Source organism: Amblyraja radiata, chromosome 20, assembly GCF_010909765.2.
Source record: "Amblyraja radiata isolate CabotCenter1 chromosome 20, sAmbRad1.1.pri, whole genome shotgun sequence".
NCBI classification, from domain to species: Eukaryota; Metazoa; Chordata; class Chondrichthyes; order Rajiformes; family Rajidae; genus Amblyraja; species Amblyraja radiata.
In genome coordinates this window covers 28,882,576-29,012,412 of record NC_045975.1, presented here as the reverse complement: position 1 = coordinate 29,012,412, position 129,837 = coordinate 28,882,576, and the positions used below count along the sequence as shown (strand labels likewise).

Genomic DNA, 129,837 nt, shown 5'->3' with positions numbered 1-129,837 from the left:
TATCTTACCCTCTGTCAATGATATTTTTAAATTCTTCTCCATCTCTGCTTCCCATCTGAGGCTTAAAACTTGTTTATCGCTAATCTTTTTCTCAATTTAGATGTGAAAAATTAACTTTTTATCATTCCACGGGTACCTCCTAATGTGTGTATTTTAAAATGTTTTGGTTATACTACAGATTTCAGTTCTACAGCAAATTGCCAGAGTTTTTGAATTAAAGTAACCTCGTACTGTTTGTTTTTAAATGTTTCTCTTCATTTATTTATGTGTATAAATCTGGGTGTTCATGTATGACATCTTGAAATAGTTTTTGCACAGATCATTAATGTTAATTGTTAAGGATGCACTGAGCATTAAGTGAATACATTAGTGAATGTAATTTTTTAAACAAGGCACAATTTTATGTTAATTTATTTTCAAACAGTGGATTTGTTCAATGAACTATAAAGAGTGTACAGACATGACTTAATGTATTCTAAAATGAATACAGCAATAAATGTTGCCTCTTATTTTAAAATAATAAAAATTGGTGATTCTTTCCTTTCAAACTAAAAAGTGTCATTCTCACTTTCTCCCGACACAGTTAAAGTTGAACCTTTTTCTGCCCCACCATTCACACCTGCACAATTTTCCATCTCTTATGTTTATAAATCTGGGTGTTCATATATGACATCTTGAAATAATTTTTGCACAAAAGTTGTCTTGGCCAGCTGGGATCTCGCAAATATTCACATTTCTGAACTAAATCTAACTACCAAGTGGAGGAGCATGAAGACCTAACTCAAATTGACCAGACTGTGTGAGGAAGAACTTACTGACATCCACTCGAGATGAACCCTTCACCCCGTATCCTCTGGGGGTCAATCTTCTGACTCAGCATCAAGCCTCGATGCTTGATTGCCTGGTGTGTTCAGTTATCATTTGTGTAGACACTGATAACAAAACATACTGCAGCAGGTATATCCCATTCATACAGTCCAGGAACAGTCGATGAAAATGATTTGGATATAGAAATCAATTTCTAAGATTGCTTTTATTTTAATAGATTTATGTGAAAATGAATTACTAAAATAAAATGCAGTTCTGAACATAAGGCATCCAACAAGTTAATTTGTTAATGATTAAAATCTGGTCCTAGACTCTCCCACTAGTGGAAACATCCATTCCATCCAGGCCTTTCACTATTCAGTAAGTTTCAATGAGGTCCTCCCTCATCCTTCTATACTCCAGCGAGTACAGGCCCAGTGCTGTCTGAATGGTGAGGCAGACACAAATATCAAATGATCACGTGCGTTTTCTGTTACCTGCCTTCCAGCTGATTTTGCCTATCCCGATACTCCTTGGAAGTTAATGTCCCAGTGGCTGTGAAAGTCGCTGGAAGGCTGGTTGGTGACTGGCCTGTGAGCCAAGGCACCCACCCACCTTTTGCAGTCCGATCCTGTCTTTCCTTGATAAGCAGCTGAAGCCTCCTGCATTAGAAGCAACAACAATGGCAATGGTGTGATCAGCGATATCCTCAAAATATACAGTAGACCCATTCTGGTAGCAACTAAATTTGAATAGCAGACATCTGAGGTCCCCCTGTAGTGCTTGGACGTGAGCTGGCTTCTGAATGTGTTGTAATGGAAGTGAAATATTAACTATCAGGTGCCGCATTCAGAACAGAGTATACTATGAATACAGTGCCTGGAGAAACAAACCGAGGTCTTGTTTCATGTTAATTACCTTTTATCAGAACTGAAAACATTTAGAAAACAGGCTAGTTTTGTATGAAGGTGAGGGGGAAGGTGGGAGAGGAAAGAGATTATCTATATAAACGGGAGGCAAATGATCGGCATGGGGGTGCAGCTGGGAGAGTTGCTGCCTTATGCCCTGTCCCACTTAGGAAACCTGAACGGAAACCTCTGGAGACTTTGCGCCCCACCCAAGGTTTCCATGCGGTTACCGGAGGTTTTTGTCAGTCTCCCCACTGGCTTCCACTACCTGCAACCTCCGCAACCACCTGCAACTTCCAGGAACCGCACGGAAACCTTGGGTGGGGCGCAAAGTCTCCAGAGGTTTCCGTTCAGGTTTCCTAAGTGGGACAGGGGCATTACAGCATCAGAGGTCCGGGTTCGATCATGTCTATGGGTGCTGTCTGTATGGAGTATGTACTTTCTCTGTGGGAGGAAACCGTAGATCTTGGAGAAAACCCACGCGGTCACGGGGAGAATGTACAAACTCCGTACAGACAGCACCCGTGGTCGGGATTGAACCTGGTTCTCCGGTGCTGCACGCGCTGTAAGGCAGCAACTCTACCGCTGGGCCACCGTGGCCGCCCCTCTTGATGTTCATCTATGTCCCACCCCCTGTACTATCCCCACATCCCTTGATTCCCTTAATATCCAGCAATGCTTAGATCTCCCAATTTTAATGAATATAATGACTGAATCTCCACATCCCTCTGGAGTAGAGAATTCCAAAGATTCACCACCAACTGAGTAAAGACATTTCTCATCATCACAGTCAGAAACAACTTCCGCCTTCAGAGCCCATGACCTAGTTTTTAACTCCTCCGCTCATAGAAACATTCTCCTTGCACATAGTCTCTGGTCTGTTGACCTTCCTCCTCCACTAATGTTTGCATTTTCACGGTCCCATGCAAGTGCATCTAGATTTATTTGAACATCAACGGTACCAAGTCTCTCACTATTAACATATATCCTGTTTTTCTGCTTTGTACACCAAAGTGAATGACCACACATTTCCCAACATTATTTTCCATCTCTCATATTCTTGCCCAATGGCCCAGCTTGTCCATATCTCACCCAACCTCCTGAACCTCCTTAATCTCATCTGCACTCAGACCTACCTAGTTTGGCGTCTATAGTAGGAGGAATCATTGAGATTAATCACACATGGTGATCCCAATGCATGTTTCCCAATATCCCAATGAATATTTTTCAATGCAATTCAACTTAGTCTCCTAATCTCTCCCATCTTCAGTCATATTATTGACCTCTCATGGTATTCCTTCTTCACCCGTCAGGGAACTCAGTTAAAACCGGTTACGTATTAGCTTCTCCAGGTCTGATGACTCTGTAAACAAATCGTGTCAGATCTGCTATCTGTGTACAAAATGTCCCCATCTCATTCAAAATCAACAAACTGTTTAGAATTCTACACTTGAATGGCGTGGCAAAGAAAGGGACAAAAAGAGGATAAATATTAACTTTTGGCATAGTTCTTCATTATCTACAAGGGGAATGGTGGCACTGTGACGCAGCAGTTCAGTTACAACGCCAGAGACCCGGGTTCGATCCTGACTACGGGTGCTGTCTGTACGGAGATTGTCCGGTCTACCTTTGCCCAGGTGGGTTTTCCCCGGGTTCTCCAATTTCCTCCCACACTCCAAAGATGTACAGGATTGTAGGTTAATTGGCTTCAGTAAAGATTGTAAATTGTCCCTAGTGTGTAGGGTAGTGCTAGTGTATGGAGATCGCTGGTCAGCATGGACTCGGTGGGCCGAAGGGCCTGTTTCCTTGCTGTACCTCTAAACTAAACTAATCTACATACTACAGTCATTGCCTTTGCTCTGGATTGAATCCTTCAATTCAATTCAATATTTGACAACATCCACCGGCCCTGATTGGGTCGACCAGTTACCTTGGGTCCTCCTAGGCATCAGAACAACGCCTAAGGAGGACCTCAAACCCTCCTCGGCCGAGTTGGTTAATGGCTCCGTTTTGAGAGTTCCTGGGAATTCCTTGCCTGTCCCCCAGGACCAAGAGTTCCCGACCTCAGCGTTGTTAGTGGACCTTCGCGAGCGGGCACGCTTTGGTCCCGGTTCCCACTTCCCGACATGGTTCATCTTCAGTGCATGTGCCTACTATGTTACGGGATTGTGCTTATGTTTTTTTCCATAGAGACGCTCATCGCTCGGCGTTACAGCGGGTGTACGAGGGTCCATACAGGGTGCTCAGTACTGGTGTCACGACGTTCACATTGGACATGGGTGGCAGAGAGGAGTTCGTCTCCATGAGCCGTCTTAAGCCAGCTCATGTCGACAAGGATAGCCCAGTGACAGTGGATAACCAACGGCATAGAGGACGTCCACCTGCCGTTTTACCGCCCTCTGCCCCTGTTACCCCCGGTCACGTTTCCCCGGTCCCCTTTGTTACGCCCATCCCTCCTTCACGTTTTTCGCACCCCTCCGGTCATCTTTTACCGGTCCCTAATGTTACGCTCGCCACGCGACCTCGGACTACGCGTTCCGGTCGAACCGTCCGTTTACCCGTGCGTTTCCGTACCGCGAATTCTGGGGGGGGAGCATGTAATGGCGCCTTCTGGCGTATGCAGAGATCGAACCCGGCGTTCGGAAGCCGCGGTCACGTGACTTGGGAGGGGCCGCATGTTTCGCGCGTTTTTTCACTTGCGCGCGTTAATTCAGCGCTGACCACCGTTGTGGGCAGACCTGTCTGAAGAACCTGTATACTGGATATCGAACTTTTGAATAAAGATCTGTTGAAAACTCCAGTAGTCGTTTCACAGACCACTAAAACTGCGTGCGTTGTTGCTTTTCACTTAGTATGGCTGTATGGTACCTTAATTGGTGCATGTGACAATAAACGCGAACTTGAACTTGAAATTGATCTTGTTTGTGTCAACTTAACGAACTGCAGTTGCTGGTTTACAAAAAAAGACACAAAGTGCTGGAGTAACTCAGCGGGTCAGGCAACATACTTCTTCTTCTTCTTGCGTATGGCGTGCACAGCCTAAAGTTGTAGGACAACTTGTTCTATCTGATCTTATTTGATTGTGCATGCCGGGTTGATTGCATTCATCGAAACAGGGCGGACCACGTGAAGGTTGCAATCTTCCACCCAAGGCAACATTCTGAAAAATATGGATAGGTGATGTTTTGCATCAGAACCCTTCTTTAGTCATGACCTGAAGCGTCATCTATCCAGGTTCTCCAGAAATGCTGCCTGACCCACTGATTTACTCCAGCACTTTGTGTCTTATGTTGTATGTGTACATGGGTTTGTGTGTAATGGACACCTGTAATGGACAGGGCATTGACCACCACATGCTGCAGCCTCCTTCGTTCCTGAGAGTTTGCAGTACTGAACCAGACCGCATGCTATCAGTCAGTGTGCACCGTACACATGTAGAAGTTCCATACAACATTCAGCCACATGAATGGCAAATTGGCTTCCTCTGAGGAAGTAGAGGCATTGGTGAGTTTTCTTTGTGATTGCATCAATGTGCTAGGGCCAGGATAGACAGGATAGACAGGATAGGTTAGACAAGCACACCTCTTCAACCCTCACCCTGAACACCGGCGTTCCACAGGGCTGTGTGCTGAGCCCCCTCCTCTACTCCCTCTTCACCTATGACTGCACACCTGTACATGGTACTAACACCATCATCAAGTATGCAGATGATACAACGGTGATTGGCCTCATCAGCAACAACGATGAGTCGGCCTACAGGGAGGAGGTCCAGCACTTAGCAGCATGGTGCGCTGACAACAACCTGGCCCTTAACTCCAAGAAGACCAAGGAGCTCATTGTAGACTTCAGGAAGTCCAGGGGCGGCACGCCCCCCCCCCCCTCCACATTAACAGGACGGAGGTGGAACGTGTTTCTAGCTTCAGGTTCCTGGGAGTCAACATCTCCAATGAACTCTCTTGGACCCACAATACCTCAACTCTGATCAAGAAGGCTCACCAGCGTCTCTTATTCCTGAGGAGACTGAAGAAGGTCCATCTGTCTCCTCAGATCCTGGTGAACTTCTACCGCTGCACCATCGAGAGCATCCTTACCAACTGTATCACAGTATGGTATGGCAACTGCTCTGTCTCCGACCGGAAGGCATTGCAGAGGGTGGTGAAAATTGCCCAACGCATCACCGGTTCCTCGCTCCCCTCCATTGAGTCTGTCCAAAGCAAGCGTTGTCTGCGGAGGGCGCTCAGCATCGCCAAGGACTGCTCTCACCCCAACCATGGACTGTTTACCCTCCTACCATCCGGGAGGCGCTACAGGTCCCTCCTTTGCCGGACCAGCAGGTCCAGGAACAGCTTCTTCCCGGCGGCTGTCACTCTACTCAACAACGCACCTCGGTGACTGCCAATCACCCCCCCCCACCCCCCCCGGACACTCCTCCCACAGGGGGGGGGGGGGGAAAGAGAGAGAGAAAGAGAGAGAGAGGAAGAGAGAGAGAGAGAGAGAGAGAGAGAGAAGAGAGAGCAGAGAGAGCGAGGCGAGAGCGAGAGAGAGGAGCTATCGCTTTAGGAGAAGAGATGAGAGAGAGAGAGGAGAGCTGAGATAGAGACTCGATAGTCTGAGGAGCATCTCTCTCTCTCTCGCGGAGTATCCTCGAGCTGCTACCTCTCTCCCCGAAAACGAAAGAAAGAAATATATATATATTATTGGATTCATGGTATCGTCTTTGTGTCAGTGTGTGGACCATGTTTGTGTGTTTGATTCTACATCCAAGCTGTTCTGAAGTTCAGTCTGATCTTCGATTGTCATGGACCTCCTTGCCAGTGGGGCCTAGAACCTTTTATGACTAGTCCATGTGGCAGTTAGTGTGCTCTGTTAAAGGAATTCAAGGAATTCACATACATGTGTCTTCCACTCCTCAGCACTGGAGTGTAGGCATATCTGAGACGGCCAAAGAAGAAAATGCTTGTGTCCCACATGAGGAAAAATCTCAAAAGGTTGTTGGAAATGTTCAGAACTTTGTTTAGAAGTATACTATTTGTAAATTAATCTGCACTCAAACCATTAAAAGAAGTTTAACAAAATGTTAAAACAACTGTATTGCATGAAATAACATCTCAACAAATGTAATTAATTTGCATTTTTCTGTCTCAAGTCGATTAATAACGAGACAGACCAAATCTTTCAGCAAAACCATTGAACAGGTTTTTTAGCTGAGTGTCCCATTTGCATGTATTTACTGATATTCCTTTATGTGTGATTAATGTATTTCCAATGGTGTTTTTGATCATTACAATTAATAGCCCTGTCCCACGGTACGAGTCCATTCCAAGAGCTCTCCCGAGTTTAAAAAAAATCAAACTTGTGGTAAGCATGGAGAATGAACATAGTGGGTACGTCAAAGCTCGGGGACGTCTCTTAGCGCTAATGGCAGGTACTCGGGAAGACTCGCTAACAGCAGGTAAGCACGGGAAGACTTGTGAAGATTTTTCAACATGATGAAAAATGTCCACGAGAGCCCCGAGTACCGACGAATGGCCATTACCGTAATTCTCCAAGTTCGAATCAGGGCAAACTCGGGAGAACTCTTGGAATGAACTCGTACCGTGGGACAGGGCTTTCACTTGGTAAACAGAAGTTTGCAGAGGAGATAGTTCTACTCTTCCACAATATTTAATAATTTTCAATCTAATCTGAATTGTCTAATTTTAATTTCAGATAATGCCCTTTTCTTCTAAATTCCTGAGTGAAACTTCTTAGGAACAAGGTAAAATGACAGGGGGTGCTGTTATAAAGCAAGTAGTTTTAATTCAGCATTTACAATTAGAATGGAGAATGCTGATGTTGGCGTTAGTATGGAGGTGCAGGTAAAAAGGCAATTGTCCGTGAAGTGTTGTGGCAAAAATATTTGGAAACTATTGAGGCTTCCAGAGGAATGAATTGCACTCTATTGACACCGTTAATCCTCTTTATCATTATACACACCATGAATAGATCATTTCCAAATCTTTTAAAACTATGAGAATGCAAGGAATTTATACTTTAACCCTTCAAAAACTCCGTAAGTTCCACTATCTTTCGGGTGAACCTGTGCTGTATACTTCCCATTGCTAATGTACCTTTACTGTGCATTACCATAGCTACACATAATATTCCTGATGGACCTATACATAACCTTATAGGGCGAAGGAGGCGGACGCCATCGGAATCAACAATTGGGTTCATTGGAGGTGGTCTTGGATGCTCCTCAAACTCTGGAGCATCTTGGACAATACAGCTCACCCCCTCAATGACAATTTCACTGTTCCGGAAAGAAGCATGAAAGTGATTCGTTCCCGAGTTGTTACACATCACTCTAGAAATAAAGTGGGTCATTTCATGGCTTGCATCATGATTTCTACATCGGAGATGCATGGGATGACGTCAATACCTGTGCAATGCTCATCACATGCCAACTCTGTCTTAACCAACACAATGCTGAAATGAATCTGGGTAGGACTTTCAACGTCTGCAGTAAGATGCTGCAGATGTTCTATCAATCGGTGGTGGCCAGTGCATTCTTCTACGCTGTCATGTGCTGGGGTAGCAGGGCGAAGGAGGCGGACGCCATCGGAATCAACAAGCTCATCAGGGAGGTTGGCTCCGTCTTGGGAGTGGAATTGGGTTCATTGGAGGTGGTCTTGGATGCTCCTCAAACTCTGGAGCATCTTGGACAATACAGCTCACCCCCTCAATGACACGTTGGTCAACCCGAGGAACACCTTCAGCAACAGACTGGTTCCATCAAGATGCAGCACAGAACGCCACAGGAGATCCTTTTTCCCTGTGGCTATCAAACCTTACAACTCCTCCGGGGTTGACTGACTGACCCCCCCCCCCCCCCCCCCCCCCCCCAAATCTTTGCGTATCCCTAATCCCGGACTTTTACTCGTCATTTTAATTTCATGTATCTTGTTGTGTTTTTATGACTGTTGGTAGACCAATTTCCCTCCTTATATTCGTTTATTATAGAAACATAGAAACATAGAAATTAGGTGCAGGAGTAGGCCATTCAGCCCTTCGAGCCTGCACCGCCATTCAATATGATCATGGCTGATCATCCAACTCAGTATCCCGTACCTGCCTTCTCTCCATACCCTCTGATCCCCTTAGCCACAAGGGCCACATCTAACTCCCTCATAAATATAGCCAATGAACTGGCCTCGACTACCCTCTGTGGCAGAGAGTTCCAGAGATTCACAGTTTTCTCTGGATGAGAAAGATGCATAAAATTATGTAGTAAATGCATAAAGATGCAGTAAATAAATGCCAGGTAAACACAAAATGCTGGAGTAACTCAGCGGGACAGGCCGCATCTCTGGAGTGAAGGAATGGGTGACGTTTCAGGTCAGGACCCTTCTTCAGACTGATGTCAGGGGAGTGGGCGGGACAGAGAATGTAGTCAGAAACGGTAAGACTGGTGGGAGAACTGGGAATGGGGAGGGGATGGAAAGAGGGGGAAAGCAAGGGCTATTTGAAGTTAGACAAATGAATGTTCATACCCCTGGGGTATAGGCTACCCAAACAAAATATGTTGCTGTTTCTCCAATTTGTACTGGGCCTCACTCTGACAGTGGAGGAGGCCCAGGACAGAAAGGTCAGATTGGGTAGACACAAAATGCTGGAGTAACTCAGCGTGTGAGGCAGCGTCTCTGGAGAGAAGGAATGGGCGACATTTCGGGTCGAGACCTTTCTTCAGATTGGGAGGGGGAGTGTACAGGGTGATCATTGGTTGGCGCGGACTCGGTGGGCCGAAGGGCCTGTTTCCACTCTGTATCCTTAAAACTAAAACTGTGGAGGGAATGGATAGGCATTTTTCTGGTTCTGGGGCCCTCTTCAGCAATTTGTGCTTTGTTCAAGATTCCATAAACTGCTGTTACTTGTGTCTCGATTCAGAATGGTGATGCAAAAGATGAACTTTGGGGAAGATTAATGGAGGTAACATTGAACTCCATCTAAATATATGAACTGTTGGGCTCTCCAATGCTTTCAAGTATGCCTACCTACTTATAGAAAAGTCATTCATCACGGTATCTACTCACAAATGCTAGCTTTGATGTGGGATTCCCCTACCTTTGTTGCTCGATAAAATGTATCCACTTTTACTAATGTAGTTGCAACAACTAATTCACAAAATGTTGCAACCATTAGAGAAGACGTGTTGATTTTCTTTTTTGCCCCCGAAGTAACGCGGATGTAATAAGTATCAGTTTTAGTTTAGTTTATTGTCATGTGTAACGAGGTACAGTGAAAAGCTACAGAAAGTAACAAAATTTCTGATACAAAAAGCAATGTATTTCCCAAGCATTAACATTTGTTGCCACATGATGAATTGGCGCAGATGACGCCAATTTGCCTTTCATACAACAGTGAACAATTGAATAATGTTGTAATAATGAATATTTTAAACCTGTTGTGGGGTTGAAGGACGAACAGAACTGGCTTTTTTGCAGGAAGCAGATTATAGGATTTGACATTTATAAGTACTCTTCATGATTTAACGGAAAACAAACATACACATCTCTCAAATCCAGCACTTTCCTGCATTTTGTCAAATAGTTTAGTTCCTATTCGGGCAGGGCTGAGACTGGGGAGGGGGGTTGCTCGATGCTCAATGCCCGCTGGAGTTTGGCGAGCGCGAGCATTTAAAGAGACGGTGAGGAGCGCTCTGTGAATGAAGTCCAGTCCCTGGCGGTTCATTCGCGTGCGCGTCCCCGCCAACTCCGCGCCGCCGACAGGCCCCCTCGCCACGAGCGCGCGTGCACGTGCACGTTCTTCCAGCAGCAAAGGGAGGTGCACGCGCCTCTCATCTAACATCAGCAGCAACAGGAGACGCACGCGCAGCCAGCCAGCAGCAAGGGGAGACGTTCACGCGCATCTCATCTAACAGCAACAAGAGGCGTGCACGCGCAGCCAGCCAGCAGCTACAGCTGACGTGCACGCGCAGCCAGCTAGCAGCTACAGCCGACGTGCACGCGCAGCCAGCTAGCAGCTACAGCCGACGTGCACGCGCAGTCAGCTGCGGCCAGCACTACATTCGACGTGCACGCGCAGCCAGCCAGCAGCTACAGCCGACGTGCACGCGCAGCCAGCTAGCAGCTACAGCCGACGTGCACGCGCAGCCAGCTAGCAGCTACAGTCGACGTGCACGCGCAGTCAGCTGCGGCCAGCACTACATTCGACGTGCACGCGCACCCCGGAGCAGCAAGAGGCGTGCGTGCACGCGCGGCCAGCAGCAACAGTAGGTGCAGGAATACGTGCGCGCCCCCGCCAAGCCGTGAGTGTGGACGTCGGGAGCAGCCATAGCAATCCTGTGTGTGTATGTGTGAGAGAGAGAGGGGGCAGAGCATATGTGATTCTTGCAGGAGAGGCGCGGGTGAAACTCGGCGAGGGAGCGAGCTGAGGTAAGGGACACCCGGCGCAGCGCAACGCTTCACAGCAGCACCGTGTATTCAAGCGAACTGGGCGGGCAGAGCGGGCGTTTTCGCTGCACCTTGCACCTCACCTAGCGGTTTTATGAATCGAGTTCCATTTGCAACGCGAAAAAAACGGCACTTCAAGCCCGGCGCAAATGAACGGCAGGATTTATTGGATTGGAGTCATCAGTAACTTCGTCTCCGTGTCAGAACTGGGGCGCTACACCTACTGTAAATGTGCACCATCCTTCTCATGGGTTTTTACGTCGCCTTTAATCTAACACGGGATTCGTTCCTGATAGGATTAAAGGTTTTTGTTTCCCTCAACACACACAATAAATTGTAAGGCTGAAGGGACCGCGAGCGAGTTGTCCGATTGCGAAAGGGTCAGTGTGTTTGAGATCTTTTCTCTTCCCTTATATTGCAGCTCACATTGCTGAGTGTTTCAAGTAAAGCAACCCGACTTGGCAATGAATGACTGGAGCGTTGCAATGGCTGCTCCAGAATACACTGAAGGGGGAGAAATCCTCCTGGTTTATGTTAACAGTAAGGCTGCTAGATAGATCTGCACCGCCCTATGCGAAAACTCACGGCTTCTCTGAATTTCGGTTCAGATTTCAGTTTGGCAGGAGTTTCTCTTTCCCCCGGATGAATGTCCGAAGACGGTCGAGAAAGGGAATGTACACAAAAATGCTGGAGAAACTCAGCGGGTGCAGCAGCATCTATGGAGCGAAGGAAATAGGCGACGTTTCGGGCCGAAACCCTCCTTCGGGAATGGGTTGAATGGGAGAAGGGGGGCGATTGTGGAATAAGATGTGTATCCTCTTTTGATGGTTGACCCCACCCACACAAATTTTACAGTTAATGATGAAATAAAAAATGAAGATTAAAAGTAGACTTTCTCTATCGGGCCATTTAAACTTTGCTCTCCTCAGTAAATGGTGCAATGGACACAATCAAATGAAACTTGAGACGCTGGAGTCCACCATACAGTCTGTAAGCCAAATAGGTCTTAGGTTTGTACATGGATCCTGGAAATTGGGGTGCTTTAGAAATAAATACTCATTGTGAATGGTGTAGATTTAGTGAAGAGCTGAAAGAAATATTGTAAGGTCGGTATCTTAAGGATATTTTGTGGAAGCTTAGTGGTTGGATGTATAAGATTCAACCATGTCTGAATTATTTAATAGGTGGTAAATTTAAATTCGAGTAAAATTTAAAATTTATATTAAAAGTAATAGTTTCAGTAAATCAAGAATGAACCTACATGTCCACACGCAAATTGGAGGAGCAGCACTTCATATTTTGCTTGGGCAGCTTACAACCCAGTGGTATGAATATTGATTTCTCGAATTTCAAGTAACCCTTGCATTCCCTCTCTCTCCATCCCTCACGCACCCTAGATGTCCTGCTAGTTTCACTGTTTGTATCCCTTCATTATCATCTCTTCCACAGCCAACTGTGGACCATTTTGGGCTCCACCTTTCCTGAGTCATCGTTGCCAGCTCTTATTTATTCTGCACCTTTTCATATCTCTAGTTTCCCTCTCCATGTCAAGAAGGGTCTCAACTCGAATTGTGATCTATTTTTCTCCAGAGAGTTACTCCAGCATGACTGATTAGAAAAACCTGCCTGGAGCACTAATGTCCTTGCCTAATTTGGTCTAAGCCCTGTCTGACCTTAGACCCATCGTTAAATTATATCCTTAGTTTTGAGGCAATAGTGACAGTCAATAAATATTGGCATTATCCAGGTCCTTGGAATATTTTTTAAAAATCCACGATCTAGGTTATGTATTTGTATTAAGCTAACTATTCGCTTCACAAATGGCCATTGTACCTTTAAAAAAAACGACATAAGTATTACAAATAGGGCTAATATTTATTACATCTACTGAATGTAGCAATGATCCAGTTCCTCAGCCTCTACAGTCTTTGTGATGAGTGGTCTCCCAAAGTGGTGTTGGGTGGGGACCAAAACACGCTGAAGGAATGGCAATATATTTGTGATGCACTGGCGTGTGACTTGGAAGATTTCTCGTAGGCTTTGGCATTCGCGTGTGTCTAGTGTCCTTCCTCTCAGTGGTAGGTTTGTGGCTTTGGCAGGTGTTGGCAAAGATATTTTGGTGGATAACTCGGGTCCATCTTGTAGACGGTTAAAGCTGGAATGGTGCTTTGCCAGTGGTGGAGAGAATGAGTGTGTGCAGTGGTGGATACAGAGTCGAGGCTGCTTTGTTCTGCTTTGTTCTGCAGGAGCTGGACTCCTCCTGACAAGGAGAGAGTAGTCCATTACTTGCCTTGTAAATGGTGGAAAAACACAAGTGACGCACAGAGGCTCGCACAGAGTAGGGGAATCGAGAACCAGAGGGCATAGGTTTAAGGTGAAGGGGGAAAGATTATTATAGCAATCTGAAGGGTTACTTTTGCATGCAAAGGGTGGTAGATCTATGGAATGAGCTACCAGAGGAAGTAGTTGAGGCAGGGACTATCGCAACCTTTAAGAAGCAATTAGACAGGTACATGGATAGGACAAATTTAGAGGGATTATGGGCCAAATGCAGGCAAGTGGAACTCGTGCAGATGCGACATGTTGGTTGGAGTGGCCAAGTTGGGCCGAAGGGCCTGTTGATAAACTGTATCACTCGATGAGTGAACCTGGAGTTGTGTCCTACTTGCTGTCGGATTTCCAATACTGCTGCTCATGCAGTGACATGTGTTGAAATTACGTTGCATCATGATATTTATTTTGTTTCTCAGAGTTACACAATTAAAATCAATTTCACTGTTCCGGAAAGAAGCATGAAAGTGATTGGTTCCCGAGTTGTTACACATCACTCTAGAAATAAAGTGGGTCATTTCATGGCTTGCATCATGATTTCTACATCGGAGATGCATGGGATGACGTCAATACCTGTGCAATGCTCATCACATGCCAACTCTGTCTTAACCAACACAATGCTGAAATGAATCTGGGTAGGACTTTCAACGTCTGCAGTAAGATGCTGCAGATGTTCTATCAATCGGTGGTGGCCAGTGCATTCTTCTACGCTGTCATGTGCTGGGGTAGCAGAGCGAAGGAGGCGACGCCATCGGAATCAACAAGCTCATCAGGGAGGTTGGCTCCGTCTTGGGAGTGGAATTGGGTTCATTGGAGGTGGTCTTGGATGCTCCTCAAACTCTGGAGCATCTTGGACAATACAGCTCACCCCCTCAATGACACGTTGGTCAACCCGAGGAACACCTTCAGCAACAGACTGGTTCCATCAAGATGCAGCACAGAACGCCACAGGAGATCCTTTTTCCCTGTGGCTATCAAACGTTACAACTCCTCCCCTTCTGTCATGGGGTTGACTGACTGACCCCCCCCCCCCCCCCAATCTTTGCGTATCCCTAATCCCGGACTTTTACTCGTCATTTTAATTTCATGTATCTTGTTGTGTTTTTATGACTGTTGGTAGACCAATTTCCCTCCTGAGATAAATAAAGTTCTATCGTATCGTAATCAACACAATGCTGGACTGAGAGCCTATCCGGTAGGTAAATTGCATGCTTTGTTCCATGAGTAGCTGGGCAGGAAAGGTAGCATTGATCTGAACCCATGATTTGCAGCTCCCAAACACCACATCCAGTGCCCCACCCCTCTTTGAGAAATATCATTCCTGGCTGTTTGTTAATTTATTTTTCACTTCTTTTAATCCCAACCCTGAGGTGATGCTACTTGTAGTTATTTCCACTTTAATGTGAACTGTTATTCCGGCTCCAACATTTTCAAGTATAAAGGAGACCACTCAGACAAACATGCTTTAATTACATCTTTAAAATGCAGAATATGCTATTTTGTCATTAAATTGAGCTGATTATAATTTTTTTTAAAGTATACTCTGAAACAATGTAAATGTCATATCCTTATCCTAGAAAGTGCAAAGTAAAGATCAAGGCTGATTTTGGCAAATATCACAAATCGTCCCAGAAGGTTTACTCAGTTGTTGCCTTTTTAGCTGCTTGACGATGCCTTTGCAGATCATGGTCTTACTGCTGCAAAAGACTAAGCGCTGGAGGAAGTCAGTGGCTCACAGTCATACATTGTAGAAACAGGCAATTCGGCCCAATTTTGCCCCGCGGACTAGCATGCCCCATCTGCACTCACCTCACCTGCCTGCCCTTGGCGCACATAGAAACATAGAAAATAGGTGCAGGAGTAGGCCATTCAGCCCTTCGAGCCTGCACCGCCATTCAATATGATCATGGCTGATCATCCAACTCAATATCCTGTACCTGCCTTCTCTCCATACCCCCTGATCCCTTTAGCCACAAGGGCCACATCTAACTCCCTCTTAAATATAGCCAATGAACTAGCCTCGACTACCTTCTGTGGCAGAGAATTCCAGAGATTCACCACTCTCTGTGTGAAAATTATTTTCCTCATCTCAGTCCTAAAAGATTTCCCCCTTATCCTTAAACTGTGACCCCTTGTTCTGGACTTCCCCAACATCGGGAACAATCTTCCTGCATCTAGCCTGTCCAACCCCTTAAGAATTTTGTAAGTTTCTATAAGATCCCCCCTCAATCTTCTAAATTCTAGCGAGTACAAGCCGAGTCTATCCAGTCTTTCTTCATATGAAAGTCCCGCCATCCCAGAACCTTCTCTGTACTCCCTCTATGGCAAGAATGTCTTTCCTCAGATTAGGAGACCAAAACTGTACGCAATACTCCAGGTGTGGTCTCACCAAGACCCTGTACAACTGCAGTAGAACCTCCCTGCTCCTAATCTCAAATCCTTTAGCTGTGACATCCCTCTAAACCTACCCTATCCATATACCTGTCTAAAGTTTCTTAAATGTTGTGCTAATACCTGCCTCGCCTACCTCCTCTGGCAGCTCGTACCATGCACTCACCACCCTGTGTGCAAAAAGAGTTACCCCTCGGGTTCCCTTTAAATCTCTCCCTCCTTCACCTTAAACCTTTGTCCTCTGGTTCTCGATTCCCTTACTCTGGTCAGGCCGGCATCTGTGGAGGAAAGTGGACAGACAGTGTTTTTGGTTGAGATTCTTCTTCAGATGAATGGAGTAGAAGGGAAATTGGTGGTAGACAGGAGGGGAAGGGAGGCTTCTTTCATCAGTTTGATTTTTGCTCAAAATCCCAGCATCTGCAGTTTCCTATGTCTTCACGATCTTACTCCTCCTAGTGGAATGCTTCCAAAAAGAAAGATAGCATTTTGTGGGGAAAATACTTAATTATCAAAATGATGCTGGATTTGTATTTCAACATGAAATCACATCCTTTATTACAACTAGAAAGAGAGAGCTAGAAAGAAAAAAAGAGAGAAAAATGCCTAGAGGAATTTTTACAAATCACTAACCTCGACTAAAGGTTCAAAATTCACATTAAGCAGCCAAGGTAAAGTTCAAACATTTTATAACTGCTGAGCACATCCAAGATTGGAGCACGTTACCATTTTTATAGCTTAGTTCAGTTTAGAGACACAGTATGGAAACAGGCTCTTCTGCCCATCGAGTTTGCGCCAAGTTACACGAGTTCTATCCTACACACTGGGGACAATTTATAAAAGTCAATTAACCTACAAATATCAGTTGGTATCATGACTTTTATGCTATCATGAAGCAAATTTAAGTGAAGACCAACTTCTGTAGGTAGCCAAATTCGAGGAAGATGTCCACAGTCCTTCCTTATTGATGGAGTCAAAGGCTTCATTGAGATGATTAGAATGGAACATGTGTGTTGTCTGATGCCAATTCCTGCCCTTTTCTTAGGATTGTTATATGGTAACATCCTGTCCACTATGCCTCCAAATGGGCGGAGAATACTATGAGTTTCAGAGAGCAGCTCTTCAGTCATTGGGAGGTGACAGTTGAGAATAATTCTGGCAATGTCTCAATGCATTTCGTTGTCTCTGTATTGTACACTGACAATGACAATTAAAATTGAATCTGAATCTGAATCTGAATCTGAATCTCTGGCAAATAGCAGGGAGACCTTCCAATAGATACCATAGTCAGATCTGTACCATTTTCAAACAGCATAAAATGTAAGCTTCCTTTACTCGAGTAATGCACTAGGAACAATAAGATTATGAAGAGATTGCAGATGCTGGGATCTTCAGAATGGCCCTGATTACGGCACTTCTGAGGTCTCCTGGATGTGGATGATGAGATTGTGTATTTGTGACGGATGCTCGTTACCCAAGCCAATATTCCAGCATTGAGTCTCTAATGCGCTCAGTCAGCTATGCAGAGCAGGCTAGGTCATTCACACACCCAGATGCACTTTGAGAGAGATTACCAGTTGGACAAAGGGAAAGACTTGAGGACCTGTTCAAAACCTAATTGGCTCCTCTGTCCTTGAATGAGTGGAGGAGGAGGAGCATTTGGGGTGGTCTTGAGAACCTTGAATCCCCGCAACAAGAGCATAAATAAACCCCACCGAAGAAATGGGATACTTCACAAACTCTCCACCCATTTGCGTCATCAACCAAAGATTGACACAAAAAGCTGGAGTAACTCAGCAGGACAGGCAGCATCACTGGAGAGAAGGAATGGGTGACGTTTCGGGTCGAGCTATCTTCGGTTTAAACCAGCATCTGCAGTTCCTTCCGACACTGCTTCATCGACCATCTCCTATTGGGTCCCGAGAGGAGATTATGGTATGGACATTGGCCTCATTAGCCAGCTCCGAATCCACCAAACCAGAGTGCAAATAAGATGCTTGATCCCAAGGACGGTCTGAGAACTGGAGGAGAGGATTTGTTATATTGCACGAGAGGTTATTGATCTGGTCAGGTGACTTTTATTCCCGTGTGTAGCTTTTGCATGTCATGTCTCTGAACTGTTTGACCTCCATTTGGACAAAGTTGGAAAATGTGGCAATCAGTCCAATGTTATCACTTGATAATCGCCAGTTAATTACCATACAATCTGGATTTTAGGAATGAGTCATTGCAATCTTTATCAATGTAGGTTGAATGTGCTGTTACTACTGCATTGAAGTTAGGTTTAAATGTGCTTTGTATCAGAATCTTCATAATGCTGGGTAATCATTTTATACACTGACCTTCGATTCATCACAGTACACTTGGTACTGATAAAAATTCCCTCTGCTCGGAAACTCAGAATTTGTGGAAAATTCCCTGTCATGAAGCACAGATAGGACCAATCATTCCTGGATTGAGGGGGTTCAGTTAGAGGTGACATTAGAAATGCAGATGTTTCTTCTACACTTCCCTATAGAATAAATAAGGAAAATAAATAAAGTAAGCTTAAAGTATCACAGCCAGAGATATGAAGTTCGGAATCACATTTATGCTGTTCGATGGAGTCCAACATCTTGGAGAACTCTACCAACAAGATTTATATATTTCAAATAATATAAGATTTATATTATACAAAAGTAAGAACCTGCATTAATTGTAATGGCTTTGCTAGTCTTCAGTTACTCTTCACAGCTAAAGATGGACAACACAGCACTGACATAACGCTCATTTGTCATAGCAGGCCCTTGCTTTCCCGATTACACTTTTCTTGATGAAGGAAAATGCTCCATAACAGCAAAAGACCAATGAAGAGCCTGATTTGAGAGGAAAGTAATCGCACAGTATAGCTGACATTTTCTACTTCTAGCTCTACTTGGAGTTAGATGGATTAATTCATTTGATACAGCTTGTGTACTTGCGCCCTCCTGGAGGACAGTAAACCAGCGCAATGGTGAAAGACCATTTTAGTCTTGAAGAAAAATATGATAATTTACCTCTTTGAAGTTGTCACTTCCCAAATTATTTGGTAGATTTACCCCTGTTAAAAATACAACATTGGTTGTAGTTGAATCTGCCAAACATATTTTTGAATAGCAAATGAGCTTTGCATATTTGGGTTTGTAGCTCATAACCCTCCTCAGCTGCCTAACAGGCTTTAAGGCCGCTTATCTGAAGGACAGCCTCTGTTCAGTTCTGTCTGTGAAGTTGGTTTGCAATGATTAGAGCAGGAAGTGGACCTGCTCCACAGGAGGGTCTTCAAACACCTATTCTGCTACTGTGAAGTTTTTTGTTCAAATTTAGACATTCAGAAATTTCTACTGTGGAAACAGAGCACTCCCATTACTTCACGACACCTGTAGTTGCCTCTATCTTACTCTATGCCACATTGCCTAAGTTCCCACTGGATTTTCTTCCAAACTGCTGGAGATGAAACATGTGGTCTGATATTCAAGTTTCCAAGAGGAGTCGACTGCCTGTGGAACCAAGGCATATTTTAGTTTAGTTTAGGGATACAGCATGGAAACGGGTCCTTCGGCCCACCGAGTCTGCGCCGACCAGCGATTCCCCGGACATTAACACTATCCAACACACAGTAGGGACAATTTACAATTATACCATGACAATTAACCTACAAACCTGTATGTCTTTGGAGTGTGGGAGGAAGCTGGAGATCCTGGAGAAACCCCACACAGGTCATGGGAAGAATGTACCAACTACATACAGACAAGCACCTGCAGTCAGGACTAAACATGGGTCTCTGGCGCTGTAAGGCAGCAACTCTACCGCTGCGCCACTGTGCCACCTCTAGTCTTGGACTGGAAAACAGTACCGTGGTTTTTTTTGTTTCCAGTGCTTGGCTAATTGGACTCTACCCTTTAATATTTTCTAACTCCATTCTTTGACGAAAGTCTCTTTTAGTGCAATTAACCACCCCAGCTCATTCCCACTTGCTGGGGTTGAATTGCTTTCAGTCACTGCCCCGTGTCGAGTCATTTTGATGTGCAGTTGCGCCTAGCTTGGGGAGAAACACACACTGCCAAATATATCCAGCCTTAAACAAATCCAGCATTGAATGTCAATCTCAGGCTTGTTAAAGATTGAATTAGTGTTACTCAGCATAAAGACCATGTGCCTGAGATGCGTGTAGATGTATTCTGCTGTGATTGGCAATTTATAAGATGGGAAGCAACTCTCACGTGATAAAACCTCCTGAGGTACAACGTTAGAAAATTGCTTCTAAAATATTCTGTGCAGTTTTGTTACCAGAATAAATTGTAGGCAGATTGGTTGTCTAAGAATAACATAAGTGACCATACCAATTTGGCATCAGAATCAATGCATTATTGCATGGCAAATGGAGGGCTGGGTTCAAATTGGGCTGCAGGGGGTTTCTATTTGAGTGTATGATGCTTTCATTCAAGTAGATCGTATTGTGACTAGCAGTGAAAAAAGAAACCAGGAAAGGATAGGCTATCATCAGAGGAGTATAATGAGAACTATAATCGTCTCAGTCTATGGTTAAAACCCGAGCCAAGCCCGAGTATCTGACTGACCTTTGGCATAACTAGAACACCTTCAAACATGCTGTTCACAAATTCTATAATAAATGTGTATTAAGCATATCATCCTGACCTGGAAAGGGTATGTTGCTTGGCGTGGCCCTACCCAGCCAAACAGAATATTTTCATCAGAATATAAAAGCAACTAAGCTTGCACACAGTTTAGGTCTCATTTTGAAACAGAGGTCGACAGGCTACTATTAGTTTAGTTTAGAGATACAGCACGGAAACAGAGTCTCTGCTGACCAGCAATCACTAGTGCTACCCTACACTCTAGGGACAATTTACAAGTTTTACCAAAGCCAATTAACCTACCAACCTCTACACATTTGCAGTGTGGGAGGAAATCGGAGCACCCGGAGAAAACCCACATGGTCACGGGGAGAATGTACAAACTCCATACAGATAGCACCCATAGTCGGGCTGGAACCTGGTTCTCTGGTGCAGTGAGGCAGCAACTCTACCATTGCGCCACCCGTGTTGTTTGATTGTGGGTTTTCTTTGGGTACTCCCGTGTCCTCCCGCCTCTCAGAGTCATGTGGGTGGCGCAGCGGTAGAGTTGCTGTCTTACAGTGCCAGACACCCGCGTTCCATCCTGACTACGGGTGCTGACTTTGTGGAGTTTGCATGTTCTCCCTGTGTTTTCTCTGGTTGCTCCGGTTGAATTCACATCTCCAAAAATGTGCAGATTTGTAGCGTGTAAGATAGAGCTAGTGGTCGGCGCGGACATGGTGGGCCAAAGGGCCTGTTACCACGCTGTATCTCCAAACTAAAAACTAAACATGTTGGTAGGCTAATTGGCCACTAAATCTGCGGGGACTGGATGGGAATGTGAGGAAAATAAAATGGGTCATGTGTAAGTAAGTGCTAGATTGTTGTGTGGACTTGCTGGCCAAAGGGCTTGATTCAGTGCTCTGTTGCTCAATGACTTGACTAAAGGGCAGAGAGTGAGAGGAATTGTATGGTACAAGCATGATGGTGTGCTTCAGGGTCTGAGAGCACAGCAGAGGCCCTGTCAATGGTTTTGTTACTTATATGAAGGAGCACACAAAGTGAGACTGGCTGTGCAGAGATAGCTTGTGTAAGAGAGGAGGATTTTGGCGTTTGGCCCTTTGATTTCACGAGTAGAATGCGTGACATTGCGGGTTATCACCAGTTCAGTTGGTATAAGTAAAATGGGTGTGTTGCTGGTTATATTACATGTACAGATTGTCTATTAGCTTTAGAGGTCCCATCTAATTCAATGGACTATTTACACTATGGTTAGTGGGTTTAGCAAAGAGATGGATGGATAAATGCGTAGATTGATCATGTTATGTGTATATATTGTTTAAAATGAAAAAGGCTAGTTTTCATGTTTGTTTAACTAGAAATGTGAGTGGTGGGATAACTTCATTCAGATGATGATATGTAAACTGGTTTCATTGAGTTTCTGTAAGCTGGAAACAGAAGCTTTTCTTCTGGAACTGACCTCACTTTCTTTGAACAAAATGTATTAACATGAAAGGTCTTAAGAGATTTTGTTTCGAATGGCTGTGTAGGCAAGTTGCTTCATTGTGATTTTTGTATTCTTAAAATAACTGGTGTTGATTAATGTGGAGTCAGCCACCCACACCTGTGTGGCATTTCCACATGCACAGAACTTTCACTGCTTATAAGCCCTTAAAGCAAAATCGCCACTTGCTCCATCCAAGGATAGACACAAAGTGCTGGAGCAACTCAGTGGGCCAGGCACAATCTTTGGATAAAAAGGAACCGCCAACTCTTTCCCCCCTCCCCCCCTCCCCCCCCCCAAACTTTCAGTCTAAAGAAGGGTCCCGACCTGAAACGTCACCCATCCTTTTTCTCCAGAAATGCTGCTTGACTTTCTGATACTCCAGCACTTTGTGTCTATCTTTGGTATGAACCAGTTAGTTTAGTTTATTGTCACGTCTACCGAGGTACAGTGAAAAGCTTTTGTTGCGTTCTAACCAGTCAGCAGAAAGACAAAACATGATTACAATTGATCCACTTACAGCATCTGCAGTTCCTTGTTTCTACATTTTGCCTGTTCAACCCTCATTCATTGATGTGTTTTTTTTCTGCCCCTGAGCCAACCAAGACTAAAAATTACTGGTGATTGACAGAGCATGTGTGAACGAGATGCTACTCGAATGGTGGAAACTGCTCTATCCTTCAGTAAACCTTCCATAAAATGAGGTTTAATCCAACTTTTGCATAAATTGTAGCCAGTGCGAAATTAATTCATCTCTTTTCTCTCCACTACTCAATGTGACTATGTTAGATAAATGCTAGATAATTAAAAACTGGGGTTACGCTAAGTAATACTTCACCTGCAAGTACACCATTCCAACAGAAACGGTGAAAACACTCCTCACCCACCATCTACGTCACCTACTTTGAACACTTGGGGTTTCAAGCATTGCCTAGTCAGTGTCATTGCTATTTCTGATGCTCACCAACCTGACATCTGCACTTGTGCCTTGCCTATCAAGGTTCACTGGACACCAGACAGGAAAAAAGTGTTTCTGGCCAATTTCTTCATCCAAACCCTCCACTCTTTCTCTCCATCCACGCTGTTTCAGCCAGTTATTTGACACTGCTAGCTTCCTTCCTAGCTAAAATCTGCTGAATAGTCGGCTGATAGAGACTAAACGTTACTGGCATGGATAATCTATACATATGAAGTGAACTGAGCCATGGAGGGGCTTTAAGTGCATATTTTAGATCACTGATCCTATTCTACAGAAATCTCTTCTGGAAATACACAAATACCTTGTTAATCAGCTGCATTCCACACCAGTATTATTAAATAAACCGCGTAGGGAAGTGCATTTCCAAATAATTTCTGTGTTCACATTTTCACCAATCGCCATGACATAATATGCAAGCTAATATTTTCTGGGCTCGGTATATTATAAGAGCTGCAGAAGCAGCATTTTATATTCTGCATTCATCTCCGACATGACCTGCAGTGGTTTAATCTTTCATTTGATGCAGAGCTATGTCTGCAGACTTTGGGAGGATTTTAATCCCTGCCATTTTGACTGCTGGAAATGCTTGAGACTCTCCCCATACAACACGGTCAACAATAACAAAAAGCAATTTTTATTGTAAGTGTAAAATGTGAGATTATTTGAATTGTGTCTAATGGATTCTTCATTATTGTTGAGTGACCTGATAATTGTATATCCCTGGAAAAATGTTCAAAAAAATAAGCATTCCTTTATTAGAGACTCGAGCAACTGCAGATGCTGGATTTTTGAGTAAAAAGCAAAAGGCTGAAGGAACTCTACAGGTCAGGCAGCATCTGTGGAGAGAGTACATTTGGGTCAGGGCCCTTCTTCCGATTGATGGAGTGGGGAGGGGGGTGAAAATCTGGAAAAGGGAAGAGGAGGGTGGGGCAAAACCTGGCAATGGTGGATGCAGGTGAGAGGAAGTAACAAAGGCCAGGGGTGAAAAGAAGACAAAAGTGTGTTAGACAAGAAGAGGAGGAGTGAAATGTAAAGCTTGGAGGGAAGGGTATGAGTGGAAAAGCACAGGGGGCATGGAAACAAGGTGGACGAAAGGGCAATGAGGGGCCCTGGGATGGGAGATGAGCATGCAGAGTAGGGAAATGGAGCAAGGCGATTGGGGCAGTGGGAGATCGTGGGAGAAATGTGTGTGCATTGGGATGGGAGGTTTAGATGAATGGGGGTTTACATGAATTGGAATTCAATGTTCAAACCATTTCTTTATTTGGCTTGTATTAACATGGGGATCCCCCAGTGTAACACTGACAATATTACCTTGGACGTGATGAATGCCAGGTGATCTGGTAAATCAAGGCCCCTTCTGCCGGGTGGATACCAAACATCTCACCACATCTATTCAAGGAAAAGCAATAAAGATATTTCTACACCTGGCCAATGTTTATCCCTCAGCCAACATCGTGGCAACAGAAAAGATTTGCGGGCTGTGAGCTGACTGCTGGTGAGAGTTTGCTGGGTGCAAATTGGCTGCTGCATCACTTCCATTGCAATTGTGAAGCATTCATTGGCATAGAGTGTATAAAAAATGTATTATATACTGTAGACAATATACTGTATGTATATGAGTTGGGAGGTCATGTTGCAGTTATTTAAGACATTAGTGAGGCCGCATTTAGAGTATTGTGTTCAGTTCTGGGAACCATGTGTACAGGAAAGATGTTGTCAAGTCGGAAAGGATACAGAGAAGATTTACGAGGATGTTGCCAGGACTCAAGGGTTAGAGCTCTAGGGAGAGGTTGAACAGGATGGGACTCTCTTCCTTGAAGCGTAGGAGGATGAGGGGTGATCTTGTAGAGATGTTTTAAATCATGAGAGGAATAGATCGGGTAGACGCACAGAGTCTCTTGCCCAGAGTTGGGTAATCGAGAAGCAGAAGACATAGGTTTAAGGTGAGGGAGGAGGGGGGAATGTGGAGGGTGGGGAAGATTTAATAGGAATCTGAGGGGTATTGTTGTCACACAAAAGGATGGTGGGTGTATGGAACAAGCTGCCAGAGGAAGTAGTTGAGAAAGGGACTATTGCGATTTTTAAGGTACAATTAGACAGGTACATGGGTAGGACATGTTTAGAGGGATATGGACCAAAGGCTGGCAGAAGGAACTAGTGTAGATGGGACATGTTGGTCAATGTGGGCAAGTTGTGATGAAGGACCTGTTTCTACCCTGTATGAATGCGACTGTATTGCAATTGTGAATCATTCATTGGCGCAGAGTGCTTTGGGATGTTTCAAAATGAGCATGTAAGATGCTTTATAACAGCCGGACTAGCATGGACGGGATCTTCATTTAACGCACTTTCATTAAGCTTGTTGGCCTTCTAGTTAAGCTGATGAGGGAAGATGTTATGTTATGGCGTTCAATTATGCTTTTATTGTTACATGTGTGAAGTGCTAACACAGTTAAATTATTTTTCTTACAATCATTCCAGTAGAGTATTGCCATATCCCGATCGCTGATTAGCAAATGTACAGAAATAGTCTACTGAGCTCACTTGCAAGAGGAAACATGTTTTGGCACCATTTTCAAAATCCACTCTCTCCTTCTTAAAAGTGTTTCCCTTTCCAGGCAAGTCCCAGGATGTTGCTGCCTCCAGCCTTCTCCTAGGACGGCCCATCCGTCTCCTTGCCCATCCACCTTTGTTCCCGGGGTAGCCTCACGCAGCCGACCATGAGGGCATGGTACGCCAGACCCCGGTTCCCTCTCCTCTCCTAACCCCCTTGCTCCTCACCCGTCACGCCCGCCGTCGCTGGCTCCAACCTCTTGGTCTCCGGTCTTCGGGGAATGAGCAGAGACCGGTTCAGTGGCCTTCGCCTTCCATGCAGGTGGTCCGCCGGGACCAACAAGCAGGGGACCGGCTCAGCAACTTCCTTCTGCAGGCCTGCAATCCACTGTGTCTTGCATTCGGCTATGGGGGACCGGCTCGGTGGAATCCCCCTGAAGCCACGATCTGCCTGGTTTTCTGTTCGGCCGAGCAAGGGCCACAGACTTGGAGGGGATATGATATCCTCCTGCCCTGAGTTCTACAAGGGTAGAGGGCAAAGGAAATCTTATGGTTGTTCCGAAACCCCCACCTGTTTTTTCCCCCCAATTCCTCTGACAGGCAATAACCTAAAACATTTGCCCTTTTCACCTTTAGAGCAGATGAGGCCTTTACCCAGCGCAGCCTTCAACCGTGTGCTAAATTGAGATGATGCTGGTTTTTAAAAAATCTTTGTTGTACTAATGGTCCCTGAATGATTGCTGTATTCTCCATTGTCATCAAGGGAAAATGTTGCACGTTCAAATCGTGCAGCACCAATGAGTGTCACCAATGCAAGCTGAAATTAGGATATCCTCAGTTGCTCATTAAGCAGCTGAGTCCTTCTGAATTAATGGCTGCTTATTGTCACTATGGGATATTCAGCAGCATGATAGGATATTTTTGAGAACATCTGTGACATTCTGAGGATGCATCGACAGCTGATTTCCAGCATGATACCTGCGTAGAACACAAGGGCTGGCGTAACGCAGCGGGCCAGGCAGCATCTCTGGAGGAGAGCATGGAAAAGTGGCGTTTTGGGTCCATGTCCTTCCTTGGACTGATTGTAGTGGGGGATAGGGACTGGAAAAGAGGAGGCAGCGAGATAAAGCTTGGGGAGCCGCGGGGGGGGGGGGGGAGAACATAGGAGGATCCGGCGTACTTTGTAACTTTGTCAACACCGTAGGTGGCTGCTATTTGTATACCTTGTGTCTGCAAGCAAAGAATTTCACTGTGCCTTGTCACATGGATACGGGTGAGGTGGGTGGGGTGGGTTGATTGCTAGATGGTCTGGCAAAGGCTGGGGGATGGAAAATGCCTCTTTGTGGCAAAGAAGTAGGGTTGAACCAGTCAGGTTGCTTTGTAATTTTCCCTTCAGAAATATTGACGAAGAGTAAAAACATTTTGCTTTGTATTTCACTTGGCATGTCTTCCAGATGTCACAAAACATCACAAAGCCAAAGAAATAGCTTTGAAATATTTTCATCAGTATGATGAATGTAAACATTCAACCAAAGGGCATAAAGCAGAGTCTGGCGATCTCTGCTGCAACATGTGTATTTCTCATTAAAAAATAACTGTTCTTTCCCATAAGGAGCAAATTCCATGATCAATATATCTACAAATAAGATTAATTTGTGGGATAGATTGATGGGTTAACGGTGACCAGGAGATGAGGAAGAGCACCCCTGTTCTTCAGAGAAGAAATATCAGGTCTTTTGCAGTCATTTTAATGGAAGGTTGCAGTTTCAGCTTCGTATCCTATCCAAAATCAAACACAACACATTCAATAGTTCAGTAGTCCACTGAAAATTTAGCCTATGTTGCTTGGGTGACGAGCCACATGCAGCCACGACCTCCAAGTTATCCAATAACTTTCTGACTGATCTTCATTTTAGGCTTTGTCAGGTTTGGCTTCTTTCATCTTTAGCACAGTCATGATCCAAATATAGACCAAAAAAACTTGAATTCCGAGGTGATGGGAGAGTCAAAGTAATAGCAATGAGCCCTGGTTACATTGAAGACTGTGCATATGGCAGGGGAAATGCACCAGTGGCTAAGTCATACCTTGTGCGGAGGAAGATGGTTGCAATTGTTAGAGGTCATTCATCCTCGGTCCAGGATATCACTGCAGCAACTCCTCAGAAGTATCTTCAGCTTTTTTGTTAATTCATTTAGGGAGGCCCAGTGTTGCAGCTGGAAGACCTCATAGCGCCAGAGACCCGGGTTTGATTCTGACTTCGGGCGTGGAGTTTCTCTCTGTGAATCCGGTTGCTCAGTCCTCCTCCCACATCCCAAAGATACATGCGTTTGTAGATTCATTGGCCTCTATAAATTGTCCTTAATATATAGGGAGTGGATAGACTGTGAGATAACAAATAACTAGTGTGAGCAATAGTCGGTGTGGACTTGTTCAAAGTACTGAAGAAGGGTTTCGGCCCGAAACGTCGCCTATTTCCTTCGCTCCATAGATGCTGCTGCACCCGCTGAGTTTCTCCAGCAATTTTGTGTACCGTCGGTGTGGACTTGATGGGCTGAAGAGCCTATTTCTTTCATGTACTTGTTAAAATAAGGCATCCATTAGGGAACAAGTGAGGATATTCTCTGATTGATGTATGATTCAATGATGCCTCCAGCAAACAATATAGCTCATTCCCACATGCAGCAAGATCTAGAATACATTTGGACATAAGCTGACAATTGGCAAATAACATTTCCATCGCAAGAGAACTTGGCAGTGACATCTTTAACAAAGATGGTGTAACCATGCACTCCTGGTGTTTAAAGGCATTGCCTGCACTAAGACCCCCACATCAACATTTGGGGGAAGGGTCAATAATGACAAAAAGCTTGTCATGAGCAGCCACATAAATACTGTGGCTACAAGAGCAGGTGATTCACCTTATTCCTTAAAATCCTTTTTTCAAAGCAGCCTGCTTTATTAGTCATCTTTCCATCACCCTCGGCATTTACTCATTTTTTCCAGCATTGGCTGCAGTGTGTGCCATCTCCAATATATGTGCACCAAGGATGCTCCAACTGAACCTCCCCCTATGCCTCTGCCCTCTAGGACGAGGGCAGCAGAAGCATGGAGGCACCACGTACAAGGTTCCCTCCTGAGTTACACACCACCACCACCCCTCTCCAAGCAGGACAAGAAATATATCAATGTTTCTTCATGATCCTGGAACACTCTACTTAACAGCACTGCGGGGAGTGCTTTAACCAGAAGAACTGCAAAAGCTGGAGAAGGCGACTCGGCAGCACTTTCTCAAGGGAAGTTAGGGATGTGCAATAAAATGCAGCCTTGCTGGCAAAGCATAGATACATGAAGTGGCTGAGATCCATGTCGGGGCATTGAGGGTGATTGCCAGTGGGCTATCTGAGTACATCACGACACCCTGTGGTTCAACGCCCAGGAGGGCAGGCACCAATGCTACAAGATGGTCAACAGCAAAAGTAACACACTCCCCAGTCCAATGGCCAAAGCCAGCTTCACCTGTGGAGGGTAGAGTCGAGGGGGGAGAGCAGATATACACCTCAATATCCAGCAGCCCCGCTCTTCCTCCCCCTCCCCCCCCCCCCCCCATTCGCAACAACTAGAGTCCCCCTTGTCCTCACCTTCCACCCCATCAGCCGTCGCACACAGCATATAATCCTCCAACACCTTCGCCACCTCCAATGGGATCCCACTACTGGCCACATCCACCCCTTTCTGCTTTTCGCATAGACCGTTCCCTCTGCAACTCCCTGGTCAACTCGGCCCTCCGCCCCCCCCCCTCCAAACCACCCCTGACATCAGTCTGAAGAAGGGTCTCGACCCGAAACGTCCCCCATTCCTTCTCTCCAGAGATGCTGCCTGTCCCACTGAGTTACTCCAGCATTTTGTGTATACCTTCGATTTAAACCAGCATCTGCAGTTCTTTCCTACACATTCCTTCACCGATGGAGGCTGTGGGAGGGTCTGCCTCTCCAGGATAGGTCTTAGTCAGCCACAGCAGGAAATGCGATCACAGATGAAACAATCCCCTCTCCAAGCAGGACAACATCAAAGCTGCACCATCATCCTGTTACTGGTCCTATCCTCACTAGGTCTTCCATCTTCCACCAGAGCTCCCTCTGCTCTGTTTCAGAGCTGGAACTGTGGCTGAATCTTCATCAGTGGAACTGGGTAAATGTAGGGTCCACCACTATTACCTTGGGTCATAAGCAAATGTGATCAACATGATTGTTCAGATGGGACATTATGTCCATCAGTCACTAAATGGGTGTGTGCATGTGTGTGTACAATACATTGCATGATGCCTTAGGAGTTGTTGAATGTAGCCATGAATATTTTCTGTAATGTATGAAATTAAAAATAGCAAATCTGCCAAGAGGCTTCCTTCAAAATAATTTGAACCAAAAAAATTGTTGCGATCCATTGAAAGACCACAAGAGTGCATGATTAACTTCCCTCTGTTGAAACAGTGTTGGATGGAGAAAGGTTGATCATACAATTAAGTGCCACAGGTTATACACTAAACCTGTAAGCCTTTGTCAATCTATAGCACTCATTGGTTGAAAGTATTATTTTTGGTGTTTTGTGCTCTCCTGGACCCATGTAAAGATGTTGATGAGGGAGATTCTCAGAGTCTAGGGAATCAATAGGTAGGTTTCTGAAGAAATTACCTGAGACATGAATGCCGGTGTAATGTAAAACGGAAAACTGTGGGATGTGATTTATTGTTCAAGTCTTTTTGTAGAACCAGTAATGGAGAATTCTAGTTATGAATAATAAATTAGAAATTAGAAAAAATGTTGAGAAATGAAAAACACTATTCACTTAAAACAGCTTCTCTGCAGGCTTTGTCCAACAATCTGTTCGCACACACAGATGGTTCATAACACCAGCAGTCTTGTCAGCTTGCAGAAGTGATTTAGTTGGCTTTGCCAAATGCTTTATTCATCTTCCTTTGCCCAGTGCTGTGCAAACCTCAGCTGCATGACGGCAAAATGACTCCAGATCGGCATTCTAAACCAAGCACTTGTACAACTTAAAATGACCCTACACTTTGACATTTAGATTTCATTTCTGCTAAATATGGAAATCCAGTTTATGCTACAATATGCGTCATTCCTCAGAGCTAACATCATCAGATCCAAACGCTGTATTTGGATGCAGTGTAGAAGCTCGCCTGACTAAAGATTGGTGCAGTCTATCACCATATAATTCACAGCTGTTAACCTGATAAAGGTCAGACAGGGTTTTCTCTTAATTGTCACAGGACTTCATTTTTCAATTTGATTCCAATGCAATTGGAGATAATTGCAAGTGCTTATTTTTTGAAGAGTTTGTTCAATTGACCTATGATCTAAAATATTATTTTTTCCCCAGTAACTACAATGAGCGCAAGGTGAGGTGACTATGTTAGATCAGATTAACTGATCTAAAATGTTCCGCTGTTCACTTCAGTTTAGATTTATTGTTCCGTGTACCGAGGTACAGTGAAAAGCTTTTGTTGCGTGCGAACCAGCCAGCGACACAACAGTACATGATTACAATCGAGCCATTCACAGTGTACAGAAACAAAGGTTTCAAAGGTCTTTTATTGTCACGTGTACCAATTAAGGTACAGTAATATGCAGTAATTCGCATATACCATACAGCCATATTATTAAAAAAAGCACCAAGACACGCAACTACGTAAATGTTAACATAAACAACCACCACAGTGGATTCCCCACGTTCCTCACTGTGATGGAAGGCAGTAAAGTCCAATCTTCTTCCTCTTTATTCTCCTGCGGTCGGGACAGTCGAACCATCCGTCGGGGCGATCGAAGCCCCCGCGTCGGGGCGGTCGAAACTCCTGCGGCTTGGAGTTCCCGAAGTCGATCTCGAACCAGAGACCGCGAGCTCCATGATGTTAAAGTCCGCAGGACAGTTGGAGCCCCAAAGTCGATCCCCGACAGGGGTCGCGAGCTTCGTGATGTTAAGTCCGCAGGCTCCCGCGGTGGTCTCCAGCAAAGGCGGCCAACTCTTTGATGTTAGGCCGCAATGCGGACGATGATACGATACGGAAAAAAACTCCAAGGGTCCCCAATGAGGTAGAAAGTAGTTCAGGACTGGTCTCTGGTTGCAGTAAGTTGGTTCAGTTGCCTGATAACAGCTGGGAAGAAACTGTCGCTGAATCTGGAGGTGTGCGTTTTTACACGTTTACACTTTTTGCCTGATGGGAGAGGGGAGAAGAGGAGTGGCCAGGGTGTGATTCATCCTTGATTATGCTGCTGGCCTTGCCGAGGCAGCATGAGGTATAAATGGAGTCAATGGGAGGTTGGTTTGTGTGATGGTCTGGGCTGTGTCCACAATTTGCTACAATTTCTTGCGGTCTTGGAAGCTGTTCCCAAACCTTGCTGCGATGCATCCCGATAAAATGATGTGACCCACCCCCACAGGATAGCATTAAATCTTCACAGCCCAAAATTGTATGATTCGTAGCCATCATATCATTGTAGTCTTCCCATGGTTGTAGTTGTAACACTATTGTTTATGTTGTTGTAAAGTGCTTCCTTTCCACAATTGTAATTTTCATCCCATTATCTTTCAGTTGATATATCAGTACATGCCTTTCTGTTACACATTTGAATGAACACAATGGAAACTGGTACAGTGCAGTTGCTTGGAATGTAATATTATTTAGCATAGCGGTTTAAATATTAGCAGCAGGCTGGATGTTACGTTATAGTACAAGGCTCAGGAAGTGGAGAAAGCATGAACTACTTATGCTTTTGTAGCATGGACACTCGCAATTGTGAGGAGCATCATAATGCACAGCAATCCCTTGCTAAAGGACAGTTGTCATGCATGCTCCAACATACTGCTCTGTACCTTGGTGTGAAGGAACATCAATGCATGTCCGTCCGATGGGGGCAGCCCTTAAACAAAGGAAGGTACATCATCCCAAGAGGGCCTCATGACTGGCAATGGTGCAATGTATAAAGGAACACCACTGGGTGCAACACTAGCAAGGTATTGACAGAGAATTTATTTTTTGTTTTGTATATTTTTTAATTACATATAAATTCTTAGCATATGAGCCTCCATTCAACAACAGCAGGAAAGAAGCTGTTCTTGAATCAGGTGGTAGGTGTTTTCAAGTTTTTGTATCTTCTGCCTGACATGAGAAGGGAGAAAAGTGAATGACTGGGCTGTGAGTAGCCCTTATTACTTTGCTGATTTGCCGAGACCACGTAAAATATAAATGAAGTCGACTGTGGTGGGGAAGGGATGCCAAGGCTAGTTTGCATGATGAACTGGGCTGTGTTGACGGCAATTTCTGGTAGTCTAGGGGAGACTAAAGACTATAGGGCAGCAGGGTGGTGCAGTGGCAGAGACCTGGGTTCGATCCCTGTGACCGCTTGGGGATTTCCGGGTATGCTGGTTTCCTCCCACATGCCAAAGATGTGTAGGTTAATTAAAAAATTCTCCCTTATGCGTAGGATAGAACCAGTGTATGGGTGATCGCTGGTCTGTGCGGGCTTGGTGAGCCAAAGGACCTGTTTCCACTCTGTATCTCTAAAAGTAAAATTAAGCAGTTGCCATTCCAAGCTGTGATGATTCCGGATAGAATGCTTAATATGGTGCATCTGTAAAACTCGTAAGTCATTGGAGACGAGCTGAATTTCGTAAGGAGGTTCCTGACCTGACCTGCTTGTGATTGGAGTTTCAGAAATGCACATCAGTAATTCTGTACTGGAAATATGCTGAAAAGTAGTTACCAAGCTGAACTTTGAAACATTTTTATAGCATAATTTCATGGAACTGATGCACTATAATGCTGAGAACTATATTCCTTATATTACCCTTTGCTCTATCTGTTGTACTTGATTATATTAATGCATTATATACTTGTTTGGAAAGCATGCAAAGCAAATTTTTCCCCTGTACCTCGGTACAGGTGACAACAATAAGCCAAAACCTAAACCCAAGATAAATTCAGCATTTCACAAGCTCAGCTCATTACAGTACTGTCTTGCAACCAAAATGTAGTCGCTTTTGTAATGTAGGAAATAATAGGCTGTGGGCCGAGGAGCTTTTTCGTTCAGGGGAAAAGTTAAATTAAGACCAAACAGACTGTTCGGGTTTAGGAACTTGGTTCTCATCTATTGGTCGGTACTGCAGTGTCCCATTTTCAGTTATTTGTGTGTTATAAATGCATTTGTACATCCTGTAGAGCTCAAGAGCAAAAGATGCATCCAGTACCAGTGATGCTGATGTATCTCTCAGTGTCAAGTTGGTGCTTAATTATGAGTCACACCATGGCCCCACAGATTTACTGACTGTTAACTTTGCATCAAAGCCTATAGGGTTTGGCAGCCTTCCAGTATATTGTGCTATTTTTACCTCCTATTATTTTGTCGATCCTCATTTACAATTTGCTGCATCCCAGCTACATCCTGTCCTCTTTTTTGCTGGAGCCTTCATCCATCAAATTCCTGCACTTTGCACGAGTATTTCTAGATTCTACCTCTAAGTCTTTGCCGATTGGTTTCATAATTTAACCCTATATGTTCCCCGTACCACTTTGAAAGCTAATATGCATTTCCCTGGGTTCAGTATTCAAGATTGAGTACTACACTTGATCTAGAAGGTTACACAAGTTCTATGTAACTGGAGCTGTCAGCACTCCATTACTCCCTGAAACACCATATTCACCTTCTTCGAGACTTCTAGACCGGGAGCGGGGCCGTAAATTGCCCGGCACGGCCTAAAATGGCCGTGGGACTTAGCATCGCCCGCCTGGGGCTTCGACATCGGGAGAGAAATGGAGAGCAGGGGAGAGAAAAGACTTTGCCTTCCAACACAGTGGGTTCACTGTGATGGATGTTTGTGTGAACTTAATTGTGTGTATGTCTGTAGGACATTGTCTTTGTTTGTATGGCTGTGGAAACAAAATTTCGTTTGAGTCTCACTGGGGCTCAAATGACAATAAATTTGTATTGTATTGTACAGGGCCACTTACTCTCGCCGGCAATCCTGCCTCCACCCCCTCCTGGACCAAGTAGCTGCAGGCCAGTGGACCAGCACGGATGCACCGCGCTTCCCCCAAAATCTTTGACGTATCTTATAGACAATAGGTGCAGGAGTAAGCCATTCGGCCCTTCGAGCCAGCACCGCCATTCAATGTGATCATGGCTGATCATCCCCAATCAATGCTCCGTTCCTGCCTTCTCCCCATATCCCCTGACTCCGCTATCTTTAAGAGCCCTATCTAGCTCTCTCTTGAAAGTATCCAGAGAACCGGCCTCCACCGCCCTCTGAGGCAAAGAATTCCACAGACGCACTTCAAATAATGGTGGCAATAAATAAATAAATACATTTCTGCTCATCTCAGTTTTAAATGATCTGTTCTCTTATCCTGTTCTGGACACTCCAGCCAGGAGAAGTGCTTCAACATCCATCGTGCTAGCCTATCTCATTAGATCAGCTTTTGTTCTTCTAGGCTTTGTTGGGCAGTCTTCTTTATTGATCTCTCCTTTTCATAAGATAATCTTATCCCAAGAATCAATTCCAATGCATCTCTGTAACCTTGATTCCAAAGCACGTGTTTCCTCGGGTAAAGAGACTAAAATTGCAAATAACTCTCCAGATGAGGTCTAGTCAATGTGTTGTACAATTTCCACAAAACCTTGTTTGAGAAGGAACTGCAGATGCTGGAAAATCGAAGGTAGACAAAAATGCTGGAGAATCTCAGCGGGTGAGGCAGCATCTATGGAGCAAAGGAAATAGGCACCGTTTCAGGCTGAAACGTTGCCTATTTCCTTCGCACCATAGATGCTGCCTCACCCGCTGAGTTTCTCTAGCATTTTGGTCTACCTTCCACAAAACCTTCTTGCTTTTGTTCTCAATACTTTGCAGGGATGGTTATTTTACAATTTACTGCTCTAATTATTTACTGTATCGACAAGTTAAAATTTGTCATGAATCAACACATGGAAATTCTCTTTACATCGGCAATTTCTTATATATCACTATTTTAAGAAAGTGGTGTGTTTTTTTAAAATTACATTCACCAGTGTTACCTATAAACTTGCTCTTTTTTTCATAAACTTACTCCTTCTGCCATCTTGGCCATTTAACTTTCATATATCCCTTTGTAGACTTAATTCTGTTCTCTTCAAATAAATTTCCCCCCCAGCCTTTGTATACCAAATCTTGGATAACGCTCACTTGCTAAAAGTTAAGGCTTAGCACTGATCCCTTTGGCATTCAACAAGTAACAGCCCAACTGAAAATTACTTGCTAATTCTTATTCAATTACGTACCCTTTAACCTAGTCATTGCTAGTATACTTCTCCCAACTCGATGATTCCTTATGTAACAACATTTGATTGGTACTTTAGTTTAGTGCGGAGATACAGCATGGAAACAGACCCTTTATCTCACCGGGTCAATCGATCACTCGTTCACACTAGTTCTATGTTATCCCACTTCCGAACCCACTCCCTACATGCTGGGGGAAGTTTACAGAGGTACAAACCTCCATGACTCTGGGAAATGGGAGGAAAGCAGAGCAGGCGGAGGAAACCCATACAGTCAGAGGGAGAACATGCAAAATCCACACAGACAGTACCCAAATTCAGGTTCGAACCCAGGTCTCTGGCGATGTGAGGCAACAGCTCCGCAAGCTGTGCCATTGTGCCGTTCATGTCCAATGCCTTTTAAAAATGATGGCTTGTTGTGTGTGCCTTCATCACCCATAGGCCCATGCATTAAGCCATTTGACTCGATATTTACAACTGCAAACATCATAGAAACATAGAAACATAGAAATTAGGTGCAGGAGTAGGCCATTCGGTCCTTCGAGCCTGCACCGCCATTCAATATGATCATGGCTGATCATCCAACTCAGTATCCCGTACCTGCCTTCTCTCCATACCCTCTGATCCCCTTAGCCACAAGGGCCACATCTAACTCCCTCTTAAATATAGCCAATGAACTGGCCTCGACTACCCTCTGTGGCAGGGAGTTCCAGAGATTCACCACTCTCTGTGTGAAAAAAGTTCTTCTCATCTCGGTTTTAAAGGATTTCCCCCTTATCCTTAAGCTGTGACCCCTTGTCCTGGACTTCCCCAACATCGGGAGCAATCTTCCTGCATCTAGCCTGTCCAACCCCTTAAGAATTTTGTAAGTTTCTATAAGATCCCCTCTCAATCTCCTAAATTCTAGAGAGTATAAACCAAGTCTATCCAGTCTTTCTTCATAAGACAGTCCTGACATCCCAGGAATCAGTCTGGGGTTAACTAATTCATGTAAAAACTCTCAACACACTGGACTTGAAACAGAGTCCGAAGAAGGGTCCCAACCCAAAACATCACCTATGCATGTTCTCCAGAGATGCATTTTATAATCCAGCATCTGATGTTCCTTGTTTCTACTCTACAGTTAGTTGAGTTACATTTTGAGGTTGGGATTGAAAGGTTTGTCATGGGAAACACCAACTGTTGTTGATCAACAAATAAACGAATTAAATAAAAAAAGATATACATCTAGTTTCTTATGGTGCCATTATCACCAACTGGCAATGTAGCTATTAATTCTCCAGAAGCCTCAATTTAAAAAAAGTCCTATATTGCCTCTGTATAGTTTAGAGATACAGCGCAGAAACAGGCCCTTTGACCCACCGAGTCCATACTGACTAGCAATCCCCGCACATTAACACTATCCTTACAATTTACACTTGTACCAAGCCAATTAACTTACAAACCTGTACATCTTTGGAGTGTGGGAGGAAACCGAAGATCTCGGAGAAAACCCGCGTGGTCACGGGGGAGTGTCACAAATTCCGTACAGACAGCACCCGTAGACAGAATCTGGTACTACATATTCAAAGTGGACCCGTGACATGAGATGCAATGCCCTCCTTAATATTTGGGACAAAAACCCACATTTATTTATTTGCCTCTGTACTCCACAATTTGAGATTTGTAATAGAAAAATTCACATGTGGTTGAAGTGCACATTGCCAGATTTTAATAAAGGACATTTTTATACATTTTGGTTTTACCATGCAGAAAATATAGCAATGTCTATACATAGTCACCAGGAGAGGGTGTGGTTTGGGTAGGAAGGGACAAATTGACCAGGGAGTTACGGAGGGAACAGTCTCCGCGGAAGGGGAGGAGATGTGAAGATGTGGCCACTTCCAACGGGATCCCACCACTTTCATCAATTCGTCCCTTCCCACCCAAACCACCCCCTCTCCAGGCACTTTCCCTTGTAACCACAGGAAATGCTACAATTGTCGCCTTACCTCCCCCCTTGACTCAATTCAAGGACCCAAGCGGTCTTTCTAGGTGCGGCAGAGATTCATCTGCACATCCTCCAACCTCATCTGGCTCCACCTCTTCATTTCTTCTTCCCACACCCCCCCACCCTCATATCAGTCTGAAGAAGGGTCTTAACCCAAAACGTTGCCTATTTCCTTCGCTCCATAGATGCTGCCTCACCTGCTGAGTTTCTCCAGCATTTGTGTCTACCTTATATTAGTTGTATATATGGTTGGATGATTGCACGATTACTAAAATATGTGACAGCTGGAAAATATTTGGGTGCTTGAGCTAACCAAATATTGGCAGTTACATTGTAAGGCAGCAGTTGCTAAGGCAAATAATCGAAGACATCCTGTGGGAATGGTTTTGAACAGGAAATCGTGAGAGGGCATTGATAATCAAAGTACCCCATTGTAAAAGACCATAAAGGAATAAAAAAAAGGCGCTTGTGATGGATGATGGGTTTTAAATGGAGATTGACTAAGCTAAATCTGACTTCTTTGGAAGACTGAGGATATATTGGTATCTAATTAGTACAAAGTCCAGGAAAGCATGAACACAGATTAAGTTTGTCTGATTTGAAACAGAGGTGATCGTGAAGCCTGAGCACGGACCAATGCAACAGTTTGTGGACTGGTCGCACCTGAGACCTCTAACATGCTGATGGATCATTGAATGCTGCAAGGTCAGTAAAATTGGCTAGCTGAATGTAATGGAAAAATTAGCTTTCAATTCATGCAATGCTGACACCATTACAAGGGGAACGAGGGTGTTTCTCTTGAGTTGTGCTGGGATCAGGCTTCTAGTATAGTTAGAGAAAACCCAAATAACGCAGGGTGGCAAAACAAAAAAATGTTAATGATAACTGGACTTTGTCAAGACGGGACAGAGAATGCAAACATGCAGTAAACCTCCATGTAGAGGCAGAGTAGGATAAGATTGCATTACAAGGGCAGCACAGTGGCACGGCGAAAGAGTTGCTGCCTTACAGTGCCAGAGATCTGGGTTTGATCCTGACTACGGGTGCTGTCTGTACGGAGTTTGCACGATCTCCCTGTGAGCGCATGGGTTTCCTCCGGGTGCTCCAGTTTCCACCCACACTCCAGAGACATACAGGTTTGTCGGTTAATTGTCTTTGGTAAAATTGTAAATTGTCCCTAGTGTTCACAGGTTATAGGAGTAGAATTAGACCAATTCGGCACATCGAGGCTACTGCGCCATCCAATCATGGCTGATCTCAGCCTCCTAATTCCATTTTCCTGCCTTCTCCCTATAACCCATGATACCCGTTCTAATCAAGAATTTGTCTATCTGCCTTAAAAATATCCACTGACTTGGCCTCCACAGCTCTCTGTGGCAGTGATTAATCACCTCATAATCTCATGTAGGACAGTGCTGGTATATTGGATTCGCTGGTCAGCGCTGATGCAGTGGGCCGGAGGGCCTATTTCTGTGCTGTATCTCAAATCTAAAGTCTAAAAGAAAGATCTTTATATGAATACATGCAGTATTTGTAACATGAATTGATGGGATATATAGAAATAAATTTATATCATCAATGGTCATTTATGGTTGCAGAGCAACACAGGATAGAAATTGCATTTTCTGGGTTACTGAAGTTTGAAAAGAAATAGGCAAAAATGGAAAAGATAGAGTAGCTCGTCTAATAAAATAAAGTAAGGAAAAATGATGTTAACTCAATCAAAGTAGAATCAGTTTGGAGCTCAGAAACACGAGTGGTTGTTGTTTATAGACTCCTTGCATGGTACTGTAGGGCATAGTCAAAAGTTTGTATAACATGAATAATTTAAGTAAGTTGGTTTATTGGCCAAGTATTCACATACAAGGAATTTGCCTTGGTGCTCCGCCCACAAGTAACAACATGACATACAGTGACAGTTACGAATCAGACTCAGAAAACACTAAACATCAATAATAATAAAACATTAATGGTAAAACACCATTGATCAAGCATGTGAACCAGGAAAATACCAGATCAAAGGGAGGCTACAGATTTTTGGCTGTTGAGTAGAGCAACTACTCGTGGATAAAAACTGTTTTTATGTCTGGCTGTGGCAGCTTTGACAGTCCGGAGTCGCCTTCCAGAGGGAAGTGATTCAAAGAGTTTGTGGCCAGGGTGAGAGGGGTCAGAGATGATCCTGCCCGCTCGCTTCCTGGCCCTTGCAGTGTACAGTTCATCAATGGAGGTTAGGTTGCAGCCAATAATCTTCTCTGCTGATCGGACGATTTGCTGCAGCCTCCAGGTGTCGTGCTTGGTGGCTGAGCCAAACCAGACCATGATGGAGAAGGTGAGAACAGACTCTATGATGGCCGTGTAGAAATGGACCATCATTGCCTGTGGCAGATTGTGCTTCCTCAGCTGCCGCAGGAAGTACATCCTCTGTTGTGCCTTTTTGACTGTGGAGTCGATGGTAGCCCCCCACTTAAGGACCTTGGAGATGATGGTTCCCAGGAACTTAAAAGACTCCACAGATGTGACTGTTATCGAAGGGAATTTTAATCCACATATAGATTGGAAAAATCATCTTAGCAGTAATAGCAGGAAAGATACATTTATGGAGAATACAAGAACTGGCTTTCCAGATCAGTATGTGGGAAACTAACTAGGAAACAGGATTTTAGATTCTGCATGATGCACTGAGAACAGTTAGTAATCATGTACTTAATGGACCATGAGCGAAAGGTGATCAAAACATGATAGAATTTAATGTTTAAGATTGGAAAGTAATTTAATCTGAATTTGGGGTATTAAATTTAATCACAGCAAACTGTGGTATGAGATGGCGAGAATAGATTCAGAGGCTGTATTAAAATATACAACAGCAGGCAATCACTTGGTTATCACTGAATTGATGAATAGTTTACAACAGACATATATTCTAGTAAGGATCAAAAACCCAGCAGGAGAACTTGTTCAACAAGAAGTTAGAGATAGTATTAGAGAAAATAATAAAGCTTGTAATATTGCTAAACAGAGCAGCCTCTATAGATGAGAAGAAAGGCAATTTACAAGAATATCTATTGTGCACCATAAAACTGATGATATAAAAGCAATAAAATAGACTATAAATGTAAACAAAATGATGAGATCAGCAAAAGTTAATCTGAGTCTCCTTTGGACCGTGATAGGAGAAGGTATATTGGAAGTGATATTAAATTAAATTATATTATAAGGAAATGTCAGCGAAATTAAACATATCTTGCAACAAAATCAAGGTGCTGGCTGTGCACAGCAGATCAGACAGCATCTGTGGAGAAACAATCCATTGACATTTCACATCAATGATCCTTGTAATCCACCTCTAGATTATTCTAGAAGGGACTGCAGATGCTGGTTGACACCGAAGATAGACGCAAATCGCTGGAGCAACTCGGCAGTCAAGTAGCTTGACCCGCTGAGTTACTCCAGCATTTTGTGTCTATCTAGATTATTCTGTCTTCATTTTCTCTGGCCCCATCTCCCTTGCCGGCCACACACTTTGCCATTTCCCATTCTCTGAGTGATGAGTTCTCAGCAGCAGCAGCAGCAGCAGCAGCAGCAGCCTCTGCCACTCCAGTCCATCTCCTTTCTCAGGAATTCTGAGCTTGACATGACATGAATTCTTCTTCCATTGCCTTTGCCTTTGCTAGGCATCTTTATCCCCATACTGTTGACTCTCTCACCTCTCTTCAGAACGGCACTGAAGCATGGTGACTCTTACTGTGTTGATTCCAGAAGAGGATCTACAATCATCCATTACAGTTGCTCCACTCTGTTAAATCGCTATTCCATTTGAAATCTATAGTCGGAGGGTGGTGAATCTGTGGAGTTCACAGAAGGCTGTGGAGGCCAAGTCAATTGATATTTTTATGGTGGAGATTGATAGATTCTTGATTAGTACATGTGTCAGGGGTTCTTGGGAGAAGGCATGGGAATGGGGTTGAGAGGGAAAGATCGATTGAAGGGCGTAGATTGTGCCGAATGGCCTAATTCTGTTCCCATAACATGAACTTTATCAGTTTAAAAACTACCTTCCGTACTCTAGAATTTTACCTGTTGTACTTGTGAATGGCTTGACTGTATTTATATATAATATTATCTGATTTAATTGAATAGCATGCAGACAAAAGCTTTTAACTGTATCTCTCAATACACGTGGCAAAAATAAACAAATACCAATACTATTTCTTGATCCAACTAGAAATCTCCTTCCAACCTCTCCAAATGACTAGATGTATTTATCCTTGTCAATGCACTGTTAACTACCTCCATTTCCCTCCCATCCTTACTCTTAACGCAACCCCTCTGCACCCATAGCACTTTAGTTTTACTTTTGTTTATTCTCACGTGTACCGATGTACAGTGAAAACATTTGTTGTGTGCCAACCAGTCAGCAGAAAAATGATACATGATTACAATCAAGCCATTCGCAGTGTACAGATACATGATAAATGGAATAGCGTTTAGTGCAAGGTAACGTCCAAGTAAATATTGTCTGAGGACCTCCAATGAGTTAGATAGTAGCTCAGGATTGCTTTCTAGTTGTTGGTAGGATGGCTCTGTTGCCTGATTACAGGTGGGAAGAAACTGTCCCTGAATCTGGATCTGGATCTGAATCTGCGTTTTCACACTTCTGTACCTCTTGCCTGACTGGAGGGGAGAAGAGGGAGTGACCAGGGTCCTTGATTATGTACTGTGTACACTATGGATTAATCCCAACATGGTCAGCAAAACTGTTGATGATGGCAGTGGCATTGTGGTTTGGCTAAGAGCCGTCTACCTTGCAGCTATCTGGAATTCTACTCTACTCTACTCTCTTCAGTTCTGTGTTCACAAACTGTCGAATGTAAGAATTTAATCGTTCTGTTTCAGGATATATGACCACACTCTTGACCTCCCGCTGCACCATGACCTCGCATTGGCCCAATTAATCCTTGATAGTCACTGACCTCGCTTCCACTCGACATCACCCTCCACAGCCATTAGCTTTGAAGTTCCCTTAATCCTGCGCAGTCCACTTGTACATCCTCTCCAACATCCACAAAGAGGTCTTACGGAACGTAACTTTTCCTTTCATTTCTGATGAAGGTCATTCACAAGCTGAGTCTTTCCGCAGTTGCTGGTTCACCTGTGGCAATAATAAACCCATATCAGTTTTTAATTTCAGATTTCACTCCTACTATTTCACTTCACCCACAGGGTATTGATTCTTTGTAATCAAGAAGGCTTTGGAATCTGTCGATGAAATCTTCAAGACAGACATCGATACATTTTTTGAATATGAAGGGAATTCAAGAATACAGGGTAGATACAGGCAAATGGTGCTGCAGTACAAGATCAGCTATTATTTTAATAAATATTAGAAGGGCATGAGAGGCTAAATGGCGTGTTGGTACATCTGTTTTTTACGATGCATATTTGCCAATTCCTGTGGTCTTGTAGCCCAAGATATTTATGAGGGTGTTGCCAAGACTCGAGGGCCTGAGCTGTATGGAGAGGTTGGGCATGCAAGGAACACGTGGCTGAGGGATGATCTTATAGAGGTGTATAAAATCTTGAGGGGAATTGATTGAGTGAATGCATATTCTTTTACCCAGGATAGGTGAATCAAAAATCAGACAACATGTTTAAGGTGAGAGGGGAAAGATTTAATAGGAACCTGAGGAGCAATGCTTTCACTCAGAGGGTAGGGGAATATGGAACAAGCTGCCAGAGGAGGTAGTTGAGGCAAGTATTGTGACAGCATTAAAAAACCCCACTTGGATAGGTAGATGGATAGGATTGGTTTAGAGGGATATGGGCCAAACGCAGGCAAATGGGACATGTTTAGATGGAGCATCTTAGTCGGCAGGAATGAGTTGGACCGAAAGGCCTTTTTCTGTGTTTTAAGACTATGACTAAGAGAGGGACGTTTGGTAAGTGTTTAATAAGAGAAGGAATTAGTGAAAAAAATCTATTGTGTTAATAATAGGAAAACTAACTGACATTATGACAAGAAAACAATAAAAAACTATAATCTAATGAAGCCAATCGTGAGGAATTGGGGCTTGAACTTGGCGTTCAACTGTTTGGTTGCTGCTGTGATCCCGGTTGATGATGAATAAGAACTTAAGTTGTCATATAGAGTTCACAGTAATTCAATTTCTATATCAGTTGTGTATCAGAAAGTTTACCTTTACTGGTGTCTTTAATATAAAGTTATCACACTGGATGAAAGTCTATGTTTAATTCCTCTTAACATTTTAACAATCCAGAATGATCCAGGGGGTTGTTTAAGTTTAGGCTGCTCCTCAAGTCCTCAATACTAGGTATTATGGGACCAGATTGTCCTATGAGACCTCGATAAGAGCCGGAGGAGGTAGTTGAGGCAGGTGCTAAAGGGCCTGTCCCACTGTACGAGGTAATTCAAGAGTTCTCCCGACTTTTTCCCTGATTCCCACTCGGAGAATGTCCGTAGTGAGTCCGTAGGAGTTCGTGGATGCCTCGTAGCGGCTCGTACGAGTAAAAAGTAACAATTTTTTTCATCACGAGTATTTTTTTACTCCTGGCCATTTCTCACAGTGTTGAAAAAACGTCACTAGTTTACCGGATTTCCCGAGTACCTACCGTTACTCGTATGAGCCGCTATGAGACATCCACAAACTCCTACGGACATTCTCCGAGTTCGAATCGGGAGGGGAAACCTCGTACAGTGGGACAGGCCCTTTAATGCACAGAGTATCTCATCCAGAGTAGGGGAATCAAGAACCAGAAGACAGGTTTAAGGTTAGTGGGGAAAGATTTAGTAGGAACATGAGGGGTAATATTTTTACACACAGGGTGGTGGGTGTATGGAACGAGCTGCCGGAGGAGGCAGTTGAGGCAGGTACTATCGCAACGATTTAAGAAACATTTCGACAGGTATATGGATAGGACAGGTTTAGAGGGATATGGGCCAAACGCAGGCATGTGAAACTATGTTGCTGGGTCATGTTGGTCTGTGTGGACAAGTGGGCCGAAGGACCTGTTTCCCTGCTGTATGACTATGACTTTAAGTGAGCATATTGCAGGGACCACGGTAAACAGCTCAACTCCTGGTATCTGTTTGCATTATTAGTAAAGAGCTTGTTTATAGACTCCACCTGTTATGAATGCCAACCAATTGATTGCAACATTATTATTGAATGCCAACCAATTGATTGCAACATTATTTTCATTCCCTCTGTCTTAAGACTATCGAATTATTAAGTGTGACGACATTTTCGCTCTGCTTTGTTCAGAGTGGATTGCCCTGAGCTACCGCCTCACTCCCATATTAAATGAGTGCTGGAACACAACCATGTTGCAATGTTGAAGTGAATTGCACCGTTAACATATTAGCAGTTCAGTGGTTCACAATTATGCCTTTGGATCTTCTGGGCTACTTGACCGAGGAATTCTATTTTTCTAAGTTTCTCTGCGTGATTATTCTGAAGGCTCATTGAACAAAAGGTCAGTCTTGTTATGTCGTTTGATACACAAGAGGAAACAAAGTGCTGGGGTAGCTCAGCAGGTCAGGTAGCATAGACACAAAATGCTGGAGTAACTCAGCAGGACAGGCAGCATCTCTGGAGCTGAGTTACTCCAGCATTTTGTGTCCTTTGATGTAGTAATCAGCATCTGCACTACCTTGTCTCTATATTATTTATTTTGGGGTGTGGATTGTATGAAATTCTCAAATCTGAGTAATCAATGAAAAGCATTTTTTAAATTTTATTCTCTCTACTCATAATCGCCCGTATCCTTCATTTTCTACTTATTAAATTAAAAAAACAATCCCATTTTTCTTTATTTACAAGTTAATCTGAGTAACAGAATGAATAGTTTTGATCTGCAATTATTTACTACTTAATCCCTTTAAGAGCCTGTTTTCTTTTCCTAACCTCATGGTTGGGTTTAATGGTGGCTTTGTGACATCAAGCCTTGCATCAGTCAGTATTGTTTTTCACAGTATGACTAAGTTTTAAATATAGTTTATCAGATCCTTTTGTTTTTACTTAGCCATCTGTCTAGTCCTGCCAGCTTTGTCCATTTTATTTAGATATGAAAAAGCTTCCAGCCCACTGAGTCTACACCAACTAACGATCTCAATACATTAGCTCTATCCTATACACAGAGGAAAATTTACAATCTTTACCCATGCCAGTTAACCTACAAACCTGTACGTCTTTGGAGTATGGGAGGAAACTGGAGGACCCCGGAGAAACCTCAAGTGGTCATGGGGAGAACGTTCAAACTCCGTACAGACAGCACATGTAGTCTGGATCGCAGCTGTGTCTCTGGCGCTGTAAGGCTGCAATTCTACTGCTGCGCCACCGTGCATAGACTAGTCCTGTATGCCTGTGTTTGGCCCAAAGCTCCCCAAACAATTCCTGTCCATATATGTGTCCAAATCCCGTCGAAAGGCCATAATTGTAACTGCTTCTATATCTTGCTCTGGCAGCTAATTTCAAATATGGTCTACTCTGTGAGTTAAAAAGATGCCCCTGATGTTTCTCTTAAATCTCTCCCCTGTCACTTTAAAACTACGGCCTCCTGTTTTAGAAGTCTCCACCCGTGTGAAAAAACTGATTAGTGTTAATTTTATTCATGCCCCTCACGATCTCGTACACCTCACAAAGTCACCCCTTGGCCTCTCTCCCTCCAAAGAAAAAGGTTCTTGCCTATCCAACCTCTCCCTATAATGCAAGCCCACATGACATCCTGGCGATTCTCTTCTGACTACTTTCCAACTTACTGGCATCCTTCCTATGCTGGGTGACAGAACTGCACACATTATTTCACGTGTGACCTCACCAACTACATGTACTGCTGTATCATAATATCCCAACTTTTGTACCCTAAAGTGCTTCATTTACTGAGGCGTCTGACCCTCACTACCATAGCTTGTTATCATCAATGTAATATAATTGAAAAAGTTACCCCTCGTGTTCCTGTTAAATTATGTCAGATAAGGGAAATATCAGGTCGAAAGGGTCTCAAACATCAACGATCCATGTTCTCCAAAGATGCTGCCGAACCTACACCCATTCCAGCATTTTGTGTCCTTTTGTGTATTAACCAGCATCTGCAGTATTTTATTTCTTCGTATATGATAGGCACTTCTGCTGTAACAAAATAGTTACATTCCTAAGAAATCCCCAGTTACCAATAATCTCATTATAGAACAATTGTCTTAATGGAGAAACGGGACCAGAGTGTTTCAGATTTGCATTATCAAAGTTATTTTTCCCCACAGTATTTACAAAAATAAAGGTATTTTTTGTAATGTTACTTTTGGTACTGCAGAGTTTCAGTGCACAAATGTCAACAGTCAGGATTCGAGTTAGGATCCCAACTCGAAACGTCACTTCTCCATGTTCTCCAGAGGTGCTGCCTGACCGGCTGAGTTACTGCAGCACTTTGTGTTCTTTTGTGTAAGCCACCACCTGCAGTACCTAGTTTCTACATGTCAGTATAAGTGATCGCTTGTCAATTTTAAATAGCCACCCATGGTGAAAGTCATAGCTGTGATCTGAAGAGACAATGGTGTCTGATCACTGCCAGGAGGTTATATAGAAATGAGCAACAAAGCCTCTATTAGCCTTTCACTAGTAGAAAAATTGCTTCTGCTCTTAGTTATCTCATCATGTTCAGAATACCCACAAATTGATTCATGTGAAGATTGCTTAAAAATACAATTTAGCAAGTCGAGACGGTAGGTTGATTTCCAAACGAGCTTTATTGCAAAAATGGTGAAAACAACGGTAATCTTGTGACAGCTAAATACTCATGTGCTACTACCACAATGGTGGTTAACAGAATGAATAGGCTTGCCCAGAAAAATGTGCGAAAACAATCCCCTCCCCACGGTCATGTGACCGAGATAGCCAACCGCAGGGTTCAACTACCCACAGGCACCAGCAGGTGTCGCTTCAGGACCCCCCCAGAACCCGAGGTACGGAACTGAGCGGGGACCTGTACAGAACAACCAGAACGTGTGGTCAGCGAAGGCGGGGCGGGCGTAACATGGGCGACCGGCGAAACAAGGCCGGGATCAGGCAACGTTGGCGGAAATAACAGGGGTGGGGGAAACAGGTACACCTAGTATGGGTGGAACGACCGGTGGATGACCTCTACATCACGGCGAGTCATGCAACCGCCCCGTACATCCACGACGAGGGAGAAGGCACGCAGGAAATCGGCTCCCAGGAGCGGCTGAACGATGTCCACCACGATAAACGTCCACTCGTATGAGCGGGAGTCGAAGGTAAGTGAAAGGGTCTGCGTACTGTACGTTCGGATGGTGCTCCCGTTGACGGCTGTGAGCACGGGGCCCCGCTTACCAGCACGGATGTCGCGCCCGGTCAGAGGGAGGATGCTGACAATTGCACCAGAGTCAACGGGAAAATGGCGGCCGGAGTGGCGGTCGGGGACGTAGAGGCGGTTGTTCGGGCCGATCGTGATCGCCTCTACAGATGATCGGCCGAGGCATTTTCCTGAAATGCACAGGGCTGGCGGCAGTGTCAGGCCTCCGCGCAGCATTGGAGATGATAGAAAAACCAACTACCGCGAGTCCCGGATCGCTGCTGTGGCTCCGCGCTGGCTCGTGGGCGGGACCTCGTCGCGGTCACGCTGAGGCGAAGGGCGCGTTGGTGTAGACACACGGTTAATGGCGCCACCATCTTTGTGCTTCGTCAGCCAGAGTTCGTCGGCCCGTTTGACGAGCTGCAGAGGATCGGCAAAGTCGGCACCTGCAAGCATGAGGCGGACATCGTCAGGCATCTGTTCTAAGAATGCTTGCTTGAACAGCAGGCACGGGCGTTGGCCGGCCATTAAGGCGAGCATCTCGGCCATTGTGATCTCCCAAGCGATCCTTGTGCAGAAGGCGGGCAGGGTGGTCCCGGTGGCTGAGCCCGAAAGTGTGAAGGAAGAGGGTCTTGAGGCCTTCGTACTTATCGGTCGTGGGTGGGTTCTGCAGGAAAAGCAGCAGACGGGACGCTGACTCCTGCGTAAGGGTCCCTATGACATGGAAATAGTTGGTCTCATCAAGGACAATACGGCGCAGGTGGAACTGCGCCTCCACGTGCGCGAACCACACTTGAAGCTGTTCAGGCCAGAACACCGGCAGCTTGAAGCTGACGGCGCTCCGATGGGCATCGGGAACGGCATCGGGAACAGCGGCGTCCTGCATATCTGCGTCCAATATCAATTGGGCGTGTCGGGGTCACCAGTTTAGCGAGTCGAGATGGTAGGTTGATTTCCAAATGAGCTTTATTGCGAAAGTGGTGAAAACAACGGTAATCTTGTGACTGCTAAATACAATGCTACAACCACAACGGTGGTTAACCGAATGAATGGGCATGCCCAGAAAAGTGCGGGAAAGCAAATCCCTCCCCGCGGTCACGTGACCGAGGTAGCCAACCGCAGGGTTCGACTACTCACAGGCACCAGCAGGTGCCGCTGCAACAATTTAATTCATACTCTCACTTTTGTTAATAATATCTATAGCAGGACATTAAGGGGCAGAGTCTGGTGGGGACTCTGCCCCTTAATATATTATTCTGTGCAAAGTTTATCTTTGGGGAACAAATATATTTAGCTGTGCAAATAGGTTACCGATAAAATAAGGAGACTTTTCCTTTGCTGGTTCTCCAGATAGCACTGGAGATTTATTGTAATGTATTTGGATTGGAGCCTTTACTGAGTTACTGGGAAGCTGTAACCATGGTAATTAAAAGTCAAGGGTGTTTTATTGTCATGTCGCGCAGACAGAACAATTAAATTCTTATTAGCAGCAACACAACAGAATATGTAAACATAGTACTCTTGAAACAATATAATAAATGAGAAAAAAGGTTTGGTGTGTGTGTGTTTGGCGCAGATATACATAATATATATACACATGCACACGCACATAAAAACAATAATAGTGCAAAAAGACCCAACCTATATAGTTCAGAGCTTATTTGAGTTTAATAGCCGAATGGCTGTAGGGAAGAAGCTGTTCCTGAACCTGGACGTTACAGTTTTCAGACTCTTCTCTTCTTCCCAATGGCAGGAGTGAAATGAGCGTGGGGCCAGGGTGGTGTGGGTCTCTGATGATGCTGGCTGCCCTTTTGAGGCAGCGACTCCTGTAAATCTTTTCGATGGTGGGGAGGGCAGAATTATGTTCTGTGCACCGAAGCTCTTGAACAAATATGGATGCTTCATTCTAATAGCAAGACACACCACAATATAGTGCACACATCTTATTTCCAATGATGATTTCTGTTTTCTTTATCAATTCCATTTTCTATATCCATTTTATTTTACAAGGTAAGTTGTCCCTGTGCTTCCCCTCTAAAATTAAGTGTGTGAGTTCACTTTCCATGTATGCATTGTATTGCAGATTTGGTCTTCCTTAATTTGTTTGACCTCCAAATGTGTGCTTGCATCAGATGATGTATTAATGCTTTTGAAGTGGAAATCCTCTTGGCTCCACTCAGCACCATTCAGGGACTCTTCAACATTGGGGAAATAGATCATGCAGTACTCCTGCATCTTTAGGTATAACCTTGCAATGACCTTGTGATTCACACAGCCAATTACAACTTCATTTGACAAATGCCTCTTTGAACGAAGGATTTTGCGGACCTCCCCTCTTTCCCAGTGTTCTTTCTCCCACCCACACAGTCCACCTGAGCAAGGATCCTGGCACAAACAGCATCTATCCACGTTCTCCAAAGATGCTGCCTGACCTGCTGAGTTACTCCAGCATTTTGTCCTTTTTTGATTACTTTACCAGGTTCCATTATTGACTCCGATATTTGCCAATTGTTTTGGTATCTTGCTCTGTCCCTTCTAGACTATACTGCATCGAGTTCAATTATAAGCCAAGACAGCAGTACATTAACAGCTCTGCTGGAGTAAAGCTCGCAGCAGTGTGATATATTGCATCGAAGAAAGTGAGAAAAGCAATGAATCACTGGTAAGCTCGAATAACCTTGGAACATCTGCTTCCTTGAGAGCTTTCATCACATCAAAGGATCTCTCTGTTACTCCATTGGAAAATAGATGATGTGGAGCATTTGACATTTGATACTATTACAGCTTATGAAGCTCAAATATTTGCTAAGTACATTCAGAAATTAAATCTGCCAATGTTATGAGGTGGCACATTGATACAGTGGTAGAGTTGCTGACTTAAAGCAACAGAGACCCATGTTTGATCCTGACTATAGGTGCTGTCTGTACGGAGTTTGTGCGTTTACCCTGTGACCGCGTGGGTTTTCTCTGGGTGCTCCAGTTTCCTCCCACACTCCAAAAACAAGCTAGTTTGTAAGTTAATTGGCTTCGGTAAAATTGTAAATTGTCCCTAATGTGTAGGATAGTACTTGTATGGAGGGGGATCGTTGGTCAGGGCAGACTCAATGGGCCGAAGGACCCGTTTCCACGCTGTATCTCTAAAGTCTAAATATTCAACATGAAGCAAAGATTCACCAGCAAGGATGAATTTTCTTCCATGATTGTTCTGCTGTTGTACAAGTACCTCTTCATAAGGTTAATTGGCATCGGTAAAAATTGAGAATTGTCCCTACTGTATAGGATAATGCTAGTGCAGGCGGTTTTCACTGGTCGGCGCGGTTTTTATTGGCCGAAGGGCCTGTTCCCGTTCTGTCTAATCTCTAAAGTCCAAAGTCTAAGAGACTCTCTGACAGTGAGCTGCATCTTCCCAGGGACGAACAGAGGGAGCTCAGTCCATCTTGGATTCCAGCCACAGCAGTCACCAGATGGTTACACTGCAGAGTTGGCAGAGACCTGGCAGTCCGCCACCGCTACCCATGCTGAGTTTTTCCTGTAAAATGCCCAGTGTCAAATGATCATTTGTGCAAAATGCACAGTGAGCCCGCCTTGGCAAGTTTGATGGAATGTGTCCAGTTTGATCAGTGAAATCGATCAGTCGAGAACCAGGTGTACATTTAACTTTGCTCAGTATTAGCAAAAACACCCTCCACAGCTTTAGCTTTCCCAGTGAAAACTGCACCCCATAATATTACAGGACCACGAACTTCCAAGGAAAGTAGACTCTTTCTAAGCTGCAATTTAAAATGTATAAATAGGTGGGATTTAAACCTGCTAGTGTCAGTGGCTTTTGTTTTGTTGCTTGTCGCTTATTGCCATTCTATCAACAACTGGAGAGCAGTCCTGAGCTACTATCTACCTCATTGGAAACTCTCAGACTATCTTTAACCTGTTCAGTGCCACATATGAGTATACTCTGGCCAGAGTATACAAGTGAAAACAAATCTTGGCAGTGAACAGGTTAATTGGACTGTACTGGACTTTATCTTGCACTAAATGTTATTCCCATTATCATGTATCTGTGCACTGTGGATAGGGTTGCCAACTTTCTCACTCCCAAATAAGGGATAAAAGGTCACAATAAGGGACAAATTCCCGGCAGCAATTCGTTGACTGACTCGGCTATGGCTGGGTGAATGATGAGTTGGCCCGGGTGCTGGACTGCACACAAAGCCTAGCCGGTGGGCCAGCTGAGGAGTTTTGGCCCGGACGCCAGACTTTGCATGCGACGTCGCACATCCCGGGCCAAAATTCCTCAGCTGGCCCACCGGCTGGGCTTTGTGTTCTGTTGCACGCAAAGTCCAGCACCCCATCCAACTCATGAACCGATGATCGGGCATGAGAAGGAGGGGTGATGTTGTCGGCAGTAAGCGAAGGTCGGACAGCTGGCCGGGCTGCTGCTCGACGGGGCCATGGGCGAGGCTCTGCTGTCGCACTCCATGGGCTGCACTACGTCGGGCCGGGTGAGGCGGGGCAAAACGCGGCGCTCCAACCTGATAGTCCCCTCGACCCGAGTAGTAGCAGTCAAATACGGGACAAGAGCAGTCCCGTATGGGACAAACCAATTTAGCCCAATATACTGGATGTCCCGGCTAATACGGGACAGTTGGCAACGATAACTGTGGATGACTCTATTGTTATTGTGCATTGCCTTTCCGCTGATTGGATAGCACATGACAAAAGCTGTACTTCAGTACACGTGACAATAAACTAAACTATACAGTCACTTGCTGTAGCTCTCCATAAGTCAAATGTAATGGGCTATTTTAAGCCCATTGGAAGAGTCATAGTAATATAGTGTGAAAGGCCCTTCAGCCCAACTTGCCCACACCGACCAACATGTCCCATCTGCACTAGTCAAACCCTGCCTCAACTACCTCCTCTGGCAGCTCGTTTCATACACCCACCACCCTTTGTGTAAAAAATAAAATTATCCCTGAGACCCCTATTAAAGAAAATTACAAAAAGGTTTTATTTAATGTTGGGGTTTACTAATTGCACCAAGAAACTTATAAAAATGCCTCCAAGTAGTAACTGTAATAATTTAATTCTGTCAAAGTGATTTGTAATGCACATACAACGACTCTGTGCAGAGACTCTTTCTTGTTGCAATGAATGATCCAATTTGTCATAGCTTATAGCAGAGCTAATAGAAGGGCATTGTAAGTGGCAGCCCTAATAGACAGTTTGGGGCACAGTCTGGTTTTGTTTTCAGATAGATGATCTTGAGTGATTGTGGTTATATCACTACCATCATTTATAGCAGTGTTTTATGACTGTTAATATGCTGAATTTGTGTAACATGTGCAACAAGATGCCAGGCATCAAAATTCAGCAGCATGACAAATTATACGGATGGATTTAATTTCAAACTTTTCCCTTTATAGTTGGTTAATGTGTAATCCTACAATTTAGTGGCCTGTCCTTTTGTCCTTGTTACAGAGCAATGCGTTTCAAATGCCTTGAATTCATTTTGATAGTAATGGGGGATATTTTATGGAGTTTACATTTAATATTTTTGCATTATTTCTTTCATGTTTTCTCATGCCCACTAATTTTCTCCCTTCTGCTCCGCAATTTGAAAATGTGGAAGCTTGCTGTGTTCCAGTGTGTCCTTCAAATGTCCTCCTTTCATGTGCGAGTCTTCTCCACGCATCTTAATAGGCTGGCCAATGATGGGACATCTAAGCTGAATCATGCTGGCAAATGCTCACTTGCAGCTCGGACTACTCAATGACCAGCAGTCGTGTTTGAAATTCCTCTTGTCTATTCAAAGCTTCTGAGGCCGACTGTGATAAGTAACATTTGTAGTTGTGAATAAATCCTATATTAGTCCTTGCCTTTCCAGTATCAGAGATGCTTGCCAAAATGAAAATTACTTTTGTGAGTTTCTTTCTAGTACTTCAGTTCAACTTCAGTTCTTCATGTTGTATTGTGCAGAATGGTTAATTCACCTGTTAAAGAACTTGTACAATTAGGTTTATTATTGTCACGTGCACTAGGGTACAGTTAATAGCTTTGTTTTCCAATAAGATCAGATAATACTTAACATAAATATGATGAAGTTCAACTCAAGTACAATAGGTAAAGAAAAAGGGAGGTGACAGTGTGCTCAGCAGCTACAGTTCTCAGCAATGTAGCGCAAAAGAGACAATGTCCAATGTCTGCAATGGGGCAGAGGTGAATCTTACAGTACCCAAGCACTTGAAGGAACGTTCAGAAGCCTGATAACAGAGGGGAAGCAGCTGTTCTTCTCTAGTTGTGCACTGTTTCTTCATGTACACAAGCTATTTACAAGTACAAACTGTATTCACAAAATCTACATAAAAATATTGAAGTATAAAATGTTACTGAACAAGTTAACTTGTTTGGTACACAAATGTCTTGAGCATTTGACTAGAGATACAGTGTGGAAACAGGCCCTTCGTCCCACCGAGTCTGCACCGACCAGTGATCACCCCGCACACTAGCACTATCCTACACACGAGGGACTATTTACAACAGAAACAAATTGAACTACAAACCTGTGCATATTTGGAGTTAACTGGTAACTTGCACTTGCGATGGAAACAATTTATACGATTAGAATAGCTTTGAGATTAAAGGCTCTTCAGATCACTTTGGCCATTTAGCACCAATTAAAATACGTTCATTTTAATTTTTTGATTTGGATTATTATGTACATAATTAATCACATGGATGTGAACAACCTTCCGTTGTAACAAAACAAAGTATGTACAAAGTGCTGGAGGAGCCTAGCAGGTCAGGCAGCATCTTTAGAGGGAATGGAGAGGACGTTCGGGTCAGAACCATTCTGCAGACTCTGTTTGTAATCTTGTTGATGACAATCCTTCATTTAAGTTTGCTGTTATACAACATCATATGTGGCACATGGACATGCAGGAAGGCTATGGATCATGTGCAGGCAGAAAAGATTAGTTAATGTGACATCTTGTTTGGCATGGATGTTGTACAGCAAAGGGCCTGGTCCTGTGCTGTACTGTTTCAAGTCCTATAACTTCAATTACCACCGCAGCTGTTTCGTATAGTTTGGCTATTATGGATCCATTAGTCAATTATCCTTCTATTTAAGATACACTTCTGTGCAGATCATAAAAATGAAATAATTTAAAAAGCTTGTGCAGAAATAAAGGACATTTTTGATTTCAAATATTCATTGTTAAACCAGATTTTCAATTAAAATGCAGTGTATATGTTTTAAAGTTGAGCAATAATGAAGAGGATTATTAATAATTAAGAGAAGATCCATCACCTTTACAGCACCATGAATAGGCTCACAAATGGAATATGTAGTATATATTCCACCTATTCATGATAGCTGTAAAGGTGATGGATAGCTGCCACCTTCAATTGTTAGTCATCTACCAAAGGTACTCTCAGTGTGACTCAGGGCCAGGGTTTGTAGGATTTACACCTAGCAATGAGGATTTACACCTAGTAATATTTCCGAAGCATGTTGGTATGTGTCTAGAGGATCGCAAAGTGCCAAACTTGGGAGATGCTTTTGGGGGAATTGAGCTGAATGACTTGCAGTACATTTTGTACATGGTACACTCTACAGCCATGGTACATCATGGTGGGAGGGAATGAGTGGTGGAGACAACTCATCAGCATGTACCTGGGTGAGCACTTAAGATCCATAATCACTGGGGCTATTGACCAGGAGCTGAGTAATGTGAGTCTTCTAAATAGCTGTATGGATGCAATGGTCTCAATGGCTGTCTGCAATGGTATAAATTTCTATATTTCTATGTTTTAGATTTAGTTTCAGAAATACAACAAGGAAACATGCCCTTGACCCACAGAATCCACGCCGTGCACCGATCCCCATATACTAGCACTGTCCTACACACTAGGGGATCATTTACATTTTCTTTACCAAACCCAATTAACCTACAAACCCGCTCGTCTTTGGAATGTGCAAGGAAACCAGAGCACCCAGAGTAAACTCACGCAGTCACAGGGAGAACGTACAAACGCCATACAGACAGCACCCGTAGTCGGGATTGAATCCGGTTCTTTGGCGCTGTAAGGCAGCAACTCTATTGCTGTGCCACCCTTAGCTTGGGAGATGCTTTTGGAGGAGTTGCGATTCATGCTGAAGATACTTGCAGATCAGAATGGGAAGGATAAGAGATCATCTCCAAAGAATATCAGTAAACCAATTTGTTGACAATTTGGCACTTTTACACATACCAGCCTTTATTTCTGTTTTATTTTTGGAAATTGCATTCAGATTGTGCACCTGCCTTGGTAGGATTTGAATTTTATGTTTTAATAGTCTCAGATGAGGCAACATTCATGGAGAACTCGACAGATGGATAATTCCTTTAGCATACCTGTATCCTAAATGATTTCACTTACATGACATTTTTGTATTTTAATAGTTACCATATCAGTCTCATGGAGTATATTTGCCTAGTAATTTGGTTGGGGTGAGGTGGATCTTTTAGTGCCATGCAATTTGCAATTCAATTTAACCAGGCTGGATAGTATTTGCAGTAATTTTGGGTCAGATCACATCAGTCCTGAAGTTTGCTGGAGTGCTTCATGTAGTCAGTCATCCTTCCAATCCTGATTCATTTCTATGTTGTTGATTCACAGGATGATTTTATTCACTATGGAACACCCATTTTAAATGCATCTTTGGAGAACCTGGTGGTGTTGTCCTCAGTGTTGATTTGTTGGCCACTTCCTGGACAATGTGATCCTAATCCCTTGGAAGGCCCCTGAGTTCAAAATAACCAACTTCTTGCATACCACCACCCTTCCCCAATGTACATCCACTCTCCAGTCTCCCGTTCTCTGCCTTCCTAACCCCCAGTTTAAGTGATGCCCCCACCTCTCCCCTTGCCTCTGCTTGCAGAGAGTACCAGGCAAGTTTCCATTCCCATGCTCTGAGGAATTTTCAACCCTTCTCCCCAATCTCTCTAGGATCCATGTCCCAGTGGATATTCATAAGGCAGAGATTGACAAATTCTTGATTAGAACGGGTGTCAAGTGTTATGGGGATAAGGCAGTAAAATGGTATTAGGAGGCAGAAATCAGCCATGATTGGCGGAGTAGACTCGATGGGCCGAATGGCCTAATTCTACTCTTATAACTTGTGAACACTAGAGATAATTTACAATTTTACGAGACAAATAACCTAAAAAAATCTGTATGTCTTTGGAGTGTGGGTGGAAACTGGAGCACCCGGAGGAAACTTGTGAACTTGTGTCCCTCCCAACATAACGTCTTGCTAACTGGAGTGAGTCCATGTAGTCACTGAGTGATGGTAAGCTTCAGGCCCTATCCATTGCTCCCAGTCCCCAATTGGGTCTATTAAATCAAACGTCGGGAGTGGTGCATTGGGCAGCATGCTGTTATAACCTAGAAATACAAGTACAGGTACACAACCTTTTATCCGAAAACCTTGGGACCAGACACTACTCGGATTTCGGAATTTTTCGGATTTCGGAATGGAAGATTTTTAGCGTAGATTAGGTAGGTAGCGCGGGCGGCTTGAAAAGTCTGGAGCGGCTGCCTCCTCCCCGGAGACCGGGGAATCATTGTAAATCATTGCTTAAATGTTAGTCAGTTAGTTTGGAGGGATTTTATGTGGTGGGGGGGGGGTGAAGGGGGAAACTTTAATTCTTAGTCCCCTACCTGGTTGGAGAGGCGGGGAGCGGGCAATGCCTTACCAGGTTGCCGTGCAGTAAGTTCCGGAGCGCTGTGGCCGCCGACTCCCAACATCGCGGAGCTGGGGCTGCATGCGTCCGGCCGCGGGCGGCACCGGTTGGAGTTCCGACCCCGGCAACTCTACCCCTGGCTGCGCGGCGCTCCAAATCCAGCGCGGCCCGCGGCCAGGCGCCCGCAGCCCCAGCTCCGCGATGTTGGGAGTCGGCGGCCACAGCGCTGGGATACCAGCGGGGAGCGGGCAATGCCATACCGGGTCGCCGTGCGGTAAGCTCTGGAGCGCTGTGTCCGCCGACTCCCAACATCGCGGAGCTGGGGCTGCGGGCGTCCGGCCGCGGGCGGCGCTGGATTTGGAGCGCCGCGCAGCCAGGAGTAGAGTTGCCGGGGTCGGAGCTACAACCGGCGCCGCCCGCGTCCGGACGCCCGCAGCCCCAGCTCCGCGATGTTGGGAGTCGGCGGCCACAGCGCTCTGGAGCTTACTGCACGGCGACCCGGTAAGGCATTGCCCGCTCCCCGCCTCTCCGACCAGGTAGGGGACTAAGAATTAAAGTTTCCCCCTTCACACACCCCCCCCCCCCCCACCCCCCCCCCTTCACATAAAAGCCCGCCAAACTAACTGACTAACATTTAAGCAATGATTTACAGATGTTTAAGTGTCTCCCAAGCCGCTACAGTAGTACAGACCTGGGTTGACTGTGTGTCGTTTCGGGTCAAGTTTGGCGCCAAACGCGAGCTTTGGTGAGCAGATGACATCCTGGAAAAAATGTCCGGTTTTCGGAGCTTTTCGGTTTCCGGAACTCCGGATAAAAGGTTGTGCACCTGTACTTGGTAATTGGTGGGGCAGTGACCATGCTGATCATTGTTTAAATGCATTAGTGGTATTCAAGCTTCTTTTTCTATCAATTTTGATTGATAGTTTCTTGATTAATACGGGTGTCAGGGGTTATGGTGAGAAAGCAGGAGAATGGGGTTGAGAGGGAAAGATAGATCAGCCATGATTTATTGGCGGAGTGGACTTGATGGGCCGAATGGCCTAATTCTGCTCCTGGAACATAAGAATTTGTTGGACCCGAACTGCAATTTGCAGCCCATGTTGTTCTGTATCAATGCTAGCATTCAGTGCCGACATTTCCTGATTCACGGTCACTGAATAAGTCAAATTCCATTACCAAATCCACCTTTTGAAATCCTGTTGGTGATGTGGGATTAAATTCTACAACTCCTGTTGCACGTACTTTAATAACTATGTCATTGGAACGCCTGCTTGTACATTCCTTGATCTATATATTTTTTTTGTCCTTTAAAACTGCAAAACTGGAGGAATAGCTTGCCAATCTGTGTGGTGTTTTATAAAGGCGACAGTGCAATAGTGAGGGAATTTAAAGGTTGTTCGAGGAGTTGGGAACGTTTGGCTGCACTTTTGGATTCCTGTGGTCTCTCAGTATTGTTGCATTGGTGACTGCAAGGCAGTAGTATCTTTATTTAAATTAATCTTGTTTGGCTCTGATTATATCCAGAAAATAAGCCCGTGTCGGTAGTTCCTTCCTACACAGAAAATAACATTGTATGCCATTCATTGAGATGTTTGTGAGTCTTTATGATTCTCTATGACTCTCCATGATTCTATGACTCAGCCTCTGAAGGACATACACTAACAGTTCTCTCCAATTTCTCTGCTATCACACTTATCTATTTTCTGCCTGGTTTGTTGCTCTTTATCCTGCTTCTTTGACCAGGTTTGTAAAAATAAGTGGTAGACAAAGGAAAATAACAAATTTGCCCTTCATTTGCATTTTTTACAGAATAGTTTACCACAAATGGGCCAGGCAGCAATCACATTACTGTAGAGTAAAAGCATCATGAGAGTGAAAGTAGATTCAGGCTACATTTTTGTCACCTGCCACCTCCTTCCTTTTCTGTCACATCTACCTTGAGTGTGCCAGTTGAACTCCCTTGGTTTACCTCTCGCACACCAGGCACTAAATATTTTTCAGCATTGGACTGAGATATAAATCTACTTTACAGGTCGATATCTCGGAACATTGACACAGAACAGTACAGCACAGGAACAGGCCCTTCAGCCCACAATGTCTGTGCCAAACATGATGCCGAGACCTACTCTTACCTGCCTGAACAAAATCCATGTCCCTGCATATCCATGTGTCTATCCAAAAGTCTCTTAAATGCCACTATCGTATCTGCCTCCACCATTGCTCCAAACAGCATATTCCAGGCACCCACCACCCTCCACATAAAAATAGTTGTCCCACATATCTCAATAGACAATAGGTGCAGGAGTAGGCCATTCGGCCCTTCGAGCCAGCACCGCCATTCAATGTGATCATGGATGATCATCCCCAATCAGCGCCCCGTTCCTGCCTTCTCCCCATATCCCCTGACTCTGCTATTTTTAAGAGCTCTATCTAGCTCTCTCTTGAAAGCATCCAGAGAACCGGCCTCCACCGCCCTCTGAGGCAGAGAATTCCACAGACTCACCACTCAGAAAAAGTGTTTCCTCATCTCCGTTCTAAATGGCTTACTCCTTATTCTTAAACTGTGGCCACTCGTTCTGGACTACCCCAAAATCGGGAACATGTTTCCTGCCTCTAGCGAGTCCAAACCCTTAACAATCTTATATGTTTCAATAAGATATCGTCTCATCCTTCTAAACACCCTCGACCACTGCTACACCACCATCAAGAATGCCTATCGTTCTATCCCTCGCCCTCACTTCGGTAAGTCCGACCATACCGCGGTGCTGCTTCTTCCTGCCTACAGGCAGCAATTGAAGAGCGCACCCCCAGAAGTGAGGACAGCACAGAGCTGGTCGGGGGGGCAGAAGAACAACTCCAGGACTGTTTGGAGTCTGTAGACTGGGCAATGTTCAAGGACTCGGCAACGGACTTGAACGAATACGCCACAGTCGTTACAGACTTCATAAAGAAATGTGTGGAGGACTGCATCCCAACAAAAACCTTCCGAGTGTTTCCCAATCAGAAACCTTGGATGAACTTTGAGGTCCGCACTCTTCTAAAGTCCAGACACAGGGAATTCATGTCCGATGATACAGTGGCCTACATGAAGTCCAGATACGACCTTGGTAAGGCCATCAAAAAGGCCAAAAGGGACTTCTGCTCCAAACTGGAGGATGAGACAGATGTTCGGCAGCTGTGGCGGGGCCTGAATGCAATCACCTCCTACAGGGCGAAACCAGGAGGCAGCTCGAATGTCGGTGAAACATCACTCCCTGACGAGCTCAATGCGTTTTACGCACTCTTTGACAGGGAGAATACTGATGTGCCTTCCCGATCCCCCATTCGCTGTGATGGCATTTCAGTCTCAGTCACAGAGGCCGACGTCAGGAAATCCTTCAGAGGGGTGAACCCCCGAAAAGCACCTGGTCCTGATGGTATACCTGGTCATGTTCTAAAAACTTGTGCGGACCAACTGGCGGGAGTTTTTACGGACATTTTCAACCTCTCACTTCTGAGGTCTGAGGTCCCCACCTGCTTTAAAAGGGCATCAATTATACCGGTGCCCAAGAAGAGTAAGGTGACGTGCCTCATTTGACTATCGACCAGTGGCACTAACGCCGGTGGTGATGAAGTGCTTTGAGAGGCTGATCATGGAGCAAATCAACTCCTACCTCGACAAAAACCTGGACCCACTGCAGTTCGCTTACCGCCACAACAGATCAACGGTTGATGCGATCTCGCTGGCCCTCCACTCCGCACTGGACCACTTGGACAACAAAAACTCATATGTCAGTCTGTTATTCATCGATTACAGCTCGGCATTCAACACAATCATCCCCTCCAAACTGGTTACCAAACTCGCAGAACTGGGTCTCTGCGCATCCCTCTGCAACTGGATCCTCGACTTCCTCTTCCACAGACCACAGTCTGTTCGTATTGGTGGAAATGTGTCAGCCTCGATAACAATCAGCACGGGAGCACCTCAAGGCTGCGTGTTCAGCCCCCTGCTGTACTCACTCTATACCCATGACTGCGTAGCCAACCACAGTGCGAACTCCATCATCAAGTTCGCTGACGACACCACTATTGTGGGGCGTATCACTGATGGGGATGAGTCAGAATATAGAAGGGAGATCGAGCAACTGTCCATATGGTGCCAGCGCAATAACCTGGCCCTGAACACCAGCAAAACCAAGGAACTGATTGTGGACTTTGGAATGAGTAGGAGGGGGACCCACAGCCCCATTTATATCAACGGGTCGATGGTTGAAAGGGTCAAGAGCTTCAAATTCCTGGGCGTGCACATCTCTGAAGATCTTTCCTGGTCCGAGAACACTAACGCAATTATCAAAAAAGCTCATCAGCGCCTCTACTTCCTGAGAAGATTACGGAGAGTCGTTTTGTCAAGGAAGACTCTCTCTAACTTCTACAGGTGCACAGTAGAGAGCATGCTGACCGGTTGCATCGTGGCTTGGTTCGGCAATTTGAGCGCCCTGGAGAGGAAAAGACTACAAAAAGCAGTAAACACTGCCCAGTCCATCATCGGCTCTGATCTTCCTTCCATCGAGGGGATTTATCGCAGTCGCTGCCTCAAAAAGGCTGGCAGTATCATCAAAGACCCACACCATCCTGGCCACACACTCATCTCCCTGCTACCTTCAGGTACAAGGTACAGGAGCCTGAAGACTGCAACAACCAGGTTCAGGAATAGCTACTTCCCCACAGCCATCAGGCTATTAAACCTGGCTCGGACAAAACTCTGATTATTAATAACCACTTTCTGCTATTTGCACTTTATCAGTTTATTTATTCATGTGTGTATATATTTATATCATGGTATATGGACACATTTATCTGTTTTGTAGTAAATGCCTACTATTTTCTGTGTGCTTAAGCAAAGCAAGAATTTCATTATCCTATACAGAGACACGTGACAATAAACTCACTTGAACTTGAACTTGAACTCCAGAGTGTACAAGTCCAGCTGTTCCATTCTCGCAATATATGACAGTCCCGCCATCCCGGGAATTAACCTTGTAAACCTACGCTGCACTCCCTCAATAGCAAGAATGTCCTTCCTCAAATTAAGGGACCAAAACTGTACACAATACTCCAGGTGTGGTCTCACTAGGGCTCTGTACAACTGCAGAAGGACCACTTTGCTCCTATATTCGATTCCTCTTGTTATAAAGGCCAACATGCCATTCACTTTCTTCACTGCCTGCTGTACTTGCATCTCCTTTAATTTTTGCCCGTCTCGCCTTCACGCTATGCCCTCCAATATTTGAGAATTCCAACCTGGGGAAAAAGGGATTGTAGAAAAAGTGGTGTTGAATTTCTGTAGAAGTTGTATGCTCTAATTCAGTACATCGCCATGGAGAATGTACAAGGTGCAGCCTGCGCAATGTGTCAGTAAATGTTCAGAAAGTATTTAGTCATGGTTATGTACATTGGTGTTTGCACAAAGCTCCTGATTTGGCTCAATTCTATTTACAGGTGACTGACTGAAATAACAACTACTCTCCACGTGACTACGCAGTACTCCTGAATTTACTTTAAGAATTTAACATCGAGTTGAAGAGTGTTTTCATTCCACAGAAGACTTGGGTTTAGAATTAAATGGCTGATAAACAAATCAGGTATTTGCATCAATGTTATTTTTATTGACTGTTAAAATTTTCCTCTAGAATTGCTCTCGACTACATGTCGGATAAATTCCATCTAAATTAATAATTAAGGAACTTGTCCTCTCATTTTAGCAGCAGAATCTGTTTTAACTTTTAATATTTCTGCCTTCCTCTCTTCCAAATCACTACTCAAAATGGGGTACAGTCTTCCTGGTAAGAGATGCCCATGTATACTGTTTTACTCAAGGGAATTTAAAGGCTATAATTCACCCGCATTTTACTGTTACTGCATTCTGAATTGTATCACTTTTGTGTGCTTGTTTACAAAATTACCTTGACTGCTTTCCACCAAAGGAGGTTCTTTAGTTCTACTGTATGCTAAATGCATGCAGCTTGGACAAGATCTATGGTTTCCTTCTTTTGTTTCTGCATGGACAAGTGTTTATTTGTATAATATCCTGACAACAGAACAATGAAATTCTTACTTACAGCAGTTTAAAAGGCCCAGAAACAAAACATTAATATACAATAATCAATAAATAATAACAGTAATACCAGATAGCTATAATGGTTTAAAAACCAAAGTCCATAAACATAGTCCATCGAAGATCATAGTGATTGAGGTTAGTGTTGTTAAAGGGCCTGTCCCACTTCGGCATCATTTGCGCCTCACGCAGATGGCGCGCGAAGATTTTGTACATCCCAAAATCCTGGGGCGCGGCACGCGACCGCGTGTCACTGCCTACATCACCATGCACCATGCACGCATCACGTGCGCGGCATGACACGCACTTCGTGCGTCATGACCTGTAAATGATGTCGCGTAAATTACGCGCAAATGACGCCCAAGTGGGACAGGCCCTTAAGTGTTCAAGAGCCTGATAGTTGCTGGGAAGAAGCTGTTCTTGAACCTTGTTGTCAATGTGTTCAAGCTTCTGTACCTTCTTCCCAATAGTAGTAGCGAAATGAGACTGTGCCCAGGGTGGTGTGGGCCTTTGCTGATATCAACTGCTTGTTAAGACAGCATCTCCTAAAGATCCATTCAATGGTGGGGAGCTGATGGACTGGGCAGTGTCTACACCCTCTGTATTCTACTTCCTTCCTAGATGTTGAGTTGCTGAACCAGACTGTGATACATCTAGTCAGTCTGCTCTCCACTGTCCACCTGTAGAGGTTTGGTATTCATCAATATACCAAATTTCCTCAATGTTATAAGGAGGTAGAGGTGTTGATGAGGCTTTTTTGTGCTTGCATCAATTTGCTGGGCCCAGGAACTACAGAGATATGCACACCTAGGAACTTTCCACTGTGGTCAAGTCGATAAAGACAGATTCATGAATCCTTGCCTTATACCTCCTGAAGTCAACGTTCAGCTTCCTGGTCTTACTGACAGACAATAGACAATAGGTGCAGGAGTAGGTCATTCGGCCCTTTGAGCCAGCGCCGCCATTCAATGTGATCATGGCTGATCATCCCCAATCAGTACCCCGTTCCTGCCTCCTTCCCATATGCCCTGACTCCACTATCTTAAAGAGCCCCATCTAGCTCTTTCTTGAAAGTATCCAGAGAACCGGCCTCCACCGCCCTCTGAGGCAGAGAATTCCACAGACTCACAACTGTGAATTGTTCATGAAAAAGTGTTTCCTCGTCTCCGTTCTAAATGGCTTATCCCTACATGACCCTGTATCTCCAGACATGAATGTCTGATGTCTGGTCCTCAGTAGATTAGTCTGTGGAGGCGGGTAGGAGGCGGGTAGGAGGCAGGTTCTCTGGATGCTTTCAAGAGAGAGCTAGATAGGTCTCTTAAAAATACCGGAGGCAGGGGATATGGGGAGAAGGCAGGAACGGGGTACTGGTTGGGGATGATCAGCCATAATCACATTGAATGGCGATGCTGGCTCGAAGGGCCGAATGGCCTACTCCTGCACCTATTGTCTATTATGGATCTCCTGGTTTATCCAAGACTTCTTGTTTGGGAACACTACAATGGTTTTCTCTAGAATGCCACAGCATTCTAACTTCTACAGAAATTCCTTTACTTTGTCTCCACAACTTTTCAGTCTTCTATTCCTATTTTCTTCAATTAGGTTTCTTTTTAAACTAATTTGGCACTCTGACCATTTTGTGTGGCCAGATCTCTGTGCGGAATGGTAGTGAAGAATAATTGAGGTCCTTGTAATCTCTGCCAAGCTCCTGAAATTATCATTTATCTTTACCTTTCCAAAGATATTTTTTAAATAGTTGATCCACTAACCGAAAATGGGTTCACAGTCCACTGTAAGTGTTTTTTATTGAAAAAGTGCCAAAGTCTAACACAAGCAATTGCTGAATATCACAACAAGAGTAAGCTAAATGGCAGGATCAATGCACCATGCTGTAAACAATCAAGAGATTCGGGAGTGTTTATATGTAACATAGGCCAATTGGGTCAGTCTACACAATGCATCATACAATGCTGGTGATGATCTCGGAACCCACACAGATTTGGGAGACCTTTCGTAAGAAATATAGTACGGCCCTTAATTCCAGCGGTCACCCTGTCCACTAGCACTATCCTACACACTAGGGACAATTTATAATTTTACCAAAACCAATTAAATTACAAATCTGTTGGTCTTTGGAATGTGGGAAGTACTGGACCACCCAGAGAAACCCCATTAGGTCACAAGGAGAATGTACAAACTCCGATCGGTAGGTTATGGCCCTGTCCCACAGTGCAAGTTCATTCCAAGAGCTCTCCCGAGTTTGCCGTGATTCGAACTCGGAGATTTACGGTAATGGCCGCTCGTCGGTACTTGGGCTCTCGTGGACATTTTTCAACATGTTGAATAAATCTTCACTAATCTTCCCGAGCTCACCTGCCATTAGCGAGTCTTCCCAAGTACCTGCCGTTAGCGCTACGAGCTGCTAAGAGACGCCCCGAGCTCCGACGTATGTTCATTCTCCGTGCTTACCACGAGTTTGATTTTTTTTTAACTCGGGAGAGCTCTTGGAATGGACTCGTACCGTGTGATTGGGCCATTAGGCAGCAAACTAAACTCCGTACAAATACCAAACTAAACTTACAAACAAACTAACTAACATATGTACTAGACTGATCACATTTTCATCTCCATTTTTAAAAGAAAGTAGAACCATGTAACACACTGTCCCACAAACAGCGTCTGCAATATGGATCAACTACTGCAGCAACCTCCCTGGTCTATTTATTGTACCTGTTTAGTGAACTGCAGCAATTGATATTTTTGAGGCAGTGTTCTTAACTGTTGCCAAAGGTTACTTTAGCTTATCGTCAGGTGTACCAAGGTACAGTGAAAAGCTTTTTTGTTGCATGATAACCAGTCTGCAGAATGACAATACATGATTACAATCGAGACATCCATAGTGTACAGATAAAAAACAATGTTAATGGATTTGGCTTTCCAAGAGCTTTGAGGGTGTGGGGTCAGTAGGACCAGAGGTCATAGCCTCAGAATAAAAGGACGTACCTTTCGAAAGGTACCTTTAGAAAGGTAGGAGGAGCAATTTCTTTAGTCAGAGGGCGATGAATCTGTGGAATCCATTGCCACAGAAGGCTGTGGAGTCCAAGTAAATGGATATTTTTAAAGAAGAGATTGACAGATTTTTGATTAGTATGGATGTCAGGGGTTATGGGGAGAAGGCAAGACAATGGGGATTGAGATGCAAGGATAGGTCAGTCATGATTGAATGGCGGAGTAGTCTTGATGGGCTGAATGTCCCAATTCTGTTCCTATAATTTATGGACTTCTGAGTGCTATCCAGTCAGCGGAAAGACTATACATGATTACAATCAAGCCGTCCACCACGTACAGATACAAGATAAAGGGCATTAGAGGTTTAAAAGAGTGGAAGGATTGTAATGTGATTGCAGATCAGCTTCTGGGGCCAGCACGCGGAGAGCCACCTGGCCTGGGCGCCATCCTGCTGCTGGCGCCATCTTGCAAGGGAAGATCTATCAGCTATCTTTATGTTCAAATGCTGTCTTTGATGTTAGCCTATTGTGGGTTTAACACACCACTGTGGAACATTTTTTTAAACTCTGAATATTATAGAGGGAACACATTCAACTTTTGTTTCGTGGCAGAGCAGTTTGGTTCTAATCCAGTGTTCTGGAGCCTGCATCTTGTGCAAAGAAAAGGAAGGGTTTTGTTTCTCCCATTTTACTACGGGAGCAAGAAAACCTGTTGCAATAAATGTAGTGGCGTGCCGATCAGATGGGACAATAAAGGCATGATAGACTTGTTGGCACAGAAACTACCATTTACTCTTTCTGTTCTGATTTCCGGTAGTAAGCATTTCATTGTTGGATTAGGAGGAATTAAATCAAGAGGATATGCATTCTGTACTAGCAAGAGTAAAACGCCAAATGTCTTTTTATTATCCTGCACTGACGTTTTTGTATGATGGAGAGTCTAGATCAGCTGCAATGTGGTCTGAGTGAGTTAGTCACTATCTGGCAGCGATGTTCTTTCTTTTGGTTAGTTGGTGTCAGTTTACTGATGATTAGACCCAATTGGCCTTGCTTATTGAAGCTAGCAATACTTTCCATGAAGGCTAACTTAATATTCTTGTTGGAAACAGTCCTCCCAGCTTTTGCATAAGAGTTTAATCCGCTGTAGATATAAGGGGTAAATATTCACCCAGCTGCATTTTTAGATGCTATCTGGAGGTTAGATGTGCAGTTCAGATAAAGCTGGACTGTGGGATTTTCCTCCGCACTCTTCCAGCTTTCCCAGTAAGTTTCTTCACACCAGCTTCACGCTGGCTGCTCCTGAGAAACATCAGCATCTAATGTATGCCTTCTTGCCACCTTCCCCTCGGCTAACAACAAACCATTTTACATTTCTTTATCACCCTCTGATCTGTCGTTTTCACACCTTTCCCGGCCATATCTCCTCTCCCCCAACTCTCAGTCTGAAGAAGGGTCTCGACCCGAAACGTCACCAATTCCTTTTCTCCAGAGATTCCGCTTGACCTGTTGAGTTACTGCAGTTTTTTTGTGACTGTCTTTGATTTTAGACTAGCATCTGCAGTTCCTTCCTACACACAGTTTCTCATCAGCACAGACTGCAACATTGAGTGGTCATTGTCTCAATAAGAGGCCCGTTTCTGTGAGCAGCGTTTCCCACTTGGAGCTGAACTCCATTAACAGAGCCTGCTTGTGTCTCTCGAAAGGTTGGTGCATTTTTGCTCAGGTATGCAGTGGGAGATAGTGTTGAGTTTTGCAACTTGCCAAAGACAAAGCCAGCTCCGTTGTTTGTAGATGCTACCCTGGATTCTCTAGTGCAGGAGTTGGGGAAGGGGAGAGATACCCAGATTTTGCAAGGAGTCAGGTGGCCTTCCAGACACACACCAACACGATGGTGACAGAGGATGGTGCCACAGTTGAACCATGAGAATCTGGAGATAGACACAAAATGCTGGGGGAACTCTACGTTAAAGAAAGAACTGCAGATGCTGGAAAAATCAAAGGTAGACAAAAATGCTGGAGAAACTCAGCGGGTGAGGTAGCATCTATGGAGAGAAGGATTAGGCGACGTTTCGGGTCAAGACCGTTCTTCGGATTGATGAGGGGGGGGAGGCAGAAAAAAACAAGGAAGAGGTGGGACAGGAGGCTTGTGGGAGAGCTGGGAAGGGGAGGGGAAGGAGGGAGAAAGCAAGGACTATCTGAAATTGGGGAAGTCAATGTTCATACCGCGGGGGTGTAAACTACCCAAGCGAAATATGAGGTGCTGTTCCTCTAATTTGCGCTGGGCCTCACTCTGGCAATGGAGGAGGGCCAGGACAGAAGGTCGGATTCGGAGTGGGAGTTGAAGTGCTGGGCTACCGGGAGGTCAGGTTGGTTATTGTGAGGTGTTGGGCTGTTGAGTAACTCTACGGATCAGGCAACATCTCTGGAGAAAAGGAATATGCACCGTTTCAGGTTGGACGAATGGTTCGAAATGTCACCTATTCCTTTTCTCCAGAGATGCTGCCTGACCTGCTGAGTTACTCCAGTATTTTGTGTCTATCTTCGGTATAAACCAGCATCTGCAGTTCCTTCCTACACATGATAATCTGGATGCAGTTCTACAAAAGGGGCAGTGATCTTGAAAGCCTATAGCTTCAAATGCAATATTCAACCACAAACTGATATTTATTTGAACATCACCTCCTAACACTCAACCCCCAACTGCCTCAATTGAGATCCACCCCCCCCCACCAAATAATGTGCACATTCTCACTGTGTGTACACTGCTGTAGCTATTCAACCATGGCAGGTGCAACACCGAAACGCGTTAATTAATACCCCTCTCCCTCTTGCAGGAGTAGGTGCCACACAGCTGGAGTTGACCTGCAGGGGCAGGTGTGGCTGCATCCCTATGGAGGAATGGTGCAGACCATCGTTGAAGTGCCATTGCAGAGTCCATGACCAGTGAAGGAGCTGAAACCAAGCAAGGTGACAGTATCCTCATAACTTAATCCTCCATCTCACGACCCGCTAATCCCACGGGCTCTTCTGATTTAACAGCAGCAGATGGAATAAACAAGTTTAGTTTAGAGATTCAGTGTGGTTCAGTCCACCGAGTCCACACCGACCAGTGATCCCCCACACTCTAATGCTATTTTACACACACTATGGACAATTTATAATTTCACCAAACCTGTATGTCTGTAGTGTGGGAGGAAACCGGAGAGCCCTGAGAAAACCCACGCAGGTCACGGGGAGAACATATAAACTTCGAAAATGTAACACCGGTAATTAGGATTGAACCCGGGACTCTGACACTGCAAGGCAGCAACTCTGTCGCTGTGCCACCTTAGTAAGCTTCTCTTACTTTTCACTCAACCTTTGCCATTCTTCCAGATAACTTGAGTACTGTATTTACAGACCTGTTATGCTGCTGCAAGCAAGAACTATGTTGTTCTGTATGACAATTAGACACTCTTGACTCTTGACTCTCTTCACCAAATATGTCAAATGGATAGGTGGTGGTAATAGACATTATAATACTTGTTTATCACCCCTTGTTATCAGCTCAGGCATTCGCACTGTATAGTTTAGGCTGCACTGTTGATTATAGAAGCTGGGAAGTCATGCTACAGTTATATAAGATGTTGGTGAGACCGCGTTTAGGGTATTGTGAAGATAAACACAAAATACTGGAGTAACTCAGCAGGTCAGGCAGCATCTCTGGTGGCGTAGCGGTAGAGCTTTTGCCTTGCAGCGCCAGAGACCTGGGTTCAATCCTGTCTACGGGATGCTTGTCTGTATGGAGTTTGCACCTTCTCCCCATGAACTGCGTGGGTTTTCTCTGAGATCTTTTCTTTCCTTTGACACTCCAAAGACGTACAGGTTTGTAGGTTAATTGGCTTGCTGTATGTAGGATTGCGTTAATGTGAGGATCGCTGGTCAGTGTGGACTCGGTGGGCCGAAGGGCCTGTTTTCCGTGCTGTATCTCTAAACTAAACTAACCTAAAAGGAATAGGCAAAGTTTTGGGTCGAGACCCTTCTTCAGAAGGGTTTAGGGTATTGTGTTCAGGATTGGTCACCATGTTAAAGGAAATGTATTGTCAAGCTAGAAAGAGTGCAGAGGGGATTTACAAGGATGTTGCCAGGACTCGAGGGCCTGAGTTATATAGGGAGGTTGAGAAGGCTAGGACTTTATTCCTTGGAGTGCAGGAGGTCAAGTATGACTAAAGAGCCTGTTCCCATTGAATGACTCTATGACTCTAAGTTAATTTGCAAGGTCTGCATGTGATGTGCAAGAGTATCTTTGTCCAAGACATGGTCTGGGAAAAGGGAAGCCAGGTGTAACTTCTGGGAAGCTGATGTGGCAAACATGCTCTGCTGCCGGAGAGTCAAATGAAGACTTCACAGATGCCAATCCTATCCAGCATGAGGAGTGTGGAACTGTATTAACATGCCTGTACCCCTTCTGATGGCAGATGTCCTCTGATTCCACTGCAGTGCTGGAAGATGCTACTTAATATATGAATGCTTTGGTTATCTTGCATATTGTTGCCTCTCTGGTTGAGGATTACAGTCTGCAGAAGGGCTGAGGAAGGCTCATGGTGTTTCACCAATTTCTCAGTAGGATTGGCTCAGGTAGGTTATGAGTGTGGATGTGGTCAGTGTTCACCTTGAACCTGCTGTATAGTTTTACCGTTAATTTCAAGCCCCGATTGATAACATAAAATAGGAACCATGTTCCTGCACGAACCCCATTGCAGAAATGTTGCACACTTAAAGGAGGACATTTAGCCCTTTGAGTTTCTGCTGGTGCTTTTGACTGTTTCTTGGTCCTTCTCCCTTATTCCTGCAATTTTGTTTTCCTTCAAGTACGTGGAGAGACACAATGGTAATTGTTTCTATCAACGTTATAGGCAGAACATTATTTCAGTCTGAGGAAGGGTCTGGACCCAATAGGTTGTCTATCCATGAGCCTTGGAGATGCTGCTCGACCTGCTGAGTTAATCATAGTCATACAGCATGGAAACAGGCCGTTAGGCTCAACTTGCCCACACCAACAAACATGTCCCATCTAGACTTGTCCTACTTGACCTGTATCCCTCTAAGCCTATCTTATCCATGTACCTGTCTGATGGCACAGAGTCGGAAACGTTGATTCATTATTTCTGTTCCCTTTTTGTTCTTGTCCCTCTGTTTCCGTGATCTCTGTCTCGAGATTCCTCCATCAGTGAAAACTGTTTTTCTTTATCCATTTGTTCTGGATCCTTCATAATTTTGAACGCTTCTACTAATCTTCTCTAACAGGATCAGCCCCAGCTGCTCCAGATTATCCATAGAATGATAGGCTTGTGAAATGGGGTAACGCTGGGTGGGTACCTTTTTCTACATCAATGAGTTTTAGAGGAGTTTCATGGACCTGGCGTTTCTTGCCTCACTCGAATGCCTCTATAATTTAATAAACCTCCATCCTGCAGCCTGGTTTATGGCTACAAGATTATCACAGTCTGCAAGGTTACCTGTTCAGATGCAGACAGGGTGGTAGTGTCCTATTGATGAAGTTCATCGGTGAGTGCAGCAGGCAAGTCCTGGCAAGAAATCCCAGGCCAATATCTTGTCCCTCCATATTCGTCCTACCAAATCTTTCATTTCTCAGCATTCATTTTCATCTACCGACTATTCTACTAACCTATTTGTGGTTGATGTCTGTCGCTGTTGGTGTTATCTTCCTCCTTATCGACCTAGTTTTGGTAATCCAGCAGATTTTGAAATTCTACTTGTACATCAATTGACAAAAGGTTCAGGCATCACTTGCTGGACTTCTACACCATCTGATAAACCCTATTTGCTACTGCCTGTTTGTTGTTCCTAAGCTCATTTACTATTTTTGCTAAAACTACACATTTTCCCCCCCACACCCCTTGATTCGCTCGACGTTCAAAATTTTATCGATCTGTTTTGTATTTATTCAGTGACTGAACACGCACAGACTTCTAGCTGGGAATTACCATTCATGGACACCAGCCACTTTGAAAATTAATAATTCCCACTTAGTCAGCATTGCATACAAACTCATGCTGTTTTTATTAATGTTTTACTACATTTTTATTTAGCTTTAGATTAGGTGTCTTTGTATCTGCATATTGCATTCCATTTGTCGTAATGTGGTCATATAACCTATCTTATTGAACCCTCATCTTCCTCCTCCTGGGCTTGCATTGTCAGCACTGTGCAACAATCCTCTCATCTAAGTTACTGATACCCTTCTGATAACCTGTTAATCATAGTCAGGCAGATCAAGAAAGTCCCAATTATTCCGAGTCTTTCTTTTCTCTGCATTGAGTAATCCCTGCTAATTTATTCCACAATTCCTGCAATCCACTTTTATATTGTGGCGATTAAATACTTTTTGTAAAATCAATATACCTGTATGCAACGCCAATAGGTTCCAGCGTAGCTGCACTGGCTAATCATAACTTCAATAAACAAATCTGGTAGAATCGTAAAGCATGGGTTCCTTCTATAAATCATTGTTCAGTCTATGCAACAGTAATGATTTTCTCAGTGCTCTGTTGCCTTGTTGATAGCATTGACGTCATGCTAACACTCTATTTATTTTCTCTCCTTCCTTTCAGAATAGCGGGGCCATGTTTGTTAATATGATAATTATTCTAAAATTATTCTAAAACTTTGGAACAATTCATCATCTGTTGCTAACTTGTTTTTAAATCCCTCGGTTGTAGACCATTAGGTCTGAGGAATTTATTGGCATAAAATGCCATTCATTTAACTCGTACTTTCTTTGAGAATCTATTTAACTTCTTCATTCACACTAATCACTTGGTTCCCTATTATTTTCCAGGATTTTTTTTCTATGTTCAGTGCAAGAATTAAGAATTTGTTTTATTATTTCTGCCTTTTCCTTTTTTACCATTATAATTTTTCAAGTTTCCCAATAAGCCAATATTTCTTTTTTTTTTCCTTAGAAGCTTTGCAGTCTCTTTGCTAGTGTATTCTTTTTCCTTATCACTTTACTCTCCCCTCCCACCCGAACACGCATTTCTTCCACCACCCCCCCCCCCCACCCCCTTTCCTTCCCCACCACCCCTCTCTCCCCATCCATCCTCTTCCACCTATATCCCTCTTCCCCTCCCTCTGGCCCTCTAAATTCACTCCTTCTCTCCTTACCCGAGACCCTTTTGTCACCTCATCATCCCTAGTCTTTGTCACTTACTCCACCCATCAATCAAATAAACCCCCCTCCTCAACTGTATCCACCCATCACACGCCAATCTTTGTCCCACCCCTACCTCTTTTCCAGCTTTGTCCCTGCCACGCTACAATCAGACTGAAGAAGGGTCCCGAACTGGGACGTTGCCCATCCATTCCCACCGCAAATGCTACACCACCCGCTGAGTTACTCTCTCCCCATCCCCGCACTCGCAACAAGGGCAGAGTCCCTCTGGTCCTCACCTTTCACCCCACCAGCCGGCAAATACAACACATAATCCTCCGCCATTTCCGCCACCTCCAACGTGACCCCACCACTCGCCACATCTTCCCATCTCCCCCCATGTCTGCCTTCCGCAAAGACCGCTCCCTCCGCAACTCCCTCGTCAATTCTTCCCTTCCCTCCCGCACCACCCCCTCCCCGGGCACTTTCCGTTGCAACCACAAGAAATGCAACACCTGTCTCTTCACCTCCCCCCTCGACTCCATTCAAGGACCCAAGCAGTCGTTCCAGGTGCGACAAAGGTTCACCTGTATCTCCTCCAACCTCATCTACTGCATCCGCTGCTCTAGATGTCAGCTGATTTACATCGTGGAGACCAAGCATAGGTTGGGCGATCGTTTCACCGAACACATCCGCTCAGTCCGCAATAACCTACCTGAACTCCCGGTGGCTCAGCACTTCAACTCCCCCTCCCATTCCCAATCCGACCTCTCTGTCCTGGGTCTCCTCCATTGCCAGAGTGAGCAACAGTGGAAATTGGAGGAACAGCACCTCATATTCCGTCTGGGGACCTTGCGTCCGTATGGCATTAACATTGAATTCTCCCAATTTTGCTAGCCCTTGCTGTCTCCTCCCCTTCCTTAACCCTCTAGCTGTCTCCTCCCACCTTCCCATCCGCCCGCCCTCGGGCTCCTCCTCCTCCTCCCCTTTTCCTTCTTTCTCCCCCCCCCACCCCCCATCAGTCTGAAGAAGGGTTTCGGCCCGAAACGTCGCCTATTTCCTTCGCTCCATAGATGATGCTGCACCCGCTGAGTTTCTCCAGCTATTTTGTGTACCTTCGATATTCCAGCATCTGCAGTTCCCTTTTGAACACGAGTTTCTCTGGCTGTTTGTTTTATTCCTTATCACTTTCTGACTTGCTCTTTAATGAAATGCAAACAAACGTTCCCAGTTTGTACGATGCGTTGTGAGTGAATTAAACTTTCTCCTTTGTCTCTTGCAGTTTGCACACCAAGCTGATTAATGGAGGCATCGCAGGATTAATCGGCGTCACCTGTGTGTTCCCCATAGACTTGGCAAAAACACGGCTTCAAAACCAGCGGAATGGCCAGCGGATCTACAGCAGCATGTGAGTACAGCAGAAGTTTTACCCCCCTCATTCGGTCCATCATTATGCATCTGATGTGTTTAAAAAAAATAATAATCTAGTTCTTCGCGGAAAAAAAAGCCTCAGACTCAGGAAATCTGAAATCTCAAATGTATTCATTCCCAGCTTCTGTACTGTGCAAAAAAGAGACACAAATGCTGGAGAAACCCCGTGGGCCAGGTGACATCCCTGGAGAACATGGATAGGTGACGTTTTGGGTCGGGACTTTTCTGCAGATTGATGGTAGGGGGGAGGGGAAATAAAGCTGGAAGAGAGGAGAGGCAGGGCAAAGCATGGCAGGTCATAGGTCAACATGGGCAAGGGGGGATTGTGATTGGCAGGTGGCTGGGCAAAGGCGACTTGATTATTGATTAGTAGGGGTGTCAAGGATTGTGAGCAGAATGGGGTTGGGAGGGAAGAATAGGTTATCTATGATTGAATGGCAGAATAGACTCAATAGGCCAAATTTCCTAATTCTGCTACTATGATTTATGAAAGGCTACAGATGAAAACAACAGAAGGTGTGAGACAAAAGGACTCAATTGTAAATTGTGAAGCTAGAGGAAGGAGTGTAGGTGGAGGGGATGAGAGAAACAGTTGCAAACTCTCTCCTTCTGTACCATACATACTGCTTTGCATAACCACTTTTGCTTTCTGGTTCTCCAGATGCTAATTCCCATGCTTCCTTTAACAGTGCAGGACCCTGGTTCCTGCACTCCTTATAAATTTGTTTCACTTGAACATTTATTATGCCACTGTGCAATATTTTTTAATAATGAATTGGTGATAGGAATATCATCCAGGCTGCACAGTGGCGCAACTGCTAGAGTGCCAGAGACCCAGGTTTGATCCAGACCTCGGATACTGACTGTGTGGAGTTTGCACGTTCTCCCTGTGATCGCGTGGGCTTCCTCTGTGTGCTCCAGTTTCTTCCCATGTCCTAAAGACACGTGGGTTTTTTGGTGAATTGCACTGTAAAAATGGTCCCTAATATGTAGAGTGGAAGACACAATGAATTGGTGTGAACAGGCGTAGGAGTTGGTGGGCTGAAACCTGTTTCGATGCTGTATCTCTAAATTAAACTCATCTCATATCTGCCAGTATGGCACCACCAAAATCTAAAATGTTTCATTTAATGGGAGTTGTTTGTATTTGCATTAACACTTTGCAGTTTTCGTGCATAGTTGGCATTTTGAACCAGTCATTCCCAAAGGGGTTAATTATAACCGTCCCATTCTGCTGTCAGCTACACTACTACATCCAATCTGATCCTTGTGCTACTTTTGCTGTTAGATTGGGCTCTGTTTTTCCCCAAAGCAAAGCAAGGTGATGATCAAAATTGAGTGACAGCATCTGCTTGTTGAACAATAAACATCTTGGACACATGGACATGAGCGGAGGGTTGGAAAAGGTCCTGACTTTGAGATGGGAGATGCCTGCTTTGCTGTACAGATGAGTTTGATGTCTGAGTACAGCAGCATTTAGGTTGTGGGAGGGATGGAGTCGAGAGGTAGATCAGAGCAGAAAGTGCCTCAGTGGCAGAGGATATTTTAGGGAAGAAATACTGTGTCATCTTACATGGACTGAAGAACTGACTGGAATAAACTCTAACATACTTGAGCTGTTTCTTCAAATTCATGTTCATAAGTCATTGGAGCAGAATTAGGCCATTCGGCCCATCAAATCTACACTGCCATTCAATCATGGCTGATCTATCTTTCCCTCTCAACCCCATTCTCCTGCCTTCTCCCCATTACCCCTGACACCCATACTAATCAAGAACCTGTCAACCTCCGTTTTAAAAATACCCAAATTCTAAGGCTAAAAATTATATGTTGTGAATTTTTTTAAATCTTAAGGTGCTTATTACACCCGTGGGAGTTACTGAATTGTAGAGGCTTCAAACAGATTTTTGGATGTAATCAGCTTTCAAGATTTTTTTTATTCACTCCAAAATATTTGTTCTTTTATTTTTCCTTCCTTAAATCCTACAATTTTCTCATTGCTCATTAGCCTGATCAGTTGATGACGCTAGCATGAGGGAAGAGTTGTAAAGTAAATATAGTTTCATGTTGCAGCATGTGATTGCTAATGGTGCATTGAAGGTCACCTCTGATATCATAGTTTGTCCTTGAAAATGCAGTACGGGGCGAGAGGCTGAAAATAAAACTAACGTCGCAAAAAATGCACTTCTATGCTGCACTGGCAGCAGCGGCTCATCGGCAGTCCCGTTTTGTTTGTGTTTTTTGTGTTGTTTATTTCGTTTGGTTAGTCTAGTTTTTAGTTCTTAGTTTGTGTTTGGGGGGGGGGGGGTTGAAACGGGTTTTGCAGTCTCTCCCTGCGGGGGAATGCGACTTTTTTGTCGTATTCCCCTTCTCTGCCTCCGCCTGCGCTGAGGCCTAAATGGAGCTGGCGACCTCGAGGCTCCGGAGGCAGAGCCCATCAGGACTCGCCCTGAGCTTGCTCCCGTGAGGGCGGTCCGGCTCAGGGCTGGAACAGTGCTCCCGTGACAGGTTGTCGGGGCGGCCCGGCCCGAGGGAGAAGCGACGCCCAAGTCGGGGCGGCCCGGCCAGAGGGAGAAGCGACGCCCAAGTCGGGGCGGCCCGGCCAGAGGGAGAAGCGACGCCCATGTTAGGGCGGCCCGGCCAGAGGGAGAAGCGACGCCCAAGTCGGGGCAGCCCGGCCAGAGGGAGAAGCGACGCCCAAGTCGGGGCGGCCCAGCCCGGGGAAGAAGCGACGCCCATGTTAGGGCGGCCCGGCCCGGGGGAGGTTCGGCGCCCATGTCGGGGCGGCCCAGCCCGAGGCTGAAGACGGTACGGTACTCACGTGAGGGTGGCTGGGACGGTGTTCTGGCGGTGGTGGCCTGAGTCCGGGGTTCGGCTGCGGGCCAGCGGCTGCGTCTGCAGGACTGGTGGGCGGCAGCTTCAACCACCACGGGCCGCGGTGTTTGAGCCGCGGGACTGATTTGTAACATAGCCCGGGGGGTATCGCCTCAGCGCAGAGGGAGAAGAGGAGGGGAGACTGCAGACCTAAGACTTTTGCCTCCATCACAGTGAGGAGATGTGGGGTGGACTCACTGTGGTGGATGTTAATATGTGTTTATTGTTGTTTTTATTGTATTATATGTATGACTGCTGAAATTTCGTTCAGACTTCGGTCTGAATGACAATAAAGGCTATCTATCTATCTATCTATCATGTGGATTAATGAGCTTTAAAAAAATGGATACTGCCACATTTACATCACTAGTTCCACTAATTTGTGTACAGTGTTCAGACATTTACAGTGTTGCTAATTATTTAGAGTATTTCATCCTTGAGTCGGAAGTTCTGCTCGTTAATGAAATAAGGTTTGCTGTGAGTTGCATGTAAGCAGATTATAAACTTACAATTGAAAAATGAAAAATATTTTATCCACAACTTGATTCTGTTTACAGTTCTGGTATCAAGACTGGAGAGCTGTGTTGATCTGGAAAAAGCAGAGGAGGAGTAATGCAAAGATGTTACCAGAATATTAAGGACTGGAATATTATAGTTTTGGGGATGAAGATTGAGTTTGGAGGACAGAGGTTTAAGGTGAAGAGGATGGGGGGGGGGGGGGGGGGGAGATTTAATAGGAACCCGAGGGGTAACTTTTTCAAGTAGAAGGTAGTGGGTGTCTGGAACGAGCTGCCGGAGGAGGTAGTTGAGTCAGGTAGTATCGCAACATTTGAGACAAATTTGGACAGGTAAATGGATAGGACCGGTTTAGAGGGATATGGGCCAAACGCATTCAGGTGGGTCTAATGTAGATGGGACATGTTGTTTGATGTTGGCAAGTTGGGCCGAAGGACCTGTTTCCATGCCATGTGACTCTATGGCTATATAGCTATTTCATTTGGAACGGGAGAGCTGAGGGAAGATTTATTTTGGGTGGATAAAATGAAGAATAACCTATTTCCTTTAGGAGAGGTATAAAAATCCAGGGATGGTGGGTTAATAATTAGTTGAAGGATTTTCTTTCAGGGGGAAGTCCTTTACATTGAGAGGCCAGTAAAAGTCTGTAACTCTAGTCTGAAAGCACGGAAGAGATGAAAACTGACACAAGTCTTAAGCAATACATATGTACTTGAAGAGCCATCATCTACTAGAAAGTGGGTTTGGATTCTGGTATCAAAAATGTGTAATATTTGCAAAAGGAATTTCACTCAGCAGGTTTGGAAACTCTTTTGACCAACACTGACATGATGGGCCAAGTGGCCAGCTTCTTGGTCATAAATATTTCATAGCTTTGCATGAACATCGCAAATCCTAATGAGAGGAAAGATGGGAAATGTTATGGAATGGTTGTTTTTTGGTCTTTGCTGTTTCAGCTGTGCTTGTACAAGAGAGATTCTCAGTGCAATGTGGGGATGTGTTTGAAAGCAGGAGCTGAAGAAAGTCAGGAACGAGTAGAGTCTGGCTGGTATTTTGCAGTTTGGCCAAATTGGAGGCTTGGCATGTCAATAATCTACAATGTAACCAGGTATGACAGAATGATATACAATAGTTTTGCAGATATGATAGTGGCACTTAAGAGGCCTTTATACAGACACATGGATATGCTGAGAATAGGGGATATGGGTCACATGCAGGCCGAGGACATTATTTAAGTTTGCATCATGTTCAGCACAGACATTGTGGGCTGAAGGGCCTGTTCTTGTGCTGCACTGTACTATTCCAATGTTGACCAGATTTCTTTTGGGGGGGAGGGGAACGCTGGTCACTTCCAAAGGTCAGAAAGAGAATGAGCCGTCCCTCAGACTCACTCATACGGAATGAGTAGCAAATAGGAAAAATGCCTTGAAAATAAAATTAGTATTAGGATGGAGATAATGATCACCTACCCACCATGCTTAGAGCTCTCCTTATGAGCTGATTTATATACATTTGTTGGTGATTATATTTTTCATGTTGGAGAATGGTACATAAGTGAATCATTTCATGGTGAAACTATTAAAGTGCAAATGAAAAATAGGTTGTCACCATGAAGAACAATTGAAGCAAATCTCCAGTATCTGTCTTTAAACTGCGAGAACGACAGGCATCAGTTACACAATCTATGAATACTTAAGGGAAAGCTGTAATTCTCCTTCTGTTTCAGGTCCGACTGCCTTATGAAGACAATCCGATCAGATGGCTATTTTGGAATGTATCGAGGTAAGTCTTTTTTTAATTTTCAGTTTTCTACTTTATTCTATAAGTATGCAGAGGGGTTCATAAATTGTGTAACAACTTTTAACTCCCAATCCTTCTGTGTTTGACCATCAGTAAGTGACTACTTGGTGTATCTGAATTACGTTTGTGAGGGTTTGATGGCTTAGAACTTACCTAAGTTGGGACAGCAATGACTGGCAACTGGGAGTAGTAGAACCTATTGTAACAATTGTACATCTTTACATCATGAAGCCAGTAATGGACAGGTGAATATTCATAAACATTATTATGAATATTCAGCATTTGTTAAATCTACTTTGAAATCTGCAAGCTAAGTGCAAGAGAGCAAGAAATGTGTTGACCTCTGAGTGTCAAGAGATGGAAAAGGATAGAGCTGCAAATTATCAGATGTAGTAAGTGAAGTCCCTGGAAGGTTCCCAACTATGCATAAAAGACTTTAAATTATAGAATAATTGCACCACTGAGGGTGGCCATTCGGCCCATCGTGTTCATGCCAGTTCTTTGCCAGAGCAACTCGCCATCTCCAGCACTGGACCCTTTTCTATGATCGTCCAATTTTTTCTTCACCGACTACTGAACCAATTCCCTTGTGAAGATCACAATTGAACCTGCTTCTACCTTGGATAAAGAGATATTAGCCACAAACTTGATGATGAAACAGATAGCCATGGCATTTTAAGAAAAGCAAATCCCAGCGATAGGTTACAAGGAGATATGAATGGACAAGACCATGGCAGGTGGATTTCAAGGTAGGCAAATGTGGTCAAATAATTTGGACATAAAGTATGCATCGGAGTATTTTCTCAATTTTTTAGTGCAAGGTTATAAGGAGCAGTGATAAAAAGAGATTTAGAAGTCTATGTATCTATTGGGAGAAGGTAGATGTAGATTGGTCCAGCAAGGCTAGAGTGCACGTTACTACTGTAAAAAAAAAACCCTAATAACTATAGGACACTGTATCTTTTACCATGGAGGAAGCATCGCAAGAATTTACCAGAATGACACCTGGATACCAAGGATTAAATTAAGGTGTGATTACAGAAATACAGGCTGCATTCCACAGAATTTATAAGATTAAGACATGATTTGCTAAGATCACTGACAAATTGATCGGCAGGGAAAGCGATGTCTGCATCCTCAGCAAGCTGGGACTTGGAATTGTCTAAATAGTAGAGCACAGCCTTTCTGGCTGTTGGGAAGCATTTCACTTGCAGATCGGGAGATACTTAGAACCTGCTTCCACACATAACAGGTGAAGGGAGGTTGATGTTCATTTTGGATTGGAGTCCGATAAATTTTGTTCACAGGAACAAAAGCAGGCATAAAGTATGAATTCACAGATTATTCGGGTTTTTTTAAAATTGTATGACAAAACAAACTAAAGGAGTTAAGTGGCCAGCTTCTGAGCTCATTTTTATCTATGTTCTTTGAACAAGGTGTCAGTGGGAACAGAGCAATAAGTTGTGATGCACGTTGCTCCACATCACTTATTATGGGGTCCCCAGAGAAAACCTGGTGAATCCACCGAGGTAAAGAAAGAGACTCTAAGAGAGAGTAGACATGATTACCTTTTTAGATTTTTTAAATATATTGGCTGATTTATTTGAAGGTTTTTAAGTAATAATAATAATAATAATAACTTTTATTGTCATTGCACATATGTGCAACGAGATTTGGTATGCAGCTTCCATCCGATGTCTTAACTTAAACAAGTAATAACATTTAGATTTAGATACCTTGAGAAACATGGTTTATAAAAGAACAGTAAAACAGTCAAAACAGTCTAAAGTGCAAATGTGTCTGTGCGACGTGACCATCTGAGAGAGACAGTTCTTGGGGGTGGGGGGCACTCAGCAGAGCCGTTTCAGAGCAGCTGTAGCTCTGGGGATGAAGCTGTTCCTGTTCCTGAGGATACACAGGTCAAAACATTATGTGCAAGCACATCAGAGAAATCTGCTTTACAGTGTCATCCTCACCTGCTGCATGCAAAGTTAGAGTGAGATAATCTGAATAATCGGTTCTGTATATCACTAAACTAAACTTTGAGAAAGTTAATTTAAAACTGAGTAACTGATCAACTTTTGAGAATGGTCCTGAAATTTTCAAAGGGTAGCTTGTCAGTGTATGTTCAATGGCTTTTGTAGAATGGTGGGGAATCAGAAATTGATGGGGCATAGTCCACAGAAGTAGCTTGTGTAGACTAATTTTCATGAAGTTCTTTTTCTCACATGACTGCTCTTGAACTGCCTAAGGGGTTTCCAGCTTGAAATATTTCTGGCCAGTGGCTCTGGAAGTCCCTCCCAACCCCAATCAGGACCCTTTTTCCAAATTCCACTATCACCAGAAGAAGGCATGTTCTTCAACTTCCAGTACTCTTCCCCTCCAGTACAATTGTTTATCTTTCTCCAGAAGTGAATGGCAATTTCTAATTTGTGAACTGCAAAGAGCAGCGAAATGCCCATGCTGAGCTTGAGCCAAATCGTGAATTAGGTGAGTTGACACTGGAGTTTGGAGTCGTTGGTATTGGACAAAGAGTGGAGGAATAGCAGGAATTGAAAAACTTGGTCGTTGTTGAAAAGCGGCATTAACCATATAACCATATAACAATTACAGCACGGAAACAGGCCATCTAATATATGATTACATTGCAAATGGTTAAGGTGAAGAATGACTATTGCATTCAATGACACTGGATGAGAAAATGCAATAGTCATTCTTCACCTTAACCATTTGCAATGTAATATACCATACTTAGCATTAATCAATTTTCTGGGGGAAGCATTAGTCATTTTTCAGGGAGAAGAAGATACTAGAGGAAAAAGCATCACTTGTTCATGCGTCGGGAACTGGGTAGTTTTGGCATGACAATTCTACTGTCTTTGGACATGAATGTCCGGTTGGAAAGTAAAAATGCATTGATTAGGTAGCCACAATATGGGTCAATGCAAAACAAGTTGATTCAAACTGATAACCAAAAGATTTTCCTGCTGATCAGATGATGTTTATGCTTTCAACTGGAGGATTAGCCAGTCAAGACAATAGCATAGCAGAGATCCATAGATTGATTCCTGTTTTTTTCTCGCTAATTTTTTACACTCGAACCTTTAGCTTATAGTAGCATTAACTTCTGAAAGCTAGAGTGTTCCAGCTGCTTGATGCCTTCCAGTACTTCATATGAAACTATTGTTGATGAATCATCCTCAACAGTGAATCGTCATTTAATAGAGTGAGGGGGGGAATGGAATGGAATGGAATGATGCCATTCCAGTAAACTGCTTGACCATGCTTAACTACATTTATGGACTCTATAATAGTATGCTTTATGGGTGAGAGGTGGAGATAGACTGTACGTGAGGCTACTCTACCCACAAAGAGGTTGTCAAAAGCATCTGAGTTCATCGTTAATTTAGAATGGTTGCTGCCATCACAAGTGAAAGCTCTTGTAATAAACTCTAGATCTAGGTTGTTATTGCCATGGATGTTGCCACAATGTGGCCAATCATGTATACCTTGCACTCAGTGGCTTCCTCAGTAGTTTTGTGGCTAAAGATTTAATACCCCACTTCTCCCTATCTCTCCCCTATGCGCACCCCACCCCACTGCACACCAATTTCTCCCTCTGTCTCCTACCCCCTTAAGTTAATCTGCTCCTTTCCCTCCATAGTACACTCATCCCCGAGTTGCTCATTTCCCTTGTATCCCCCTACTTTTCCTTGTCCCTTTCCACCTATGTCCCTCCCTCTAGCTTTACATTTCATTTGTCTTCTTTCCTTATCTAACATCCTTTGTCTCTTAAAAACCTCCAGCCTTTGTCATTTACTTCGCCCTCCTGCCAAGCAAAATCCCCCTTGCCTGTATCCACCTATCACTTGTCAGGCTTTGTTCCGCCCCTACTTCTCTTTTCCAGCTTACTCCCCCCCAGCGAAGTCGGTCTGAAGAAGAGTCCCAACCCAAAACATTGTCTGTCCATTTCCTCGACAGATGTTGAACCACTGAGGTCCTCCAGCACTTTGTGTTTTGTTCAAGATTACAACATCTGCAATTTCTTGTGCTTCCGTCTTCCTATTCACCTGATAGTTTTGCTGCTGTTATTGCAACCACGTGGCATTATTATCACCTTGGCCTCACTGATAGGGTTTGATATGGTTCCTTCTAATATCTTTCCTTTACAGAATCATCCTTGGAGTCATAGAATGATACAGTGTTGAAACAGGCCCTTCAGCCCAACATCGGCCAACATGTCCCAGCTACACTATACTGAGATAGTCCTTGCCTCAACTACCTCCTCTGGTACCTTCTCTGGCGGATGGTTCCATGCACCCACCACCTTTTGTGTGAAAAAGTTACCCCACAGATTCCTATTAAATCTTTTTCCCTTTATCTTAAACCTATGAACCTAGGTTCATGCCCTTATCCTTGCTCTACTTCATGCAATGATCAGGCATTTGTGATCTGAAAATCTGCAACAGTAGCTTCTCATGGATGTTCTCAGCTTTTGCTATTCCCTACGTTTCTATACTTAAAGTGCTCTTAAAATTTGCAATTTCTTCAAACTCTTACAATGCCTCTGGAATAAAATTGAATATAACAGAAGAGAACAACTTTGTAGTTTCAACCTCTCCTGGCTGACTATGTTCGACAACATGGCTTATGTTAGTAGAGAGGTGTGCGAGTAGAGAATAATGAGGTTGCTTTTTTCCGTCCAAGCCTGGGATTCATCATTGAAATCTAGCAAATTGCAGATGCTGGAATCTTAGTAGGTTAAAGACACATCGGTGAGAAGAGAAACGGAGTTAACTTTTCGGGTTGAAGAATGTGAAAAGTTGGGAAACAAGCACTGACCCCTACAGTACTATATTAGTCACAGCATCCAACTTGAAAAGGACAATTTACTTCTGCTTCCTGCTGGCCAGCTTTCAGCCCATGCCAGTGCATTTCCCCAATCCCATGTACTCGAACCTTGTTCAATAAACTCCTGTGAGGGACCATTTGGAACCTCTTGTGGAAATCAAAGTGCACAAATCTACTATTGCCCCCCTCACCTACTCCACTCAATACATCTTCAAAAAAAACTCCAATTGATTAGTCGAAAATTATGTTTCATTCATAAATCCATGTTGACTATGCTCAATTGTATCAGTATTTTATGTGTCTTAATATCATGCCCTTTTATTAGAGAAATCAACATTTTCCCACCTACTGATGTTAGGCTAGCAGGCCGGGAATTCTCTGTTTTTCTTTCATTTGTTTCTTAAATGCTGGAAACCTTCCAGGTTCTATAGAATTTTGGAAAATGATATCCTGACCATCCACTGTCTATATCTTGCTCTTTCAAAATTTGTTGGATCACTAAATTTCTGCAATGAATCAGCTTTTGGGCTCTTTAGCAATTTTATGAAAAATTATTTATTTACTTAAATTCCTTGTATCCACTGGACCCTTGGTTCTGCAGAATATCCAGGATATTTTAGTTGAATTGTTTTTTCTGTGAAGATGGGCATATTTGTTTCCATCCTCATATTCCCTTTATATGGAATTCTGTGAGGAATTCTTGTTTTGTCTTTGTTGGTCTTTTCCTTTTTGGGTAATTCAATGGTTTCTTTATTGCCATGTGTACAGAGATACAGTGAAATGCTTGTTCCGCAAGCTTTCCACCAAATCCTACCATACATGAATACAATTGATCCTCTTCTGAAGCATCACACAAAGAGTTGCCGCATTCTGGTGCCATCTTGCAAGTTCCAAGTCTCTTCAACATCCGATCTCTGTCTCAGGCAACATGCAATTCTTGTGCATCTCACTTTAAGGCCTGGTGGCCTACCGGCACTAGTTCGATGAAGAAGACTCAGCTGTTTGTATTTGTTTCTTGGTCATTTACTCTTCTATTTCCCCTGCTTAGTATGTTTCTAAGATCCTTTGGGCCATTCTTTGGAAAGTAAACCAAAATGTCACCCACGTGACCAAAGTAATACATAAAAAAATGATTATAAGAGATTAATCTTATTCATTGCTATTTACCAACCTACAGGACTATAATGCATGTCTGCTAAAGATATGAACATTCTAGCTTTTTAAAATTCACTGTTTGAAAAATGCTTCTGTGTGCGTGTCACACACGTGACCAGTCATATTCGGCCTCTGACCCTAAACAAGCATCGTCAGCATAACATATAAAAATTTAACTTGATAAACCGAAAAAAATATTAATCATATATACACAGCACAAAACAATATGCCTGCAATGCGTTCAGAATTAGAAGAGATGTATTCCACAATTTTGCATCTTTTTGGCCACACACGTGACTGAGAACGGGGGGCCCTTTGCTGAATCCTAACATGTTCCCAGACGTAGGCCCGCACCTTTTCTTACAATTTTTATAAGCCTTTTCTTTTAAACTGAATGTGTTCTTTAATATCTCCTGTGAATCTTGGTTGGAAGTCATGGAGCAGTTTGCTGGTCCTCACATACAGAAATCCTGCAAAAAAGAAGTACCCAAGGAAATGTACAACTAGATGTGGGAGTAAGCAGGAACGACCAGTTCAGTTTTAAAACATCTCAACAACGCTTAACAGTCCAGGGGTGGCAAAGACAATTGGCATGATATTGCGGCTGTTCATTATTCATTCAATTGCATTCAATTTCCTAGACAAATGAAGCTCCCACTGATTTTTTGCAAAACAGCAGGCTACAGGCAAGGAGCTGGAACAACAGTGATTTTGTGTGTGACTTGAACTTTATATAATGTTGCTTCCTGCACACTCAGTTCCCACTGACATTCTGGAAGAAATGCAATGCCCTTTTCCACATGGCTGCAAATTAAGTCACACACACGTTTGCCTGTTATTGAATGCGCTGTGTTTTTATTTATTGTTGTTTATCCAACAAAGGTACTCCAAAGCAAAATTTATCCAGAATGCTTTTAGTTTTTCTTTTGCTCTTGAGATATGGGAAGTTCTGAGAGGAAACATTTCTTGAAAAATGCCATTTTGTAACTTGATTCCACATAGCATAGTTCACCTAAAGGGCATACAGCATGGATTGTAGGTTTGCATCCATGGAGACGTTAGCTGCAGATTTGCAGTACATTGGATGTAGCTCACAAGTTGCCAGATCTATTGAATTCTAGGTATCGGCCTACTGTCTATTGAAATTCCCAGCCTTTGCTCTCTATTCCATAAGCACTGTACATATAGCAAGTCTCGTGTGGGAGGAAGAATAATTGATTTTCTTTTAACTAAGAACCAAAGTTAAAAAGAGAGTGACGTATTGGCCAATATCCTTTACAAGTCTGGTGTGGTTTTGAGGGCTTGGAAGCGAATAAAGACACCCATTCTTTATTTCAACAAAGTGGATGTAAGTGTGGGAAGAACTATGCGTTTGGAGCACAGAGAGAACGGGAAGGAAAATGGAGCCCCATTGTGTAAGATAGAATCAGGAAAGTCAACAGGTAGTGTAGAGCTTAATGATCTTTTGATCTCTATGATGATGTCCTTTGGTTCGTACTACTATGGAGAAGTAATGGAGTGTTTTTAAAAATAAACGAATGTTCTTGCAGAACATTTGATTTGACTAAATATGATTCAGCAGTTTGTGTGTATGTAATATACACACACACACACGCATATACACACATACATACACAGGTACTCTTGAAGACATTGACTTTTGGTGGATTCCATTTGCAAAGTAGCTAGTGATTAATGAGTTTCCCCTCATTCCCATACTGTTAGATACTTTAACCACAAAGGCAAGGAAGTCATCACAATCAAGCTCATTCCATTCAACTGTTTAGACATCGGTTTGTAATAATGATCACTCAATTGGATCAAAATAGCCAATTCCCCTTGCCTCTACTGTAGACACTCTGACATTAATTTTCATACAACTTCTATCCCTCCTCCTTGTCCTCAACCAAGGTGAGCTAATTCAGAAAGCATCGGTCAAGCTTGAGGCACGATGGTTTATGGAGTGATATATATTGCCAAATAGACCACATCGCAATTTACTTACCAAAAGCGTATTGCTAGAAATCCTCTTTCAGTTTCAAATGAGTTTTGAAACCAATTACTGTTTGGGTAAAATTTGTGCTTGTGGTAGAAAATGTGAGTATGCAGTTACAAATAAAGCCTTCAATTGTAGATGTGAAAATACTTTATTTGTTTTCTTTCAGAGTACAAGAAAATATGGGCACTCAAAAGACCAGTGCCACTTTTAATGGTATGGTAAATGCATAAACTGAAAGAACATGTTGCAACTGGGGAAGGATTGGGATTTGCTGAATTGGGGCTGCCTTTTGTACAGAATGGTGGAGGGATGTTTGAAGCAAGGCTCCTTTTCTTACTAACTGGTTTTATGCATGGTACTCCATTTCAAGTTGATGGTCTAAGTGTTTCTAGTTGTTTAAAACCTTTGAATGAAGTTTGCTTCTGTTTTTATTTCCAAAAGATATTGCTCAACTCATGAAGTAGCAACATTTGGACCATAACATTGGCACAGGTCTTTTACTCTGTTATTGTTTTCATTCATGGGTATGGATAATGTTGGCAAGATTGTACTTGTTGCCTACTCCTTGTCCTGTCAAGGTGGAAGGCTTCTCCTTGAACTGCTGCAGTCCTTGTGGTGATGTTAAATGGCCAAATCCTGCATTTTGAGCCATTATCATTGAGGCGTCCCTGTCAGGATGATTCCTATCACCAAGTCGCATGCCCTCTCCAAGAGTTAACAGTAATTATAATTTTGAGACAACTAAATAAATCATCGTGCACCTTACAGAATATTTCCATTTTCTCTGGAACTGTAGAGCCACTAAAAATGATTTATTGGATTTTGTTTCATTCTGTAAAATAAATAATTGAAAATATGTTGAACATATGAGTATTATGAAGAAAGGGTTATGGTTGAAGAGCATTCAGAAACTGGGTCTCAGGTAGCACTCATTAATACAGTGTGACATTGGTTCGTTTTTGCGAGGGTTTTCTCTCTCCACTTCTTCCTGTCTTGTGTGTGGCTGGTCTGACAACCAGTTTCGATGTATGCCCATTGCATCTGTCATTGGATTAGTTGCTAAGAGACCTTCAGCAATGTTTTTCACACCTTTCAATTTTAATCCCCGCACTAGAAACCTAAACGGTCTCCTGCTGGATAGGGACTTTACGGCAGCTGAGTCGGCCAATTTGGTAAACTGCAAGATTGAATTTGCATTGCACCATTTCCCATCCACACAACCGTATTATTCCCCTCTCCACACAACCTTACAATGTGGTGCAATCCAATTGCATCAGTGTGAAATCTTAAATTGACCCATGCTAATGAGCACTCATGGAATTCAACCTTTTGGGATTCACCATTCTTAAATTTTTTTACAGCTTCACAATGTATTGATATTGTTTATTAGCGACTTTCAACACTAAAAGGAAACATAAACTGAAGCAGAAACAGGAGATTTGACTCCTCCGTGTCTTTTCTGTCTTTCAACAAGATAATGGTGGACCTTTTAGCTCTGGGTCATTTTCCTACACTAATCACGTAACCCATTGCTTCCCTCAATATCTAAAAATCGATCACTAGTATCTATAAATCTATTGTTTCTCATTATTGGATGCCTAGAACACTTGAGGCTCTGGTGCAATCCAAGCATAATGTGACAATGAATTATTTCACTTCCTCACTTGGTTGCCATATTCCACTAGTGACTGACCAATGATGAACATGAGGTTTTCTAAACTTGTATATCCATGTCTTCCAATTCACCCCCACCCCCTCTCTTGACCTATGTATATCTTGCAAATCACAAAAAAACCTCAGTGAATACAGGACTTTATAACCTCTGAATCATGTGGAGATGATTAGCCTTTATTTCCTCGAGCTCGGAAAGCCCAGTAATTGACCCTGCATCTCCTAATTGTATTATGACTGGGAAGATCACCACAACTCACAACATTTATATTATCCATCAGAAAAATGCTCAAATACAACTCGTGGATCAAGAGCTGATATAAATGTGTGAAATCAGGATAGAAAAGTGGAATTGAATTGTGAAAAATGTGACCTCTGCATACAAGGATCTATTCCTGTCCTTGAATACTGTGTGAGATTGTACATCCCACTCCCATGCCTCTGCTATGTTGTACCATGTCCCACCTGCCTGCATTTGGCCGATATCCCTCTAAATGTATCCTATCCACGTACCTGTCTGAATGTTTCTTAAACATTGCTATAGTACCTGACCCAACTACCACCTCCAACAGCTCGTTCCATACATCCACCACCCTTTGTGTAAAACAAAAAGTTATCCCCCAAGTTCCTACTAAATCTTTCCCCCCATACTTTATGTCCTCTGGTTCTCGATTTCCCTACTGGCCAACAGATTCTGTGCATTTACCGATCTATTCCTATCATGATTTTGTACACCTTTACAAGATCACTCCTGCACTCCAAGGAATAGAGTCCCAGCCTGCTCAATCTCTCCCTATAGTTCAAGCCCTCGAGTACAATGAGAAGAAACTGTATAGTAAAACTCCAGTAATCTATTGTTTAGATGATTAAGAATTTGACTTGCTGTGTGATTTTAAACATTCCTCTTACAACATTGGGGCCCTAGTTCCTGCACTCGCTTTAAACTCATTGGGTTCATTGAAAAGAATTATTAAACTACTATGTAATATCAAAAAAAAGACCATAGAACTTAGAACAGTATTGCATAGACCAGGCCCTTCGGTCCACAATGTCAGTGCCAAACATTACCCCAAGATGCTTCAACCTCTGAATTCAGAAGGGTCCCGACCCGCAATGTCACCTACCCTTGTTCTCCAGATACGCTGAGTTACTTCACCACTTTGTATCTTTTTTTTCCAACTTTTGAAATACTTGTTTTCAAACTTTCAGCATAGATGCCACTGGCAGAGCTGATTGTGACAGATCCCCAGGTTGTGTGACTGAATGGGCTGCTTGCCACTTCAAAGGGCATTCATCTGTCAATTCATTGTTTTCGGACCGAACAGCTCCTTCCTAAAGGAGACGAGCAAAACGCTTGAGTTTTCACACCGATCCTGACAGCTTTATGCTAACGTCCATTTAATTTTCTGTGTTTATTTTTCATGTCAAATTTTCAAATTCTCATTCACCCACAGTAAGATTTAAACTCCTGCTTTGGATTACTGCTTAATTTAACATGACCGCAACACCGGCCGCCATGACCTGCTGGAGGCTTTCAGTAAAAAAAAATAAGGTTGTGGTGAATTTTATGTACAGTACATGTTTGGCTCTGTGTTTATGACTGCCTTTGGAAGACTCCCAATTCCATTGATATGTACTGAGTACTTTCAAAGTTTCCTGAGCCTGATTTTCAAGACACGGCCTCAGTGGTTGGGGGTTGCACCTGGTTGCACATCAGAGATTGCTTCATCCTCCACCCTTTGTGTTGTTGCAGGAACTCTCACCTGCAGATCTTCTTCCTCATCTGGCAGTGAATTGGCCCATACATGCATTAGCGTTTCACACTTCAGTTGCTAGTGATGCACCGTATCCCATTGGCAGCCCTGTTTCTGCTGATGTTGGGAATGTAGGTTCATTAAAAACCTCTACCCTCCAGTCTCCTTGAAAAAATATGTAGCAACCAACCAGTGAGTCTGGCACAAAAAGCTGGAGTAACTCAGTGGGTCAGGCAGCATCTTCGGAGAAAAGGAACATGTGACGTTTCGGGTTGAGACCCTTCTTCAGAGAGTCAGGCGAAAGGGAAACGAGAGATATAGAAGGTACATAGAACAAAGAAATGAAAGATATGCACAAAGCAACGATGATCAAGGAAAGGTGGAGCCCACAATGGTCTATTGTTGACTGTGGGGTAGGTGATAACGAGTTATGCAGACAGTGAAACACAACAGGACGACAGTGAAACTAGTACAATGACTAGGGTTGGGGAGGGACGGAGGGAGAGGAGATGCAAGGGTTACTTGAATTTAGAGAAATCAATATTCATACTGCTGGGTTGTTAGCTGTCCAAGCAAAATATGAGGTGCTGTTCCTCCAATTTGCGTTTGGCCTCACTGGCATTGGAGGAGGTCCAGAACAGAAAGGTCATTAGTTTAGTTTGGTTTAGTTTAGAGATACACCGTGGAAACAGGCCCTTCGCCCATCGAGTCCGTACCGACCAGCAATCCCCGCACATTAAGAATACTCTACAGACTAGGGACAATTATAAATGTATACCAAGCCAATTAACCTACAAACCTGTACGTCTTTGGAGTGTGGGAGGAAACCAAAGAAAACCATGCAGTCACGGGGAGACTATACAAACTCCATACAGACAAGCACCCAGTGTCAGGATCAAACTCGGGTCTCTGGCGCTGTCAGGCAGTAGCTCTACCGCTATGCCACCATGCGCCCAGGAATTGGAAGGGGAGTTAAAATGTTTGGCAACTGGGAGATAACCTAGGCCAAGGTGGACTGAGCGAAGGCTTTGCAGCGAATCGATGGCCTAGTCTGCTCTTGGTCTCGCCGATATATATATGTATAGGAGACCACACCTGGAACAGAGGATACAGTAGATGAGGTTGGAGGAAACATAGCAGCATAGAAACATTGGTGCAGGAGTAGGCCATTCGGCATATTGATTTAAACCATTCAATATGATCATGGCTGATCATCTAAAATGTACCCCGTTCCTGCTTTTTCTCCATATCCCTTGATTCATATAGCCCTAAGAGCTAAATCTAACTATCTCTTGAAAACATCCAGTGAATGAGCCTCCACTGCCTTCTGTGGCAAAGAATTCCACAGATTCACAACTGTGGGTTAAAAGGTTTTTCCTCATCTCAGTCCTGAATGGCCTACCCCTTATTCTTAAGCTGTGACTCCTGGTTCTGGACTCCTCCAACATCGGGAACACTTTTCCTACATCTAGCCTGTCCAATACTTTAAGAATTGTATATGTTTCTATAAGAAACCCTCTCATCTTAAACTCCAGTGAATACAAGACCCATTCCTTTGTCAGTCCTACCATCCCGGGAATTAACCAGGGAAGTGCAAGTGAACCTCTGTCTCAGCTGAAAGAACTGTTGGGGTCCCTGGACAGCCAAGGGAGGAGGTATAGGGACAGGTGTTGCATCTCCTGCCAGTCTGAAGAAGGATCTCGACCCGAAACGTTACCTATTCCTTTTCTCCAGAGATGCTGCCTGACCCGCTGAGTTCTTCCAGCTTTTTGTGTCTACCGATCTAACACAGCATCTGCAGTTCCTTCCTGCACAATGAGTCTGGCAATTCTTTCCTGGCCAGTCTCACCTTCATTGGAATCATTTTAAACCATGGTAATGGCGAGAGGATAGAAATTGTGCAGATCTGAAACACTTAAAGGGGAAAATCAGTTATGATCTCCAGAATATATATGTGTGTGTTTTTTTAAAGCTGGTCAATGGATTTTATTGGCAGCAATCTAAGTTCATGTTTTCTTTTCCCCACTTATTTTGATTCCCATTGCTCTGATTCATCACAGTTTTACCAATGTGCCCCTATCCCATGCAATGCAGTGGCAACTTGGCCACTGTTTATTGTTGGAGCTGCTTCATAATCTAGTGCCAGAGACACAATGTCCTTGCTGGGATAATTGTTGAGTGGCAACTATCCTATGTTTGCATCGTTTAAAGCTGATTAGTTTAGTTTAGATATACAGCAGGAAAACTGGCCCATTAGCCCACTGAGTCAACGTTGAGCAGCGATCCCCATAAACCAGCACGAGGGACAATTTACAATTTTTACCAAAGCCAATTAACCTACAAACCTGTACGTCTTTGGAGTGTGGGAGGAAACCGGAGCACCCGGGGGAAACCCATGCGATCATGGGGAGAACGTACAAACTCCGTACAGCTAGCACCCGTGGTCAGTATCTAACCCAGATCTCTGGAGCTGTGAGGCAGTAACTCTACCGATGTGTCACTGCCACACACTGTTGCCTCTTGAAGTAGCAGTATGAGGATGCACCATTCCTGTGTTTCTCCTCCCACTTGCTGACTAGCCTATATTAGTTTAGTTTAGTTTATCGTCATGTGTACTGAGGTACAGTGGAAAGCTTTTGTTGCGTGCTAACCTGTCAGCTGAAAGACAATACACGATTACAATGGAGCCATGGTTATAGGGAAAACGTACAAATTCCATACCGACAGCACCCATAATCAGGATCAAACCTGGGTCTCTAGCGCTGTAAGGCAGCAGCTCTACAACTGTGCCCCCGTGTCATCCTATGCTAAACATCTCCAAACTAAAACTCTAAAAAACTAAAACAAGGCACCGAGGTGACAGGGGGACCACCTGAGACCACCATTAGAGAGCAAGTGAGTGCTGTAATAGCACAAGAAGGTGCCAAACATCAGGTTTCCCTGGCTTTCTGCTGGCAGTTTGTGGTAAACTTCATTTTTCCTGGTGCTGTACTCTGTACAGACATACCTGATTAGTTTAAGCTTTACTGGCACTGCAAAATCATCAGCATCTCTTAGCCAAGTCCAACAGCACCAATAAGGAGAGGACTTCCCTGACCCAAGAAATAAGTGCTTTGTCAAACACTGCAAAGTGTGAACATAAAGCTCACTAGTAAACAGTGGTTATGAAATCAGATAACGGTAGAGGAAACTGGGGCAGCCCTGGTTACATAATACTGTTACATTTCTCCCTGTTAGAGACCTTACAGCACTTGAAACGATTTGCCTTTGTACATTGAAACACCCTCAGTTACATGACCGCTGTTTCTGCATTGGTTCACTTCAGCACTTAGTTACCTAACCTTTGAACAAAAGCTAAATGGGCAATACTGCCTTCCTCTGTGTTCCTTTGGGAGGGGAGGGGGGGGGGGGGGGGGGTGCGCGTGTGTTCCTTGGGAGTGTGTGTACCACTTCTCGTGCTTGTGTGCTTCTCTTTTGGGAGTGAGTGTGTGTGTGAGTGTGTGCTTGTCTTGGGTGAGTGTGTGTTCCACGGGGGTGTGTGTACCTCTTCTCGTGAGTGTGTGCTTCTCTTGGGTGAATGTGTGCTTCTCTTGGGGGAGAGTGAGTGTGTGCTTGTCTTGGGGGTGAGTGTGTAACTGCATTGTGGCAAAGGGGCTGCTCAAGGCAGTAAATGAGTATGTCACACTCACTCATACTCCGACTCTTACACTCACACTCACACTTGTACACACTTCTTCTCCCTGGTGTGATTGGAGATACTGAACTCCTTTAACCATCATTGTTCAAATACATGGTAAACTTACAATCTTAACAAATAAATGTTCATTGACATTCTAACATTGTTCTAATTGCACTTGTGTAACAGTGACATCCCGTCTGAGTGAGTGTTAGTGTTGTGCCGGCATGGAACCATTCTTTGAATGAAGGAAGAAGGATTATAGAATGATATATCAAAATAATGAGTCATAATTGGCTGCATGTCCTCTGAAAAATGTTTGATGCTGAACAGCCCACATAAGAACTGCAGCCTCTTTCAAAGCTTCTCTTACTAACCATACATGGTGCTCATGCTACTTCTAACCTCACTGTCTGCTGCCTCGGGTTGTTTTCATGTAAGATTTGAGAGCTGTCACTGTGGAGTCACAGAAGCATAGATATCTTAATTAGTTTTGCTTTGTGTTCGTGTACATGCACCTATTGTATTTGCTTTCTAGCTTTGAACTATTATAAGTTGAAGATCTCAAGAGAGAAAATCATTGACTTCTTATAACTGGAAATGATTTGTTGTGTTTTCTCTCTTCCCACCCTCTCCCACCTCTATTTGTCCCCAATCTGCATCATTCCAGGAGCTGCTGTCAACCTTACCCTAGTTACACCTGAAAAGGCAATCAAACTCGCTGCAAATGATTTATTCCGTCATATGCTGTCCAAAGATGGGTGAGTAGAAGTATCTTTTGACACAATTGAGCCAAATATAGGGGGGGGGGGGAAGAAGAAATCTCTTTGCCCGAGGTTCAGCCAAGCATGCGGGCACAGCTAGATACCCCTGACTGACTGCTTAAGAAATCACAATCATCTTCGTTATGCATTGCAATAAAAGTGGGGATTGTCGAGTCATCTCTGCTGACTCAGTTGATGTTAATGGAATATGTGGTATGAAGTATTAATATATGATTATGAAGTATGTTTTAATGTTGGAAAGGAGCATCTCTACACACTTCAAATTATGAAATTTCACCTGAAAATCATTCCAATTTGACTAGACCCCACATTAATTAAATAATTAGTTAAATAATTCATGTCTTACTACACATGTCACCATGTAAAGCCACATTTCTTGCACTTCTTCCATGAAGTTTTTGGGTGCAAGATTTTTAATTTCCGGCGCTGGTATCTCTCAGTCTGGGTAGAACCCCTAGAATAATACCAACACCCATTACAGCAAACCTTAACTGATGCAGGTTACCATGTTTGTCTCTCCTTCTAAACAATCTTCACATTTATTGTTTGCAAGAAACATTCTATTTTACTGATTTAAAAAAAAAAAGTTTCATTTAAAAAATGTTGATATTGCTTATAAAATAACCCCCATTCTTTTGCCAGCTCAGTCTTTGGTGCCTATTCTCGTTTTAACCTTGTAGACAGTCAAAGTCATCTGCAGCTCCACTGCAGAGATGCCAACAGATGTTTCCATACGTAATCACTGTGTACGGATCATGGCTATTACCGATATATGAGAAGCAAATGTCCAGGGATTAGAGATCCATAATAGCACGACCAGGTGGTCATTTCCGCACGCACTGTTTCTCTTTCACACGCTCTGTCTCTTTTCCTTGTGCTCTCTGTCTTTCTCACGCACTCTTGCGCGCTCTCTCTGTCTCTCGCACGCTCTTTCCCTCCTGCTCTCTCACACACTCCCTCTCTCTCTCTCTCTCGCACTCCCTCTCTTTCTCGCACTCCCTCTCTCTCTCTCTCGTACTCTATCTCGTACTCCCTCTCTCTCGTACTCCCTCTCTGTCACGCTCTCTCTCTCTCGCACTCCCTCTCTCTCGCACTCCCTCTCTCTCTCTCCACTCCCTCTCTTTCTCATGCTCTCTCTCTCTCTCTCTCTCTCTCTCTCACACTCTTTCTTTCTTGTACATTCTCTTGCACGCTTTCTCTCACTTTCTCGCATGTTGTATCTGCCACTCTCTACCGTGGTTTATCGCACTCTCTATCGCACTCTCTGTTTAGGTACTAACTCTTTCTCTTCCCCGTCCTCCTCTCACCTGCTTGACTTCATTTGCTCCCTCTTAAAATTCAACTCTTTTTTCAGAAAACTTGTTTCATTTTCTAAGGATGATTCTTGTACAGGAGCTTTTGAATATAATGACCACAAAGTATGTTCTGTTGTAAGAGGAAAGAAGTAATTACTTTTCTACAAAATTGAAACTCTCCTATTAGTTGTACCTTTCTTAATGTCAAACAATATAATCCATGGCCCTTGGTACTGTCGTTTATTATGCCCAAATACTGCTGATAATGGATGGGATTTATATAGCGCCTTTCTAATACTCAAGGCGCTTTACATCGCATTATTCATTCACTCCTCAGTCACACTCGGTGGTGGTAAGCTACTTCTGTAGCCACAGCTGCCCTGGGGCAGACTGACGGAAGCGTGGCTGCCAATCTGCGCCTACGGCCCCTCCGACCACCACCAATCACTCACACACATTCACACACAGGCAAAGGTGGGTGAAGTGTCTTGCCCAAGGACACAACGACAGTATGCACTCCAAGCGGGATTCGAACCGGCTACCTTCCGGTTGCCAGCCGAACACTTAGCCCATTGTGCCATCTGATGTCAACTTGTGAAACAGAATAAACAACTACCTATGAATTTTGGTCGACTTCACATATTCAGTACATTGTAAAGGTCATACTTGCCATCTCTACGACAGAAAAAAAACCTGGATAATGATTTTGCTCTGCGTGATATCAAAAACGAGATAGTGGCAGAATGCGCCTGGTTAATTTGTTAATTTTTAATTACCTACATCTTTTTAGAAGATGTATGATCGATTTGGAAACGTATAGATGAAATAGTTCATATTTCCTGCATTCATTTTCCCCTTAGTATATTAATTTTTTTAAAGATAGGAGATACATAATGGGCAAGTTAAGGTTGCGTAGTGACAAGCCATCAATGCATTGAAATGTCACTGCAGCATTTGAAGAAATAAAGCTTTCCTCATGCTGTGCACATATTAACCACAGGCTGGTGTCTCAAGTGCAATTTCATGAAATGCATTAGGTACTTGCGCATTTAATATTTATGCGGTATAACTTTCAAGGCCCAAGTGTTCCACTTCTAATGCATGTTTACAAAACTGCAAATAATTTGCACTACCTGCACACATTCATGCTTCCACTCGCTGGCGCCTGTCAAACATCAAATTTATTTTCACTTTTCTCTGCTTAGCCAAAGAAATTGGGACTCCTTACCTGTAGTTGCTCGTATTCTGTGATGTTGTCTTTACCAAAAGGACTAGGTATAAAGAGAGGCTTAGATGGATTCTTCCCATTGATTTCATTGCCATTAGCAGAAAAGTTAAAAGCGACAGAGGCATTGCTTTAATGCAAATGATGGAAGGATCTGAAAGGGGAAGATGAAGAAAAAAGATCATCCAGAGTGTTGTAGGGATCTGAAACTTGGGTTGGTAGACGCAGGAACCTTCATTGTATTTAAACAGTACTTGATGTATACTCGAACGGCCATGAGCCATAGATTGTTGACCTGGGTGCTAGGAGGTTGTTAGGTAGATTCTTCTTCTTTAACCAGCACACACAAAATGGGCTGAATAGCCTCATTCCGTGTCATGACTTCTCTGTGAATCTAGTCTGTGAGCATTTCGGCAGCTGATTCTCAAGGGCATTTAGCGATAGACAAAGAAATACTGGCCTTATCAGCAGTTCCCTCATCACTGAAAATTAATGATGGAGAGGGGGATAAAAATTATCTGCCCACTGAATGTTTTAGCATCTTTTCTCCTCAGTATTTGGGATTTTGGCAATTCTTCTCCCAAAAAGGTGCTGAAGCAGTAGGGTGCAAAAAATAATTAGACTTAAGGGCCTGTCCCACTTACGCGACCTTGGCTCGAAAATTACGCGACCTCGTGGTCGCTTGAGGCGTACGGCCACCGTATGGCCGCGCGGGGCCGGTCCCACTTAGAAGCGCGGAGTTGTGCGGGGCTGGTCCCGACATCGCGCGGGTCTCCGAAATTCTTGCAGTGACCGAAATCTTCGCGCGCCAATGGCATGTCGGCACGCAGGCGCATTGCGGTCGTGCACAGTGTCTTGACGTCGTACGCAGCGTCTTGATGGCGTACGCAGCGTCTTGACAGCGTACGCCTAGTGCGTGGCGTTGCGCGATGACGTCACCGCCCGGCGTGTCGTTACGTGATGACGTCACCGCCCGACGCCGTGCGAAGCCCAAATTCAGTCGGCCCGCCTCCTGCCCAGCTGATTGGTAAGCATGACGCAAATGACGTCACGCGTGAACTTAGCGCGTACTTAACGCAAACTTCGCGTGAACTCCGCTTCCGTTTGGTCGCGCCAAATGCATGCAATCGCATGCAAGTGGGACAGGCCCTTTACCTTTGCACAAAAGAGACTGGAAGCTGAATGAGGAGAAAGTATACAGAGGTTGGGTCAGATCACCATTGAGTATGCATTAAACATTTAATAGAGTAAAGATAAAGGATTTACTTTCTCTGAAGTGCAAAACAAGCAGTGAAAAACAAACTTAAATGTCAAGTCAAGCCACTTAATCATAAAGTTGGAGGAAATGCATTTCCATGAAGGTGAAAATCTGGAGCAAAGGACAATCTGCTGAAAGAATTTAGCAGGTTAAACAACATCTTTGCAGACAAAGGGATGGTCAACGTTTCGGGACAAGGCTCCTTTCCTCCAGATTGCAGCACCTTGTGACTGAGAATCTGGAAAATCACTTCTGTTGAAATTTTAAACATTGAAATTTTTTTAAATTGTGATTTAAAGGCATTTGGATCATTTTCAAAGGGATCAGTGATCTGGTGTTATATCACCATTATTTAAAGGCTTGTTTCCCCATCAGTAGACATTCTCCCAGAGCTTACAAACCAGCGGTATGAATATTGATTTCTCTAATTTCAAGTAACCCTTACATTCCCTCTTTCTCCGTCCCTCCCAACCTAGTCGTCCTTCTAATTTCACGGTCATCCTACTTAATTTTACTGTTTTTAACCACTCGTTATCACCAACAATGGACCATTGTGACCTTTCCTTGATCATCGTTGCTGGCTTTGATTTGTTCTATTCATACCTTTCATTCATTAGTTCTTTGTACCTTTTCATACCACTGGATACCCTCTTTCCCCTGACTCCCAGTCTGAAGAAGGGTCTTGACTTAAAAGTTCACATATTCATTTTCTCCAGAGATGCTGCCTCACTCGCTGAGTTTCTCCAGCTGTTTGCGTCTATTCTCCGTTGAGATAGTTTGAAAAAGAAAGCTACAAAACTGCAGAGCCAATCCCACACACATTCACCACTGTAAACAGAATTCAAATATCCTAACAGTTTTCTCATCTTTCTCTATATTAAATTAATTGAGACATTTGAGGCACCGTCCTCTTCCAAGTCAAACTTCAATGGTTCAATCGTTTCTTTATTATCACATGTATCAAGGTACAATGAAATACTTTTATGCAGACAGGATTATCAAGGCGATCACCATACATAAGCACAATCCCCGGTTAGCATAGAAAGTACAGAATAGCCCACTGAGACCATATGCAAGAGTTGCCATTTTGAGGCCATTTTATAGACCCAGCTCCAGCTGGCCCCAAAAGCCCGTTGCAGCCGCCACCTCCATTCCAGGCATCCCACGAACCATAATTTTACTCCTTGCACGGTCCTCTTCAGCCCTTGTTCCCCGGGAGCACGTCCAGCAGTTGACCTTGGGGGCGTGGAAGGTTTGATGCCCTGGTTCTTCTAACCGGGCTTCTGCCACCATTTCCCTCCATTCCTGCTCGCCATTTCCCAGTCTTCAGGGATGAGCAGGGACCGCGCACAGCGACTTCCCTCTCCAGGCGGGTTCCCGGTTCCGTGACGGGCGAGCCAGCTCTGCTGTTGGGTCATGGCCGCAGCTTGCCATGGGACCTTCACACTGCTCGCTGGGAGACCTTGTATCTGTGATTCAGGAAAAACACTGGGATAATGCCTTATCCAGAAAACCATCCTCATAGTCCTGTCTTACAGTTTATCTGAAGGATTGCTTTCTTTTTGTTGCATCTCGGTCACGGTTGCGCAGCAGTAGACTTGCTGCCTTACAGCAAATGCAGCGCCGGAGACCTGGGTTCGATCCCGACTACGGGTGCTATCTACGGAGTTTGTATGTTCTCCCCGTGACCTGCGTGGGTTTTCTCCGAGATCTTCGGTTTCCTCCCACACTCCAAAGACGTACTGATTTGTAGGTTAATTGGCTTGGTAAATGTAAAAATTGCCCCTAGTTGGGTGTAGGATGGTGTTAATGTGCGGGGATTGCTGGTCGGCGCGGACCCGGTGGGCTGAAGGGCCTGTTTCCGCGCTGTATCTCTAAACTAAACTAGACTAAACTAAATCTCCGCCTAAAGGTTTCGGGATAATATTTTGGCTTGAATATCATTCAATATTCAAACATATTGAATCTATCAGGAATAGATGGTGTGCTTGAGGCACAGAACCTGATTTGCATTTTTAATCAAATATTTTCAGAGTCGGCAAAGTCAGTCAATCTGATGGTAATCAGACAATCCAGTTACCATATTATTTTGTGTTTATGTAAATCATTTAATAATTTGATTTTGGGGTGTTAAAAGAATTTAAGATTCTATAATTGTGCCTGTGTCAATCGTGGCGCGTTAAAAATGGAACAAAATATATTGAGATAAATTAGTTACATGTGAAGAGCTTTAGCAACTGACGTCAAAGAGCATTACATGAAGAAAGATGTGAAATCACATACGTTACACTATAAATAAAAGTCACGATCTACACCCTTGCCGTTCTTGGAAAGATGTGATGACCAGATAATAATCCTTGTGAATTCAGTAAAATGGCTATTCATATGAACTGACAAATTGGTAATTTTCTTTGAAATAGGAGTTGCCTAGCAAATGACTATATGACAGAATCATAACAATAAATGTCAGTGGTGTTATTTTGCTGAGGTTTACTGTTTGGAGACTAACTAGGAGGTTCAACCAGTGTTCTTGAGTAGGTTGGCTAATTTAGCTGATGTGTACTTGGCAAATCATCAGCACTCATACAGAACATTAGTCAGTTCTGCTTGTTTTTTCCCATTATCCATTAACTAATTCCAGATTGTGTGTATTTGTGTTTGTAAATGTAGGCATACTCTCAACTGTTAGTGCCCACTTCACAGAATAGCTTGACCGTACGTACAATAGGACCTATAGAAATCCCACTTTGTGTTGTTGGAAGAATGTTTTCTTGCAAGAGAGTGGATGCTACATCAATGATTATTTCCCAATGATATAAACAGCCACAGACAAATTATGGACCTTGGCAAAGAACAAGTTGAACATTAATTAACATTCGCTGAATGCCCCCCTGCTGCTTGTTAAGCACACACTTTTCACTCAGAACCGCAACGATCTGTAAACCCTCTTCTGGAAATGTATCTAACAGTTTATGTTATTTTATTGTCACATGTATCGAGGTACAGTGAAAAGCTTTTACACAAAATTAGTGAGTAAGAGGAGAATATCAGGCTGCTTAAGTCCTTCATGTTTCTTAGTTCCCCACATGGTGGATTTGATGATCTCATTATTCACAGCATCATTTTGTTAAGCATTTGTGCTGAAGAATAGATGGTTTGTAATAAAATCCCACAGCCCCGCTGTCGTTCAGCGATGTGAATTAAAATTAAATGGTGTGGTTTTCTTTATCTTGGCTCCCTTTTGCAAAAGGGCTATTGAACGCACACAATCCCTAGAAGATCTGAGACACTCGTGCATCAGTTTGATACTGTGAACTCACCCAAAGCTCCTCAAACATAATGATAGTGGAAGCAACACCCACTCCATGTGGGTCTCAGCAGGTAATAACATTGGGTGGTAATAAAGGGTCACTTTGCTTGTAAGAAAACTTAAATGATTCCTGTGCACTGTTCGAGTGGATCAGTGCATCAGTAAAATATATGGGCGTAGTGTGGTACTACCCTCTATTTTACAACAATTTTATTTGAAGTATTAAAAGTAGTTTATGAAATGATTTGTTCCCACTGAGCCATTGTTGTAAATCCATTGAGACCAACCCTATTTTATTCAGGAATGCATAAGGACATCCCAGGAGCATGACACCTTTATCTAGAGATGAGCAGGCAGGCTGGTGCATCTGCAATAAGCATTCTCCTGTAGTGGAGTGAGGTGATTCCACAGCTCTGTGCTCCTGCAACATGCATGAATAAAAGTGGACAAGTAAACATTTAATGGAGGGGTGAGACTCGGAGATGGTGATGGGGTCCAGCGCGTGATTGCCACAGCAAATCTGCAGCTGTAGCCAGGGGCGGAAATCGCTATCAAAACATGGGGGGAACACAATTTCTTGGTGGCCGCACACGCAAGGCTTCGGCCTTGGGCCCTGTGGACGGTAACATCGGGAGCTGACCATGGTTGGTGACCGAATCCGAACTCCAGCAACAGCAGCTTTGTCCGCCCCGAATTGTGGGGCTTCAATCAGTCCATTCGCGGGGCCTTTCATCACCCGGCACGGTTTAAAACCGGCCGCGGGATCTTCCATCGCCCGGTGGGGGCTTCAACATCGGGAGCCTCGACGCAGCAATTTGACTGCGGGGCGATGGAAGATCCCGCGGCTGAGTTTAAACCGCGCCGGGCGATGAAAGGCCCCGCGAACGGGTCGATTCAAACTCCGCTTTATGATCTTTGATCCACCAGGGCGTCTCCCTCCTCCAATCACAGCGCTCTATCCTCAGTCCTACCCCCCTAGTTCCACCTCTGTCCGACACCTCCCTCCTCCAATCATTGCGCTGAATCATCATGTCCCCCCCCCCCCCCCCATTGCCTGCTGACTGACATCACTCTTGTCCAATCGGCGCCCTCCCTCGATCATCAGTCCTACCCCCACTGTCTCACGGAAAGCGGAGATTTTTAATAGATTTTTTTCCCCACCAAAGTTCAAAATCCAGATTACAAAGCATGGTCCCCCACCACTCAAAATATGGACGTGTCCCCCTGACCCCCCCCCCCCCCTCGCGGTACCCATCTGTGGTATCTATCTACACAAGTGTTACATTAAACTTATTGAGCATGTATTTGAAGCAAACATCAAACAACTGAGAAATTGATATTTCCCTGCTCTTGAATACAAAAATAGAATGACAATCAATGATAAACACAAAATGCTGGAGTAACTCAGCGGGACAGGCAGCATCTCTGGAGAGAAGGAATGGGTGACGTTTCGGGTCGATACCGTTCTTCAGACTGATTAGGGATAAGGGAAGCAAGAGATTCCCTTATCCCTGACCAGATGTGGAGAGATAAAGAACAATGAATGAAAGATATGCAAAGAAGTAACGATGATAAAGGAAACAGGCTAATGTTAGTCCGAAATTTCCACCACCTCCAAAGGGTTCCCACCACTGGCCACTTTTTCCCATCTCCACCCCTTTCTGTCTTCCGCAGAGACCGTTCCCTCCGTATCTCCCTGGTTAACTCATCCCTTCCCACCCAAACCATCCTCTCCCCAGGTAACTTCCCCTGCAACTGCAGAAGATGCAACACCTGTCCCTATGCCTTCTTCCTTGACTCTGTCAATGGACCCCGACAGGCCTTTCAGGTTGGCAGGTTCACTTGCACCTCCTCCAACCTCATTTACTGTATTCATTGTTCAAGATGTGGACTCTTGTACATCGGTGAAACCAAACGCAGACTGGGCGATCGTTTCGCGGAACACCTTCACTCAGCCCGCGTGAACCAACCTGATCTCCCGGTTACTGGACATTTTAATACTCCTTCCCATTCCTATATACAGACCCTTCTGCCCTCGATCTCCTGCATTGTCAGAGTGAGGCTAAATGTAAATTGGAGGAACAGCTGCTCATATTTCGCTTGGGCAGCTTACAGCCCAGTGGTATGAATTTGATTTCTCTCACTTCCGGTAGCCCCGGCATTCATTGTCTCTCTATTCCCCCCCCCCCCCCCCCCCCCCCCAACCCAATTTGCACTTGCTTCTCATTTTCACCCTACAAATAGCTAACAATGACCTGTTGCTTTATCATGTTTAAGAAGGAACTGCAGATGCTGGAAAATCGAAGGTAGACAAAAATGCTGGAGCAACTCAGCGGGTGAAGCAGCATCTATGGAGCGAAGAAAATAGGCGATCCTTCAGTCTGAAGGAGGGTCTCGACCCGAAATGTTGCCTATTTTCTTCGCTCCATAGATGCTGCCTCACCCGCTGAGTTTCTCCACATTTCTGTCCACCTGTTGCTTTATCATCGTTACTTTTTTGCATATCTTTCATTCATTGTTCTTTATCTCTCCACATCACCATCTATATCTCTCGTTTCCCTTATCCCTAACCAGTCTGAAGAAGGGTCTCGACCGAAACGTCACCCATTCCTTCTCTCCAGAGATGCTGCCTGTCCCACTGAGTTACTCAGGCTTTTTGTGTCTATCTTTGGTTTAAATTGCATCTGCAGTTCTGTCTTACACATGACAATCAATGACTTGATTCCATTTCTTTCAATAAATCATTAGATGTATACAAAGGGGACAAGATTGTGATGGCCTCTATTGGTGAGATGTAACTGACACCATGTTCAGCGTTGATTATGAAATTAACTGTTACCCTTTTTGCTTCCTTTCACAGGAAGAAGCTGACTTTGCTGAAGGAGATGCTGGCAGGCTGCGGTGCTGGGACCTGTCAGGTCATTGTGACCACCCCCATGGAAATGCTGAAGATCCAGTTGCAGGATGCAGGTCGTCTTGGTAGGTGGAACTGAGAAAGGAATATGTCCAGGAACCAAGAACAGACCCGGACGCCAGTGTTCCATTTGTAAACACTCGGAAGGTCAGGCAGCGCTCATGGAAAGATGGAAAGAGAAACAGAGTTCATATCCTGGGTTGAAGAATAGTCAGTGGCAGAAGAATGTGGAACAAATGATGGGTGAGGAACTTGGGTTGCAGGATAGACATAGGTACATGCAAAGAGGTACTATGAGGCGGCATAGAGCAGCTGTCTCAGAGTGCCAGAGACCCAGGTTCGATCATGACCTCGGGTGCTGTTTATGTGGAGTTTGCATGTTTTCCCTGTGGCCAAGTGGATTCCCTCCGGGTGCTCTGGTTCCCTCCCATGTCCTAAAAACTTGCAGGTTTGGAGTGGATGAGAAAGTGGGATAACGTGGAAATGGTGTGAACAGGTGATCGATGGCCGTGTGGGCTCTGTGGGCCACTGTGCCAACCTAATCAGAGGAGGAACGTGCAAATTCCACACAGTCAGCACATGAGGAGCGCTGGTCAGTGAATAATCTGAGGGTCATGGAAACATGACGTGTTACAGGTGATGAATGGCGGAGTGAGGGTTGCACATGCTGCTATTGCATTGTGTTGACAGTCTTGGAAGGGAGGTCTGGATTGTTGCAACTCAACCCATTCCAGGTTTCTCCCTCGCCCCCCCCAACATTCAGTCTGAAGAAGGGTCCCAACCCGAAACATCCCCTATCTATGTTCTCCAGAGAGTCTGATTGACTCACCGACTTACTCCAGCTTTTTGTGTCTTTTTTTTGTAAACCAGCATCTGCATTTCCTTGCATTCCCCTCCCTCAACCCCAACTCTGTAAGGGAGGCCAAGGCCACGTAATTGGACCTTCTTGTTTAGCGCGGGTGTCAGAGGTTATGGGGAGAAAGCAGGAGAATGGGGTTAGGAGGGAGAGATAGATCACCCATGATTGAATGGTGGTGTAGACTTGATGGGGGCGAATGGCCTAATTCTACTATCGCTTAAGATTGTATGATCATATGATAGTGACCAGGCAGTCTTGTGCAGGGCTCCTCTGGTTGAAGACCTTTGGAAAAATGGCTCGTGTGAGGAGAGTCAGTGAGGGCGCTGTAGCGGGAAGCTCCTGAACTTCTGTCCGATGGCCAGTGCAGGATGGCCTCACCAATTGAAGGCCTCCCTCTCTCACTCTCTCCCCCCCTCTCTCTCTCTCTCTCTCTCTCTCTCTCTCTCTCTCTCTCTCTCTCTCTCTCTCTCTCTCTCTCTCTCTCTCTCTCTCTCTCTCTCTCTCTGTTCTAAACCACACTGACCTTGTTTCCCCATGCACACAGAAAGCATAGGAAAGAACTGCAGATGCTGTTTTACACCAAAGACAGACATAGAAAGCTGGAGTAACTCAGTGAGACATCACTCAGTTAACAGTAACGCCGCATCTCTGGAGAGAAGGAAAGTGTGAGGCTTCAGACTATGAAGAAGGGTCGCGACCCAAAATGTCACCCATTCCTTCTCTCCAGAGATGCTGCCTGTCCTGCTGAGTTACGCCAATATTTTGTGTCTATCTTCACAGAGAGAGAGAGAGAGAGAGAGAGAGAGAGAGAGAGCAGCCGTTTTGATGAGATAAGTGTTAATTGTGCACCAACGCGAGTTAACACCTTCAATGAATCATTCCTTTGTGCAGACGGATCTATGATATATCTGGCTTAATTGTCTTGCGGCGACTGACGTACCTCCTCTGTGATTATATGCAGCCGCCCAACAGAAGTTGATGGCTGCCCAAGCAGTTTCGAGTTCCCCCTCAGGGAGCCCTATTTCCACCACAAGCCAAGCTACCTCCGCTCTCAAGTCCCAGCAGACCGCCACACAGATCACCAAAGAGCTGCTGAGAAGCAAAGGAATTACTGGCCTCTACAAAGGCTTAGGGGCAACTTTGCTAAGGTACATGAAAAGTTGTACATTGTGTGATTTCTAATTTGATCAGAAGCCAAGTTGAAAGGTAAAGGCTATTCAGTGACGTACCGCCGAGCGAACGAAGAGGAACCCGGCGTGGAGGGGCCACCAAGAGAACAACGAAGGACCCGGTATAGTGGGGGGGGCGCCAAGATCCCTATACGTGGGGACTCTTTGCTTGCGTTGTGTATGGTATGCAAAACACAGAATTTCACTATGACATGTCACATGTGATGATAAAGTTTCATTCATTCATTTATCTCCACGTTGAAAAGCAATTTAATTGCACTTCCAGGGTTTGTGGTGGAGGCAGATACAGCCGTAGTGTTTGAGGCCTTTAGATAGGCACTTGGATATGGAGGGGAACGGATCAAGTGCAGAGGGGATTAGTTCAACTTGGCACCATGTTTGGCATGGACATTGTGGGCCAAAGAGCTTGTGTCTGTGCTGTACTTTTTCTATGTTGTTTAAGCAAGTGGTTACTTAACAAAAAAAGGAGGGACTCACGGAAAGGAACGATCGGAAGCAGGTGACGAACAGCTTGTTGAACCAGGTGTATTTTAAGGAGGGTCTTAAAGTGGGAGAGGAGATGGAGGAGCTTAAAGGGCCTGTCCCACTTGGCCATTTTCCCGGCGTCATATCAGTGTGCCAAAAGATTTTGAACATTTCAAAATCCAGCAGCGACAAAAAATTGGTTGCAACACTTGAAAAAACACCGCACGTCATACGCCATCATGCCGCGTCATGCGTTGTCACGCCGTATCACGCCACGGTGACATAATACGTCAGTCAATGATGCCAACAGTCGCCGAAAAATTGCCAAGTGGGACAGGCCCTTAAGTGGTGGATTCCAGAGCCTGGGGCCTAGATTGCCAAAGGCATGGGCCTAGTGGTGGACTGAAGGATGTGCAAGAGGTCAGAGAGGAGGAGAAGGTCTGGAGGTAGTTCCTAAGTAAGAGAGGAAAGAGGCCAAAATGAATTTCAAATACAAAAGTGCCAATTTTAACATTTAAGAGACTGAGTACCAGTGAGGATCAGTCAATCAACACAAAACCGTTTCAAAACGCCAATGGAACAACATAGCCTGAAAATAGCCCACCAAACAGAAACAGCTTAAGGCTGTCGCCAAAGCATAGCCATAAAAGCTGTCACACTAAAGACCGTCTACAGTTCAAATAGTGCATGGCCAATTAAATGTCTGCAGCATGAATAAACCCTTTCAGTGGAGTTGTGAAGAGCTGTCATGCACACCAGCTTTTATACTCTTATCGTGTTTCGCTATTGGCAATAAAAGTCTAAATAAAAAAATAAAATACAAAAAGGAGCCTGAAAAGTGTAATGTTCAGGTTCAGAAACAGCCCCCTTCCCTACAACCATCAGGCTATTAAACACTACAACCTCCAAATAGGCTCTGAAATTCATAGACAGCTGAAATTCTGCCTTTGCACTGTGGACTGCGTACTGCGCTTGCGCAACAGCCTACTGTGCAAGTTTCTTGGCGGGTTTTTCAAACATGAATTGTCATTATCTTAATAGTATCTTATGAAACATAGAGAGAAGAATGGAGTTTGTGTACAAATAATGTCGTAAGTAAATTTCTTTGAGCTATATGTTTTTAAGTACCATATTTCCCGGCAATGAAGACGCTTTTGTACCCAAAAATAAGGCGCGAAAATCTATCTGCGCCTTGGAGCCCGAAGGTTTGGTTGTTAGTCTTGACCAACAATGCCCTGCCTGTATACTTGGGTGCCTTTATAGCCTCTTTTTCACTGCCGACTGTGTACTCCGAAGGTTGTGTACCTTGTTTGGACCTGAATACATTTTCTAGTTTAAATTAATCAATGTCGAGTGTGTGAGAGGAGGGCATATTTTAGGAACATTTTTACATTACCTCCCATCTAATTCTAAAATAAAAACTGATTCCAAACTGTGAAGTGATTTATGACATTAATCAGCATGTGCTCCTAATGTTTTGGAAAATATATTGGAAAGAAAAGTAATGTGATGGAAGGAACTGCAGATGCTGGTTTAAACCGAAGACAGACACAAAAAGCTGGAGTGACTCAGCGGGACAGGCAGCATCTCTGGAGATAAGGAATGGGTGACGTTTCGGGTCGAGACCCTTATTCAGACTTAGTAATGTGATGTAATGTGACCTGCCTAACTCTGTAAAAGCCTATTGTAGCTATTCGTTGAGAGTGTTCAGGATTCTCATGTTAATTTAGATTTATTTCCTGGAAGCATATTTACAACCCTAGACAATCATGTTTGAATAATTACCCCTATATATTATTCTAGCCCTTATTATCATTAACTATAATAATAATAATAATAATACATTTTATTTAATGGGCGCCTTTCAGACATCTCAAGGACACCTTACATAGTAATCGGAATAAAAACATATAATCGGAATATAACAAGTAATAAAGACATCACAGAGACACAAATTAAAAACAGAATTCAATCCAAAAACAGAAAATCAAAAACACAGTGTGAAGAGAGAGCAGAGGCAGCCAAAGCTCGCCAGCGTCCACTCTCTCTTCACGGCAGCCATCTTGGACACAGACCTACAGGACTACAATTAGACAAAAAAATCATCCCCCCACAGTGGATAGCACTGTGGGGGAAGGCACAATGTCCAGTCCCCACCCCATGTTCACCCCAAAGTCAGGCCTATTGAGGCCACCGCAATTGCCTCTACGGAGGCCCGATGTCCCTGGCCGTTCTCACCGGGTGATCTTGCCCCGGCGTCGGGAGAGTCCTTTCGGCGGCTGGGCCACCTGGAACGGCCGCTTCCTGGTTGGAGCCCGCGGCTGCCGAAGCCGACAAGGCCGCGCCGGTTTGGAGCTCCCAGGCTCCCGATGAAAAAGTCGGCGCCGCCTCTCCACATGCCGCCTCTCCGCTCCGCAGACCCGCAGCCCAGAGATGTTGCTCTCGGCGGTCCAGCTCGCCAGAGCTCCAGCGCGTCGCTCCAGCGCGGCGACCCAGGCAAGGCATCGCCCGCTCCACTCTGCTCCGCTCCAGAGCTCCAGCGCTCCAACACTGTGCCGCCGCCGAGGCCGAGGTGCTGGGCGGTCCCCGCCAGGAAACGGCGCTCCAAGCCCCCTGGTAGGCCACGAGGACGGGTCGACGGGCAGCCCGGAGAAAAGGCTGCCACACCGACCAGGTAGGGACCGAAAAATATAGTTACACCTACCCCCCACATTAAAACACACCTCCCATCTTTATAGTTGGGTTGATAATTTTGCTCTGATGGAAATTTAAACTCAGGACAACATGCTTCCTTAAATATGTAGGGAGGAACTGCAGATGCTTGTTTACACCGAAGATAGACACAAAATGCTGGAGTAACTCAGCGGGTCAGGCAGCATCTCTGGAGAAAAGGAATAGGTAGCGTTTTGGGTCGAGAGTAGTAGGGGTGGGGGAGGGGGGGGGAGGGGGTGTGTGGGAGGGGGGGTGTGGGGGAAGGGGTGGTGTGGGGGAGGGGGGGGTGTGGGCACACTGGTTCCGGGCCCCGGCTCCGACTGCACTCATCGGCTCCAGGACCCGGCACCGGACTCACTCAGTGGCTCCTGTCCCCAGTGCCTGTCGCGCTCACAGCCCCTGTCTGCAAACACAGCCAGCACCTGCCTGCGAACACAGCCCGCCCCCGCCCACTACCACAGCCAGCCCCCGCCCGCAAACACAGCCAGCCCCCGCCCGCGAACACCGCCAGCTCCCGCCCGTGAACACAGCCCACACTCTGCTCCTGAAAGAGCAGGTAATTGACTCGGCGGGTGCCGGAAGGGGCGTTACCTTCATGGTGACTGACAGGCGAGAAGACCAATCTGCTGATCTCACCATTTTTTAAACCTTCATAACTTTTGTAATATTCCACCGATCGGAACAAAGCTTGGTGCAATTGGAGCAGAGGAGAACGGTGAGTAAGGTGGCAGAAAATCCGAGCAATATAGGTACCGTTTTTTCGCAAGTTTAAAAACAACGCAAACCGGAAGAGGACAAGATGAGAGTTTTAGTAATAGTATAGAAGAAGATAGATAGATAGATAGATAGATAGATAGATAGATAGATAGATAGATAGATAGATAGATAGATAGATAGATAGATAGATAGATAGATAGATGGATATCAATGGGAGAAATTGCTACATTATATGGTATTCTCTGGATAACAAATGTTTTTTGTTTGAAGGGATGTTCCTTTCTCCATCATCTATTTCCCAATGTTTGCTAACCTAAACAAGATGGGGCCGAGGAGTGCAGAAGGGAAAGCTCCAATTTATGTCTCCTTCGTCAGTGGCTGTATAGCAGGCAGCACGGCAGCTGTGGCAGTGAATCCCTGTGATGGTAAGGCACTGTTTTCATCTAATGCCAGTGAAATATTGTAGGGAGATTTATCATCTCTGCCTGCCTTGTCACCATTTTATATCTCATCACAGCATCACACATGGAGGTCATTTGGTCGATGTTGAATCCCAGAAGAGAAATCCCATTAGTTCTGTTGCCCATTCATTTGCAATTGGCCTGGCCATCTGTCCCTATCTCCCTGTGCAATATATAAACAGCAATAGAGCATTGCCAATGAGAGTTCGCTTCACCAAACAGAACAGTTTAGTTTAGAGATAGAGCGTGGAAACAGGCCACTCGGTCCACTGAGTCCGTGCCGACCAGGGATCCTCGTACACTAGCACTATCCTACAGACTAGGGACAATTTACAACCTTTTACTGGGGCCAATTAACCTCCAAAACTGCACAGCTTCAGAGTGTGGGAGGAAACCGGAGCAGGATTGAACCCGGATCCCTGGCACTGTGAGGGAGCAACTCTAGCACTGCGCCACCCTGCCGCCCATTGTATCCCATCTTCTAGACTTTGACACTCTTTCCACTTGAAATCTTGATGTATCAAATCTTGAAAGCTCAAACATACAGCGCATCCAGAAAGCATTCAGACCCCTTCACTTTTTCCACATTTTGTTACGTTACAGCCTTATTTTGAAATGGATTAAATTCATTTATTTTATCATCAATCTACACACAATACCCCAGAATAAAAAAGCGAAAACAGGTGTTTAGAATATTTTGAAAAGTAATTAAAAAAGAAATAACTGAAATATCATATTTACATAAGTATTCAGACCCTTTACTCAGTACTTTGTTGAGTCACCTTTGGCAGTGATTACAGCCTCATAAGACCTATAAGAGTTTTGCCCATTTTAATGTGGTCTCCTCTGGTGCTTCTGAAGTCTAGTACATAAAGGACAAAATCTAATCGCTGAGTGAAACAACCTGGTGATCAGCATTAGGCCAGAGAAGCAGGTTATGCAATGAGTTTGAAGCACCTAAGGTTCTATTGGAGTTAGTTAATCCCAACAGAGCATTGATAGCCATGTTATGTCATACCTTGAGTAAAACACAAAGTACATAAAACAGCATGGAAACAGGCCCTTCAGTCCACTGAGGCTATGCTGACCAGCCGCTTACATTAACACTATCCTGCACACTCGGGATAATTTATAACTTACAATTTTACTAAAGCCAATTAGCTTACAAACCTTTGGAGTGTGGGAGGAAACCGGAGTACCCAGAAGAAATCCGCGCAGTCACAGGGAGAACTCACAAACTCCGTACACATAGCACCCGTGGTCAGGATCGAACCTGGGTCTCTGGCGCTTAAGGAAGCAGCTCTACTGTTGCACAGCTGTGCCGTTCCTCAAGTGCTGGAGTATCTCAGCGGGTAGGCACCTGGAGGAACTAGATGGGCAATGTTTCAGGTCAGGATCCTTCAGAGAAGAGAGACTCATCCACGTTCCCTATCCAGATTACTGCGCTGTAATATCTATGAAAAGCCAGTATATAGGCATATAACAGGACTCTTACGAGATAATTGCCAACCATGAACTAGAAGTGCTGAAAGAAACCATACACTAACATGGGAAGTGGAACCAACGAATTCAGGAAACGTAATCCTTCTTCATGCTACTTACAGTTTGTCTTTTGTTCCAATTTAGTAATAAAGACAAGACTCCAGTCTCTTCAAAGGGGCTTGAATGAGGACACATACTCAGGAGTAATGGACTGCATCAGGTAATAAGTAACGACTTCAACATTCTGAATCAACAAGCGTCTGCCTCTAATATAAGCAAGAAGGAACTGCAGATGCAGGTTTAAACCGAAGATAGACACAAAAAGCTGGAGTAACTCAGCGGGACGGGCAGCATCTCTGGAGAGAAGGAATGGGTGATGTTTCGGGTCTGAAGAAGGGTCTCGACCCAAAACGTCACCCATTCCTTCTCTCCAGAGATGACGCCTGTCCCGCTGAGTTACTCCAGCTTTTAGTATCTATCTTCTGCCTTTAATATGAAGCAGCTACCACAACACATGATGGGGCATGAGGGAAAACTAATATTAAGGCACAGGAGAAATTATGAATGATGAGGATCTTAGTCAGGGCTGGGTTGGGCTTAAGGGGGAAACGAAGTATCGAGCTTATTGCTATGCAATGGGGATATTCCACAGGTAGATCTATGGCAAGAGATGAATGAGCTTTTGGAATCATAACGGTGGAAGTAAAAGCAGAGGGGCAGATAGTGGACTGCACAACTATAGCGTCAGAAATAGACCTGGATGAGGCCATGGAGGAATTTACAGAGTAAATTCTTTCATTTAATTTAGGCTCAGGCTGCAGTTTAGAGATGAATAGCATGGTGGATGATCGGGACATTGTGTGGCATAGCATGTGAAACAGCTGCTTTTGGTGAAATTAGGTTAAAATGTAGAAACAAGCAACTACATCTGCTGGTTTACAAAAAAAGAAAGTGCTGGAGTAACTCAGCAGCTCAGGGAGAATCCCTGGAGAACATGGATCGGTGACGTTTCATACTGATTTTAATCTGGAGAAGATCTCCACCCGAAACGTTACCTATCCACGTTCTCTAGAGATGCTGCCTAACCCACCGAGTTACTCCAGTACGTTGTGTCTTTTTTAATCCATATTGTAGTCTACCAGTGAGAAAGATTTGAAAGAATTGGAGTAAAGCAAAGGCAGATGATGGTCAAATGAAGTTGTAATTAATAATTGGAAAAGTTTAATGCTGTGTTCAAAACAGGTTGGGGTGTAAATTGGTCAAATGTTTTCTTGCTGAAAGGTTAAAAATATCACTGGCAATATCACTTGCTTTTGCAACCACGATTATTGTATAACTGGATCAAGTCAAGTCAAGTCAAGTTTATTTGTCACATACACATACGAGATGTGCAGTGAAATGAAAGTGGCAATGCTCGCGGACTTTTGTGCAAAAAGACCAACAACCAAACAAACTATAAACACAATCATAACACACATATACCTTTACATAATAAATAATGGAAGGAAAAACGTTCAGTAGAGTTAGTCCCTGGTGAGATAGGCGTTTACAGTCCGAATGGCCTCTGGGAAGAAACTCCTTCTCAACCTCTCTGTTCTGTGGATACATCCACTTGCGCTAACTACTTAAATATCTTAAGGATGCCAATGACTGCTGATAACCACTAATACAGATCAATATTTTAAAATGTGAATGCTCTTTATAAAATCATGTTCTGCAGTTTAGGCTGTGGAACAATTGTCTATGATTTGTATATATGTTCCATTATATTACTTTTGTTAATGATATGCATCAGTGCTTTGCACTAATACCAATATCAGGGTTATTAAATACTCCCCATTACTCAGTTTTACTGAACTAGCAATATTTTCAAAGGCTGACAGTTCCAATTTCACCACGGTTAACATTTATTGTAGAACTGAGGATACTTGTTTTATTGGATCTGCTCCCTTATATGAACATAGGCCAAAATTTGTCCATCACTAACCAAAGAAGATATCTGATCACACATTGCACTTGCTGCTTGTGAAATTTTAGATGGAAAAGGTTATTGCATTAACTGTAATAACTCAATAATTCACAACGAATAAAATTAAGATTACTGGGAAAATTGAATAGTTAAATATAAGTATAATCATCCCAATGAGACCACTTGCCAGCACAAAAACTCTTAATACATTAAATAAATGTTTCATGGCTTGTTGTTATTTTGCATGTGTGTTATTTTAATGGGTCTGTCCCACTTAGGCTATTTTTAGGCGACTGCCGGCGACTGTCATGGTCGTAGCAGGTCGCCGACAAACCGGCGACTAGACCCCCCTTCGACATAAAATTTGAAATAGAATAATTACTTTAACAGCAAAAAAACCAAAGTCAGCACCGGCGACAACCTACGTTAACCTGGTGACAACTACGACAGCACCTACGTCAGGAGAAGTCACGCTACGCTCATTGGCGTCAAACCCACTGTCGCCGACTGTCTCCGAATATTTTTCAACATTTTGAAAGTCCAATGACGACCAGAAAGACGCTACGAATCTTTGGGCGACTGAGGAGACTAGTCACGACCATACAGGCGACACCCCAGTGACCATGTGGCGACAGTCTAGTTGCCGGCAGTCGCCTAAAAAAATTGCCTAAGTGGGACAGGCCCAAAAGTGCTTCACTGAAAGTTTCTGAATATCAACAGTGGGCCTCTTTCAGACTAAATAATTTCAACATCTTGCATTACTTAAATGATATCTGCAGTGGTTGTTGTTCTATAGTTACTATCCAATAACTGCTACTGAACAGTAGCTGTGTATAGACAATTGGAAGGTCATAGGCCCATGGTTGCTTTTATTACTAATGTAGACTAATCTTGTAAATGAAGAGTAACTATATGAGTAGAAGATTGGAAAGTTCTCAGTCACCAATAAACTGTCCCCATGAGAAAGAACCATCCCCACCCAAAGAAGCAGCTAAAAGCAGGAGTATAAGAATTACTGTGATATGTATAATCATGATTAGTGACAGGCAATCTTCCATTGTAGTCAACGTCGAGTTTAGTTCATGGAATGACTCCTTAAAATATATCGTTGTTCCAAAGCTCAGATTAATAACTCCTGTTGAGGATGTAGAAAAGATTATTATAGTGGAATTAAGAACTTATTCTGGTGAAATTGTGCATTAGCACCCCAGCCGAGAGACCACCATGTTAATTATGTGTTAGGGTCATCTTGATCCATGTGTGACAATGTCTGATCACAAACATTTTGCTTGTTGACTATCTCGCCACAATGCTGATGTCCTGCTGTATTTCCCCTTTTATAGGAAAATCTGGAGAAATGAAGGACCAGGAGCGTTCCTAAAGGGTGCATACTGCAGAGCACTGGTTATTGCCCCCCTATTTGGCATTGCACAAGTTGTTTACTTCCTGGGAATAGCAGAGACCATAATTGAGATGCTTCCGAACAGACGACATTAATGAAGGTGGAGCACTTCAACAGGACATCCAACCTAGTTCCACAGGGTTACGTATGTCACATGAACAGCACAGTTTTTGGAGACTAAAGCCCGGATCACCGTCCTCTTCCCCATTCCTACCCACCCCAACCTCCCCCCACCCCCACCATCATCCCCAAAACAGATTCCGCTTTTCCCAATCATTCCTAAAGACTGTCAGTATTTTTTGTTTATTTTTTTTTAAAATGGTTAACACTTGCGTCTGGGGTGTGAGAGCGCCAGATATCATCATCATTACTGTAGTTGTGTTCTCTTGAGTTGGTCAGTACTGACACAATAGATATCGTTTCAAAGGGATCATCCTCAGAGGAAGCAAAAGGCCCGGTTTCCAATTGTTCCCATGTGGAAAACAACAATGCAACAGCTTGATTGAATTTCCAGTAGCAAAACACTAACAGGGTCATTGATACTTGTTTTCAGTTTGGGCTTTTGTACCTAGGTGCTGAGTGACATTTTTTTAACAATGAAATCTAGCTAGTCCATCTTGAGTCTCTTGAACATGGTGTTGTTGGGTTTTTGAATGACAGGTAATTTAGTCTTCTAACATCTAGATAATTATTTTGTATTGCACAAAATGGACAGTATGCCACCAACTGCCCATTAGATATCGTGTCTGGTTGGGGTTACAATTGGCATATTGAAATTCAATGTAGGCTGGACATTTTATGATTAGCTAACGCAATATCATTTGTTTCATTCCCTACTCTCATATATTTCAACACATCATCCCTTACCAAATATCTGGGTATCTTATGTGTAAGATGTAACTTGAGATGAAGCAAATAAAGAAGTAAAATGTGAAGAGATCAGGACCAAGCAGCTGCTGATGGCTGTGGCTGGCATTAGTTTGTATGAACATGTTGGACACCAAAGCTGAGATGAGACATAGAGTTATACAGCAAGGAAACAGGCCCATCGGCCCAACTTACTTCAGCCGACCAAGATGCCCATCTACACTAGTTCTACCTGCTCACGTTTGGCCCATATCCCTCTAAACATCTCCTATCCATTTACATATACATGTAAACCAGTGGACATGGGGCATGTTGGACAAGGCTGCTGATACCTTAGTTGAGGCAGGATGGGAGAAGTGATTCATTTGGCATGAATCTTCTAAACTAAACTAAGCTAAGCACAACATCTTAAATCCAAATGATTCCTGAACTACGCAGGTTAATGGGTTTGGCATTTTGTGGCAACATTCCTCCCTTAACACCAGCTCTCAGGTGTCAGCTTTGGAAGGCTGGTTACTTCTCTTGTGTTTAGCATCCAAACTATTGGCAGTGTGATACTCACTGCTGCATTTGTGACTAAAGAGGACCAGTTTCACCAGGTCCCATTTTAACTTGCTTACATTATTAGAACAAACTAGTGTCATCCTTTGAAATTCAATAGGTTCCATAGAGGAAACCTGGGATATCTGTCTGTATTGATGTGTTTTAAAGCTAATAGACTTCAATCCAGAATAATTATCTTGGTTTGTGAACCTATGTTGCTCCCACAACCTCCAATTAGCAGCTAACAGTAGATACCCTTGACTGACATAATTCAAATTATTTTGTCAAATGCTAGACTAATTTAGAAAGGTAAAATGTTATTTCCACAGTATAAATGAACAAGTTCCCAAAGGCCAACCTTTTGCAATGCATTTGGTGAATTGTAATTCAACATGTACCAAATCGGCAAAGCTTTGTTCTGAAGGTATATGGCTTCATCTTAACTCTGTGACTGGATTATCGATTGGCAACCCACTGCACAGATATCTGGTATCTTCTCAGCACAAAATTCTGTAGCTGTAAATAATTTATTAGAGCTGATATGTTTAATATGCTGCCGTAGAATGGAATGAAAGAGCAAAAAAAAAGTGCTTCTCGAATGCAGTTGAAAGGTAAAGCACGGGTACAACACACAAACAGGTTTAATGTAGGATTTTTTTTTCAGAGCATTATAATATTTTTGTAAAGGAAACAATTTCTTCACGCCCCCACACACCAGTTATTCACAACTACGTTTTTAAAATCCCTGATGTGATCCCTTGGAAATACTGGTTTGTCAACATTTTTATTTTTACAGTCTAGTACTTCTTGTATCTAATGTTGTCAGTACTGATACTAAAGTGTTACTTGAAATCTGCTTCACACGATTGAAAAGGGTTATTGTCCTATTGGAGGTGCTGAATATTTGTTTGTGTTTTAATTACCAATATAATAGTATGCTTATAGGCTATGTAGGGAAGTGCGCTAGATTTGGTTGTCAGGAAGTATTGAGATAACAAGGGAAAGAGCATTCATGGAATGATTTATCTCCAGTGAAATTGCATTTGGAATTTGAGATCTTAAATAATTCTCATTATTGTGCAATATAGATAAAAAGTAAATGTGCAGGAGACTAGGTGATGTAGCCTTAGCTTGATGCCCTATACCTCGGGGATGGATGTTCAAATCCAGTCTACAACAATGGGTTAAAACCGCAGCTTTTTTAATTTTCCTGGTCCTAAATGAAATGAGTTTGCCGTCTAACCAAATTGCTGCTAATCAGCACTAAATTGCCAATCTTACAAGATACACTATAGGATGGCTGGTGTTTGGATGTGAGGCAGCCATACTGGTGCAATAGACAGTCATCAGGCTTCGTGGTGAAGCAGAGCAGAGTACTGAGTGCGTTTAATTCTGACACTTCATGTGTGGCACAAAAACACTGAATGTTCGACATCTGAATATTAAAAATCGCAGTCAAATCCATCGGAGTCTGATTGACCTCCACACTTTTCCAGCATTCACTGTCTTTTGTACACTACAATGAAACTCCTTTATGGTTCAATGCCCTTAAAGGTGACCAGGCACCATGTTGAGAGTGTGTAAGTCATTGTTTGATACATTTTGCTGGAGGGCGGTATTCTAGCATGCACATCCTCATAGTTGCTCTTAAGGAAATCATGCAGTTATAATTGTGAATTACTTCTTGCCTTACGTTTTGGAGCATTGAGATATCGTGGGCCCTCTGAGTGCTGTGAAACCCTACTGAACAGCTTGTCATTGCAGATTGCTACCAAAGAACTAATGGAGTTGAATGGATAGTTAGTGGTACAGTGGAACTATGCACGCTGAATTAAAACTAAATATAAATATTTGAACACTGAATTGTAGATAAAACCTATTCTTATTCTTAAGACAATTCTTATTACCTAGTCTCATCAACCTCTTTCCTCATTCTCATCAGCTTCATTTGGAACTATGACACCTGCCTCTCACTCCTCAAGTCCACTTGCAATTCAGCACTAAATAGAGCAGAGTAGTAATTCTCTTTGTTCTTGTGATTTGGTCATTTGAACTGGCTTACTCATAGAAGAGTGAGAGAGTCTAGGACCAGAGGGCGTAGCCTCAGAATTAAAAGACGTTCATTTAGAAAAGAGATGAGGAGGAATTTATTTAGTCAGAGGGTGGCGAATCTGTGGAATTCATTGCCAAAGTAGGCTGTGGAGGCCAAGTCAATTAATAATTTTAAGGCAGAGAAAGATAGATTTTTGATTAGTATGGATGTCAGAGGTTATGGGGGGAAGGCAGGGGAATGGGGTTAAGAGAGAAAGATAGAACAGCCATAATTGAATGGCGGAGTAGACTTGATGGGCCGAATGGCTTAATTCTTCTATCACTTATGAACTTATGAAGAAAGAGGTTTCAGATAGACGGGTGTTATTCTGGTCTATGATCAGTGGAGTTATGCAGGGATTTGTGCTGGGACTTCTGTTTGTGATACATATAAATAAACGACTTGCACATAAATGTAAGATAGGCAAAAATGCTGGAGAAACTCAGCGGGTGAGGCAGCATCTATGGAGCGAAGGAAATAGGCAACGCTTCGGGTCGAGACCCTTCTTCAGACTGATGTGAGTGTGAGGTGGGAGGTGGGGGGGGTGGCGGGAAGAAGAAAGGAAGATGCACATAAATGTAGATGGGTTGGTAGTAAGTTTGCAGATTACACCAAAATGAGGGAATTGCAGACAGTGAGGAAGGGGGTCAAAATATGCAATGGGATGTTGATCAGCTACAGAAGTGGGCAAAAAAATAGCAGATAATGTTTTCATGCAAGCAATTGTGAGGTGTTGCACTTTGGGATATCGAATGTAAGGAGGGACAAAGTTTTAAAGGAGATGTGCGGGGCAAGGTTTTTATACAGAGAGTGCTGGATGTCTACAATGCCCTACCAAGGGTGGTGTTGGAGGCAGATACAATAGTGGTATTTAAGAGGCTTTTGGAAAGGCACATCGATATGCATGAAATGGAGGAATATGGGTCATGTGTGGGCAGAGGAGGTTAATTTAACTTGGCATCATGTTCGAAATGGAGATTGATGTAATGTCTGTTCCAACTCCTATGCTACTGAGACTAACTTATTTCCTCTCTTAGTCCTGATGAACTGAGAACATTAACTGATTCTCTTCTCACAGATGCTGTCTGACCTGCAGAGTGTTTCCACCATTTTCTGCTTTCATTCCCAGTGGAACAGTACCTTCAGGGCTCTTGGAACACTTTTACACAGCCAATAATTTCACCCTTTCCTTAAAAACCCTTGTCTGAAGTATTCCATCATTTCTGGTAACGCCTGGTCACCAAATTCACCGTGCCATCCTTCTTTAGATTCTAAACATCATTGCTGCCATCTTTACATGCCCCGCTCCTATATATATTTTTTTTGAATTCTCTTCCATCTGGTTTCTCTCCCACTTCTATCATCAAGGTGGTCCAATACATTCTTTATGGACCAGCCTGTGATTTGACCCAGAGATTCAGACTGGGAATGCTTTGCCTTCACCCTTGAATGGTTGCCTTTACTTCATTGGAGATGCTGAATTCTTCAGACCACCCATGCAAATACCTCCTCACCTTCCACAATGTGCTTTCTTCTACTCGTCCTTTCAAACTTCTGAACTTCTCATGCTCACTCAACTGATTTCAGTACTTGAAACACGGGGGAATTGTTGTCTTATCTCCCGTCCCCTTGCCCATGTTCAGGGGTGAAGGTGGGCCGGTGTGGTACGCCAGTGGAGATTGTCTGATGCAGTCAGCACAAATGGGTGGAATTGACTTGGGTTCTTCAAAATAGAACAGTTAGGTGGTGCAGTTACAGTACAGTTACTCTCATCTTGCCTCATTGTTATTGATCTGGTCCCAGCAAAGAGCCATCTAAAATTGTTTCTCATCTTATGCCTGCGTTAGTGAACTCCACAGATCTGTCATAACATTTCTCATCTACGTGCTGCCCCCTGGAAATACTGAAAACACGATCTCAATTTCCATGTGTGTGCGACAGCATCTGAATCTATGTAGCTCCGGGGACCTCTCACCTTTGCGCTGTCTAAATTGCAAGGTGTTTGTTCAGCATGTAGCCCTGGATGTACTGAAATTCAAGGATGGTGAGTCTGTGCAATTCATTGCCACAGCAGGTGGTGGAGGAGCCAAGTCAATGGAGATATTTAAGGCGGAGATTGACAGATTCTTGATTAGTATGGATGTCAGGGGTTATGTAGAGACGGCAGGAGAATGCGGTTGAGAGGGATAGATCAGTCATGGTTTATTTATGACCATGATTTATCAGCTATGAGTTGTATATAGCTCTTAGGGCTAACAGAATCAAGGGATTTGGGGAGAAAGCAGGAATGGGTTACTGATTTTGGATGATCATCTATGATCATATTGAATGGTTGTGCTGGTTTGAAGGGCCGAATGGCCTACTCCTGCACCTATTTTCTATGTTTCTATGATTGAATGGCAGGAGGGACTTGATGGGCTGAATAGCCTAATTCTGCTCCTCTAATTTATGAAGTTAAGCCTACTTCACTGTTTATTCTAGAATGTCGAGAAGACTGAGCAATTGTCTTTGTTTGCCAACTCAAGCATATTCCATGGCCACCAATTCTATTCCTGAACCAGACTCTGTAATCCTCACCTAGAACTGAGCTACACCATCCGCAAACTGTAACTTAATTGACGCTGTGGAAACCTTCTGGGGTCTGCATTGTCGATACAATCTTGTATTACCAGCTCAGAAGCTCCACTTGATCACACTCATTTGTTACTGCTATCTTTATGCTAGTCCACTCACCTGACACCCATCTGGTCAACCTCTCTTGTTCTGGCCTCCATCATCCTGATCCACATCCGAACCAGAGCTGGTGCTCACGAACCAGTGTCGGCTCCATGTTAAGCATCACTTTGATTTTAAAATTCTCAATTTGTTATCAATCGCCTCTCCCCACCTTTTTGACGACTTAAGGCATGCAAGGAACTGCTCAATTCTGGCTTCTTGACCAGAGGTGAATTTAATTGCTTTCCTCTATGTCCAATTGACAATCCTCTTAAGGTCTGCTGAAACCTTTCTGATGCCTACCCGTTTCTTCAAAATGTTTCTCAAAACCTTACTTTAAAATATAACCTAAACCTAAAAACCCCAACCTTTTGATTATGACTCCTAATGTCTGGCTTGGTGCAAAATACCTTGAAACATTTTGCTACATTAGGCATCATGCAAATAAAGTTGTTGTGTTTTTCCCCCTCAGTGGCATGTTGTAACGCAGTCTCTCTGGATTCTTGTGTGCTTTGGCCCCACCTCATCCATGCTATCCAAGATAGACCCATCTACCCGCATTTAGCCTACATCTCTCTAATCATGACGTTTCGAGTGGGGACCCTGCGTTAGATTCTGAACATTAAGTCTGAAGAAGGATCCCAACCAGAAATGTCACCTGTCCATGTTCTCCAGAGATGCTGCCTAGCCCACTGAGTTACTCCAGCACTTATATTTTTTTTTGTAAAGCAGCATTTGCAGTTCCTCGTGTCTACATTGCCTGTCAGGGTGTCTGCCATTGTTGTTTTGTGTTTCATGAGTCAACCTGCGTGGAAAAGGGGGGAAGCAGGAGTAAGGCTGACAGGAGTCAGTACCACAGATCAGGGAGAAGACATTTGTTGGCAAGTTAAGCATTGGTGTCAGTCGTTGAGAGGGGAGGGCCGTGCATTTCCAATGGAATGGCGTAGCACTTGATATTCAGTCATGTCCCACTCTACATTGTCTAGACTACGAGGGATGACATTTGAATAATGTGTCATTCTGCCAAACACATCTACAAGCTCCCACTATACTTGAATATTTTTTAGTCTGTTTTAATGTTTGTGCGTCCTGTACGCTTGCTAATATTAATCGCTGACCCTCCCCTGACAGATCTCCTGCACTCAATTCAGTGGGGGAAAAAAGTATATTATCTACGTGTTTTCTTGAGTAACTTTAAGGAAACTTATGCAATAATGCTCTCTCCCTGGCGATGTTAAATATGCAGTGTGGGCTTGCAGTCTGATGCTTGCCTCAGTTTTTCGATTGCCAGCTCATTTTGCAGTCCAGCCAACACGTTGACCTCAGCCCGCTGTTAAGGCAAAAAAAAACTTCTGCAGCACTTGATTCACAGTAAACCTTTAAATTGCAGCAGTGCTGAAACTTTAAAAACAAATCACTGCATTTGACAGCTCCTGAGCTTCGTGCTTAATTGAAGAAGTCTCCCCGGAGATTTTATTTAACTATGCGTGGCAATTTGCTGCTGCTATGGACATTGCAGCAATGACCATGGATAGGTGTAGGTTCAGTAACTCCTTGCTCCTGCAACCGAGATGTGAACTTGCCAGACAATGTTCTTGTCTATGTTTGTCCCTTAAATGCTGGCGTTGGCAAGTTGCTGAGCTGTTGGGATAGGTACAAATCTGTAAAGATAGGTACAAATCTATGGAGATCTAAGACTGCTAAAGACTACAGACAGATTGCAGGTAACCTCTGTACCATGTTATAACTCCAATGTATTACACTCTATTTGGTTGATTTATCATTCTCATTCTGTACTAAAAGTCAATAGGAATATATTTGTGTTTTAAAACTGTGTTCTTTTGATAGATCAGTCACCTTTCACGCTCTTATCTCTAGTGCCCGGGCAAACTGAACACTGGAGAGACACCAAGTGCTGGAGTAACTCAGCGGGTCAGGCCAGATCTTTGGAGAAAAAGGATGGGTGACATATCGGGTTGGAACCCTTCTTCAGACTGCCTGTTGAGGAGTCCAGACCCTTGACATCACCCTTCCTTTTTCTCCAGAGATGCTGCCTGACCCGCTGAGGTACTCCAGCATTTTGTGTCTATCTTTGGTATAAAACTAAATTCCTTGTTTTTTTACAACCTGAACTCTGGGTCTGGATTCAAAATTAAAGTTTTCAATACTAATCCTGATTGCATTCTGTTGTGCTGCACTGCAGGGTACTGATATGCAGGAGAGGCAGAGGGTATGTCCTAAACTTGGCCAATTCTGTTTCTTGAATGTCACTGAATTGGAAGTGGGAAATATTGCTACATGGATTTCTATTGAGCAAAAGCAGAAGACTACGTTTTCTGGACATTTATGCAGTATCTAGAAAGAGCAGATTTCACGATGGGTAGAATAAGCACATAGAAATAATAATGACCACATTTTAGTACAGTATTTTAACAATCATGAGACTGTGTCTGTGTGTCTGTGGAATGAATGGAAAAACTGGGAATCATGAAAGTATTGGCGCTACTTTCCAGACTAGTGCTGTAAAGCTGGTCAGTAATGCGAGAGGCCCTGGAGAGAAATGTTAGCTGTAGTGTTGTCTGAGAATTGAATGTACTCTAATGTGAAGCTGTTGGTCGCTGACGCTCGTGATGTTGGTTAGATTTTGGGGTTTTTTCCCTTTGCAACTGTTGTCAATGATTCTGTCAATACGTATGCAAAATATTCTGTGCAGTTTACACTGGCGTTTCTCAGTGTCAAGGCTAATCAGTGTCGTAAACTCCCAGTTCCGCAATCCTGCCAGGTTTTTGTTTGCTTCTAACTGGATTCCATGCGCAGCAACTGTGTGGACAACTCCAGAACTGAATGAGCAGCAGCTTGAAGAGTGAGTGTATATAGCATTAATGTTGCTTCTCTGGACAGCCGATTTGTTGGGGGGAAACGTCTTGCATTGATTGTGATCTCCCTCACGTTCACACTTCTCTCCTCCAGTTCCACGTGTGCTGGCCTTTCACAGCGAGTCTGTTAATGCCCCCTTGGGTTGTTTACATTTGTTTTCTACACGTGACCTTTGTCAGCAGGGATACAGCTGCTCGCCTCCAGGGCGAGAAGGCTTTAGGGTTTATATGCACTTAATCTGGCATCATACTCTTTAGTTCTGAGAAATTCTTCACTGTCAGAGGTGCTACATTAAACTGAGTGCCACCCCTCCCATCTTTCACTTGCCCCAGTTAATGTTTTAAGTTGGCTGCACATCGACCAGCATAACATTCTGCTGGTGTTCTGATCAATGTTCCTCCCAAAACTACAATCACCAATAAGAAGCAAATCAAAAGGTAGCTTATGTGGGAGCCTGCAGGTCGAAATGGTAACAATACCCATTTATCTGCAGAAATTACATAAGATGTTTTGTAGGTATCTAAGGTACTATATAAATCCCTTTGCTGGGTAATTTCTCTGTTTAAATTATTGTAAGCAAATACAAAGGAAGGAAAAGAGTGATGAGTCATTTGTTCTCTGTCTTACTGTTGTCAATGGACAGAATTGGGATTGTGTTCGTGAGGAATAGAACACAATCAGTCTGAATTTTGAGTGTCGAAAGGGGCCTGATCAAGAAGGGACTCGACTGATTCGTGCTGTCACATTATTCTGCCAGCAGATGCACTTTCAAAAATGTCGCAAAGGGTTTGTAAAGGTTGGGTTGGCGCCTGGCTTGTTCCCTTCATTCCAGCCTTCTGCACCGTGTGGTGTGGGAGCGAGGAGGTCTGAGATAATGACAGCAGCCGCACCTCAGGCTCAGTCAGCCGATGTGAAATGTACCACAAATCTGTTGTCGTTAATCTTTACACAAGAACCTTTTTCATGTATTTATTGCTGATTGGAAAATTAAGCATGAAACTAGAGTCTTAACGACTGATTGACAACAAATGTCATTGAGTTTGTGTGAGGGACACGAGATCCCTAAACTGAAGCATCAGAAATTTGCAGTCGGCAGAGTCAGACGATGTCACAGACTAGACAGTGTAAAATGAGTTGGAGGGGAGGAGATGATCAGAGCAGAGGTAAGTTTGGTTATGTGGGCATGGATTGCAGGTGACAATCTAGGATCCACATCCTTTGACCATTGTAACTTGAAAGCATTCCTAATATGTGTGGTTGTTTAGATTGAAGATTTACTCCAGAGTTGCATAAGTGATAACATTTCAGCAAAAGCTAATTGGGAATATTTAACTACTCTGAATTACTAAACACTAATTCCTTAATGGTGTACAATATAGTGCAATTTATGAATGTTTGTTTATTTAAGTAAATGAAAATATATGATAGACAATTTGTGCAAAATACAGTTCAAAATATATTTTTCGAGTATTTCTTTTCCATTATTGCAGAATAACTCAAATGATCTGCAAACCATGAAACCTTCCGTCTTTTAATTTCACTGCAGTAGGAACGGCTCCCCTTCTGCATTAACTACAGTTTCAAAAGACATTGAAACTGACTTATTTTTGCACATTGACCCGTAAAAACATACTTCCTTGCCCTCATTTTTAAAAAAAACTTTTTTTTTTAAATTGTGGACTTGTTAAAGAAATAGTATTTTCCAAACTCTGAAAATGTGAAATGTTTTCCTCAACAGTGGGTTGTTTAAATGCAGTTGTAATTAAGATCCAAAGTTAACCTGCTGTGATGAGTGTAATTTTGTGAATGAATGTAATTTGACGTGAAGCCTGTACACTGCGTTTAGTAGCTGCTGCAATATGGCACTATTAATAACTGTAAATGGATCTGTATTAAAATTCTGTGTAATTGATGTCATGTGGCAAAATAATAAAGGTTATTGAGACCAGATCACGGAGGTGAATCACTTTATGCTCTAATGCCCTCCAGAGATGCTGCCTGACCTGCTGAGTTACTGCAGTAATTAGTTTTAGTTTTTAGTTTTGGAGATACAGTACGGAAACAGGCCCTTTGGCCCATGCCGACCATTGATCACTAGTTTCATGTCATCCCCTTTCCCTACACATTAGGGGCAATTTACTGAAGCCAATGAATCTACAGACACACACATCTTTGGGATGAGGAAGGAAGCTGGAGCATCCGGAGGAAACCCACGCAGTCGCAGGGAGAACGTGCTAACTCCACGCAGTCAGCATCCGAGGTCAGGATTGAACCCCGGTCTTTAGCACTGTGAGGCAGCGGCTCTACTAGTTGAACCACTGTGCATCCTTTGTGATTTCCTCAGGATTCCAGCATCTACAGTTCCTAGCGTCCCCACTTTATACCTTATCTACTTTTCATTCCTAATTTCTCATGGTGAATGTGTCAGCTGGATACCACATACTATTCTTGGTGAATCGTGTGTCGTATCCATGGTGCTGCCTATCAGCTGTCGTGCCACTTGGCCACATGCTAGACCCACTGCCCATTGACTATCGGCTCCCCTGGTGAGATGGAGTTTAAAGCAGTCTTCAAAGAGATGATAACCATCAGTTGGAGCAGGTACCACTAATTATTTCAGAGGTCTTGAAGGGAGAATTTAGAAAGAGACAAGGATGGGAGGGAATAATTAGAAAATGAGAGAATTTAATTAGCTATGGGATTGCACGACAATTTAGTCAGGGAGCTGGAGAGAATGGAGCTCATAAGATAAAGGGACATTTTGACAAGAGTGCCTTGAGTGTTGGATATTCTATTGGAAATTTGAAGGGAATGGGATTCTGTCAGAAACAAATGA

At 43.9% G+C, this 129,837-nt stretch overlaps 1 protein-coding gene across 2 annotated transcripts; it reads left to right on the top strand.

The window, feature by feature from the left end:
* The first annotated feature begins 11,001 nt into the window (after positions 1-11,001).
* slc25a22 (solute carrier family 25 member 22) lies at positions 11,002-120,738 on the top strand. Of its 2 annotated transcripts, none has more exons than XM_033039164.1 (10): positions 11,002-11,149; positions 63,360-63,502; positions 75,419-75,544; positions 80,684-80,739; positions 96,534-96,624; positions 106,597-106,715; positions 108,471-108,657; positions 112,864-113,018; positions 114,681-114,756; positions 117,849-120,738. In XM_033039164.1, exons 2-10 carry the CDS (start codon positions 63,483-63,485, stop codon positions 118,000-118,002), a joined length of 984 nt encoding a protein of 327 aa, XP_032895055.1. In that variant the 5' UTR covers positions 11,002-11,149; positions 63,360-63,482; the 3' UTR covers positions 118,003-120,738. The 2 variants fall into 2 exon arrangements, with proteins under 2 accessions (XP_032895055.1, XP_032895056.1); XM_033039165.1 differs by lacking the exon at positions 11,002-11,149 and adding an exon at positions 38,429-38,532.
* The last annotated feature ends 9,099 nt before the right edge of the window (positions 120,739-129,837 follow it).

Excerpts from the sequence above, each read along its gene's own strand:
- slc25a22 (XM_033039164.1), top strand. The coding sequence starts at position 63,483 with ATGGCTGATAAACAAATCAG. Across the intron at positions 75,545-80,683 it reads CAGCGGATCTACAGCAGCAT|GTCCGACTGCCTTATGAAGA; the intron begins GTGAGTACAGCA and ends CTTCTGTTTCAG. Across the intron at positions 108,658-112,863 it reads TTAGGGGCAACTTTGCTAAG|GGATGTTCCTTTCTCCATCA; the intron begins GTACATGAAAAG and ends TTTTGTTTGAAG.